Source organism: Pogona vitticeps, chromosome 6 (assembly GCF_051106095.1).
Source record: "Pogona vitticeps strain Pit_001003342236 chromosome 6, PviZW2.1, whole genome shotgun sequence".
In the NCBI taxonomy this organism is placed as follows: Eukaryota; Metazoa; Chordata; class Lepidosauria; order Squamata; family Agamidae; genus Pogona; species Pogona vitticeps.
In genome coordinates, this window is record NC_135788.1 from 112,396,022 (window position 1) to 112,513,767 (window position 117,746).

Consider the following 117,746-nt stretch of genomic DNA (forward strand, 5'->3'; position numbering starts at 1 on the left):
CTCTCAGTCACTAGATGTCTCCTGAAGTCTTATTTAACCTTGATTACTTAATCCATCATACACTTTAAAATGTCATGCTACTAACATTCAGGCTTCTAAATGCAGGGATGGGGGACTTCTCTGACCATGGGTTTTGTGGGTTTTAGAGATGTAGTCTGACAGAATCTAGAAGACCAGAAGCTCCCAATCCCTGCTATAATTAATGGGGGCTTCCCTGCTTTTATTATGGACTGCCTCACTGCAAACATGGAAATTTGTATTTGTTGTCTTCTGTTTGTAACCCTGTTGTATTTTACTCCTCTCCTCCTCTTGCTCCTCCTCCTTTTGTAAATCTGTTACAGAAGGAACAATAATAGCTGTGCATTGTCTTTTGACTGGTATCAAAGCATCCAGAGTTAGTGGGCTGTGTTTTTTTAAAATCCCCTATAGCCCTTCAGTGTATTGATATACTTGGATATTTTGATCTGTATTACTGCCCTATATACAGAAGCAATCCTGCCTACCTGCTAATAATTAATCTGGTGCAGCTACTGGGGTATATAACTTAGATCAGTGGTCCCCAACCTTGGGCCTCCAGATGTTCTTGGACTACAACTCCCAGAAGCCTTCACCACCACCTCTGCTGGCAAGGATTTCTGGGAGTTGAAGTCCAAGAACATCTGGAGGCCCAAGGTTGGGGACCACTGACTTAGATGACAACATGATGCAATTTAACAGTTTTCTCCCAATGGCCTGAAGGCTATTGGTGTTTGCATAAGATTTGTGTAACTCATCATGCCTCAGTGCAACTAATTGACATGAAGCCAAGATGCATCTCGGTTGTGCAAATGGGCGTATGACCAGGCGCATGACTGAAATGTGTCTTAGCACCTCATTTGTTAGTTGTGCAAACATCAACAGGATCATGTCCAATATTTTTCAGACTCTCTACCTGTTGGGTTCCTTTCCTTCATCAACCCGTCTCCTAAGGAGGCCATGTGCTTTGCTCCCTGAAAATTCTACTCCTCTTCATGTAGGACTCTTGCAAGGTCTGTTGACTATCACCACCACTAGTGTTCACTGAATGTACAACCTAAGAAGCCCACTCGAACACTTCCTTCAAGAGTCTGTAGATTACAGGTGATGTCAGGAAGCTTTTTGGCAACTGGTTTCCCAGTTAAAGAATTTCTTAATGTAATTAAATGACCACCAGCACAGTTTGCGTCCAGTGATTCAATTCTGTCAAAACTCTTTACCTGAGAAGTCATACTTGCAAATCATGCCCATCTTTACTTCTTATGGATCAATCCAAAAGAAAAAAGTAAGCAGTATGTGAAGGTAAAGAAAGTCCATGCTAGGATAAGCAGATAAACATTTATCTGGGGATCACTTCTACTGACATGCTAATTGTATCATCCAGTTTATGGAGGCCCAATAGTCTTCCTACATACCGTACACCATTTAAAAGCATCTGTTCCAGTCTTCTAAAAGGAACAGGGAAGTCTAAGCTAGTTTGATGGTGGTAAATTATATAATTGTTCTGGCTAATTAGAAATGTTCCAGCAGTCAGATTCCATGGCCATTAGTTCCACTATAATGTGGAACTGAGGGCGATGGGAGATGTAGTCTAATACATTTTGAGACCACTACTGCTCACTGAAGGAGAAAACCATACCCTCTTCCTGCTTTTTATTGCTTTTGAACCAAATTGCTTTTGAGGTCAAGAAAATACCTCAAAGGGGAAGAAAACAATAAAGAGTTCTGGAGCACAAAACATTGAGCCACTTGCAGAGTAGCCCGAGGTGACACGTAATGGCACATAGGGAGTGGGCTGGCTGGCAGAAGTAGAATACATTATTTTCCCCCTGCCCTACTAGTTCCTAGGTCTTTCCGACTCTTATTTATGAAGCTGTGGTACCATCCTAAATATTAAATAGTTTTCTTCTGGAATAAGCTTTTAGGACCCACTTCACCAGCTGCTCCCTGGCACAGCTACTCCTCTGGAGGTAATAAAGGGGGTTGTGTGTTTGTGGTTTTTTTTAAGCAATAATTTGGTATGATACTTGTGTCCTACCTGGGGTTCCCATGGCCTCCTAGTCAGGTTTTCAACTGGACCTCCACCAGCTTAGTTTTCCCTGGTATTGCCATTTCAGATGCTCCTACACCGTCTTTCACTTCTCACTCTACATGAGGTTGGTCTGAGTTCAGTCATCTCCACTGAATTCCTCCAAGAGGGAGCCATTTCCAGAAAAAAAAATACCCAGGCAGCTGGATCTTGGAGATGTTTGCACCAGACTTCAGAAAAACCAAACCTAATCTCAGATGACCCCCCCTCAGTCCTGTGATAGACTACAGCTCCCATGGCCCCTTGTGTGGGAGGGGGTGTAGTGAGCATGCCCAGTGTCTGGGTACTGCTTCCCCCCTCCCCTCCCTCCCTCTCCCTCTTCTGCATCCTCCCACCCTCCTCTGCTGCATCAGCATCAGCCTCTCTCTCTCTCTCTTTCTCTTGCTTTCTCTGCCATCCTTAGAGCATCTTTCTCCTCCCAGCTTGGCTGAGCCGGGAAGCTCCGTTTTATCCATCACTGCAATTACCAGTAACCTCCCACCCTCCTTCCCTCCCTCCCCCACCTTCTTTAGCTTTCTCCTCCGCCCCACAGAAGAGGGGTTCTTGCCAGCCACCGTGTCTGTCTGCTGTGCCACAGGGAAGGTGGGGAAGAAAACCCACTGAAGACTCGCAGCCGCCTGAGGAAGCGCAATGAAGGATCGTACTCAGGAGCTGAGAAGTGTAAGATGCCATTTTATCCCCCCCCCCCTTACTATACAATCCAGCGTTTTGGTGGACATTGCACCTCTTACCTATCCATCCATTTCTTGAACTCCTTCCCTCTCCCCTCCTCCTGCTAATCACGTCAAAATATTTTTTTAAAAAAAAAAAATCAAATCATCCCTAATAGCCAATTCAATGGGGGAGCAACACTGAATGTCTAAATTGTGACTGCTTTAAGGCAATGGTGGGATTATTTGGAGGGGGGGTAAGGGGGGTTTCGGACTGCAGGCTAAAGATCCAGTGGTATTGATAAATCAGGATGTCTTGGGTTTCCAATGTTGGTGAGGGTAGGATTTGCCTGGGGGGGGGGAGGCTGATGTCTCAGAAGCCAGAGGCAAGACAGCTGGCTGGTGGTTATCTTTCTAGAGAGGAAATGGAGCTGTAGCTTTCAAGGGGGGGGAGGTTTGAGTCGATCTTTTCCACCCCCCAGAAGTGAAAGGGGGAAAGATTAAGATTTGGGAAACCGACATAGGAAGGAAAAAAACGACAAAGCCGGGCGATGTGAAGACATTGTTGGCTTTTCAGGAGCAAGAGACCGAAAATCGTTCATTCTAAACCCATTCTCCCCACTGATGTCTGTCTAAATGGAAATCTGTGTGTGTGTGTGTGCATGCAAGCGGAGGGGGGGGATACGGTTCGTTTTTATAGGTCACCCAATCCCTCCCCTCCACAAAACAGAAAGGGGCTGGAAAGAAAGGGGAAAAAACCCTTAAGGCATCAAATATTTCAGGAAGTGTATGAGTTGAGGGGGAGGAGGGGGAGGAACTTTCCTGCCTCCTCCTCCTCCCCCCTGCCATCGGTTTGTTGGGGGAAGGATTGATAAATGCTCTCATCTCTCTCTTTCCTCCCTCCCCCCTTTTTGGGGGGGGGAGTGGATGAAGGTTGAGTCCAATTGGATGTGATAGATTCTGTCTGAAGTGGAGAAGGTTTGGGGGCCGAAAAGGTGAGGGAGGGGGGAAAGATGATTACGTATCCTGATGTGTTAATGCAGTTTTCGGATTAGCATGGGATGGCCACTCATCAGTATGTTAAAGAGAAGTCCTAGGAGGAACTGCTGCCAGGAACCCCTTTGTATAAAATAGCACCTTCCGTATGAGCCATCGGGGCCCCGGGCTGCCTCCCTGCTCCATCACCCTTTTTTATGGTTTGCTGAGGATGTGACTCTCCTTTCTATTTAAGTCTGGAGATCGCGGCGAATCTTTGACTCTAGTCTCTCTTTTCCGCCCCTCCCCACTCCCTCCCAGTCATTCATGCAAAATCCGTTTGCAGTAGCAAATTGGGGGACGGCTCTTGGTAAGAAAAGTGGGGTGATCGAAGGGGAGGGATCCACTTTCCCACAGCCATTTCATTTCTTGTAGCCATGGGGTGGGGGGAGAGGTTGTTCATAATAATAATAATTACGTGCTATCAGGTCTTAGTGATCTGGAAAAATAGAAAAAATGCCATTTCACCTGCCAAAAACAAAACCCCAAAAAGCAAATTGCAGCATCACAAACTCATAAGCACCCTTTCCCCAGTATGAGGTATTTCAATAGCCTCTGTGGTTGTATGTTGTGGTCTGTTTAGTGTGAACTCGTGTGTGCTCTTTTTGTGCAGTTTCAGTGTCATGTGTAGCCGTGAGGAAATTCATCTTTATCGTTGTGTGTATTAGTGTGTGTATGGGAAGAAGAATCTTTACTGTGTGTACCTCCATACAGAGGAGAGAATTTACATTGTACTTATTCCTTTCTCTCTGTGTCTACAATTAAAAAGAATAAACACATTTTGGCAGAGGTTAGAAGCTGGGGACATACACTGTTCTCTGATACCCTTATCTCCAAATGGATATGGGATTTTTCTGTTCGTATGCAGTGGCAAGAGGGGGGCTTAGTGGGGGAATATTTGCAGACAGCATATGTGCCACCACTGTCCAACAACTGAAAAATATTTTTAAAACACACCCCATGCAAAACAGTTTAATTCATTGCTGGTAAATTAATTCAGTGACCTTTCTGAGAATCGGTTGATAGACTCCTCTCCTTCTTGAGTTTTAGACTTTTTCATCAAAGTGGAGTGAGAAGAAGGGTTAATGATTGCATTCTGTCTGAAGATAATCAAAGTATTCCTTCCTACTTTCTTTTTTCACACTTTAGTGTTGGGGGAGGGATTCAGGGCAGATGCAGTGACAATAATCCTAGTTTGTGTGTGTGTGTGTGTGTGTGTGTGTGTGTGTGTGTGTGTGTACAACTCCTCCCCTTGCCTCCTTTCCTCCTTCCTCTTTCTTCTGCATGGCTAAAAAAACAGACAGAACATTGTTGATGTGCATGCCGACTCCAATTTTGGATATATGTTTGGTATATGCTCATAGTGGGTGATGGTAGTGTGCTCCACTTCAGATCTGCAGAAGGCAGATTTTGAAGGAAAAAAACACACACACACCAAAAAAACCTTATCTCCTCCACCACCCCCTAAAGAAATCTTTTCTTTACTAGCGGGCAGAGGATGGATCCCAACATTTCTGCCTATCCTTCTGGACAGGCAGGAGAAAATGGCATTTGCTTTATCGTTGGCGCATTGTGTGTTGGTGGGGGGGTTATGATGGAGGAGACGGTTTTGCTGCAGGAGCCAAAGGCTGTGTGTATGTGTGTGTGTATGTCTTTCTCTCTCTCTCTCACTTCTCTCTCACTTACCCCTCCACCTCCCCTTCGTGTTGATAGTGTTCGTAGCTGAATGCAGCAGAAGAGAAAGCATGCACAAGCACACAGACAGATATGTTGACGGTGGGGAGGGAGGAATGGTTATAAAAGCATGTGTATTGGCGGAAGGAAGGGGGCTGGCAACACCAAATATGTTGGTAGTCAATCCAGTAGAGGCGAGGAGCCCACACCCCTAAAGCAGTTAGCTTCCAAAATCCTGCAGTCTTCTTCAGCTGGGTTACTGAGCACATAGAAGTAGAGGGAAGATTCCTTTGCAAGAGACACCGTGGAAGCGTGCTGGGTGGGAATGCAGCCTCTTTTTGCAGCCCCATTTAGTTCACCCTTTTCTGTTTCAGCCCACTAAAGTCCAAGCAGGGCAGCACGGTTACAACAACTGATGTATCTGAAAGATAAATTAAACTGGTCCTAAACTTCTTTCTTCCCTACTCTGCTGTGGTGTAACCCCAGCCCATAAAAGCAGAAGGGGGAAAGGATCTGAAATGCTTATGAAAAGATACTCAAGTTCAGGCTTTAGAGGGTCTTCAAGGAAAGACAGTTCTTAAAATTCTAGGGCAGCCACAGGTTCCTTGTAATGGACTTCCAGGAGCTGGGTGGACAGCAGTAAGAATGAGCCAAGAGTAGTTTCTGGAGAGCTTCCCCCCGCCCCCAAGTATACTGGAGGACAATTGCTTTGCATTTGGTTCCTGAAGGATCTATAAGAGAAATACCAGATTTACTTCCCAGATTATCTGTATTTATTAATTGTCAGCAGTGTTTGCAAAGCGACACAGAAGGCTTGGCTGTGTGTATTAAATGGACAGAGAGGTCCAGGGACTGAAATCTGAGGAGGCAGGCTGAGGTGGGTAGAATCGGATGGCAGGTGAAAATGCAGGTAAGCTGAGATTTTGTTGAAGGTCTCGAGGAGGGCTTGAAGGAGGAGAGAGATCAGGCGGTGGTGTTCTGGAGTGCGGTGAGAGGCTCAAAGAGAAAGAGGCAAACCAGGCTGTCTTGCAAGTAAAAAGGTGGGGAATTTGAGAAACTGGCAGGGGAATAGGAAGAAATACTGGGAAAAGGAGTAGCCAGACTGAATATGTGAATTGATCTTTCTTTCATTTGAACGCCGTGCACGTCCCATTTCTCAATTTACTGTACACTCGAAACAGCTTGCAATTGAAAAAGAAACGACAAAGAACACCTAAAAGTACAAATAAAATTAACAAATAATGACAATAAAAGAAGTTAATGCAACACAACAAAGTAAAAAAACCACGTAAACTGAGACATAGTAGCAATAACTAGCAAGTATCAGCGTTATGAAACCAGGTGAAAAGTTCCCCCTCCTATTGGGGGAAAAAAAGTAATGTCAGTTCTCTCTTGGGAGGGCATTCTGCAAAGCTGACACCACCACCACCACCAAGGCCCTGTTTCCTGAGATCTGCCCCCTTATCCTGAGCTTCATCTGAAGGCAGCATTTGAAGAAAGGTGTCAGATGTTGGGTGGAGCATCTGTATAAATACATATGGAAACAGGCTGCCCGTAGGATGCACTATTTCCAGGCCATAAAAGGCTTTAAAGGTGAAAACAGGTACTTTAAACTGAGTCTGGAAATAAACACACAGCTAATGCTGATGGCATAAAATCAAAGAAATATCGTGTTTTGATTAGCTGTTTCTAACCAATAATCCTGTAGGTGCATTTTGCAATAGATATTTCCTTCTTTAAAAGGGGGCAGTCCCATGCAGGGGGCAGCACAGTAATCTAGCCTAAAAGATACTTGGCCATGAATTATTTAGGTGTTCTGGTTTGTCCTGTACATTTCTGCATCCTATGTAAAGTCTAATATCCTGAAAAACTTAAGAGGTCTGATGCAGAAATAAGGATTGGTCCATGCAGACTAGATTGTTGTCTGCCAAGTGATGATAGAAATTAGGAGATAGCAAGTCTCCCCATAATTGGTCCCATGGTTTGCTTTGTATATTTGGCTTTTTAAAACAACCAATGAGTAGCACAGGAAAGGAGAGTCCACGTAAAAGGTGACACATTACTGTAAATAAGTTACGTGGGTGCATGGAGGTGAGAAAGAGAGAAGTGTTATTCAGTTGGTTACATTTGGCTAGAAGTAGCACCGATAAGATGGAGAGGTATGACTGTATTCTCTTTCTATTCTTCTTTATTGCTTCTCCGACTCAGAATGAACTGGATGTTTGTGCAAATCTATTGTGCTTTATGTCTACCTGCCTAATTCTCACTTTCTGAACTAATATGTGGACAACAGTGTGGCTATTCTTCGGACAGCGTATGTCTCCAAATTTTGCAGTTCTTCATTTGAAAACGGATATAAACATTCATCTTTTGTGTTTGTATTTTAGAGGAAATACAAATGCATATTTTAGGCTGCAATGTGTTCAGTATAAATACAGCTTTGTATTGTTTTAGAAAAACGCACAGAAAACAGGACAGCACAGACTTCTGACTGAACAAAGTAAACTGACATGGCTTGGAAATCAACAATTCCCTCTACCTCCTTTAGGGAGTGGGCCCCATTGATTCCACTGCGTCTTTCTTCCCAGCATGCATAGTTAGAATTCCAATAGAACAGGCTTAACTCTAATATAAACTGAAACCAGAGTATAGAAATTTTGGGAACTCAGTCTAAAGGACACTAGTATGCCCCCCCCGCCCCCACAAAGTACAATTTCCGAAGTTTCTTTGAGACAGAGAAAGAACAAAGCCATGACATTTCTGCAGATGATAAAGACATTTTAATAGGTAGTGTAGTTGTGCTTGGTCTATAGCTCAGATCGGCTGTTAATCCGTGGAACTCCTTGTTAGGAAACAGATGACAGAAACGGGTATGATGGGGCAAAACAAAAGAAAATATTTCTTTACCCAGCGTGTTGTTATTCTGTGGAACTCCTTGCCACAGGATATGGTGATGGCATCTGGCCTAGATGCCTTTAAAAGGGGATGGGACAGATTCCTGGGGTCCATTGCAGGTTACAAGCCATGATCCAGGCTTAAAAGGAAGGTTCTTCAAAATGCCAGGTGCAGGGCAGAGGTATCAGGAGACAAGTCTCTCGTCTCGTGGGCTCCCAGAGGCATCTGGTGGGGCCACTGAGATACGGGAAGCTGGACTAGATGGGCCCTTGGCCTGATCCAGCAGGGCTCTTCTGATGTTCTTAGGACTAGCTGCTGTTTCTGCTTTAGCACTGCCTGATTTTGATCGCTAGAGGAGGAGGAGAGTGAAGAGGATGAAGGAGGCTAATCTTCCAAGGGATGGTTGGTGGATGCAGATCATCTTGCTCTAGTGAGAACTGTTGTTTCAGAGAGAAATGATTGGACTGAGTTACTCTGGGGAAGGAGGCTGCATCCCAGGATCCAGAGATTGGGAGTTTAATTCCCCACGATTCCTTGTAGGGGAAGAGCGAGCAATTGAGAGATTACCATTGTGTTTCCAAACGCAATTTCTTCCTCTGTGTGTGTGTGTGTGTGTGTGTGTGTGTGTGTGTGTGTGTGTGTATGTATGTATGTATGTATGTATGTATGTATGTATGTATGTATGTATGTATGTATGTATGTATGTATTATTTATTTATTTATTTATTTATTTATTTATTTATTTATTTATTTATTTATAATTCTTTTGCCCGTCATGGCTCCCAAAGTGATGTACAATGAAATAGATAAAGGCCTTCGTTAAAAGCAAAATGATAATAAATTTAAAAGCTGTTCACAATTCCATTTTAAAATCCAGAGGTTCTTTCCGGAGAATTATAGAATAATGGTGTTGGCAGGGGCCCTATAAGGTCACGGAGTCCAACCCTCTGCTCGGTGCATGAATCTAAATCAAAGCAGATCTGACAGATGGGTGTCTTAACTTTCTCTTGAATGCCTCCAGCGTTGGAGCACTCACCAACTCCAGAGATAATTGTTTCCATTGATAATTGAGCTGGAAGGGGCCTACAAGGCCATCAAATCTACTCTCCAATTCAATGCAGGAATCCAAATCAAAAGTATATATGATAGGCCAGATGGTTGTCCAATCTTCTCTTGAATGCCTCTAGCATTGGAGTGCTCACCCCCTCTCGAGGTCATTTATTTATTTATTGCATTTATACCCCACCCATCTAGTCAATTGACTACTCTAGTCATTGGTTCCATTGTCGTACTGCTCTAACAGTAAATAAGTTTTTCCTGATATTTAGCCAAAATCTGGTTTCCTGTAACTTGAGCTGATTATTACACTCCCTGCACTTTGGGATGATTGAGAACAGATCCTGCCCCACCTCTGTATGACAGCCTTTCAAGTATTTGGAAAGGGCTAGCTTCTCTCCCTTCAGTCTTCTTTTCTCAATGCTAAACATGCCTGGGTCTTTCAGTCTTTCCTTAAAGGGCTTGCTAGAGAGCAGATGATGAAAATGGTTTGGAAAAGGACGCGTTTGGTTTGAGCTGCCTACTGGAAGAGTAACTGGGATGGAGCTAGCCTGACACCCCTTGGGAGGGAGTTCCGCAATGGAGTTGGTGCACCAAAGAAAACATAGAGTAGACTATGTCTAGAGGGGCAGCATATAAATGCAATCCATCCATCCATCCATCCATCCATCCATCCATCCATCCATCCATCCATCCATCCATCCTGCATGCTCACCAACCTAAACTCAGGATGTTGGGACACGCTATAGGACCACGTTAAAGATCTCAAATTATAGACAAACTGTGTTATATATAATATTATGATATTATAAGCCAGAGCACCTGGTTCAAGATCAGTGATACGTGGTCTGTCAAGTGCGCGCCAGACAGTGCCTTGGCTGCTGTATTTTGCCACATCTGTAGCTTCTGAATCATTTTTATCGGCATCCCTATGTAGAGTGCAGGTGGCCACTACAGGAATGGCTTGTACAAACACAATTTGACACTCTGCCTATGCTATCCATGCATAAAGTCAATGAGACAGGTGGGATGTAGCATTTTAGACCATGTTCAGTGTGAAAATAATGAACCTAGACCAAGGATCGGCAACTATGTCCTTTCAAATGCTTTTGGCCTACTGCTCATATAGATTCCATACCACATAGTCAGCGGTGACATACTATGGGAATTCCCAGTCCAAAAAAATCTGTAAAGGACCAGGTTGCCCACCTCTTGGGCGCCTTAGCTCCCTCTTCTTTTTCCAGCCTAGCCATGGAGGCAGCTTGGAAACACCTTCTTCCATTTTGATTTAACTGTTGCTTGCCACTGTAGTTGATCTAGATGCGGTTTGTTGATAAAAAGAGAACTCCTTTTGAAAAATTAGCTTGTTTCAAAAATAGTTGGTCTAGAGACCAGGGCTTAAATCCCATCTTGGCCATGTAAACTCACTGGGGGAGTCGAACAGGTAAAATCACTCCTTTAATACCTCTTACCTTACCTTGAACCCCCTATCAGGGTTGTTCTAAGTCAGTTCTGATTTGATGACACACAACTAACTAGCTAGCTGAAAATAGTTTAAAGGGTTAGCTTAAGATTTGAACATCACACTTAAAGCATGGTTAAATCTAAAAGGATGCAGAACATTTCAGTCTCCTTGAGGCTGCATTTGAAAAGCAGCCTACAGCTCATTGAGGTTCAAAACCAATGTTCCCAGATCTATGTAGACCTCTGTTCTCTGTTTTACTCATCTTTACGTATTAAGTGATAATCTGAATTCAAGAGGGTCACAGCTGAGCCATTTGCATGATTATCTCTTTCTTTCTCCCTTATGTGCACCCTTCTTGCTCTGCCCTTCTCTCTCTCTCTCTCTCTCTCTCTCTCTCTCTCTCACACACACACACACACACACACACACATTAAAGAACATTATTTTTGAGAGAGAAATCAAAAGAGAGAGGGGGATAAAGCTGTGGAGGAGTAGAAAGAGGCCATCAGAGAGAAAGAGAAGTATGGGATATAGGAGGACCATGGATGGGAATAGCCTGACCTCTGGGACACAACATTGTAAGCATGTTTCCTGTTGTTAGATGAAGATTCCATCTTGAAAATGTTGACGGTGTGCCTCCCCTATTGATCCCTTTTTTACCAATATCATGTTTAGTACTCTTTTTAATTGTGCTGGAAACTGCACAGCAGGAATTAAAGTTGGGCATGAACTATGGGACCAGCACATCATGCTGCTTCGTTTCTTGGCCCAACAGGCAGGTTCTCAGCTGTTTGACTGGGATTCCATCTCCCTAAATCCGAGAGAGGTGGCTTAAACATTCTGGGAGATGTAGTCCCATAAAGCAGGGGTCCCCAACCTTTTTTACCCCGCGGACTGGCTGGGGAAGGCAGGGCACACCCCCCCGTGCTCGCACGCATACATGAATGAACGCCTGCTCTCTCTCTCATGAACGAGCGCCGACACGCAAACGGCAGTGCGGTGCTCATGCGGGGGGCATGTGTGCTCATGTGCATGCACAAGCAGCAGTGCAGTGCTCACACGGGCGCACTGGAGTTTGTACGCATGCGCAAATCAGCTTGCAGGGGTGAATGAGTGCACAGGGGGAGGTCTGTCTCCGAGGCCGAGTTCAGCTCAGGTCACGGACCGGCACCGGGCTGCAGACCAGGGGTTGGGGACCTCTGCCATAAAGGAACTTTTACCTGCTATGGTGCCAATGCTTGAGCTTGGTTTACCATAGGTTCAGTTTATCAGTGTTTTTCCACCAATTCCGTTGCTTTTAGATCCTACCTTTTGTCCACAACAGAACTTCAATCAGTAAAGATGGGGGCTCACCATCAAGGCATTGTATTCCATTCATAGCTTCTTAGCTTCAGCAAAGATTCTGTTTTTTGTTTGCAGACCATACCCCCTTGAAATGGTGAGCAAATGGTGTATCGTAAAACTAATCTACATTCAGATGAGCTACCAAGCAGACACGTAGACTTGCTTTGGAGAAGGGGTGGATTTCAACCATTGGGTTTGACCATTCGTGCTATAGAAAGAGTACTTGGACAATTTGTAACAACGGTTATATACAATGTAGGCTACCTAGTTCTTCCATAACCCTAACATACTCTGTGTCAGGAGAATCTGGGTTTTGTTTTCGTAAGCGTACATTTGCTGATTCCTTATCTCTGACTGTGCTTCTGCCAATCCTGAGGAAGACTGCCAAACTATGTAGGACACTGAAGACTTTCTCTTGGCTCGCCGGAATATCTTCTCCTTCTCCTCTAGAGGCTTCTTGGCTCTTACACAATGTCTTGATAGCCCTTACAGACCAGAAACACGTCTTTATTTTTCAAGATGAAAACTGATCCCCTAATGAACGCTGTGTCCAGTACCAAATTAGATGAAGTGCAGACATAAACACACTTTTACTTTAACATCTACGAAGCACAATGTTTTTGTCTATGTGTTGGAGTCACAGGGTGCCTCGATATAATCATTTTATATCTTCTCTGCTCTCCATTCTCATATCTTTTTTTGTCTTGCAGTTGTTCGTTTGTCCATGTGCACGCAAGCACCTCTCATTGCAGTCCGCTAAAGTATGTAGATTGTATTCAGAAAAAGGGATTTTCTTCATTAACAAACCCAATGGATCCCCAACAGACTTCCCATATGTTCCCAAAGCTCCATGTAGCCTCCTGAATTGTCATGAGACTTACTCAAACAATGCAAGACACTCAGGTGGTTGTGAGTTTATTCCATCTTATTCACTTTAATGTCTAAGCCCCAAGGCTTCTTCAGCCTGCATTTAGAAATTTTTAATAAAAATTCTATGGGTGGTTACAGTATTACTTGGAGTTAAAACAGGATACACAAGTATTTGGTTGTCCTCTTCTGCTACTTTTGATTAATGTCTGAAGCCGTCTGGGCGCACAATTCCTGCTTATGTAGGAAAAATGAAGAGACTTATAGCATCTTAAAAGACCAACAAATGCATTATGCCATGATAAATTTGTTAACGTACCACCAGACTCTTCTTGTTGTTGTTGCAACATATTGGCACAACAATGTGCTATGTTGCAGCAACAGCACACAAATGCAGTCGAAGCCACAGCATGACACAGAATTTAGCCTTTTAACATTCTTTTCTTCCTCCCTTTCTGCAAATCAAGTTTCTAGGCCTCAAGTAACGAGTAGCTTACAAATCTCTCTGTCCCTTCTGCCTTCCCATTCCGTGTTCACCATTTGCCCGAAATATAAAAATGACTCGAAATTTCAAATTAGGACAGCATGCTAAATTATGCAAATGTAAGGCACTGCAGTGCCATCACAGCTGAATGCATAGTGTCTACTCGAATTGCAGGACTGTATTTTGCTTCCCAAGCAAGGTAGGGAGTGCTGTGCTTCACGGAAGGGGGAACTGTTAGATGTCAAAGAAATTTATTGGCCTCTGGCAAGTTGGGAATAGATAAATGGTGTCCTGTGCTCCTTATAGTTTTGATTAATTTCATTCCCTCCCCCTTTCTAGAAGCTTCGGCTGGCATACATGGAGTGCCTCCCCCCACTGCACATCATATCCTCACACCGATCCTGTGAGGTGGGCTAAGTTGAGAAAAAGTGACAACCTTAGGTCTCCTACAATGGCTGAGCCAAGATTTCTGCTGTTAAAAGTCCTGTTTTCTGCCTTTTATGTTAGCTCTTCAGAGCAGTGGAAGGATAGGTTCCTCTAAGCAGTCTCAGATTGTCTTGGTGAAGCTTCTGAGATATTGCTCTTGAAGAACTGTAGCACACCACACAAAAATTTAGTCTTTAGTATTCTTGGAAACCAAGCTTCTGTATTATAAACAAGTAGTTTTAGAATTCTTACAGCTGAAAAAAATGGAGTTGAAAGTCCACGAGCCTCCGGGGTTCTGCTGGGCATTACGTCAACAGTGCAGAAATCACTGCAGTGTGTGATTGTTCCCACACCAAGTCCACGTACATCCTGAATTGTCCGGATTCCATGTTGCTTTTGAAGTGCCTGAATTCTAAGAAATGATGCCCATAATATGGTTTCTTCTCAAACCAGTATCGCTGCTTCTGAGAGCTGAAGTGGTCTCAGTATGGGAGAAAGCAGCTCCATGGAGGCCGTACCCATTCTGACATTTCCAGAGTGAAGTGGAGAAGGAGCCCGGATCCTGTTGTCAGGTGGCACCTTCAGGTGGCACCAGAGGCTCCCAGAAACCAGAAGGGTGGGTGACTCGAGCGGAGTTAGGTCAGCGGGTGGGACTTCACGCCCAGGGTGGAACTCTTAAGTAGCAGACTGAATTATGCAAACTTAACACAGTTGCATAATTTATGCAGGTTGCACAATCTAACATTTTGCTTCATGGAGAATTTGGCAGGGAATGTGCCTAGCCTTGCATATAATCTTACCCATCCCATTGGTTATTTTTGCCTCCCTCTTTTCCTCTCTTCTATCTCTCCTCCAGCATAACCCTAATCCCTCACCTCCACAATCCTCTGTGTGTGCCTTTAAGGTGGCATTTTCCCATCCACCATCTATCAGCAAAGCTGACAGCTCCAAATACTTAAAAAAAGGAAAAAGACAAGACTCCGCACCCATACATCTTACAGGGACTGTAGAAAGACTGTTTTCCATTTCTTTTTTATGGTTCGGGTGCCATGGGGGATATACCTCAGTCTTTCCTACCCAGTCTGTCTCTTCAACCAGGAAGCAAAACTGGGGTGTACGTTTTCTTCTCATTGCCACCCCCTTAAAATAAAAAAGGACAGAACTTTAAAAAATGAGATATTTCAGGAGCATTTTAAATATCATTCCTTTTCTCTCCCCCTCTCCAGCCTGCTATGTGCCTTTACAGAACAGACCCAGACACCCTCAGCAACATTTTGAGAGAGAAATGACATTTTAAGAACCCCAGAGAAACACACACTATGTTTTCAAAGACAGGACAAGAAAGAAAGAAGGAAAAAAGGAAAAAAGGGGCTGTTTTGTGTTTGCTTTTCTTTAAAGCACTAAAAATGAGACCACTTTTTGTTTATTTGTTTCATTGCTGGAGTCTCTTTGCTAAGAAGTATTAAGTAACAGATTGTGGAAATCTCTCTAGCAAAACCCCAGTTTCTCCATGCAGTATCAAATGGGAAAAGTTTACCTGGACAATACCTATCTAGCTGGTACGAGTTTGCATATATGAATCATGGCTGACCAAGAAGAAAAATGCCAAGAACCCAATTAGGAATGCAAAATTCTTTGATGAAGCAGCAGCCATCAAGATTGGTCTAGAGTGGTCACAATCAAATGTCTCCCTCTATGTAAGGAAGCCAGTACAGATGGGAGAATGGTTTCATCTAACTTTTTCCCAATACAGTGGTGCCTTGCTTAACGATTGCCCCACATTACGACGAAATTGCTGTACGACTATCTTTTGCGATTGCAATTGCAATCTCAAAACGATGGTCTAAATGGGGTTTGTATCCCACTCTCCAAGTGGCGACTCTAACCAATGTCTGAGTAAAACATATCGGAATATATGTTATTATGGGCAATATCCCCTTGTGTAGCTATGCAGGTGTCACTCAACATTATGCCTGCATAAACTGCAAGAGTTCTGTCCACAAAGCACTTCTTCCAGTGTGTTGTGCACTGTCGACAATAGCAATTGTGCCACTGATCACACAATTGAGTTGTGCAATACCGTGTTGCAAGGCCTAACATCCAGCACATTGACGCAGGAGTAACTTTGTAATATTTATAAATAAGTGAATGACCAAACAAAGACAGGTTTATGACAGGCTAGTTCAGCATTTGAGTTTCTACTATCACAGTAACCTATGTACAACTTCAAACATTCAAACTATCTTACTAAGAAAGGTAGAAGCTGTGTAACCAAAGTTCCCTCTAACAGCTGAATCACAGCCAAGCCAGTGTTTCCACCTTTTTTCCCCCAGTTTCAGTCCCCCACGGGGACAGAAGATTAAAGGGAACATTACATGTAAGTAAATCATCTTGCAAACAAGTCTTCAAAAGTTGGTATTTGCATGCCAGTATATGGGGAAAAGAAAAGAAGGTTAAAATATTATACAGTGGTACCTCGACTTACGAACATCTCCACTTGCGAACATTTCGAGTTACGAACAGCTCCGTTCGAAAAAATGTTGCTTCGACTTGCGAACGGAGCCTCGATTTGCAAACTAAAAAAAAACTTTCCTGCCGTTTTTTTGACCTAAGTTCATCTTAGGTCAAAAGAAGAAAAAAAAATTAAAAATTCTCCCCCTAATGGTAAAGTACAGATTTACCGGCTTTGCATTAGTTCCTATGGGAACTAATGCTTTGACTTAAGAATGGCGCCTCGACATAAGAACGAAAAACAACAGGTACGGATTCAATGGTTTTCAATGCATTCCTATGGAAAAGTTTGCCTCGACTTACGAACTTTTCGACGTACGAACACTGTTCCAATTCAGATTAAGTTCTTAAGTCGAGGTACCACTGTAGCACATTAAAGACTAGCAGATTTATTTCTGTGTGGCCTTTTGTGGATCAAAATTCACTTCTTCAGATAAAGACAATCCAAATACATGCCCCCTGTATTTATACTCATAGGATATCCAGTATGGTGCAGATGGACTAGGACTCGGGAAGCCTGGGTTTAAATCCCTGCTCAGCCATAGATAATCACTGGGAGAGATGGAGCTGGTAAAACCACTCCTTAAATATCCCACTTAATTGTCATTATTGTCAGAGTTGCTTTAAGTCAATTCTAACGTGAAGGCACATAACAACAATAAGAACAGCTGGATAGTTCAGTGGCTTGTGCATCTGGCTGCAGAGCCAGAGGTTGGGAATTGAATTCCCCTCCTGTGCCTCCTTGAAAGGAGCTGCACTCGAGGATCCATAGGGTCCCTTCCAGCTCTGCAGTTCAAAGGTTATTATTATATTTATACACATAGTGGTAAGAGTCATGGAGAGGTTCCAGTGCATCTCTGAGGGCCTAAATAGAAATCAAGGCTTCTTAGCACACCATATACATTAACAACTTAGCTTTCTGTGATATATTATGGGTATAAAATACAGTGGTGCCTCGCATAGCGAGGTTAATCCGTTCCGGATTAACCATCGCTATGAGAAACATCGCTCAACGGAACAAAAAAACCCATTAAAACGCATTAAACTTGGTTTAATGCGTTCCATTGGGCCCAAAACTTACCGTTGAGCGAAGCTTCTCCATAGGGGCGGCCATTTTCGGGCCCTCGCAAAGCGAGGGCGCGGCGGGAAAAGTTGCGGTGGCCATTTTGGAACCGCCGATCAGCTGTTTTCCCCCGCTTCGTTGTGCGAAAATCGCTAAGCGAATCGCTTAGCGATCGTCGCACAGTGAAAAAACGCCACAGGGGCCATCGCTGAGCGAATGCTCCAGCGATGGCCCGGACCCCCTCGGTATGCGAATTCATCGCTCAACGGAGCGATCGCTAAGCGAGGCACCACTGTAATGGTCTTCCTGGACAAACTCTGGCCTCTGTCCCATAAGCAATCCTTATTATTCCTCTGGCAGACCTTGGCAAGAATCTGCTAATTAACAGCTTAGTAGTCCCATTCTTGAATTAAGGAACCATTGTCCCTCTGTCCATTATCTGCGTCCTTACCTGTCATGACTTTCAACACCATTGGAATAAATTTAGGGGATATACATTTGCACTACTTTTGTCTGAAGATGTGAATTTTGAACCACAAAACCTCACACAGAAATAAATACAGTCGTGTCCCGCTTAACGATTGTCCCGCATTACGACAAATCCACTTTACGACAATGTTTTTGAGATCGCAATTGTGATCGCAAAACGATGGTCTAAATGGGGGAATTTCGCTTAGTGATGATCGGTTACCTGCTTTGGGAACCAATTTTCGCTTTATGACGATCAAAAACAGCTGATCGTTGGGTTTTCAAAATGGCCGCCGGGTGCTTAAAATGGCTCCCCGCTGTGCTTAGGATGGATTCCTTGCTATACAGGCACTGAAAATGGCTGCCGTATGGAGGATCTTCGCTGGACGGTGAGTTTTTACCCCATTGGAACGCATTGAACGGTTTTCAGTGCGTTTCAATGGGTTTTTAATTTCGCTTTACAATGATTTCGCTTAACAGCGATCTTCCTGAAATGGATTATCATCGTTAAGCGAGGCACCACTGTATGTTAGTTGTTAAAGTACTACAGTACAGTGGTGCCCCGTATAGCGAGGTTAATCCGTTCCGGATTAACCTTCGCTATACGAAATCTTCGCTAAGCGGGAAGTAAAAAGCCATTGGAACGCATTAAACTTCATTTAATGCGTTCCAAATCGGCCCTAAACTTCCCACTTAGAGAAGTTTCCTGGCCCCGGGCAGCCATTCAAAACGGACCCGAAATGGCCCCGCGCGGCGTTTTCGCGCCCTTGGCAAGCGAGGGGAGGGCGCGAAAACGCGGCGCGGGGCTATTTCGGGTCGTCCGCGGCCGTTTTGAAGCTGCAAAACAGCTGTTTTGCGGTTTCAAAACAGACCCGAAATGGCCCCGCGCCGCGTTTTCGCACCCTCCCCTCGCTTGCCGAGGGCGCGAAAACACAGCGCGGGGCCATTTCGGGTCCTCCCGCGCCCATTTTGGAGCCGCCGATCAGCTGATCGGCGGCTCCAAAATGGCCGCGGGACGCCCAATCGTCGCAAAGCGAGGTGCGGCGATTGGGTGCTCCGTATAGCGATCCCGAAAAAGGGGATCGCTATACGGATTCGTCGTTGTACGGTGCACTCGCTAAGCGAGGCACCACTGTATTTTGTTTTTTGCTTTTTGCTTTTCTCAAGTTGTTTCCTTTTTACTTTTGCCAATATGCTGAGACAGACTTGCACAGCTTCTGCTTTAAAAATTACATACCAGTGTCAGATGTTTCTACCACATCAGTGGTATCGAAGAGGAAGCTTCAAGACCCCCTTCTCACCAAGTATGAAGAAATGTTTGCCCAGAGGCAGGTCTTACCACAGGCAAACAAACAAAGAGTGTTTACAAATCTGCATAAATATTTTGACATTTATTCTAGGCAGAAGATAGAGACAGAAATACTAGTGGACCTCCTAAACAAATTCAGTAGAGCAGGGATTTCTGCCAGTTGTTTAGAAATAGTAGCAATGAAATGACCCTTTCCTCCCATTATTATTCTGCTCAAATAACAAAAGCTTGGGTCGTCAACAGTGATTTTTTTAAAATGTGGAACAGTTATGAGTTCAGCTTGATTCTGGTCCTTCAAAGATGTGGATTTTGGGACCCTAGTAAAAATTTCTAAAACATACATGAAAGTGATTTAATTCATTGTATAAAAATGCACCAAATATGAAATTGTACCTGTGAGGCAGAGCCAATTAGATACTTCTTCTTTTTGGCACCCCTTGTAACGAACAGGACCTCTGCAAAAGCATTGGTACAGAAAATGTCTGGAAAATTTCTCTGACTTCCTGGGTCAGCTCTTATCTCTGCTGCCGTTTTTTCGTAGGGTCAGCATCTTCAGAAGTTGGGGGCCAATTTTCTGTCTCCTGGATCCTTTGAGAACCAAACATACCCACCCAAACATATCCACCTTCAGTGCTTATCTCACAATATAGTCTCATCTGGAAGAAGGAGATTTCAAATGTGTTTGGTACCAAGACACTCGAAATAAAAATGCAGACTGTAAGGTAGGGATGGCAGAGAATAACTGTTATCAAAGGGAGTCATGACTGGAGGTGTAACTGCACAAATGTGCAATGCATAGAAAAAGCGCGTGTGTGTGTGTGTGTGTGTGTGTGTGTGTGTGTGTGTGTGTGTGTGTGTGTGTGTGTGTGTGTGTGTGTGTGTGTGTGTGTGTGTGTGTGTGTGTGTGTGTGTGTGTGTGTGTGTGTGTGTGTGTGTAGGGGAGGAGTGGGAAGTATTGTAGCTTTGCTATCTGCTTAAGGGAGCTGTAGAGGCAGATAGATTTTTATATAACCACGATAGCTCTGGCACTGTGTACTCAGAACAATAGAGCTAGATGGAGAGGCAGAATTATATAAAATTCCCTATCTGTCGGGATCTCTTTTGCCTTGTGTATTTAGAGAAATCTTGATCTTTATGGAAAGACTTGTTTCTCATCTGACCGTTTCTAAAGATACAGAGAGATAGGGTTACCTCATGACCTGAACACTTGCGTTTCTCTGAAAAAAAATCTTTGCTGCAGCCTCAAAAAGGCTTCAAAGTGGCCATCTGGCACCAAAGGCACTTTTGCCCCACTGAACATGCGAAGACATCTTCTACCAAATGAAATGATGGGTCGGTCCGTCCTGTCTCGTATTGTCAACCAGCAGCCACTCGTTCCAGAGGTGAAGGCAAAAAAAGGTCCTTCCTAGCACCCCTTAAACATTTTGCTTCAAAAGGGAGACGACAGGGGTTCATTTTCTGTAAGACTCCCATTTTCTCAATGCGTTACGGCCCGTTTCTTGGAATTCTACTCCTAAAGGAAAGCCTTAATTTGAAGCCCATTCTTGTCAGGCCGCGCTGCCCCTGAAGCAAAGGCTGAATACCAAAGAATGTGAAGAATATTAAAAGGGTGGAGTGTGTATGTTAAAGTGCACTTCTCCACTCCCAGTTGAGTAACTGCAGCTGCCCATTGTACATCTGGGATTTGAGAGTGCAGCTTCTAGGTCAAGCTTGAGCGACAGTGTCTTTATTTTTTAAAGGGAAAAATTGGGACTAGTAAGAAAGCACATCAGTCTGCCTGTATTAAAATGTCTTTATTATGCACCATTTAAGCTCATCTGTGATCTTGATGCCACATGGCAGTGAGTGACTTTATTCAGATTGACCACATAGCAAAATTAAGAGCACGGATTTCAAACCAGAAGAAACAGTTTTTACCACTTATTACTTGGCTAATCATTACACTGTACCTAAGACTTTTCCACACAGACATGACATTTCAGGTCCCCAGAGAGCTGGACTTAAGTCGCACTGACTTGGGTGGTTTTTTTAATTCAAAGACTTAGACTCAACTTGTGACTCAAAACCCACACACCCCTTCCCTTTTTTCCTTGGGGGGGGGGGAAGCTTGTTTTTAATAGGGACTTTGGGCTTTGGACTCAAAACTTGTTACCAAAGATTCGGGCTCAAAACTTGGTACCAAAGATTTGGACTTGGGACTTGGTACCAAAGATTTGGACTTGGGACTTGGTACCGAAGATTCCGATTCGGGACTTGGTACCGAAGATTCGGACTCAGGACTTGGTACCGAAGATTCGGACTCGGGACTTGGTACCAAAGATTCAGACTCGGAACTTGGTGCCGAAGATTCGGACTCGGAACTTGGTACCGAAGATTCGGACTCGGAACTTGGTACCGAAGATTCGGACTCGGGACTTGGTACCGAAGATTCGGACTTAAAACTTGGTACCAAAGATTCGGACTTGGGACTTGGTACCGAAGATTCCGATTCGGGACTTGGTACCAAAGATTCGGACTCAGGACTTAGTACCGAAGATTCGGACTCAGGACTTGGTACCGAAGATTCAGACTCGGAACTTGGTGCTGAAGATTCGGACTCAGAACTTGGTACCAAAGATTCGGACTCGGAACTTGGTACCAAAGATTCGGACTCGGAACTTGGTACCAAAGATTCGGACTTGGGACTTGGTACCGAAGATTCAGACTTGGTACTTGGTACCAAAGACTCAGTCTTTGACTTGAAACTCAGGCCCATAGAATTCGGAACCTCCCTGGTATTTTATGACATTTTCACCTAAAAAGACACAAACAGCATGCCAGGGTTTCAGCCACTTGTTCAGTACAGTATTGCGGTGTTTTTACAGAGAAAAATCAGCTGGAACAAACATCCCAACATGTCTGTTCCCTTTTTTTTTTTTTTTTTTTTTTTTTTTGCCACAGGGAATACGTCTTTGTTCCAGTCAGGGTAAAGTATTGAGACAAAAAAAAAGTTTGGGTGCCAAGAAATAGAAATAATGTATTCTGGTTGTTGAACTCTCAGTGAGTTCAGGAAATACAAGATGTGTAAGCAATGCTACTATTTATCCTCAATCCACTATTCCCATAAAGTAAGAAAATACCCTAAACTCCATCTATGCAACATTTTTGTATCTGCGTAAATAAGGTTTAAGACATGTCTCTACTCTAAATGCATAGTCATTTTAAGCCACTGGAACTGTCATGGCTTCCCCACCCCCTGCAAGAATGATGAGAATTGCCCTTTGGGGGAGGTAATGAGATCCCTGTCAGGAATCCATGGCACCTCTTCATACAGCCAGGCTCTCTGTAGAGGCAACGATGGTTACGTCCATTTGTATAGATCTGCCACAGGGTCATATTAACATGAGAGGGTTCTAGCATCAGTTCACACAGTGAGTTTCAGCCAGATCCTGTCATCAAAAAGGCTGTTGGAATCTAGTTTCCTTCACACACGGTTTCTTCCTAATTTGAGATGACTAGGCCCACCTCTGGTGTCTGCTTAATTGGATGAGTAAATTGTGAATCCACTGATGGATTTAGATGTCAGCAAACATCGTGTGGGTGGCGAATGGCATGTGGTCTAAATATCCATTAACCCTATCCTCCTTAGTCAAGGCCACTGTTGCCAGCTGTATCTGCAGTGAGACCTATGTGTATTGTATCATCTGTCTGAACACAACATCAATGTGGTGGGATTCTGTTCTAACAAATTTAATTTGACCCATGATTTTGTGAATTAGATAAAGTGTTGTCTTTTAGATGTGCTAGGTACAGAGTAATTGATATCTGTTTTATAACAATTAAATGGAGAACAGGAAGTGAGGCCTGCATATCATTCTTGTACTGCATTGAGGACATCATGGTCAACCCACTGCTATTTTCTTGTAAGTGGCAAAGACAATACAAAGTGAAACACCTCACCCACCATGGGATTTGGGATTTTTGGCTGGTGCAGGCCAAAAAGTTTTTCTTTTAACCCGAACGAAACAAAACTATTTAAGAGTGGAAAATAACTTAGCTGTTTGTTTGGTTTTGGTCTTCCTTAGCAATAGGACATGCCATGTTTGCTTATTTGTAATAACATAATCCCTTGTGATGTTTATCTACCACTTTTCCATTCCCTCTTATCTGTGATTTTTATCCTTTTATTTTCTAGGTTCCCAAGTTTCTATTTATTAATTGCAGGAATCCATCTGTTTTGGCGATCTCATCCACACTTCAGGTTTAAATGTTTAGCCAACAATTCTCATCCTCTTCAGGATGGGGTACATGTGTCAAAACCAGAGTTCAATTCATGAGATACCGTATTTTTTCACCCCATAAGACGCATCTGATGATAAGCTACACCTAATTAAAAAAATAAAATAAAATAACCCTCCACCCCAGCCGGCTCATCATCTAGAAGCGCTCCCTGCCCCAGAAAGGGAGAAGAAGGGCGGCATGGTGGCGATGGCGGCGGCGGGAAGCCAGTATTCACTCCATAAGACGCACACATTTTCCCCCAACTTTTTTTTGGGGAAAGTGTGTCTTATGGAGAGAAAAAATACAGTACTTAAATTTGAAGTGGCAATGCATACCCTACAATAGTCTTCCCCGAACCTGGTGGCTGCCATATATTTTGGATGACTCCTCCCGTAATGGCTAGGCGGGTGGGCATGTTGAACTAAAACACCTGGAGGAAGCCAGTTTGAAGGTGTTATAACCCATTTTGCTATGCCCTGTTTTGTTATATATGGTTATGTTTCTGCAGGGATGCTGGCTAGTCTTTGGGTCCAAGTTCCATGTCTGAGTCTTGGGTAACACACCCCAAGCCCAAAGTCTGAGTACCTATTAAACACAAGATTTTTCCCCCAGAAAAAAGGGAGGGGCGGATGGGTTCTGAGTCGTAAATTGAGTCTGAGTCATTGGGGAAAAAAACCTGAGTCAAGTCTGAGTCGAGTCACCTGTATGACTTAAGTCTGACTTGACAGTGAGTCTAGCAACTCAAGTCCCCATCCCTGTGTTTCTTGAAGCAGTGGGAGTTGGAGGCATGGACTTGCTAGGCATAACAGAAACATTAATCCAATGTATTTGTACAGTATCAGGTTAAAGAAGCCGAGCTGCTCTATATAATCAGTCTCTCTATGTGTCTAGTTCAGTGTGTGCAAAGTAAATTTTGTGCAACAGTCATAATTTCTTTTAACCAAAAGTTGTTGAAAAGTGAAAGATGCACAAAGGCTTTCATAATTTCCCCAGAGTTTTAAATATTGTTGTTGTTTTCAGCTGCCAAAAACTAAATAAGCAAAGGTTTACATCCATAGCTTTACGTCCATAAGCTAGGGCATATCTGTGACAGACCTTGGAATAGTTACTCATTTTTTGGATCACAATCCCCTGCATCCTTCACCCAGATTCCTGGAGTTGCAGTTAAATTCCCCCACCTATCTCAAGCTCTGGTTTGCAATATATTACACTTTCGAAATGTACAGGCTAATTAGACACTACAGATGTGCAGAAGTGAGTCCAGGGACAGGCTCAACCATAGCACTGTCCCCTCCAAAATTCTCATGAAATCTAAATGGTCTCTCTAGACACCTTCCGCATGGCATCTTTGTCAGCCAACTTTAAAGTCAAATGGTTCAAATGCAGGTCTGTCTTGCATACAACTATGAGCAGATTGTTTTCAGTCTGTTGCCATGCAGGTGAGTGAGTCATATCGCAGTACAGCTTTTGAACAACATAATGGGCCATCAGTGACCAATCCCAGTGACTAAGATTCACCAAGGGCAGGAGTGTGCTCAAATGCTACTGCTTTATATTGACTCATCCAACCTACTGTTCCCTAATTCGCACTGTGGGTGGCTCTCCATGTTATTAGGTAGGGGTCTTTACTGCTGTCAGAATCCTTTTAATTAGAGATACTGGGAATTGAACCAGAGATGTACTGTGTTTAGCCCATGAACTCAACTGCTCATATGATAGGATTTACCCTGCTTTGTGGTCCAGGGAGTGGGACTCAGGTGATGAGGCTTATAAATGAAAATCAGGCAGCACTTTCCAGTACTCATCTGTATTGCTACGGATCTGCGCAGACATCTCATGTATGATTTTAAAATCTAATCCTGCCCCTTTCCTACCCCTTTAATAGCTTTCTGCTTCCTAGACAATCTAGGTGAAAATCTACACCCTCTGGAAGTCTGGAGAAAGAAAGAGATGGATCCAGTTGAAAGGAAAATTTAAAAAAAGAACCAGATGTTTGCCAAACATATTTCAAAACACCAGAACAGACATTTTCCCTAATAATGGTTGTTTCATAGAGAGATACATAGTGTATAGCTTACTCTGGAGAGTGCTGTGTAATAGCATTATCTCTAGAACTTGAAGCTTTAATCAGTTTAATTGGTAGATTAATCAAGTCAAGCTTTAGTTGATTAAAATTGGGGAGGATGTCCCACCGATAAATCAGCAATGGGCAAATTTTAATTTTAAAACTATAAACTAAGGGCAGTTTTGGTTCTTCTTTTTTGGAGGGGGAAAGTTGGAAGCTCTTTCCTTCACAGAGAAGGGAATGAAACAGGAAATGCTGAAAATAGCCTTTCTGTTGCATGGTGTGTTGTCATCTCCATATAAGTGGATAATAGTACTGACTTTGAGGTGATAAGCTGATTTATTGATTTTTTGGGGGAAGATTTAGCTAGTAAAAAGCAGAAGATTAACCTGTTACAGATTTTAATTGACCAACAGTTTTTATGCAGGTCTGAATTTTTTTTTTAAAAAAATTACTATTCCAATTTGTGTGAAGTAGAGGAAGAAAAGCCGTTCATGTATAATCTGGTTGAATATGATCGGTAGTATTTCTACTGCCTTGCAACAAAAGCCCATTAGGTACTTAATTACCAGTTTCAGCTCCAGACATTTTGAGAGTTGAAGTAAGAATCCAATTGTTACTGTACTCATACTGTTCTATCTCCGCCCAAGTTGTGGTGCATCATTCAGACAACAAGTCCTGCCTCCATCTCTCCCCATCCTGGAAGCAGGAATGGGACTCTAATTAACAAAGGGGATCAAGAGTTCAGTTATGCCTATAAACAGTATTGAAACAGAAGAAGCCTGTCTATTATCCCACTGAGGAGTGAAATTACTTTGTGAATAGAAAAAAGCACTTTGCCTATACTCAGAAACACTCTTGTTCATGAGTGAAGACGTCACTAAAAAAAAAAACATTCTAGGTGCATATTTTGGAGCCTTGTCCTGTTTTAAATCATGGGGAAATCCTTGATTTAGATAAACCTCACTATAATTATTTAGATAAACCTCTCTATAATGAACGTGCTTGTATAACTAGATGATTCTCTGTGTTCTGAAAACACATCTATTTGTCTTTCTATGTAAATAATATCATCCGTGCAGGAGAGAGGTGTCAGGCGGCTTGAGAAGAATACCTCATGTTTTGGAGAAATAGGTCTTTTTATGTTGTATTTGGGTTCATAGTTTGATTTGGGGGTAAGAGTGAACTTTATGTGGGCTTAATAATTTGGGTGGGATGGTTATTTTATATTATATTAACTGTCCAGAGCCGTATATGTCATTGTTGATCAGTATACAAGTTACCAAAAACAGTATGTCTTCAGGAACGACACCCCCCCAGCACTGTTTCTAACACCTCTCATGGAAAAATAAGGATGCTCAGTAACATGGAAACCTAACTACCTGGTGGTTGTGGGGACATGGAAGATGTATAGGTTAATGAGAATTTGAAAGAAGGGACAACTGATTGGCATCCTAAACAGTAGAGTGCACCTGCAAAGGTTTGTTGCATGCCCCACCTGTTTATTTGGAGGTAAATCCCACTGTGTTTCTTTGGGCTTACTCATTTGTAAAGCTGGAGGCACTTGTTCTCTCTAATGCCCCCCCCCCCAATCTTTCTCAGCATTGGTTAAACATTGTTTGCTCCCTCATTCTTTATATTTTTCCATCTTTGTCTGTCTTCAGTTGCAACCCCCTGGTTAAATATCTGTCAGCTCAATCTATCCTCAAAAATACTCCTCTGCCTCCAACTCTCTATACCCCATACAATGGGTCCATCTGTCTTCTCCTCTCTCCATCTGCATCTGAAAGATCAAGGGTTTTTTTGTGGGAGATTTTGCTTTATAGCTTCTTCCCGCCCCTCTTAACAGGAGTCTGAGATCGTCCGATTTTGGGTACCTTTCAAAATATGGGGAGCCGAGCGTGCCCGGTGCGTGTCTACTGCTTCTTTTTCTCAATACCTGCATTCCTTCCCCCAAACAGCTGCAATGCAGGAACGATTGTAAGAGTGGTGGAGACAGACGTGGGCTTGCTTGCTGTGTCTCTCGTTCTCTCTCTTTTTCAGTTCCCAGCAGAAGCCATAACTCATGTCCGTTAGGGTGGTTTATGAGCTGCAGGCAGGAGGCTGTGCTGTGGTGGGGCTTTGGCCGGCTCGTTTAAGAAGGCTAGGTTTCTCTCTCTCTCTCTTGCCACACACATGGGGCTTAATTGAAACTCAGGCATCTTCCTGGAATCATTTCTCGGTTTTCGGCCTCAGCCCTGCTACTCTGAAATGATCGTCAATAGTAATTTGTAATATTCATCTATAATAACATTGCAGACCAATACAAGTCTGTATGACTCTTTTACCTAAGCTTGGGCAGGAACTCTTGAAAGTGGAGAAGAGTTGCAAGGTAGATTACCCAAAGGAATTACACTGGGATTCCCACCCCCAGCAAATTCCCCTAGGAATGTCATTCAGGTTTAGGGGTCCATCGGTGCCTTTGTAACATCAGCAGCTATTGTTATACCACCACCCCCATCCTCACCTCAATCATATTTGCGTGCCTAACAACCACAGGGCAAAAAAAAGATTGTGTTTTCAGGAGTTGGAAGCAAAAGTTCAAGAGTGAAAGCAAGCACACAGAGGGAAAGATAGATCCAGTGTTTGGCCCTCCTTGGTTTGGCTGCCCTTCCCCTTTGAAATGATGTTTCACACCTCTGCCCTTTGGTGGATATCTTGCTAGTATGAAAAGCATGTTGTGAGCATGTGCAAAATGGCTTCTCCTCTTTCCCAAAAAAACTATTAATAGCTTTCTGTCAGTTTGGAAACAGCTGAGGGACTGCCAAGATAGGGGGTGTTGCTCCTAAGGGAGACTTGAGGCACCTTTCTCTAGAAATCAGTCACTGAATATGGAAGTGGTTGTGTGAACAACCTCGAAAACAAAAACAACCTCTCTATTTGCCCCTGCCCACCTGCCATCACTATTATACAGTCTTTTTGCGATCAGCAAATTTAAACATCTGGGTTCTTATTTGCTACCCAGCAGGGTCCCTGAATGCTCCATTTGACATCTGGATACAACCACAGCCATGCTCTTTTCAAGCGTGTGAGGTAAACTGTGCTATTGCGTGTGCCACAAGTGTGCTCCCCTGTGAGCACAATCTGTTTCAAAAAGGGCATTGATATATATGTTTGGCTACAGAATCGTATCAACCACTCCTTCTCAAACTAGGAGGAGGTAACGTGGGGCACCCCAAGGCTCAGTCCTGGGCCCAGTGTTCTTCAAAATTTTTATTAATGGCTTGGATGAGGAAGTGCAGGGAATACTTGTCAAATTTGCAGATGACACAAAATTGGGTGGGATAGACCTTGCAAGACAGGAACAAAACATCTTGAGAGGCTAGAGCGCTGGGCTGAAAACAACAGAATGAAACTTAGAAGGGATACACACAAAGTCATACATCTATGGGGAAAACGACCAAATGCACAGTTACAAGATGGGGAATATCTGGCTCACTAATATAAGTGAGAGAGATCTTGGAATTTTTGTAGATCACAAGCTGAATATGGGCCAATAGTGCAGTGTGGCTGCAAAAATGCTATTTTAGGCTGCATTAACAGAGGTATAGTCTCCAAATCTCATGAAGGACTAGTCCCCCTCTATTCAGTACTAGTTAGGTCTCATCTTGAGCACTGTGTCCAGTCTAGGACACCACACTTTAATAAGGATGCCAACAAACAAACAAGTTCAGAAGAGGGCAACAGGGATGATCAGGGGATTGGAAATCAGGCCCTCTGAGGAAAGATTGAAGGAATTGGGCACGTTTAGCCTTGAGAAAAGAAGACTTGGGGGGGGGAGAGAGATATGATAGCACTTTTCAAATACTTGAAAGGTAGTCATGCAGAGGAAGGGCAAGATCCATTCTCAATTATCCCAGAGTGCAGGACATGTAAGAATGGATTCAAGCTACAGGAAGCCAGATTTAGGCTGAATATCAGAAGAACCTTCTTAACTGTTAGAGCAGTACAGCAATGGAACGAATTACACCAGAAGGTGGTGAGCGCTCCAGTGCTGGAGGTATTCAAGAAACAATTGGACCACCATCTGTCTGCTTTGATTTGAATCCTTGCACTGAGCAGGAGGTTGGACTCTATGGCTTTATAGGCCCTTTCCAAGTGAATTATTCAATGATTCTGTGATCAGGCCCTAACATGGGGTGCTTGGGGAAATTCATAACAACATAGAGTTTTAATTCAGGGAAGGGCTATAGAGAGTGGCCAAAGTCATTTTGTAGCAGAAAGACATCATGGTTATATCTCTAGGAATATCCACATAGACAGATGCATAGATGACAAATTTGTGATCAAAGAGAACACTACAATGGTGGCTAATTGCCTTATGGCACACTCTAAGGAGAAAGTACCACTTTTTGACCTGAGACCACCCTTCTTCTTCCTAAAGATGGCTTCAGAATTTATGCATAGCATTCACACAGGCACCCTTTGGCATCTTCTTCATAGTATATTGAGCACAGGAGTGAACTTCAAGGTACGGTATGTTTAGGAAACCTTTTACATGCCTTTCTGACCAGGAACCCTTGCCTTAACTAATAAGTTACCCTTAACTAATGGGGCGTGGTGGTGCTGTGGGTTAAACCACAGAAGCCTCTGTGTTTTGAGGTCAGAAGACCAGCTGTCATAAGATCAAATCCATGTGACAGAGGGAGCTCCCGTCGCTTGTCCCAGCTCCTGCCAACCTAGCAGTTTGAAAGCATGTAAATGTGAGTCGATAAATAGGTACCACCACGGTGGGAAATGGCGTTCCGTGTCTAGTCGCGCTGGCCACGTGACCACGGAAACTGTCTACGGACAAGCACTGGCTCTACAGCTTAGAGACGGGGATGAGCACTGCACCCTAGAGTCGGACATGACTGGACTAAATGTCAAGGGGAACCTTTATCACCTTTACCTAACTAATAAGTTACGGTGACATCTCAATTTTAGTAGCATCTCTGTCTGTGAACTTTGAATATACAGAGGAGGGAAATAGGACTTTTGATCTCCTATATACAGAGGACATATTCTGGATATCTAGGCAGATGCAAATTACAGTGGAAAGATCAGCCATAGTGGGTAAGCTGTCACTCTTTTTTTTTTTAAAAAAAAGTTCTTACTCTTTATACTAAAATAACAGTATCATATATAAAAGCAGTATTTCAAAAGAACAAAGTTTATCATTTACAGTGGTGCCCCACATAGCGATGATAATCCATTCCGAAAAAATCGTCGCTATGTGGATTCATCGCTATGCGGGGCAAAAAAGCCCATAGGAACACATTAAAACACGTTTAATGCGTTCCTATGGGCAAAAAACTCACCATTCTGCAGAAATCCTCCATGCGGCCGCCATTTTCGCTGCCCGGTAAGCGAGGAAAGGGCGTGAAAACACAGCGGGTGGCTATTTTCTTCACCTGGTGGCCATTTTGGAACCGGCGATCAGCTGTTCTTAAAACATCGTTATGCGATAATCGGTAAGCGATTGCAAAAAACACATCGCTATGCAGCTTCATCGTTAAATGTATCGCTCGTTATGCGGGGCACCACTGTATTATGTATTGTTCTTGTCTCACTCTATGATCATTCTTTAGTACTGGCTAAAGTGCTGGCTGGATAGCTCTGTCGTTTATGTATCTGGCTGCAGCACCAGAGGCTGGGAATTCAATTCCCCACTGGGCCTGCTGGGAGGAGAGCCAGCCTGTGTGGCCTTGGGCAAGCTTCACAGTCCCAAGGAGTCCCCAGAAAAAGGGAATGGTAAGCCACTTCTGTGTGTGTATCTTTTACATAGAAAACCCTTGAAAGGGTCACCCTAAGTCAGAATTAACATGACAGCCCACAGTTATTATTAAAGCCACTGTTTAATATTCTTGAAAAATTGGTTCAAGCTTGTCTCATTATTTTATCCTTCCAAAATAAACAAAAATGCTTACATTTTTTTTAAAAGAGAGAGGAAGATTGTATGAACTGCCTTTTAAGAATCTTCCTGATTTTCTCATTGGGGAAACCTCTGAGGAACTTCAGACAAAGACCAGTATTTCCTGAAGCACCGTTTAAAAAAAGGGAAGGAAATAAAATATTAAATGAGGAGAAGTCTGGGTGCATAAAAAGAAAACTAAAAATGACTAGCTGATCAAAGCAGCCTACTATATGACAGAAATGACACTTCGGTATATATGTAGGTCTTACCGCTAGGTCTGGGCACCATAAGGTCACGTCAACATCCTCATTTTGGGAAACACTAAGGACTGGCAACTTCTCAACTATTTAATTAATTTTGATTATCACTATTATTATTGCCAGCTGCAGGGGAAAGGCCATTTCGATGATCCACTTTGGGCATCAAAATATCTTGGTCTTGCCAGTTTTCTATGGCCCGTGGCGTTCCCTGCCTCTCAGTAACTGGTCTCTGGTGACAAATGGAGATGGGCGTCTTTTTGGTGTGCCAACCTGCCTCAAGAGGTCATCGAAAGAAATCTCTGTGGTTGAGACGATGACAAGACAGAAAGAGGTGGAGCCTCCGTTATGGGAAGCCAGACGATTTTTTTTTTCAACCTTTTGGCTGCCGCAGAATTCCACTGCCACCCCACTTCCACCTCCTTTCTAATTCTCATTCCATCTTTGTTCTCATTGCTTTGCATTCCTTGCTCTCTCTCTCTCCCCCCCCCCCACACACTTCTTTTTTAGATAGTTATGCAGCAGATCCTGTCAGGAAGCCTGTCAGGGAACACGCCACCTTCTTGATGCAGTGTAGTTGCTTTAACAAGGATATTCTGCTTGTTTGTGCCTCTTTATTAAGTTTCCGAATAAAAGTCTTCATCGACTCTATGGCGGGTTATTATTTTTGGGGGAGAAATTTAGCTGTCAAGAAGTTGGGCTTCGCAGAGCCCTAAATCTTACCGTTACCGTGCAAAAATCTTGCTCGATGATCTTGACTACAAATGAGCAGTAACCGATGGTGAAGGTGGAAAGCAGAAGATAAGGCCAGCGGTTAACATAAACCCCTAGATTCGGCAGGGAAATGTGAGATTTTTTAAAAGGCCAGAGGGTGAAGGACAAGGAAGGCCCAGGGAGAGGATGGGAAAGGCTGTGTGCATAAGCCATTAAACTAAGTGGCTCTCTATTTGGGCAGCTGTGTCTTTTTTTAGCCCATTATTTTGACGCTGTTGCACTGGGTTTTCCTCAGACAGAGGAGTGGAGTGGAAGCCGGGGATACTGAATGTGGCAATCGCCTGTAGTCTGCTCTCTCTCTCTCTCTCTCTCTCTCTCTGTGAATACCAGAATAATTTTCATATTTTCATTACAATAATCTCTCTGGATTCCAAATCAGCTGGTGTCGCTGAATATCCAGGGGTTGTTCGCCTGGAACTCAGTGGAGCCCTCTCTTCTTCTCATTGATTTTCCTGGGCTCTAATGCCCTACAGCCGAGGCTAAGAGACACTGGGATCCTGGCTCCTAGCCATTTGACCTCTTAATAAACCAGAACATATTTATACAAAGGGGGAAGGTGGGGATAAAACATTGGAGAGCTGGCTGAGAGATTCTCCCCCCCCTTAACCCTTTCTTCTCCTTTCTGAAAATTTTGGGCAGTAGAACACAGATGCCCTGTCCCGGAAAAGCCCTTATTTTCAACCTCATACTCTACAGAAGGATCGACCACAGGTTTCTGGTTCTGATTCCTTCTCCCAGATCTTATTGTAGATAAGCAAGATGTGGCCTTCCAAATGTTATTAGACTGCAGCTCCTATCATTCCCTACTACTAGCTAGGACTGATGGAAAGTGTCGTCTCCTTGCCCAGAAGGGCTGTGTTTCGCCTATCTTTGTCTTCTCCATTGAATCAGTCTGCAGATGGGCAAAAGGTTTCATCCTTCATTTTTAATTTTAGCTCACTAGATTCCACCGTCTTTGTCTCTAGACAGTTGACAGACCCACCCCCCCCAAGAGTCCTTCCTCTAAAACATCTCTTGGGTCATATCACACCATTTGTGTGTGTGTGTGCGTGTAAGGGGGGGCGGGTCGGCAATGTACCCCAAAGAAATTCCATTTTAGCCAGCATTTAGCTCCCAATGTGGTGCCTGACCTGTACTATTGCCGTCTCATTGGCTAGAAAGCAGCTTAGTCACTCTAGATCAAGAGAGTGAGAGTCCGATGGGCAAACGAGCCAATCACACTTGAAGGAGAAGAGTGGTGTGAGGTTTTTAAAGCATGCAAATCAGGGAATCAAAAGTAGCCAGTCACAGTGGACACTAGAAGGGATTTTAGAGGGGAAAAAAATCCTAATATTCAAATCAAGGAAACCAAGTGCCGAATGTGATGCCAAAATTGGCTTGCAAGGGAACTGATCGAAGGGAGAAGACTGCCAATCAAAAAGTGAGCAGCTTGGAAACGAGCATTTTGGAAGGTTCAGTCACTCTTAGTTCTGCCGTGAGGTCTGATCCTCCTGGAGTCTTGGTTTGCTAGGGCTCTACATATTTTTGCACTTGTCAAGTGTTTCTGCATATGTACACTTGGCTGCATGCATCAGCGTCTTTCTTTATAGCCTTGTTTGTGACGGCACATTTCTGCCTAGGTCTTAAAACATTTGATAGCATAAAAGACATTCCCAGTGCAGTGGACAGTAACTGACGACACTGATTAAAACCAAAGAAAACACCTGAGCAGATCTCGTCCACCTTCGTTGGGAGAATGCTTAGGGCAGCCTTGTGGTAAAACCTACCGAGAAGTAGGATGTAACTGAGATAAATATTTTTTTTCTTTTGGTCGTAGGCAGCAAAAACAGCCGAAGCTTTTGGAGCATGGTGGAGAGAATGTTGAATTTGAATGAAACCCAGGTTCAAATCCTTGTTTCCTGAGTTGCCTTGGGCATGTAACAGCTTTTCCTCGTAGACTTCATAAGATTGTTTTGGGCGTAAGAGTGGATGTCTTAATGTGTGCTGACCTGTGGTATTTCTTGAAGGAACGGTGCAGTAAAAAAATCGAACGAGTCAACAGATTCCGTTCCTCTGGTTATTTAGGTAGCTTTTTTTCTCTGCAACATCCCTTGGAATCTTTGAAAACAGAAGGAGAGATAGCATCGTGAGCAGAATGTTCCCAGATTTTTAGACCGCCAGAAGGCACAAGTTGAATGACAGTAGATAGATAGCTTCATAAATGCCCCATGGCTGCTTCTGAATCATCTACAGTAGATCTTGCCATTGTTGGGAATGGATGGACTGTTTGTCTGACCCCAATCGGGCGGCTCATCTGTTCTTGCAAAGAAATGACTTTGGCTCCCATCTCCTTGCATGATACAAATTAGATAATGGAAGGTGTCACGTATCCCAACTTAAGGTAGGTTAATTACCTGATTCAGGTGGGTACACCTGGAGAACCGCCATTGTGGATGGATCACCCAGCCACATGGCTCAACAACAAACTGGTGGAAGAAGCCAATAAACAATAAAGTCTCATGGGAACAAATCAAAGAACTAAGAACGACTGGTTCATCTAATGGTATAAATCCTCCGAACATGATTTATCAAGAAAACTAGCTAACCTGAGCAGATATAAATCTTGTCAGTCTCTGGATGATAGGGAGCTTTAAAACCCCATATATGCTGTCTTGGGTCCCAAGACAGAAGGAACACAAGATATAAAGGAAATGAAATAATTTAAAAACAAATCAATTCAAGTTAAGAAGTATTTCAGTAACGTTGTGAACAGCCTCCCAAGTACCCCCAGTGTGCCTACCATGACTAAAATGAAATGAAAACAAGTTTCTAGTCCTCGTGACTGAATGGGGCAAAAATATTGAATAATAAAAGGTACCACTGCAGCTTTTGGCATCCTTTGCTTTTCTCTGACGTTTTATTTAGTCTACACATTACTGATTAGGAAATACTTTCTCTCTTTGATCAGGGTGAAAAAAAAGGACCCATACAACCACAGCAAAGTGTGACTGCTCTCTTGAGTAGCAGATGGGGGGGGCTCATGAAAGGACATTGAATTGTTTATTTGTTATTGTTGTATTTTTACTGCTACAAATGGGGAGAGGTGCTTTTCTGCACCTTTGGATATTATGCACCTTGACTCGAGGAGATGCTATATGTTATTCTATTTTAGGTACCAAAACGTCTTAACCAGCTGTATCCACAGCGAAATTAATGTCACCAGCGGCCAGTGCTGGAAAACAGAGGCTTCGTAACTAGTTTCACATCTTTACCATAGGGGGAATAAAAAGGAAATGATGTTTTCCCTTTCTTTCTTTCTCCTTCATTTCCCTCCACTTTTTTTTGTCCTCAGTGACCAGGCTGGTTATTTTGGGAATAATGGTTTTCCTGGAAGGAGAAAAGGAATCTGATCATCTATTGAAGTGATGTGGTAGTGCCCTCTCTCTGTCTCCGCACGCACGGACACAGAGAAACACATACACCCCACTGGAGGGTGAGCGGCTGTTTTGTGTGCATGTGTTATTATGTCACAGTTTCAGCTCGGTTCGCTGTGACCTTGGACGAAAGGAGAATGCGATGAGAGAGCTTCGTCACACGCTGCCCTCCAGGAGAGACAGCCAGGCAACGGTCCAAAACCCAGCAACCTCCCTTCCTCCACATCTCTCTCTCTCTCTCTTTCTCTCCAGTTCCTTTTACCCATGGTAAGGGAGACAGCTATCTCCATCACCATGGCCTCTCAACCCTTGAGAGGCCAGCGTTCTCCCATTGTGTGATGCCCCACAAACAGCGGGCACTCGGGTGGGGTGTGTGTGCGGGCTTTCCAAGTGACTGAGCCATCTTCCTCTGGCTTGTCGCCTCAAGTTAAATCAAGTTTTTCGGGGCTGCCCTTATATAACAAGATATATGGTATCTTTTCTGAGATTTTAGCCCTGATGACCGGCCCAAGGAACTAAGGCCTAGTTTCAGACAGATGTGGTCAGTGCTCAGATTGGATTTCATCACTTTGAATGGCAAGTGGGGCATCCATGATTGAATGCGGTCCTACATACCGTGTTCCCCCGAAAATAAGACAGGGTCTTATGTTAATTTTTGCTCCAAAAAACGCATTAGGGCTTATTTTCAGGGGATGTTTTATTTTACAGTCATGTCATCTTCTTCTGGTTGCTGCACAATGGTGGAAGGTGGGATTTCACTTTTTTGTTGTTGTTAAGTTATGTCTGACTTTTTGTGACCCCATGGACCAGGCCCTCCTGTCTTCCACTGCCTCCCGGAGTTGGGTCAAATTCATGTTGGTCGCTTTAATGACACTGTCCAACCATCTCCTCTGTCGTCCCCTTCTCCTCCTGCCTTCACACTTTCCTAACATCAGGGTCTTTTCCAGGAGTCTTCTTAATTGGGGCTTATTTTTGGGGTAGGGCTTATATTACGAGCATCCTGAAAAATCCTGCTAAGGGCTTATTTTCAGGTTAGGCCTTATTTTCGGCGAAACAGGGTATGTACAAAAAATGTGCCTTATCTTAGAAGACCAGCAGTTTGACAGAAGAAAGTTGGCCTGGAATACTTTGATAAGCAAGTTTTCTATGTGAGAGATTACCCCATCAAACACATTTGCAAAAAACAGGCATAACAGTTCACCCCCATCTTTGGAACCTGGAACAGCAGAGTCCACAGACATGTTTATTTGCTGTTTATATGAACTAGGCCACCAAGCATGGACTCTAGAGTAGTGGTCCCCAACCTTGGGCCTCCAGATGTTCTTGGACTTCAACTCCCAGAAATCCTGGCCAGCAGAGGTGGTGGTGAAGGCTTCTGGGAATTGTAGACCAAGAACATCTGGAGGCCCAAGGTTGGGGACCACTGCTCTAGAGGAATGAAGTTACATGTGTTTCTCTTGGGTCCCCCTGTCCTTCTCAACTCTAGAAGGATGAGAAGGTCTTGTGGAATTACGACAGGAGACTCATTTCCCTGGTCTTTTCTTTCACTTCTACAAATAAATTGTAGGCATTTTTAGAAAACACACCTTCATGTTTAACTCACCTTTAGGAGTGGGAAAAAAATGGCCTAGCTGATTAGTATACGGAGGCATAATTCTGGCAATTCTAGAACTTAAATCTATTGAATTTCTCTCTAGGGTTATAGATAGTGCTTTTTTCCTGCTTTTTAAAAAAATGTGAATTGCTGAGTATTGAGCCTGCCTAGAGTCTTTCCATCCTGGAACACCTGTAATCCTAGATGTAGGAATTGAGTTTGTTGTTAACTGGAGACAAGAAAAAAGATCTCTTTGCATGATCCGCTGCAGTCATGTATTCACTATTACTCTGCTTGCTCCAGGGCTGATCCTTGACATTAAAAATAGGCCCCCAACGAGCTGCCACTATATAATGAATCCAAAACAATTGACAATAACCAGCCTCTGGAAAAGTTGTTTTTGGACAACAGCTCCTAGAATTCTCCAGGCAGTATAGTCACTATGTTTCCCTATGGAGTTCTGAGAATTGGATTGGGGGGGGGGGAAGCTTTTACAAACTCAATGTGTTTGATGGGGTAATCTCTCTTGCTCACACATCTTTCTTTTGTGTTAGCCATTTGGAGGATTGTCAAGGGGGAACTTGCGTAACCCTTCATTCTTATTGGATGTGTGTCATGTTCCTAGCTGTGACTAGAAGCCTATTATCTCCCCAAAGGAAAGCACCCACAATCCTCTCTTCCTTTTGGAAGTGTTTACTTTCTTAGTTCCCATTGGAAACCTATTCCTTTGGAAATGAATCACCAGTGTGGCCTTAGGGAGGGCTCAGGTTGAGGTTCTTGACTAGTATACAGTGGTGCCTCGCTTAACAACAATAATCCGTTCCAGGAAAATTATTGTTAAGCGAAAACGTCGTAAAGCGAAATTAAAAAACCCATTGAAAACCGTTCAATGCATTCCAATGGGCTAAAAACTCACCGTCCAGCGAAGATCCTCCATATGGTGGCCATTTTCAGTGGCTGAGTGAAGTGAGGAATCTGTCCCTAAGTACAGCGGGGAGCCATTTTAAGCACCCGGTGGCCATTTTAAAAACCTGACGATCAGCTGTTTTTGATCATTGTAAAGCAAAAATCGGTTCCCGAAGCAGGGAACCGATAATCGCTGAGCGAAATCCCCACATTTAGACCATCATTTTATGATCCCAATTGCGATCGCAAAAACATTGTCGTAAAGTGGATTCGCCGTAATGCAGGGCAATCGTTAAGCGGGGCACGACTGTATATCTCTGCCTACTGTAAGATTGTGTGTATGTGCGTGACTGTGGCTGAATGCTTGCACTCTTCTCTCTTGGACTTTGATTGGTTAGATCTGATCCTATTCAGAGGATCACCAAAGTGCAGGAAGATTTAAAATTCAGCACTCACATTGTCTTCTTTGCTCACATATGAGGCTGGTTTTGTGTACATAGTTTCAAATGACAGATATAAAAACATTTTTTTCATAAGAGTTAGTGTTTTGGAGTAGACTGAATTCCAAAGTCTTGCTTCCTGACTGCATGGGTGAGCCAAAACACCTTTATTTGGGCTGCATTAGATTTGGGGGTGTATTGGTGATTCTTATTTCAGCTGGAGGACTCCCCCCCCAAAAAAATATATGTATGCAGGATCATAAAGTGAACATCAAAGGTTCAGTAACTAGCTGAGAGCAAGAAGCAAAGAGAGAGGAGAAGAGAGTAGAATCTTAGGAAGGGAAATGCATCATAAAAATGTAAATGGTACTTTCTTTTTTCCCTCCTCCTTTCTCTTATTCTTCATGTGTTCTTTCTTAAATGGAAATAGTAAGGCAAGAATTATCACACTATTTGTCTTTGTAAGCTGCGTTGGCAGCTGCTATGGCTGAAGGGCAGGCTATAAATGCCAGTCCTGTCTGATTTTGGATGCTAAGTCGGGCTGGAGTTGGTTCGTATTTGGATGGATAGTCTTTAGGGAATATCCGGCATTTTCAGGTAGAGCTAGAAAGGCATTCTGCCTGAATACCTGGGAAACCATTTCCTATGTTGTTCTGAAAATATTTGTGACATTATTACTCCTACTATATAATAATAATAATAATAATAATAATAATAATAATAATAATAATAATAATAATAATAATAATAATAATAATAATAATAATAATAATAATAATAATAATAATAATAAAGAGCATCTTAGAACTGCAGAGGTGCTCATGTCTCTCCATCCTGTTCTGCATTTATTTTTTCTTATACTGGGGAGAAAAGAACACAGATCATGTGTTACCTGTATCCCTAGGTCCTCCAGCCATCTCTACCAGCCACACTCACTTGGGAAGAGCAGAAGCCTCTAGAGCAGTGGTCCCCAACCTTTTCCAAACCACAGACCAGTTTAGTGTGCGGGGGGGCACCCATGTGTGTGGGTGGGGTGGGGCACCCATGTGTGTGGGTGGGGCACCCGTTTGTGCACTTATGTGGAGGGTGTCCATGCAGCCATCTGGAATACGGATGGTGCGAAGTCTCCTTGACCCAGTCTATGTGAAAATAAAGTGCACACAGAGCAGACGTGACCCATCCTGTACCCTTTTGGTGGAACTCTGACCTGACCCTTTTCTGGGTCAGTGATATTATTAGTGGCTTTCCAGAATTCCATTGGGGGGGGGAATATATATTCCCACAATTGGGAAAAATGTGAAAGGCTTAGGTTTTGGATGGGAATGAGAGCTACACAGCATAATCAATTTTTGGGTATTTGGTAGACATGAGCCTTTTACTTCCACCTGTTGACGAGCTCCCTTCAGAGGCCAATAAGCAGTGGGATTTCCATCAGCACAAGAAAAAGAGAAAAAACACAGAGTTATGGGGAGGAAGGACACCCTAGTGCATTTATTCACACCTAGCCACTCAAAGCCCAAGTGAGATGCATCCAGGCGTTCAGCCACAGTCACACCCATGCACTCAATCCTATAGCAGGCAGGAAACAGAGAGATATACTGCTCAAGTACCTCAGTCTGAACTCTCCCTAGTGTCTCACTGGTTCTACGGGGAATTTGGGGGGCTTTATTGTAGATTCAGTTGTCACTCAACTTCTCCTTTGACACAAGCAACTCATTCTACTCATCGTATGCATTGCTTTTCTGTTTCCGTAGTTCTAGTTTCTGGGCATCGTAGGTTAATTTTTTAAAAAATTCCACTAATACCAGATGAACCATGAAAGCTGTATGAGGTGTTACTCTACAACCAAAGGCTCTTTGCTCCATCTCATAGTCTCCCCAAAATCGCCTGATTTAGTCAATTATTACTAATTTGTCCAAAGAGAGTACACATCCTTAGTTGGTCTGCAAAAAAGCGGTAAAATTAGTGTGTATGCGTCTATGTGCATGCATGCATTTGCAGGAAAAGTAGCAGGTTGGGGATTTGGATACAAAAGGTTTCAGTTTTAAGACCAAGCATCTCCAGAAAGGACAAAGAAAGAATTCTTTCTGTCTAAAACCCCAGGAAGCCATGACTGTGGCCAATTGGTGTGGACAATGCTGAACGATATGACCTGACAATGTCAGTATAAGACAGCTTCTTCTGCAGCTAAGGACCTGCTTCTCCTCTGACTAGGGTCCTCCCACTTGCTCTTTGCTCTGGAGAATTACATGCCTAGGTAATATGTAGCCCAGCACTTAGTATGTTCGGAAATAGAAGAAAATAGGTGGAAATGGCAAGTGTCGTTTTGGCATTTTGGACAAGGGAAGGCAAACGTTGTTCTAACTCATGTCAAAAATATCTCTTGTAGGCCAAAGACAGTGACGATGAGGAAGAGGTGGTGCACGTGGACCGAGACCATTTCATGGATGAATTCTTTGAGCAGGTAAGAGGAGAGGCACTGTCAAAGACATACATAGAAAAGAGTACAAAGGCCTTGTGGACAGAAGACACCAGCAGATTGAGGGAGAAAATATCAAATTTGATAACAGTTGCATGCTTTCAAAAGTGTTGTTTGCTTTCGGATACTGGTAAGACACAAACATTTTTAAGGAAGAATTGGCACCTAAGGGAATAGAAAACTGGCATGCAAAATCTCTGAAACTACAATATGAGACCAACATCTAAGCCATCCTTGATACATTTTTTTATACTTGTATGATCAGGCTTATTAAAGGAGGTTAATATCCTTTGCGTAAGTAAGCCCAAAATGCTATGCATCTCAAATTTGGGTTTTCAGATTTCTGGAAATGATCTGTAGTTGGAGATTTGAGTGAAACAGCCATATGCAAATCTAAAATGTGTGAGGTAACATTTTCTTAAATAGACAAGTGGAGCTTCCTGATCGAGATGAAATATGTATGCATATATATGAATAGCAACTGCTGAGGATAGACATCAAGTGAGGGATATCACCTTCATATCCTATTGGAAGGCTTTCATGTCTTTTCCTTTCTCTCCTCTGGAGTCAGTATGCTGTGTCTCAGAAACTGGTCCAGCAGAGATTTTTGTAGGCTCTTGGTGTGCTGTCGTTTAGCAGGGATTCTGCTCGTGCCTGGTGTGTCAGATACAAGGCATTTAATATGCAACAGCATCTCAAATGGGAAGTCCTCGCCTTTGACCATCAATCCCACTTTGGGCTTCTAAAGTCTCACCCCATTTTGCTCAAACATTTCCATGGCTCATCTCTGTTTTCTTAGGGCCTGGAAGCTTGCCTTTGTAGGACGCGAACCCGTATGTCTCTGTTCTGAACAAAATTCTGTACAGTGGCACCTCGACTTGCGAACTTCATCCGTATTGGAATTAAGTTCGCAGATCGAAAAGTTTGCAGGTTGAGTCAAACTTTTCGCATTGGAATGCATTGAAAACCATGTAATCCATACCTGCTGTTTTCTGTTCGTAGGTCGAGGCTCTGTTCGTAGGTAGAGGCATTAGTTCCCATAGGAACTAATGCAAAGCCGGTTAATCCATTCTCTACCACTAGGGGGTGAATTTTTAATTTTTTTCTTATTTTGACAAAAAAACGGCAGGAAAGTTTTTTTTTCTTTTTCTTTCTTTCTTTCTTTCTTTCTTTCTTTTCCTTTTCTTTTTGCGGTTCGTAAGTCAAAGTTCCGTTCGCAGGTCAAGTGGGGGCGAATGCAAGTCGAGGTACCACTGTACTTGTGGATTGTGTTTGCGCATAAATCGAATGCATACAGCTCTGGACCCTTGGAAGCCACGGCAGATATTCTGGTATTGATGTCTTTTGTTTAGCATGACAAATGCCAGAAAGAAATGCACTGCCACCTGCCAGATTTTGCTTCCTTTCCAAAGAGACATCAAGAGGATGCCCTACATGAAACCAAGCCCTATGAGTACTGGAAACCAAGGCCTAATGCTTGAAAAGCTGTCATACCAAGGAGAGGGAGGATCTGTTCTCCATCATCCCGGAGTGCAGGACACATAATAATGGCTCAAGCTAAAGGAAGCCAAATTTAGGCTGAACATCAGGGGAAAAAATTCTCAACTGTTAGAGCAGTATGACAAAGGAACCAATGGCCTCAGTGGGTGGTGAGTGCTCCAGTGCTGGAGGCATTCAAGAGAAAACTGGACCACCATCTGTCCAACCTGGTTTGATTTGGATTCCTGTGCTGAGCAGGACTGGATGGCCTTATAGGTCCCTTCTAACCCAATTATTCTATGATTCTCTAATACATTGGGGTGATTTGTTGACAATCCCCAGGCTGAGTATCACTTTTGCCGAGATGAGCTACATGTGGTCTACAGCTCATAGCTCTCCTCCTGGTTTTGCAAAATCTGGAACAATTAGAACTATTCATTACATAAAATAGCGATAGAGGTAGACATTACATTAAAACAAGGAGATTCACGTCCCTGGAAGTCACCTTTTAAATAACCTGTGGCTCCCCGGAGCTTGTTCCACTACCCCATGTGTTTTAAAAAATGAAACCAGAGTTGCTGCCACTGCTCATTTCCATTTCAAGGACTGGGGTACCTCCCAAGCATTGGGCAGAGGGCTCAGCAAAGTTTTCTACCCCTCTATAGTTTTAATCCAAGTTTATCAAAAAAGTTTCCCAAGATGTGAAACACAAATAATATTACAAGTGGTGCCTCGCTAGACGATGATGATCCATTCCACTGAAATCACTGTTTAGCGAAATCATTGTCTAGCGAAAAGCATTTCCCCATTGGAATGCATTGAAACCTGTTTAATGCGTTCCAATGGGGAAGAATCGTCGTTGTCTAGTGATCGATCATAGGAAAGCCGCTTTGTAAACCGCCAATCAGCTGTTTAAATTGCTTTCTTGCGAAGCTTAGGTCCCAAAAACACCTGTTTTGCAAGCACAGAGGGAGCTGTCAAAATCGTCATCTAGCAAAAATCAGTTTGCGAAGCAGGGACAAAACATTTCCAGCGAAATTCCCCCATAGGAATCACTGTCTTGCGAATCGCTATAGCGATCGCAAAAAGTCAATGTCTAGCAAAAAAACTGTCATGCAGGGTGACTGTCTAGCGAGGCACCACTGTAGTAGGTTTTGGGTCTTTAAAGCCAGGCTTATCCCATTTATTTAAAAAACAGGTCAGAGATCAGAGGCATGCAAATGAGAGGAGTTAACCCCTGACCTGTATCTTAGCTCCCCTGAGCTCTTCCCTGAGGCGTCCCCCCACAGCTATGCTTGGGAAAAGATGGCAAGGAGTTAAGCAGTGGGCGTGGAAACTTCACTATCATCTGAACATCCGTTTCTTTCTTCAGATTGGAGCTATGCGCATGCGCACCAATGTTTCTCAAATGTGACAGAGGCAGACGTGGTCTATAATTAGACCATACTGCATCAGTGACGAGTAGTTTGAATCTAGTTTTCAGTTGTGAGGGGCGGAAATGGGTTCAGTTGGGTTTTGTGTGTGACAGAGAGATTCCACAACTTAATGTGAGCTCTTTTGTGGGGGGACTCCCCATGTCACAGCCAAGCTATTCCTCAGCGCAGTTACCTCTAGCAGTAAGTCCATTTTCTGCTAGATAGCTCTGACGTGATTTTTAACATCTGGAGATTCCTTGAGGGGTGGGTTTGTGCAGCAAAATACACTTTCCAGCGATTGTGTGGAAAATAAAATGGCCACCAAAGATACAAAAGTTGGTCATCCTTGCATTTCTTACCCTCTCCCTGTTAGTTCATCCTCCTTTGTAAAGGAGGTGGCAGATGCTACCGGTGGCCTGAATTAACTCCTGTTTCAACACGTGTGTGGGATCTGCTTGAGAGCTAAGCTCATGAATATTCAAACACAAGACATTTAATATGCGACAGCATCTTTTAAGGATGCTGCATGATGTGCACAAGTACTGGAAGTTGAAGGATGATGGGAAAGCCACCGGGATGGTAGCCCCCAACAGCTGTGCAATCTGTATTTGTCTGTCAACTATTGTTCAAAAAGGGCGCACCCCAGAGAAACCTGAATGTTTCTGTGAAGTTGCATTACAGTGTGATTTTGCCATCTGCTTTAAATTCAGCCCTCAAACACGTTTATCGTGTTAATGTGTTGTTCCTGTCAGAAGCCATACCATTTGCCTTTCAAATATTCAAGATTCAGATTCAAATATGTGATGTGATATTTGATCAGACTGTAATATCTGAAGTGAATTTCTGAGATATTCACCTTTCCCCCTCATTTTAGTGATAAAGCTAGAAAGACGTATTCCTCACAGTGCTACATTGGGAAAGATGCAAATAGTATGCCTTGAAGTGATTATGCTTTTCAAGAGGAAGCAATATTGTCCCTCAGGAAGACTATTCATCAACTTTTCTCTTTTAGTGAGAAACCTTTTGCCACCTCACCTCCAAATTCTGCTCTAAATTAAACAAACGTGCCCATCATCCTTCAAATAAGCATGCACATTGTATTGTTTCATGTAAAATCACCAAATGTAGTTCCATTCCACTGGAGTCCAAGATTCTCAACATTCTTACATTTTTTTTGTGTGGACCTCACTCATCTGAGACTAGTGTGAATTGTAGCCTGTGACCACTTAGGCACAAACTCTAATGACCATTTAAACCTGTGTCAGTCCAGCAATATGTAGAGTGAAGGCTGCGATCTCTGGTTTTCACTGTAAAAAAGGGTATGTGAGTGGTAGGTGCTAAACCAGTGGTTTACCCATCCATCCTTAAATCCTATTTTCAAATGTCTGTCTTCTCTAGCAGTGCACCAGTCTTGGAAATGTGCCCACTTAGGGGAAAAAAACCATTGAAAAGGGGAAGCTCTGGGGACCTAAATAGGGGCATACAAGGGATTGAGAAACTCTTATGGACTCTATAAATCTGCCATCTCACATCCCACTTGGCTGAGTGTGCAGACCGGCTTTTCGGTTTCACATGTAGCCAGAGGCCAAGGGGTCGCGGTACCCATTTGCTACACAGTGTGCATGATTTCAGTGTGAAGCAAAATCAAGACCAAGCCAGGCATGGGAACGTGGTTCTTGATCGAGGGACATGAAGGATGCAGCCCCTTGCTTGGCGGCTGGTTTCAGGACCTTGGAGAGAGCTTCTGCTTTGCTTGAGGTTCAAACCCCTGTTGCTGCGCAGCGCCCTCTGGTGCTTATGTGGGGTAATGCAGCCATTTAACTGCCAGAAATTCTTCAGGACCCTGCCAGAAGCATTTGAAGAACATTTAAATTGTCCAGCAGCCTTAGACTACTCCAGATCTGACAAATATGTTAGGGATTTCTTGTGGGTTTATGTGCTTCAGCTTAAGTATGGAGCCTTTCAGCTTGCCCCAGAGTCTCCCTCTGTCTCAGCCCTGCAGCTTGTCTGAGGCTTCTTTCGGTAGCTGTGGCCATCTCTACTTAGCCCCTGTTCCTCTTTATGCTGGAACTTTTAATCTCTTTTTTATCTCTGCGTGTGAAGGAGAAGTGTATGGATACATACATATGTGGATTCATGTGAGTGAATGGAGGGAAGGAAGTGGATAGACAGATGGGTGAACAAATTGGTTAATGCAGTGGTTCTCAGCCTTGTTCCAGGTGTTCTCGGACTACAACTCCCAGAAACCTTAGTCAGCACAGTTAGTGATGAAGGCTTCTGGGAATTGCAGTCCAAGAACTGCTGTGTTACAAAGTTGGAAACCAGTGGGTTAATTGAAGTGTGTGATATGGGGAGGGGGGTGAATATTTGTTGATAACAGGATGTGTATGTATGGGGAAGAGATGTTGGAAATGTTATATTTAGACTACAGATCCCAGTATCCTCCAACCACTATAGTTAGTGGTCTTCCAGTGGAGGAATTTGGGAGACAGTTATTCAGAAGGGTATCTAACCTCTGACTGGTAAGGAGTGCATGGATGGAGGGGGTGGATGGGGATGTGTGTTTGTTCCCATGAATAGGGAGATAGTTATACATATCACTTTGAGGGCTATGTGGTATCCCACGCTAAAAGACAGCTCCTGGATCTTTGTCCATGAGAAATTTGGCCCCAAAGTTGCAAAGGTTTTCTGGCTGCTACATTTAGTGATCACCTTTGTCTCCAAATGGGAGAGATTATTTCTGTGAAGGACAGAAGCACTTTGTTAAACAAATCTTATGAACAGAGAAACCGAAGTGCCGAAGAGATGCCCATGAAGGCTCTCGGTCAACATTGCTAGTGTGTACAATTGACGGGGGCAACTCTGGGCCAAGATGCTTGTTATTTATCAGATTGTGTGAATGTTTGCCCTCTGCAACTGCAGTATGAGAGCCATCCAGTCTGTGTCTCTGTGTATTCTGGAACAGGTGGAGGAGATCCGCGGCTGTATTGAGAAGCTCTCAGAGGATGTGGAGCTGGTGAAGAAGCAGCACAGTGCCATCTTGGCTGCCCCCAACCCGGATGAGAGTAAGTGAGACCACACACCCTGGCACACCATAGGCTTATGGTCAGTGACACTGTTCTGTGTGCTTGCACACGATGCCTGCTGCCCAAGAGGCAATATGCACCAAATATATATGCAGAGATGTTTCACCAGATCCTGTGGGAGGATAAGGGATGTACACCCAATGCCTGGAAAAACACTGCAATCATCTCTTGGGATTGCCCTAAGACACCTGGTTTTTTTTGGTATTCTGCTTGCAGAGACCAAGCAGGAGCTGGAGGACTTAACAGCTGATATCAAGAAGACTGCCAACAAGGTGCGCTCCAAATTGAAAGGTAAGATCCATGGTGGCAATAATAAAGAGTGACCGAGTGTTAACTGATTTTCTCCTCCACCTTCTCTTTCTTCATGCCATCATTAACATCGTGCTTTTGGTCTGCAAAGCCCTTTATTGTATTATCAGAATAATCCTTACAAAAACTGTCTGGCAGGCCCATATTGTTTCAGACGCTGGATTAGGATAGAGCTGCAAGGTTACAGTACAATACACCTGTGGGGGACCGGTTCCAAGCCCCCCCACCCCCGACTGATGCTTAAAAAATGTGGAAATATCAAATACGATACGTTGCATGGTCCCTGGCTCCCTCTAGTGTCCAGTTCTGGTAACTACACCATGGAAATATATATAAATATGTACTTCTGGGGTTTTTTATTTAGAGCTTTTTGGCAGCTAATAAGTGAATCAATGGATAAATATCTCCTAGACAGGGGCATCCTAATGTAATTAGTTTGCATACATTGAGAGCTAAAAGAAACTTGGACCCAGGAATCTTCATTATAGCATAGATGGTTAGCCACATTGGCATTGGGTCACATGTTTCGACATAGAATAGAGGCTGGGAGTCCAGGGAAGATACAGTTGCTGAAATCCTGTTGCACCTTCTATGCAAACGGTGTAGCTTCTGGAAGAGAATTGTCTCAAGTTAAGACATTTCTGTAGACATTATCTATTGCGTATTGAGTCCAGCAACTCAGCACGAAATACATCATGTCTATGGAGACTTCTTAACTTGAGGCAACTTACTTTGAAATGCTCCACCTTTTGTATGGCAGCACAACAGGATTTTGGCCGATGTGTCATTATTGGCAATACAGAGAGAGAGAGAGAGAGAAAGGCTCTTCCCACTTGCGCACCGGAGAAGTGTGGGGCTGTTCCAGTTGATCTGTAAAACTATTTTATTTGGAGGAAGAATGAATTTGCAGGGCAAGGGTGTGAAATTCATTGCCACTCACAGCTCCTCCTCGCAGCTGCTGAGGAGGCAACATTCCTGTGCCACCCCAGACGTTTATGTAAGAGTGATACTGCATCATCATATTGTCCTCAGAAGATAGTTGCTGCCCAGGAAACAGTCTGGATATTTTTGAGCTCCTGTGGATTTCACGAGGCTCCACTTTTATTATCCGATACCCTCCCTTTCGATAATTGAACAGAAACATCTCATAGAACAATGCGTATTTCACCTACGGATACAGGAGGCATGGTTAAGAATTGTTAAGGAGAGGTTTACAGGAAACATTTACAGCCCTGTCACATCAGGGCCAGTTGACAGGATGGCTGGGTGCATAGAGACATTTCTGGCACCAGGGGGAAAGCCCTAGCTGTTGGATCCTTTGAACCTACAAGCTCACTTTCTTACACCTGGGGCAGTACATAAGAACATCAGAAGAGACCTGCTGGATCAGGTCTAGCCCAGTTTCCTGTATCTCACAGTGGCCCCACCAGAGGCCTCGGGGAGCCCACGAGACAACTAGATACCTGTCACCTGATACCCCTTCCCCTGCATCTGGCATTTGGAGGTACCATCCTTTTAAGCTTGGATCATGGCTTGTAACCGGCAATGGACTTTTCTTCCAGGAATCTGTCCCATCCCCTTTTAAAGGCATCTAGGCCAGATGCCATCACCACATCCTGTGGCAAGGGGTTCCACAGAATAACAACACGCTGAGTGAATACATATTTTCTTTGGTCTGTTCTCACTCTCCCCACACTCAATTGGAGAAGATGTCCCCTGATTCTGGTATTGTGTGAAAAGGAAAAGAGCTTATCTCTCTCCACTTTATCCACCCCCTGCATAGTTTTATACATCTCAACCATGTCCCCCCCCCCCAGGAGCCTTTCCTCGAGACCAAAGAGCCCTGAATGTTGCAGCCTTTCCTCATAAGGGAGGGGCCCCAACCCAGTCATCATTTGAGTCGCTCTCTTCTGCACCTTTTCCAGTTCCACTATGTCTTTTTTGAGGCGTGGCGACCAGAACCGTACGCAATACTCCAGGTGCGGCCTTACCAGCATTTTGAACAATAGCACTATAATGTTGGCTCTTTTATTTTGAATCCCTTTTTAATGATACCTAGCATGGAACTGACCTTCTTCACTGCCGTCGCACACTGAGTTGACACTTTCCTTGAGCTGTCCACCATCACACCAAGATCTCTTTCCTGATCTATCATGCACAGCTCAGAACCCATCAGCCGATGAATGAAGTTTTGGTTTTTTGCCCAAATGTGCATTACTTTACATTTTCTTATACTGAAACACATTTGCCATTTTGCCGCCCATTCTCCCAATTTGGAGAGATCCCTCTGGAGATCTTCACAATCCCTTCTGGTCTTCACTGCCTGGAAAAGTTTTGTGTTATCTGCGAACTTGCCCACCTCACTGCTTATCCCTGCCTCCAGGTCATTGACGAACAGGTTGAAAAGCACCGGTCCCAGGAGAGATCCCTGGGGCACAACACTCTTAATCTCTCTCCACTGTGAAATTTTCCCCTTGACACCTCCTCTCTGTTTCCTGGTTCTGAACCAATTCTCCGTCCATAAGAGGACCTGCCATCTTATCCCCTGACTGTGGAGCTTTCTCAGCAGCCTTTGGTGAGCAACCGTGTCAAACGCCTTCTGATAATCCAGATAGACAATATCCACTGGTTTGCCCGCCTCCACATGCCTGTTGACTTTTTCAAAGAACTCTAAAGTGTTTGTGAGGCAAGACTTGCCCTCACAGAAGCCATGCTGATTTTCCCTCAGCAAGGCTTGTTCTTCTGTGTGTTTTAAGATTTAATCTTGGATGAGGCTTTCCACCATCTTCCCTGGAACAGAGGTTAGGCTAATCGACCTGTAGTTTCCCGGATCCCCCCTCCTTCCCTTTTTAAAGATTGGTGTGACATGTGCTATCCTCCAGTCCTCTGGCACTGTGGCCAATTTAAGGGACAAGTCGTATAGTTTAGTTAAGAGATCAGCAACTTCATTCCTCAGTTCCTTAATAATCCTGGAGTGGATGCCATCTGGGCCCAGTGACTTATTAATCTTCAATTTATCGATTGAGTCTAAAATATCTTCTCTTTTAAGAGCACTCATCCATGGGTCCCACTTTTTAAACCACGTTCACAATGCTTCTTATTTCTTTAACTCTGGGCTCTTTACCTTTTTCATCTTCCAGCAATTGAGCAAGGGATTGAACAGGAAGAAGTGCAGAACCGATCTTCTGCTGACCTTCGGATCCGGAAAACACAGGTATTCTGCATTATATTTGTTTTGACTAAATGTTTTCTGTCTCTTTGTGTCCTCTCTTATTTTATTTTTTTAATGGTTTGGTCTTTCCATGCACCTCGCTTATCTAGAATTGAGATGAACAAGCTTGGATTTATTAATTGTGATTTAAGTGTTACGTGTCATCTTCTTATGCTTCTTCATGCTGGCATGAATATCTCTTCTCAGCTGGCACCTTCTTATAAGGAAAAAATGATCTGGAATGGAAAGCATCTTTCATCAGTTTTTATAATCAGATGCTCATACATCGTAGCATGCATCAGCTTTAGAAGAGGCATTCCTTTTTTCATTCATATAAAGACAAATTCTTTTCTAGAATTTGGCTTGCCATCTCTGGATTTTTAAAAGAAAGAAAGAAAGAAAAAGAGAGAGAGAGAGAGGGAGAGAGAAAGAAAGAGAAAGAAAGAAAGAAAGAAAGAAAGAAAGAAAGAAAGAAAGAAAGGAGGGAGGGAGGGAGGGAAGGAGGGAGGGCAGCTTGTTTTGGGACTGTTTTTTTTTAAAAAAAAGATGATCAATCCAGCGAAGCACTTTAGAAAATATTGCCTTTCCCTGGTGGAGATGCTATTTTCCCCCTGGTCGAGAAAGCTGCCTTCATTTGAACATCTCCCTGGACTGTATTTTGGCCACTGCTGCATCTGCTCCCTGCTATATTTCATAATTTATTTTGTTCCATTTCCTTTTACTACTAAACCTATTCAAGTCCACCACCACCACCAAAGGCCTGATCAGTTTGCAGTGTCAACCAGGTGTTTGGGCATATATCTGAGAGTAAATATTTTGCATGAGAATTCCTTTTCTCCATTTCATTTAACCTCAGTAATCAATAGATCAGGCCTTGCAATGAGACAAAGAAGTGGAGAAAGGGAGGGCCCTCTCTCTCTCTCTCTCTGCCCTTCCCCTGTGACATGACTTGTCTCTCCATTTCATTGGCCAGCACTCAACCCTCTCCCGCAAATTTGTGGAGGTGATGACGGAATACAACACAACCCAGTCCAAATATAGAGACCGATGCAAGGACCGTATCCAGAGACAGCTGGAGATAAGTATGTTTTTCATGTCTGCATTCCCTTTGCGAACATCTCCAAAATGGCTCAATTTCTTAAAAGGAAAAAAACCCCACACAAACACACTTTTCCCTCCTTAGCAATTGAGAGTCTGGCCAGTTGGATGCAAATCATCCGAAGTCATTGGGCTGGTGCAGAGGGCAACAGATCAGGGGTTAGAAAGTGCTGTAGAGAGTTTGCATACAGTTAGTCCAAAGTTCAGTCCCCAGCCTCTCCAGGTGGGGTTGAGAAATTTCCACCTGAAGCCTAGAACAGCTGCTGCCAGCTGGAGTTAGCAACACTGAAGTAGATGAACCAATTATCTGACTCAGTATAAGAATGATTGGGTTTTATCTTCTTGCCAAAAAGAGTGTGAGCTGAATGTAGGGACACATTATGAGTAAGAAGGAATAGAGCAACCCAGAACATGTAGAGGGTATGTTTTCATTTAATTTAAGCCATAACAGTAAACTCTGAAGGGTGGGTGTTCAAGAGGATGGGTATTTGTTTGCAAAGAGTATACATTCCAGGCATGAATAAATGCTGGTACCTGTAAAGGTACCTGGAGGGGGAGCGACCACAATCCAAAGCATCCTCAGCTTTTGATGGTTGTTGTTTTTGAAACCGAATACTTCCTTCCTATCTCTGGCAGCAACTGCCTTTGCCTAACAGGGAAGTATAGCTGCTGCTAAATTTAAAGCTAGGTGTGCTCTCCGATAGCCATGTAGAGATAGCTCTTCCCCTACAGTGAAGCTTAAGGCAAGCAACAAGCAAGGATGCCCTGAAAGACTCTCTTAACTATACTGCTGGCTGCTTGAGTTCTGCTCCGTTCTGTGGGATTTGGAAACAAGCTGAAAGAAACACAAATGTCCTCAGTTCCTTGTCCAGTGTGATAGTATGTGAATCAGCAGGGAGGCCGCATTTACTGCCATATGTTGTTGCAGAAAAAAGGGGCCACTGAACTGCAGCATGGGGTGATTTATCATGGCTCTGACCTTCCTTCCTTGCAGCTGGCAGAACAACAACCAACGAAGAGTTAGAAGACATGCTGGAGAGCGGAAAGCTGGCGATTTTCACGGATGATGTACGTATCTGATTCAAAGTTGCTTCCTTCTTGCGTTCCTTGGGGTGCTCATTTCACTGGGCACCCTAACCAAGATGCAGCTCAGGAAGCGTGTCCAACTTATCAAGGTTTCAGACTTTGCTCTCCTGTAGTTTAAAGCTGAGGACAAGACAGTGTTGGCCAGATACCGGGTGTTCTGCAAGGAACTCATGTTGGGTTTCCCCAGAATGTCTAGACTAGGGTTATGGGGATGGGGGTCAGAATACAGTAACTAAAGCCAAGGAGATGAGGGAATGAAACTGCAATGCAACAAACCCTTCCATAGAAAATTCCATTGTTTAACAACGGCATAATCCACATGTTTTCAAAATCCTCCTGATAGTTGTGGGGTCTAGAAATGTATCAGTCTCTTTTTAAAATTTCTAGGTACCATATTCCACAACTATGCAGGTTTACCTGCTATTTTATTTACAATTTTGTGTTAACAGTCAATATCAGAGACTTGGAAAAGTGACTTCCTGCACCATGGGCCATTCAGTGGCCATGCTAGCTAGAGGATTGTGGTACTTGTAGTCCAAAAGAGGAAGTCTCCCAAGCTCTGAATTCTTTACATTGTAGGACAAGGGTGTCCTAGGAGAGGAAGGAATTCTAAAGTCTTTGTTTAGAACTAAAATCCTGTCTTTTGGTCTGCATCCTGCCTTTCCCTTCAGATCAAAATGGACTCACAGATGACGAAGCAAGCCCTGAATGAAATCGAGACCCGGCACAACGAGATCATCAAGCTGGAAACCAGCATCCGGGAGCTGCACGATATGTTTGTGGACATGGCTATGTTGGTGGAAAGCCAGGTAGGGATGGCGAGGGAAGCAGGAAGGCACAAAGGCTGTCTTTGAAGACAATTTTGGAAGCACCGGCATACATTCAGCTCAGAACGCCATTGTTAGACTGCTAACAGAGAACAGGAGATGGAATGGTAACATTCCTGTTTCGGAGTAACTTCCGTGGCTCCGTGTTCTCATTGAGGCTCAATTCAAAGTGTTGGTGTTTCTCTCTATAGCCACACATGGCTTAGGACCCAGTTTTCTGCTGGATCGTTTTTGTCCTTTAACCGTCCTCTTGTGCTGCGGCATCAATATTGGAGGATCATCTACTGGAGTAATTGCAGCCAGAATTGATATGGCCAGTGAATGAGGGAAAAGAGCCTTTTAGTTTGTAATGCCCTTACTGGGCAAGGTGGCTTCCCTCAGAGCAGGGGTGGGCAATTAATTTCTATAGGGGGGGCCACATGAAAAATCTGAACTGTGTTTGGGGGCCGAACCAACTTTACTTAAAAATAAAATGAAACAGTGATGTTATGATTGTTTTTATTTTAAACTTGTTAATCTTCACAAATACTAAAGAGGTTTTTTTGTGGTATGTTAAAAATCAGCAACTGATCAACTTTAGACGAAAATGGTTTTGATGTTCAAAACTGTCCGCGGGCCGGACAGGAGCGGCTCGCGGTCCGTATGTGGCCCTCGGGCCGCACTTTGCCCAGGTCTGCCCCAGAGGAAGACAGCCCTGGTGTCCAATCTGCTGCCATATTTCAACTTCAGAAGGTTTAAATTTTCAATGTTTTTCTAACAATTTTCTTTTGGAAAAGTCTTTTAGATTATTTCAAGTTTCTGCGATTATTTTGTTGTTATGAGTTTACCTGGCACTGTACTATCAAAGCCAGTGTAAAAAAATTCCCAGTGACTCCGTGTTTGAACAGCAGTCAAGCGGCTGAAAGCCATGGCTATCTCTAATTCTTAATTTTTAAAATCAGCCATCATAGAACTCAAGATTTTGTAGACATTACCCCATCCCCAAACTCTTTCTCACTGGGAAGTCATTACTGTTCGGGATCAGATGAGGGAAGCTGAAAAATGTTCAGCTGTGAGGAAAATAAAAAAGTTGGTACATAGTCAGAGGCAAATGTTCCATCATTTAGCTCTGACTAAAAAAAAGCCAGTTTCCAGCATTTCGCTTTTGTGTCTTTTCCATTCAAGTTAATTGGTGCTTGTCTTCAAGAGTATCTAAGCCATGCATTTTAGGAGTATGCCAGCCAAAACCTGGGTTAAGATCCCCACTAAAGTTCAGAGGGTAATTTTGTGTCAGTTATTATTTATTTTTAAAAAAATATTTTTATTCTACCTTCTCCCTAAAAGGGCCCAAGGTGGCTTGCATCACTAAAAGACAATATTAAAGATAACAGCAGTGGCTATACAAATACTAAAAAGGATCAAACAAATGTCATATAGAAATAAATAAGCAACACCAAAACACGTTCGAAGCAGTAAGGTACAATAATCCATTTAAAACCACACTTAGGCAGCCAGTCACTTAGGAAAAGCCTGTCTGAAGAGAAAGGTCTTTGCCTGCTTGTGGAAGGACAGCGAAGATGAGTCTAGCTTTGCCTTCTGTGGGAGGGAGTTCCACCATCTGGGAGCAGCAACAGAGAAGGCCCTCTCCCATACATCCACCAAACATACTTATGGAGGTGGCAGTCGAGAAAAAGGCATCTCCTGATAATCTTAACACTCGAGCAGGCTCCTGAAGGTAGAGACAGTAAAGTTCTAAATGGACCCAAGCCATTTAGAACTTTATAGGTTAGAACCCACACCCTGAGTTACTATTCTCAATTTTACTTAACTTACAAGGTACTTTGTGAGCGTGGTTAAAGTTTGCTCCTTAGAGGAAGGTGGCGGGAATGACTCTATTAACCATATGTGTTGACCCTGTTATTACAGAATTTAATGTGTCATATTCTGCCCTAGTAATTTGTCTCTCCCTCCATTTCAGGGCGAGATGATTGACCGCATTGAATACAATGTCGAGCACTCTGTTGACTACGTGGAAAGAGCCGTCTCTGACACCAAGAAAGCTGTAAAATACCAGAGCAAGGCTCGGAGGGTGAGTGAGAGGAACTGAGATAAGATGGTGATGGGATTGATTTGGGACTAAGATGTTGCGATGCACCGGAGGAAGAAAGGCTGGGAGTAAGGCTGAGTGAGAAGAAGGGGCTGAGAGAAAATGACCACCGTTAGCAAAATTAAATTTCATAAGGAGTCCGAAGACAAGGGAGATCAAGCAAACAGCAGAAACCAACACAGGTCCAAGAAAAGAAGCCAGGGAGGAAGGGCCTGGTCAGAGATGGCCTTTGATAAGGCCAGAACTTGGTAATATTTGCGCCCCACAGTTCCTCTGCCAGCATGGCATGAGGACCAGGGTATTCTGGAGAACTGTAGTGTTTTCAAACTCTGGTTGAGGCTGCGGTCCTATACAGTTGTGCCCTGCTTATCGATTACCCCGTATAACGACGAATCCACTTCACAACAATGTTTTTGCGATCGCAATTGTGATAGCAAAATGATGTTTTAATGGGGTTTTTTTACTTTGTGGTGATCGGTTCCCTGCTTCGGGAACTGATTCTTCGCATTACGACGATCGAAACAGCTTTTTTATTTCGCTTGACGATGTTTTCGCTTTACAGTGATTTTGCTGGAATGAATTAACATTGTCAAGCGAGGCATCACTGTACTTGGGAGTTAGTTAAACTGAACCCATTGGGATTTACTTATAAATAATTGTGCATAAAACTGCACTGGAATTCATTCCTTCAGCTTTCTATCTCTTGATGAGTCATTAAACAAAATGTTCTGACCAATCAGGACTCCAGTTATGCACCTTTTCTAGTTAATATTTTTTGGTTTATGTTTCAGTCCCCCTCCCCCCGAGAATTCTTTCTAAGGAACTGTCGTTCTTGGACAATTCTGAAGTATAATAAATACAGTGGTACCTTGACTTGCAAACGTCTCCACTTGCAAACGTTTCAAGAAGAAAAAATAAAAACAATTCTTCCCCTAGTGGTAGAGTACGGATTAACGGGCTTTGCATTAGTTCCTGTGGAAACTAATACAGTGGTGCCTCGCTTAACGAGCGCACCGTACAACGAAGAATCCGTATAGCTATCCCTTTTTGGGGATCGCTATACGGAGCTGCCCCAATCGCCGCACTCACTTTGCGACGATCGGGGTGTCCGGCGGCCATTTTGGAGCCGCCGATCAGCTGATCGGCGGCTCCAAAATGGCCGCCGGATGACCCGAAATGGCCCCCGTCAGTGTTTTCGCGCCCTCCCCTTGCTTACCGAGGTCGCGAAAATGCTGCGGGGGGCCATTTCGGGTCATCCGGCGGCCATTTTGGAGCCGCTGATCAGCTGATCGGCGGCTCCAAAATGGCCGCCGGACCGCGAAAACATCGCTGGAGGGGTAAGTTTCGGCGCCTATTGGAACGCATTAAACTAAGTTTAATGCATTCCAATAGGCTTTTCCTGCCCCGTACAGCGATGTTTTCGCATAGCAAAGGTTAATCCGGAACGGATTAACCTCGCTATACGGGGCACCACTGTACCTCTACCTATGATCAGCGCCTCAACATACGAACAAAAAACAGCCTGAATGGATTAAATGGTTTTCAATGCATTCCTGTGGTAAATCTTGCCTCAACTTACAAATTTTTCGACGTACGAATGCCGTTCCAATACGGATTAAGTTCATAAGTCGAGGTACCACTGTATAGGAAAGTCTAGACTTGATTAGTGAGGGACAAGATTCTGCTTTGGTTTGTTTATTTAATATTTTTAATTTTTATACTGCCTTTGAGGGACATAATTACATGCTGTCAAGTTAATTCCTACTTATGGAGACATTGCCAGGTGAGGGTTTTGTTTTGTTTTTAGGCATAAGTAATTTACCAAAACTTCCTTCTGGTACCGCTCAAAGACCGCGCAGCTTGCCTAAGGCAGCCTATGTGATAGGATGCGTAACCCCATCTGCCGTACATGCCTTAGTTGATTTGGGCTGGCCTCTCACAGGAAACGTCTTTAATTAAAATAATCACAGTAGACCATAAAAATTAGAGATAAAAATCCCCCCCCAAACTTCTATAATAAACTGGACATCTGTAACAAGAAGCCAAAGTTTGATAAAGTGTTTTATTTCTCCTTCTGGTGCTCCAGGAGGGGAAATATGCAAGCTCTTCTCTGGTTATACCCATAGCATTTAGCCAACTTCTTCTGCAGATATGTTGGTCTACAACCCATAATCTCCTAGCTCACTGTGTGGAGACAACAAGGGTGGTGAGGCTGGAGCTGAACCATGGCTCACGGTTGCATATACAGTGGTGCCTCGCTAGACGATGATAATCCGTTCCACTGAAATCGCTTTTTAGCTAAATCATTGTCTAGCGAAAAGCATTTCCCCATTGGAATGCATTGAAACCTGTTTAATGTGTTCCAATGGGGAAGAATCGTCATTATCTAGCGAAGATTGGCCATGGGAAAGCCGCTTTGCAAACCACCGATCAGCTGTTTATATCGCTCTCTTGCAAAGCTTAGGTCCCGAAAACACCTGTTTTGCGAGTGCGGAGGGAGCTGTCAAAATCATTGTCTAGCAAAAATCAGTTTGCGAAGCAGGGACCAAACATCGTCCAGCGAAATTCCCCCATCGGAATCACTGTTTTGCGAATCGCTATAGCGATCGCAAAAAGTCAATGGCTAGTGAAAAAACTGTCATGCGGGGTAATTGTCTAGCGAGGCACCACTGTAAATATAATCTAATGTATTTTGACGGCTCCTGTGTCTTGGCAAAATTGGTGGCACCCTTTATAAAGCTCAATTTAATCCGTCTTCTTTCTTATCCAAAGCTGTATGCCTGATGCCTTACCACTAATGCCTGTTTGTCTTTCTTTTCCTCTCTCTCTCTCTTTTCTTTTCCATCTTGCTCCATGGATTTTCTTGGGTAATGTAGAAGAAAATTATGATTATAATTTGTTGTGTGGTTCTTGGTATAGTACTGGCTTCCTCCATCGGAGGCACACTTGGGTTGTAAATTAAAAGCAAAAAAAATATAATAATACTAATACTAATAATAATAATTTAAAAAATTGTACATGCAGTGGATATAACAGCACATGTTCCAGCTACCTAGAGATAAAACAACTTTATTGGGTCAGCAAATCTAAGTTTGTTGTTCAACACCATCTCTTCATCCATTTTTTTACTCATTTGCTAGACACCAGGGTTTTGGCTCTGAATTTTCAGATATTTCTGGGCCTCAACCAGGTGTCTTGTAAGTACACCTCCCTGTCCCACTGCACCATGATTCAAAATGTGTAATTCCTACTACACCCCCCACAGATTTCCCCTTTCATATCAACAATTAACCCTGTGGGAAGGTATGGTTCGTGGTATTCTTTGCCTGTTTCACATGGGGAAGGACATAGCCATGGATCAAGTAGTTCACCTCTGACAAGCCACTCCATAACATGAGAGGACAGAGTGTATCCAAAGAAGCACAATACTTCGGTATTAGTACGTACTACAGTATTAGGCGCTGGCAAGGGCCGTAACCTAGTGCACTATTATTTTGAGTTTATTTTAATTGGATATTGCGATAGCAAGTACACAGGTTTCCAGCCTGCTCAGAGAAAGGGAAGGATTCAGTGCACATAGAGACCGTTGCTAATCTTTTCCTTTTCTCAGAGCTCACAGGGAGAAACTCATGCACTCACCGTTCTTGGGTAACATGGACATTGTTTCCAAGAACAGAATTAGTTAAATATATTTTGGTGGGGTTTTTTTAAAAAAAAATCAAAGTTTTCATTCTTAGGTACCTGGAAAAAAATTGAGTAAATAACTCAGGGCACAATCTGTTCATCTGCTGCATCTTCCTCATTTCCTCTCCATCACATTCCCCTTCCACCCACCCACCCCCGATTCTGCAACGGGATTCTCCTGCCAAAGCCCCACCCCTCCTTTCCTATTGGCTAGGAGCAGCACTGGGGAGGGCTGCCCGTGTCTGACGGCATGCTGAAGGTACCAACTGGACCAGCCCCTCAGATATCAAGAGATGCTCCTGTACTCAACAGCATAGTATTCTGGTCACTAGATATAGAGTTACTATCCTTTTAACTCCTCCCTCCCCAAAAAAGGCAAAATATGGAATACAACAGCACAACAACAAAAAATGGGGCATCGATATAATCGAATTTTTAAAAGATCATACGGAGCATTATTGACAATGTTTTATAAATATATATATATAAATGCTGCGTATTGATCTGATTTTATTAAGCAGTCTTGGAACAACCAGGAATTTGATTTATGGATAGGGGAAAGGAGAAACCCTATACCGAACCCTCCGAAATACAAGAGCGTTGCAGCCATCTCATCTAAAACTCTCGATTCAAGTAGATTAAGACTAGCCAGTTGAGATTGCGGTATCCAATCTGGGGCCATAGGCACACAAAAAATGAATGGGACAACCCACTGCTAGTTTAGGACTGTCATTGTATTCCATTCTTTGTGCCTAGGATTGCTATAGCGGTTTGTTTCGTTCATATCTGGCGATTCAGGAAGATTGAAGGAAAATGAACTTCTACAGTCTTGAGATGAGGGCTAAACTAGAGACGATGTTAAGGTTAGTCCTGTTAGTCTGTTAAATGTCCAGTGGAGAGAAGGTCAGATGGCAATGGATACCATGTGAGTGTGACTTTGACCCTTTGCCCCTGCCATAACCCTAACCCACTCTGCATATCAGAGGAGAGAAGATTCTGCTTAGAAGCACAGCAGTGGCAAATGGTTAGAGTCCCAGTTCAATGATCCTCATTCAGTTCATCCCACGACCACACTCCTGGCTATTTAATGCTTTAAAAACTTATACATGCTGCATCAGACTGTGTGAGTACTGACTAACTTCATGTCTAGCCGCTGGTTCTTAAGAGGAAGGGAAGAAGTAGCTCAGGGCTGCACGACCTGCTCAGAAGTACCACAGTCAAGAAGGATCATCTCCCCATATGAATATTTGTCCTTGTTAAAGGAAGGGGTCGCTCCTTCTTCAGCTTAACCCTGGCTGAATCAGCATGGCCCTAGAAGGCCCTAGTGCTTCTGAACTGGGAGTTCAGCTTGGAGTGATCGGGAATTAGAAACGGGTGGTGCCAGTTTGCGTGTCCCACTGCCAGAAATCCTACGAAATGGAGCACCAATAGTGTTATAGGGATATATACAGTATTCATTTTCTGATGACATTCCAGCATTCTAGATGGAGGGGCATAATCAAGGTTTCCTGTAACTAAACAGTTTTTTTTTTAAAGGAAGAGAGAATGAGAATAAGAGAGAGAGAGACTGATGCTACAGTTGTTTGTATAGCAAAAAAGAGAATAACAGCAAATATTCTGATTGACTGGTGCTGCATAGTTTAGACATGCAGGCAGGACTTGACCTTAAGGATCAGCGAGATCAGTCTCCTGCTGAGGGCCCACCCGTCATGGGGGATGCCTATAAGAGACCCCCTTGGCCATTCCAACTTGTTTGTTCAGACAACCCTTCTCTGGCCTAGAAAAAGGATGGAACAAACAAGGAAGCAAAGGGTGGTGTTGAGAAGGAATAAGGCCAAGAAGATAGATAGGTAACAGAGAGGAAAAGGAGAAGCTGCTGCTGCCAGTGGCCGCAAAGGAAGCAGGTTCACTGAGAGAGAGAGGCTGCTGAGGGCCTTCCTAAAATCTAGCGCTTGACCCTACTTCTAGAAAGGCTTGTTCTTTTCTCGATTGATCCTAAGTGCATCCACTGTGTTACTGCAGTTGCAACCCATCAGGAGCTTCGGAACCCTTCCAGGCAAGCATGGGTGGTTGGTAAGAAGCCTCTCCATGCAATACCATTCCTTTTCCCAGAGTTTCGTGAGGTCAGTATGTACATTCAGCAAAATCAAGAGGTAAATCTTTTGCTGGTTTGCTCCATTTTTAGGAAGGGTTGGAGAATGCAGTGTTTTTGTTTTGTTTGTTTTTGAGCACTCTCTCCATCAGAAGCAAAACTCTCTTTAAAAAGAAGACCAGCCTGTTAAGGACGGATGATGTTCAGCCTACTCTGTTCCGAAAAGGCTAGTTTTGGGAGCGCAGGAGTTTTGAAATTATGGGGCAGCGTTGGACATCACAATTGCAGGCCAACTTAGTACAATCTGGAAGGGCTTTCCCTCTTGATTCTATTACTGAATGTATCAGCTGGTCCTTGTTTTCCAGTATCTACACTTAAGACCACAGCCTTAGGAACTTTTGGTTATTTTCCTCCTCCCCACAAGTTGCCTTGACCCAGTGGTCCTCTTTTCTGCACAGTGACATCCTGAGATATTTGGATCAGCTGCTCTGGGCAGGCAACCTGCTATGGGATATCATTCCCTACGGAAGAGGAAACGCACACCCTCACTCTGCTGGCCGTGCATGAAATCAGGCATTCTACAAAGATGCTCCATCAAGCTAAAGAGAAAGACCATCAGGCCCATTTCTTCATGCGCACAGGGTTGCACTTGCAGAAGCAGACCCAGAGTGCATCCGCATTTGAATGCAGCTCCATATCAAAGTACCATGTGTAATGCTCGTTAAGCAAAGTGCATGGGCCTCTCTCCACTGAATCAGTGCCTGCAAACTATAAAAACACGTGCTAAGGTACTGACCACCAGGTAAACATATCTTGGCCATGCCACAATGTTTTTTATCGCCCCCTAAGAAAAAAACAAATTATATGCTTTTCTGAAGTGGCCTATCTACACTGAGATGGATCCTTCAGTAATGCTGCTCCATCTCTAAAGTATCCTAGAGTAATGATGCTATACCCTATGGGGTGGAGTTGGGCAAATTACGTAATAAAAAGAAACGTGGAGCATAACCCTTGTCAAATATAATGCAGTATTCAAGAGCAAAGCTTCTTCCTGCTTACCAAAGTTACTGCATTATTCTGGAGCAATATAATATTGTGCCACCATGTGAAGTTAGGTGAAATTAGCTTTTGCCTTCCATGAAAATAAAATGAATGATGCCATGGTGTTCAGCAACCTTAGCACCCTAACTATGCACCCTTTTCAAAGAACATTAGGTCGATGCTTGCTCCTTTAAATGCTATCTCTGTCAAGAACAGAGTGCTCTTTGCTAGGTTGATTAGTGACATCTAGAACATACGCTGTTTCAGGATGTGCCTCTGCATGTCTGGAATTATCTGGAATGAGTACTAGTACTCTTCATGCAATATACCCATGGTCACCAGCTACCCAGTTGTAATATTTATGATACGATGAGTGGGTGTCTCGTGGAATCATCGTTCTGAAATATATAGCATTTTTAAAATAATAGCAGTAGCTTCAGAATGGTTTTAAGCAGAGTTTTCTGTTCTGTTAGTATTGTGCAGAGCAATGTTTTCAAAGTTCCAAAGGAGCAGATTTCAGCCTTGCATCTGAAAAGGTTTCTTTGCTGAATAGGTAGAGGAAGAAATACCCTCAAAGTTTCAGAAGTGCGGAGGGATTTCTCAAAACCAAGGAAAGATCAGCTGTGTCCCGAGCAATTTGATTCTTCAGTGGAAGAGTATTTCGCCCCACATGAGTCACAGTGTTCCTGGTATTTGATGTGGTCTTCTTTTTCTCTAATCACCCTTGATGGTGATGCACTGATGTTAGAGAGATGTCTTGTCCCCTAAGGCCCGCCCCTGGCCAATCTTTACTTCATGACACCCACCAGCGAGCACCTTGAGATGTTCCACTTCCTATAGATGATGGGAACGATTATTACCTGTGCCCGCTTTTAAAAAAATTCTCCTCCTCAGCATTTTCTTCTAGTCCCTGGTCCTCTCAAATGGAAGGGGGGGGCAGATCTGTACCAGCTCCCCCACCCCAAAGTTACAGCCATGTTTATCAGAGGCTTGAACACTCCTAGCATACGAAGGAGTCCATGAGAACATGAGAGCCTGCTTTACAGAAACGAGAAAACAAAGCTGACTATGACATAGTGCAGAACACCTCCAGAGATGTATCTGAGACAAAGGAGGAAAGATGGAAGTAACTTCAGTCTTGATTAGAGGCAAGAGGGCAAATACGACATGGATGATGGCCAGCTCTTTCCTGCTAGCCAATATCCTATCCCATTAGGCCCTGCCCACCCGAGCCCACTATCCATCCTTCAAAGATTGCAGTGGCAGATCTGTTTCCCAGGGTTCATATTGTCCAGTGTCATAATAAGGTCCCCTCAACACATATTCCCACTCCCAAACTCTCATTTCTCTTACCCATTGACACATCTGCTATTTCTTCAGTCACATTGTGTTCTGTTTTTTAAAAAGGCGTGTATGTGTATATATGTGTGTGTATGTGTGTGTGTGTACATATCTGTATATAGATATGTTGTACATACGTTCACTGTGATAGCATTTTGTACCTATATACAAATGAACTGATGGGGATATAGGTATACATATATAAACACACAGGTTGCAGCATTATGCAGTGTGTGTTTGCATATGTTTAGGCATGTGTTTCTGCGTATGTTTATGGTTTTGTGCATGTGCAAACTAGCAGTCTTTTGCCCCACTTACTGCAGAGTGAGACCCATTAAGCTCTCTGGGGACTCCAGCAAGATCACTCCAAAGTAATGGGTTTTTGAGAACTAAATGTCATACACTTATTTATATATGTTTCTAAGGAGATGCAATGGTTTGCTTTCTTTTGTAAAAACAGCAACAACAAAACAACAACCATCGACATAGCTTACAGTATATGAAGACCTATTCCATAAATGGTGGTTTTCATTTGTGCCAGATTTTCTTTCAATATTTTCTCACAAACCCTTCTATCTAGTCCAGTTAATGTCATAAACTGCCACACAATCGAAACCCTTAGGACAGAACGAGGAAACATCTTTCAAAGCATGTTTAAATGCTAAAGAGACACTTCTTCTCTACACGTATATTGGGCAAAGTACAGATACACTGTACATGGAGGTGCCGAGAACCATCCCATAATTCTTTTGCTTTCTACAGCGACCTGATCGGGTGAATCCGGTGAAGCTAGAAAATGCTAAAAATTAGCCTAATACTCCCAAAGGCATCTGGGAAAATGTGCATTTATAATACTCTAATCTGTGAGCATTTGTTATAGAAAAGGGATTTAGAGAGCTCAAGAATCCAGAAATAGATTCTTACCACCATCTCTTTTTAAATTTTTTTTTCATTTAGTTACTTTATTTGAAGCTGGTGACATGTAGCCATCGGCAACAGCCTTCCAAAACTTTGAAGTATAAATGGCAGCAGTGTTAGCAGTTTCCTACCCACTTGAATAGCATTTTTCAAGGAAAAGCCATGCTAAGAACTGCATTTCAGAATCCAGATTCCTCTTCAAGCCACACCATCAGCAGACCCAGGCGATGCGTCTGGTTCCCAAATAGACCACCTCAGAATGCTCGTCGCAGGTCAAAGGGGTTGAACCATTGCTTTTCATTTAAAAAAAAATCCCATCCATATAAAAGCTAGCATGCTTTCTCCCTGCTATGTTAGTTTTTCACCTATTGGGAGGTTATACTCTAAAAAGACGGGCACTCAAGCAGCTGGTCCTTCTCCGGTGTCCTGAAGTGGCTTGTATCAGCCACCGATACATCTCATGAATCTGCTGATAACAAAGACTGAGTTTCAGAGAAACTATGGAAAGATATGTGATGCTCATTCATAAAGGGCTTCGTAAATGTGAATTCTCGTGAGGGCCCTGCGAAAATGGGACCTGAGAACAGAGTGTGGCAAATGTCTGTTATGTGTCATTGGCATGAATAACTATGTCTACATGCCTCAGTGATACCGTTGATGCCCGTGTCTAGCTTTTAATGTGCCTAAATATTATGCAATATTATCTCTGTGTTGTGTGTGTGTGTGTGTGTGTGTGTATGTGTGTGCATCATTGGTTCTCAAAGTGTGAGGCGAATCTACCAAGAGAGATGCCCATGGTTGCCGAGGGATTGGAGATTTTCGCCGTGTTTCCTCCTGCTCTCTCTCTCTCTTGATTGGGCCCGGAAGCCAGCGAGCCTACCCATATTTTCTCAGGCCTATTGAAAGTGACAGATCCTGTGCCATGTCTCTTGGTGTGATTTCTAGTACTAAAGATGGTTATGCTACTCTACAGATTTCTCTCTGGTTTCATTCCCTGAGGAGAAGCTACAGTTTTGACTTTCTCCACTGGCTCTCTTCGGGAAAGGTTCCCTCATTTAACTGGCTTAATGTAGCTGGCTGAGAGTTTTAAAACCTTTCTCTGGCATTGAAATTGATATATCTACATTATATTCCAGAGAGAAAGAGAAAACATTTGTTTATATCCTGGTATGGCAATGTGGTTTTGCTATGCACTGGGTTTCCTCGCATGTGTGCATTGATAGCTGGTCTGCTTCCTTCTGCTCTCTGCATAATTCTGAACAGGAAATGTGGCCCAGTTAAAAATGGACTGCTGGCTTCAGAATTCCAAAGGTGGTTCAGATATCGAGAATAAATCAGTGTCTGAATCATCCTGTTTTGATGTGCATAAGCCTTTGCAAATTCAGTAGCCAAGCTATAGCGGTATGTTAATGTTTGTGTAAGAAGTGTGCCAATTCGACATGTAAGTGTGATTTACTGGTGTGATTGTGCCTCTCATCTCTGTGTATACAAAAACACAGACACACACACATATGTAGACACACACATTTGGACACAATTCAATTTTTCAAAATTAGACACACACACACACACACATACACATTTAAAAATGAAAACTGAACTGTAATTACCCTCAGCCAAGCCAACGGCTTCCTCTGAATATCTTGGGTTTATATATTGAGAAAATTTTCGTAAGGACACCTCTCCTCATTTTTGTATGGAATGTATGGTAGGAGACTATTGTGCTTGAGTGGATCATATTCTGCATTCTGTTCTACAAATCTGATGTATTATGATGAAACTGCCTTGGACTCTTCAAAGAGTCGCCTTTAGGTTAGTTATTCACCATGGGGTACAGTTTTAAAAAAATATTGCCCTTTAGGATATCTTGGTTTGGGGGTAAATGCAGTATATACTCCAGAGTATATTCATATGGCTTTGTGTTTCCTCCGTGTGAGTACATACTTTTCTTATTTTGTCTCTGTGATGTCTTCATCTTGTCATCTCTTCATAAGAGATCAAACTCCAGAAAAGAAAGAACAAAGAAAACTTAGATTTTTTGATCTTTTTTACAATACATATCCAATATAACATACAAACCAACTGTTTTAAAAAAAAAAGATGCAACAGTGCAAAGATAAAAACAAATCCTACGAACATGGCAAAATCCCCTTGACTTTCCATTTTGGGTATTGATCTATGTATTGTTTCAATGTAGGCGGTTTATTGTAGTCTGTGGCGTATTTGCTAAGAAACAACAACATAAAAATCTTCCGTTTAAACAAAAATCATTCTTTTTCTTTCCCCATTACCATGTCCTTTTTTCCCCTTACTCTTTTATTTCCCTCCAGTTTCTTGCTGAAATTTTATGATATTCAAAAACAGAAAGCAAAAGAGGGGGACAAACTTACACACACATATATTTATTTTTATATGTATTCCTTTCATTTCTCCAGTCAACCCATTTTATGAGCAACAAAAAAGAAAAAAAAGAAATTGAAATGAAATGCAATGAAAGTGATTTTACCAAAAGAATTTTCTTTTTCTTTCCCTCTCTCCACTACCCCATATAATCATGCTGCAACTTCAGATCTTTTTAAAGGACAAAGATTCCACCTTCTCTTCCCTCCTCTTCATTTCTTTCTTGCTTTTGATTTTGGATCAAGGGAGTTCATCGGACTGCTGTCATTCAATCATATGTCCATAGAACCATGCACCCCTTCGGTGCGCACACTGCTCTTTTGCGCGCATGGAACTCTCTGTTCACTTCGGTATTCTTTTACGCTCACAAAGTCATGTGGATTTCAGACAGAAGACACTGAACCGGACAGAGAGTTTTACACGAAAAGGAATATCAACATTTTTTAAAGCTTCCAGAGCTTTAAACGGCAAGGATGTTAGCACGTCTTTGGGTCTTCGGTACTGAGTCCCAAGCCTGAAGTCCAACCCCCTATTAAACACAAGCTTTTTCCCCAGAAAAAAAGGGAGGGGTGAATGGGTTCTGAGTCACAAACTCTTTGGGGGGAAAAAACGACAACAACCCGTCGAGTGAATCAAGTCACTGACTTAAGTCTGACTTGGCAATGAGTCCCTTAACTCAAGTCCCCATCTCTGTTAAACAGTAGTAAATTGCCTTAGTGTGTGAGATTTGTTCTGCCCTCTTTACGTCTAACACTGGACACACATGATGCCAGTACTAAGGTGAGGTGGGAGGGGAATATATTTTGGAGGAGGATATAATGGCACAAAGCCTGCAGTTCTGAAAGCTGTGGAGGCATCATCTTGTTGATTTTAGCGAGAGCGAATTAAGCAGATGCTGAACTCTTACACTGAAATCCACGAGATGCAGTAGTGCTTAACTTAGCCCCAGTTGCCTACTAAAGATATCAAGATATAATATTCTTAATCCCCTTCAAGGCTTATCCATATTCTTTAGTGGGCAGGACACTGTGTTATCAAAAGTGCTTGTAAAAATGGTACATGATATTTTGATCCGTGGCACTTTGGTAAACATACCAGAGCTGACACGGACTGATGATTTGACGTCATCCTCCCTCAACTCAATTTTTTGTCACAAAAGAAGCTAGGAAAACTGTTGAGGCTTTGCAAAATCTCCATGAGCCCAAATTATGCATGTAGATTTCTGGTACACACTGATGGTCTTTTTGAAAACAGGCTGCAGTTTCCTCTGTTCCTGAGCTGGTTGATATATTCCTTTTTGTAGCTGCTGGACTACATCCTCTTTCCCAATAACTCACATGCAGGGAAAATCCCTTTTGGGTCCTTTCTTATTAAGAGACTTATTTTAAACTTAGTCCTGATTCCAAGCTCTCAGAAGATGAAGACAATCCACCTAGGTCCTTTGATCATGAAGAGTTGGGTCATGGAAATTGAGTATTTCCCGTTGCTTTCTAACCTTTTGACATTTCTGACTTTTTTACAATAATGATTCTTTGGGGAAAGTAGAGCCTTCATGGTTCTGGATCCTTGGCTTAGCCCACTGGTTCTTAACCTTGGGTTACTCAGGAGTTTTGGACTGCAACTCCCAGAAGCCTTCACCACCAACTGTGCTGGCTGGGGTTTCTGGGAGTTGCAGTTCAAAAACATCTGAGTAACAAAGGTTAAGAACCAACTGGCTTAGCCAACCCTGGTTCAGTCTTAGTTTAAAAACATCCTTCTCCTAACCAGCTACATGGACCAAGATGGTTTACTCTGTGCAGGAAGAGAACTGACACTAAAAGTCCAGACATGGGTGGGTAGGGATCTAAAAGAGCTGCAACATTCACTAAAATAATTTTCATTATTTTGAATCTGGTAGCAGCTTTAAGGTTGTTGTTTTTATTAAAAAACAAGCATACAAATATTTAATTAGAAACAATATCATTTTAACTCATGTACTGTGTCCTATACAGTATTTTGGAGAAGCAGAGATACCTGCTCGAAATGTATGCCTGTTTCTGAGACATGGCATGTATCAGCTAAAAACCACAAGTCAGATTTAAACTCAGCCAGTGTTAGAGAAGATCCTTTGAAATCTACAGGGGTTGAGTTAGTCCTTGTTAGTCCTAACTAGAGTAAAACAACGGAAAGAACAAAACATGTGTATTGACTCACCGAATCCCCATTGACCCCATTGGTCTGCTTTACCTGGGAATAACAATTGGATTTAGGCTCATCATGAATTTAATGTGAGCAAGATTACATCAAGATTTCATTCCCCCCCCCTTTCCTCACATCTGAAAAAAAAAAACTCCCTTGGTCCAAAGGAACAATATTTTCCAAAGGGGGAAATAGTTATATATATATACCTGCATATACCTAGTTTTTTATATATATATACAGATATATATAGCCATCAACCTATGTAAGCAGTCATTCTCTTCTTCCCCACCTATCTATTCCTAACATATGGTGCTTTCGAGGACCAGAAGGGCTTGCGAGCCTTGATCGTGCAAAGGTTTACATGGATGCTTAACCTGAAGGCGGAAACCAAGCTCCCTAAATTTGCAGGGCCCTTCGTAACAGTGCTTATTAAGATCCAACCCTGTTTGGAGGGAGGGGAAAGCCCACCTATGGTTACCTGCTCATCTGTGTGGTTTTGGGGTGTAATCCATTGTGAGATCCACACAAGGCACCTGGTTATTTTGGCTCTGTGTGTATGTGTGTGTTTGTGTGTATATTACCAATGCATTATGCTCCAAATGCATTTCTTTGCCCTCTTCCTCAGTTATTGAACTACATTTATGCCACACAGAGGCAGTCGTTCTGTGTGCAGTATTTCCTGGTTAGAAAGAAAGAAATGTTTACAACACACAGATCAAGTGAGTCTTTATGAAAACCTCCTAGTACGAGCAGATACAAGGAGAGCTGTCTCTCTATGTCTTCGTATTCTTTTCTTTTTCTTTTTAACCAAGAATGACAACAGCATGGAAGTGCCATCTCAGAATCATTAGCACATGGATCTGTCTCCTTAATAGCCCTGTGCATTGCTAATTGTCTCCTATAATTCATAAATCTGTCAGGTCCAGAGTCACTTATTCATCTGGATTCCCTTCCCTCCCCCTCATTTCTGTCTACAAAGCATTCTTCTTTACCTTTGGCTTAGAATATTTCCACTCTATGATACCAGTTCAACAGGCATGCTTTGCATATAAAGCATCCATGGAATTGTAGTGTGATTAGGCAGTTGAGACTTCTCCATTTGGGTCTGTAGTCTTTTTGTAGAACAAACGATATGCAGATTTCCTGAAGCAGTTGGGACGCACGGCACTTAAAGTAGCTGGAACAGACTTATATTTGTTGTATATACTTGGCCTTTAATATAAGCCTACAACTGACTGGGAGAATTCACTCTGTCTATGAAAAAAAAAAGAAGGAAAATTTCTCTCTTTGTCTCTCTCTCTCTCTCTCTCTCTCGCCATTACTGCCAATGAAAACCAAATGTGAGAGTTTACGTCTCTTAACCTTTTCAAACAGGGTTGACATATCTTTTGGAAAGTAAGCATTTTCACCGCAACCCGATAGCAAAGCGCCCACCGTTCACATCCTTTCCAAAATGGGGTTGCAATGTAAATGAAGTGATTTTTAGAGATTTACATGTGTGCTTCGGTCCATCTGCATGTCGCGGGGGGGGGGGTATCCACAGGTGGGGGAATCGTGGGGTTACGTGTGTCCGCAGAGACCCTGTCTCCACAAAAGGCTGCTGGTATTTTAAGTCAGCATCTTGTGGCATGAAGGATCAAACCCAGAGTCTCAGAGTTAGGCTGTCATGTGAATCTTGGCATGATTCAGGGCCCAAATTTGTTAAAGGAAACATTTCCCCATTTTGCCTCTTTATTTTTCTTCTCGTCCTCCACTTCTTCTTCCTCTCTTCTTTAAAAGTATCCCCCCTCCTTTTTTCACTTTTTAGTTCCTTCCCCACCTCTGTGTGTAAATACCAGCTGCTGTACGTGACGGGTGATTTCCCTTTCCTTCTCCTCCTTTCTCTGCCTACTCTCCACCCCCTTGTTTTTTTGTGGAAAAAAGTTGTGTTTCCTTTGTTCTGAATGCGCTTTTACTGGCTGACTTTGGAGGGTTTGAGTGTTCTTGTTTTTTTTCTTTTTCTTTCCCGGGGAAGTTTATTTCCAGATTTTGTTCTGAACTTGTTTGTGTGGTTCTTGATTGCTTTTTTCTTTTTTTAAAAAAAAGGTCCTTTTTATTATTTGAAAGGAAATTATTTGTTTGGTTTTTTTTTTCAATGTCTGTCCGAATGTGCTTAGTTAAAAGCCAGTGACTAAATGCTAAACCTTTCCAAACGCTCGATGGCTTGCACGCTCTTGCCAACGGAAGTTGGTCTAATAAAAAGGTATCACCTTTTGCCTGCCTTGTGTCTCTCCATGTGCAGTGAAAAGTCTCTCTCTCTCTCTCTCTCTCTCTCCCTTTTCTGTCCTGGAGCCTATCTACACTACACAATTACGTATACAGTGGGATCTTGACTTGAGAACTTAATCCGTATTGGAAGGCGGTTCTCAAGTCAAAAAGTTCTCAGGTCAAATCTGCATTTCCCATAGGAATGCATTGAAAACTATTTGATCCGTATCTGCTCTTTTCCATCCATAGAAACTAATGGGAAGCTGCTATTCCGTCTTCGACCACTAGAGGGGGATATTTTGTTTCTTTTTTTCCTAGGTCAAGAAAGGTTCAGGGAAGGCAGGGAAAATACAGTCCAGGCAGTACCAGGCAGTCCGAAGACTGTCTCCCAATCCACTCTCTAAACGCTGGGAGGAGTGAGGAAGCAGACAGGCACCCTTTTCACTGGCCAACAGTTAACTGAAAGTTCACATTTTGCACTTTCCCTGCCTCCCACGTGGTTTTTTTTTCAGTTCTTAACTCAAATCTAAGTACTTAAGTCAAGTCAATATTTTCCTAAGAGAGTGGTTCTTAAGTCAAAATGTTCTTAACTCAAGCCGTTCTTAAGTCAAGACCCCACTGTAGCCGTTTGGTAACACATTAAGTGCCATGGCTCTATTCCACAAAGTCCTGAGATTTTCAGTTTCATAAGATATATTTAGAATTCAATGCCAGAAAGCGCTGATGCTGTAGTTCAGGAAAGTACACTAGAACTGCTTAGCAGAGAAGCATCTTACCAAACAACAAATCCCAGGATCCTGCAGGATGAACCCAGGACATCTCATGGTGCTGTAACTATGGGATGTAGATATGCTCTGTCCTTCTGGGGTTTTCCATTCTTGGTGTATCTTTCTTGGATTTTTCCAAAGGAGTTTGTTGGAAGTGTTGACAGAGGTTATGGAAGTCCTCACTAGGAATCGAAAAGTTCTGTCGAATCTGGATCCGTAATGGTTTTATTTATGAGAAATTGTCCTGTTCCACAATATAAGAAGCTGGTTTATCCTATGTCAGTTGGTTTGTGTTTCTGATCCAGTATCACCTGCTCTGACCGGTAGCATCTTCCAAGGTTCTCATGCAGAGAAAGAGCTTTTCCATCAGTTGCCAATTTTCAGCGGTCCCTGAATTGATCCTGGGACTTTCTGCCTGAAAAGCAGATGTTCTCAGAGCTCAACTGATGTTCCACCATTCTGACCAGTGGCCGTGCCAGCTCAGAATTCTGAAAATTCTGTCACCAATAAGTTATAGTCCTACCGCAGGTTACACACTTTTGACAGCCATTAATGTTAGGGGCGACCCACATCAGCAAGCAGCTGCCTTGGGGATCAGAATGTTCAACCTTTCAAAGAAAATGGAATGTGGGATTCTCTAAACCTCCACCTCAAAGGGAACTCGACTGTTTTACTGTTGCTCTTACATTTTTGTCCTGCCCTCCTACAAAGAGCTTATGGCTACGCACACAGTCTCTCTCCACCTTTATTCTCCCAGCCATCGTACCCGCTATATCATGCTGTCTTCTCTCACAATCACAAAGAGAAGATACTCAGTCTATGGTATGATTTTATTTTATTTTAAGAACTCAGTAGCATCTAATGGAGTTGACTGTCTCAAACCAGACGTTGAAACAATCTGTGGATTGGACTTTGAATGTAAAAGAAACATATCTTAAACGTTAATAGCAAAGAGTACCTTGGTGTACAACATCAGGTTGCATCAAGTACAGTGGTACCTCGCAAGATGACGACCCCGCTAAACGATGTATCCGCATATTGATGACTTTTTGCGATCATTATAGCAATTCGCAAAACAGTCATTCCAATGGGGAATTTTCGCTGGACGTTGAATAGGTCCATGCTTTGTGAACCATTTGTTCGCAAGATGACAATTTGTTCCGCTGATCATCGCAAAATGGCTGCCCTGTGTTTTCCAGACCCATGCTTCGCAGGGCAGCCATTTTTACAGCTGATCGGCGCTCACAAAATGGCTTCCCTATGGGTGATCTTCGCTGGACAACAAGGTATTTTCCCTATTGGAACACATTAAACCAGGTTTCAGTGCATTCCAATGGGGAAAGGGTTTTCACATGATGACGATTTTGCTAAACAACAATTTCAATGGGACGGATTATCGTCATCATGCGGGGCACCACTGTACAGGTCTTCTGTCTAGCTATACTTGGAGAAGTGTCTTGCATTTCAGGTGTTACAGCTGAAAGACAAAGCCACCTGGGAGTGTGCGTAGCAAGGAGAGGAAAGAAGAAAAGATGAAAAAAGATTGGATGCCATCTGCAGATTGAGCCTGAAAATAGGTGAGAATTACTGTATGTTACTGGTAGCACATGTTAAAATTTAGATATGGGTGGAGGTCTACCGCTAACCTTGGCCCAAGGGATCCAACTGAAACTTCAAACAGTTGTGTGATGGTTTCTATGTAAGTCTCTCAGAACCTCTGTTGTTAGCAGGTTTCTAGCTGTCATGACTTTGAAGATCTGTTCGAATGTACAGGGGTGGCATTTGCTTGAAATCTCAGAAGGCAGAAAAATGCCAGAAAAGAAATTGCTGTCCCAGTGGTTGGAGGTGCACGCACTGGGTCACACCGCTCTCCTTGGCCCTCCCGCTGCGCCATAAGCACAACCAGAATAAATTGTGCAAAAATGCAAGAGCAAGCATTGCAAAAAATCAGAGTATTGCCGTTTTGCCCCAAACTCAGACTTGGACAGCTCTGTGTCCTGGAACCTAACTGTCCTGAGAAAAAAAGCAGAAGAGAACTTGCAGCGACTTCCGTGGAAGAAAAGCTGTGAAGGACAGCTCTATCCTTTGGTCTGTAAAATATTTCCTTGTCATCAATCTCAGATATCAGCAGTCCCTCCCCAGAAAACCCTTCCCTTATGGACCTTTCACTTTTAGAGTGTGTCAGTTCCTGAGGCAGCAAAAGACACGCTAGTCTAACCAGAGCCGCCTCCTCAGATGGCCATCTCTTTACCATATTTCGAATCGAGTGAGCTATTGGCTGGAATCCTGTTACCTACATGAATGCCTGCGGAATGGCAGTGATGTCACTGGAAGGGGAGATTTTCCATCAGCAGAGAGTTCCTCCTTCGGTTCTGTGACTTTTCCAGGTTGTGTCTAATCTGTCGCATTGTTTGCAGGCCAAAGGAATCCAGGGAAGGAAGAAGAAACTCTTTAATGATCAGAAATCTTCTCCTGCTGGTGATGTCAAAACCTTACATGTTAGGATCCAAAAAAAGGAGTCTCCCTTTTAAGTGTGTATCTAAAAGGACTGAATGTATACCACTGGAGGAGTTCTTGAAAATCTAACCTTTCATTCATTTTTTTCCCCTTGCTGTGCTTCCTGAAGGACTGGGAGTTGTCATTCAACACACCTGGAAGTCACAAGCATGGTGTCCTCAATCCGCATACCGTCATTTCTTTGCTTCTCCTCTCCATCCTACTTCTCCTTTGTCTTTGACCTTCCTCCGTCTTTTTCTTTATTTTCATATCCAACAATCGTCATGAATAAAAGGCCATATATTTTTAGGAACTCAATCAGTGACTCATTTTAAGCTGTTTTAGATAGAAATGTCTTAATGGGGGACCCCTTCTCTGGATGGGACTGTGTCATAACTCATGTACTCCAAATGCTTGGCGATCTTTCAACACCACCACCACCCTCTCTGCTCCAGCCGCTACTCATTTTGCTGAACGGAGCTCCTAACATCTGGGGCCAAATCCTCTCCAGACCCAACCACTGAACTCCACAGAGGCCAAAGGCTGCAAGGACGAGGTCATGATTTAATTTTAACATGTCTCTTTCCTTGTCACTGCTGAAAATAATGATTTATTTTGCTGAGTTTTATTTTTCTTCTTCCAAACTCCCAGGCTTTGTGGGGCCTGAATTTTATCTACAGCTTCTCCCCTTTAGTTCCTGTTTTTATTTATTGTTCTAGAGCAGAGGTTCCCAAACTTGGGTCCCCAGATGTTCTTGGACTGCAACTCCCAGAAGCTGACCAGGATTTCTGGGAATTGTAGTCTAAGAAGATCCAAGGTTGGGAACCACTGTCCCACTGATTATGAACAATTTTAATACATTTAAAAACAACAGCAGAAGAGAGCAGCTCTGGACACACATCCACACCTATGTTCACACCAGCTAAGCTTCATGCCTACTGTTTCAAGCTCTTTGTTTTCTTAAGCAATGCCAGTAAGTACAGTGGTGCCTCACTTGACGACGTTAATTCATTCTAGCGAAATCACTGTAGAGTGAAAATGTTGTCAAACGAAATAAAAAACCCATTGAAACGCATTGAAAACCTTTCAATGCGTTCCAATGGGCTGAATGCCTGCTCGTCCAGCGAAGATCCTCCATACGGCAGCCATTTTCTGTCCTAGAAAACAGTGGGGGGCCATTTTCTTTAGCTGGTGGCCATTTTGAAACCCGACGATCAGCTATTCGTAAAGCGAAAATTGGTTCCCGAAGCAGGGAACCGATCATCGCACAGCAAAAAAAAAACCCATTTAAAGCATCGTTTTGCGATCGCAAAAGCGATTGCAAAAACATCAACGTAAAGCCGATTCATCGTAGAGCGGGGTAATCGTCCAGCGGGGCATGACTGTACTGACTGTCACTTTACCTCTAGGTTTCATAATGCGCTGTCCTGGGTCCTGCCTCTGAGCTCATGCTGTGGACCCTGCTGGACCCTAAAAATAAAAGGAAGAACTGCCCTCTATCTAGCCAAGATCCAAAGGCATCAGGCAGATGCTATTGCAGGAAACCCAGCAATAGGACAGCGGGGCAAAAGCTCTTCCCCACTGCGTGTAACTTGACTGGCTCTGATCAACACAACAGCACACAACACACACAACTCTGATCAACACACACAAAGATGGTTTATGAGATCAATTAGCTTTAAACACACACAGGACAGAAGCCAAACTGACCTCTAAAGGGTTTGTTCTAGTACTATACATTTCAACTGTTTTAGGATTTAGTCCCTGGCTTAAACTCCAAATACAGTCTTCTCTGTTTTTGGTTGCTGTTTTTTAAAACTCTTTCAGATGTGGGAAATATGTGCATGTTACAAACAGGGGAGCCCGGACAGTCAAATAAAAAAGTCACCAGATCTGGTTGAAAGTTGCGTAACCCTTTTTATTTTGCAATAAGGACCTGAAAAGAAATAGTACTTTATCAATATGTGTGTTGGCAAAAAAAATGCATATTGCTGCACGGTTGGTCTTTTTCCTTCTGCTTTTACACCTATGACAACATCACTTTTCGTTCCACTGCATGGGTGCTTTGATGCACCCGGTGTTCCTATTCTATCCTTATACCCTTTTAATTATCGTGATCTTCATCAGCACCTTGCAGAACCCACCAAATTGCTTGCAATTCCTTGGAAACTATGAAGGAACCCCCCAAAGGCATGGGAGGAGATCCTTGTGCCTGTTGGAGGCCTTGCGCCACCAATAAGGGAGACTCTACATCGAGGTCCATGGCTGTCCTTGACCTTATCTGTGTCAACAGCTCTTTGATGGAAAATAAAATTATTTATTGTTCTAGATCAGTGGATCCCAAGCTTGGGTACCCATCCACCTCTCCAGTGGAGAAGATGAGTGTTGCACAGGAATGGAAGAGGGGAGGAGAGGGCAGCTGCTCATTCCAGAAGCTAAGCAGCGTCCATCCTGCTTGAGTGGAAGACCTCCATCGGATACCAGGGTTCTAGATCCTGGTAGGTCCAGGGTTCTAGATCCTAGATCCTAGGAAAGAACCTTGAAACCCTGGACAGCCAGAGCAGCCATTCAGAGTTGAGACACCTGGAGATGGGGTGGATGGACGTCTGGTCAGTGTTAGGCTGCTGCTGCTGTCCCTTCTAGGGATCAAGGAGAGAGGAGTGTGGGCAGCACCTTCTTCCCTTGCTTCATGTAGCTGGTCCATGCACAACTGGTGGCTTTGAGGAAGCAGAATCCGCTGTCAGGCTGGTTCCATACAGCTGTAACTTTGCCGTGTAGACACTGCCCCTTCAGAGGAGACCAAAGTGAAACACCCAAGCCCATACACACAGTGCCTCTGGAAACCACAGCACCCCCTTTCCTTCTCCATGTTCGAGGCAGCCCTTAAAATTCTGTGGTCGGGAGGTCATGGGTGGCCTCAGTCTTCTCCGACCACCAAGTCCGAGGAGATGTGGCATCTCAGTCCAGATCGAGGATGTGCGTGGCCCCCGGGGATCAGAGTGCAGAGTCTGTTTGTACGGCCGCTCTGCCAACCGCCCGCCCTGGCGTGTCTTATCCGCCAGAGTGCCCCAGCCAAAGCAGCTCAGCAGACGAGGCAGGGAGAATGTCACGATCTAATCGGATTGCCTGGTAATCGGGTCGGGTGGATAATCCCAGATCGTTAGAGGGAAATCTCGTTAGAACAATCCCATTTTGAATGCTCAGTAATTCTGTGGCGTCATAACAGCTGGACAAAGGAGATGCAGTATGGAGCCCCTCTGTGCTTCCCGCTTGGTCTTGCACTCCGAAGCATTTTCCTCAAGTGGGGAAAATTTTCCTTTGATAGCCTCAACCCACCAAAACAAACAAAAAAACGAAAAAACCCAGCAACAGTTCCTCTCCCAAAAGGGGCCCTTTGCACCTTTATTAAAACGCTTTTGTAAAAAGCAGGAATTTGGGGAACAATATTTTTGTGCAGTGTGGAAATGGCTGGATTTCCACTTTTCGTACGTTTGTGGCAAGCACAGAGACTGGAAGGCAGGCGCCCAGAGGACCTGATTCAGGGGTGGAGGTGGTGAAGATGTAGTTCACAGCCCATTTGCTTAAGACACTAGGAGGAGATATGTATTCCACCACTGGAGAGGGGAGTTCGAAGACCAACATTGTTTAAAAGTCGAGTTTTTAAAAATATATACTGTATATCATGGACATTTCAAGATGCTATTGTTAGAGACTGCAGCTGTTGTTTTTTTGCAACTTTCCCTTTTTTGGGAAGGTCAATGAGTTTTGATGCACATCAGTCGTCCAAGACAAGCAGGTGCCGAACTATTCAATTTACTTCCAAGAGTTCCTTCAGTTCAGAATCTGAGTTCCTTGTGTAGGGAATCTTGATTTTCTTCAAGAGAGGCAGAGTCTTGTCATTCCCTTTAGCAGAGCTCCTTTCTCAGTTTCTCTTGTGGCCCCTTAAGAATTAAGGCGCCCTTCCTGGCTATCATGTAGGAAATTTCAGAAAAAGATTCCCAGGATCCTTTGCAATCTGGAGGTGGGCACACCATTTTAATGCCACTCTCCAAAATACTTCACCTCCAACCTCATGCCATTCCCAGTGGCGTTTCATCTGTGTGTTGTGTCCAGATGGCATGGGGTGAGGTGTTTTCTCCCATAGCTAGACGTTTTCACCTGTGGCGGGCCCTGCCTCCGGTCTAGAGCCGTGGCATTTCCCCCCCCCCAACATAGATGCCAGCTTTTAAACCGTCCTCAGTGCTGTTCTGCCTTTAACCTTTGCTTGAACTGAAACCGACACTCATGTTCCTCTCCATGCCAAGAAAAGCAATTTCTGCTAATTCTTGTAGCTCAATCTACTGTTCAAAGCCTGGGAGCAAGTGAACCCCTGCAATCTTATTTCTATTTCTTTTATTTTGGTTTTAATCCTGAGAAACCATGCTGGGGGGAGGCAGGAAAGTCTGGCCCCCATGGTTTCCATTGCAGATTGTGAGGAGTGTCTGTCCTCAAAGAAGGAAAGAAAACAAATTCTTATCTGTTTCTCTCTCTCTTTTTTAAATGAATGAATGAGAACCCCACAAAGCATTCTGGAACGCTCAGTAGTTTAGGCATCTTGTCATGGAACCAGAAGTTGGGAGTCGGATTCTCCACTGGTTCTCCTTGACAGGGGCTGGACTGGATGACCGCTAGGGTCCCTTCCAGCTCTACAGTTCTCATGGCTGCTCTGCTCCTCTGTGATCTGGCCCCGCTCCTCCCAGTCTGCAAAGCAAGCTATGATGCCAGAGCTCCTTCTCTCTCCCCCCCCCCTCCAAAAATGTGGCTTGTTTGTTTTCCTGCCTGTGTCTCAATCCAAAGAAGCAAACAAGCACAAGTAAAGAAAACAGAGAGCGCCGCAGGTGCAGCAGATGGAAACACCACCCCCCTCCTTCCATCCCTCTCCAGAGAAGCTAAGGTTCCAGACAGTCACCCGAGCTGTCAAACGGCAGAGCTGGCCCCGAACATTCTCATCTGTCAACATGGATCCTGACCCACGGCAGCCTCTGTTGCTTGCATGATCGCGTGCACGCAGCGCTCCCATCCATTCTCATTTCTCCTGACCTACTGCCCTCTGGCTTTAATAAGTGTGGTTTAAAAATATTTTCTTCCTTTTTCTCTCTCCTTCCATGCAGACGCGGTTTTATTTTTAGCCCACAATGTCTGGAAGGGTTTGTGCAGTCGGCTTCGCTGTCAACATTGTCATACTGCCCTCTGGTGGTCGTGAGTGATGGATCCCATGTGAAGCAAAATGAAGCCTCCTTTTTTCAGGCTCAAGCCCAGGTCTCCTTTGGGCCTCCTCACCGCCTCTGCCCGCCTGCACCACCTTCCTAGGATGTGACTTTAATATCTTCCTATGGAAGAAGTGGGAAACGGGAGTTACTTTAAAAGCTGGGGAGATGGTCAGCAAGCATCTGCCTTCCAATAGCTTGATGTTTGGTTATGGAGCCAGCGCTTGGGGGGGGGGTTGATTCCCCACACCTTCTCCTGAAGGAAGACCCAACACGGTGTAGCCTTGGGCAAGCAACACAGTCCCAGAGTGCCCCCAAATGAAAGAAGTACAGTGGTGCCTCGCTTAACAACAATAATCTGTTCCAGGAAAATCGCCGTTCAGCAAAAACATCGTAAAGCGAAAATAAAAACCCCATTTGTGAGGGTCCGTTATTCTTCACCTCCCCCGAACCAAATAAAACAGGAGACATTTTTGAACCAAACAACTTGTCTTCATTTATTAACTGGGGTAAGGGAATAGAAATGTCTATCAGCTTGGGAACGAACTTCTCCGGTGGGAGCAACGGCTGGTACAGGGGCACCCAATCTTCATCAAACGGGTTGCTTGACCTCGACGCCCATGGGCCAGCCTGAACCCGGGAGGGTTCTTCGGGTTCGATGTCATCCGGGTCCGTTGTCAATAGTGGGGTTGTCTCTTCATGCCCTGTAAATCCCCAGGGTACATGGTCTCTGCCCCGGTGAAATCCCAGGGTCCTGGTAATAACCCAGTTTCCTCAGCTCCTCCAGATGCCATATTCTCTTTTCCTCTCTCTCTCTACTCTCTTCTTCTCCTCAACTAACTTGCGCCGCCACTCTCTAGTCTCCCTTTCTTCCCGGTACAAGGGTCGTACTGTCATTTCTCTCCTTCTTCTCTCCTTCGCCTTTCGCTTAGTAAAACGCACCTGTTCCCACTTGCCAGTCCAAGGGTCCTGGATGGTGTCAAAAGGTTCGCCTTTCCCTTCAGGCGGCCCCTCCATTTCAGCAGGAAATAATAAAGGTTGAGTCTTTATAACTTTAACAACAGAACTTTTATTGCTTCTCTCACCCTCCAGCACGTTTCTTAACGGTTCCAACGGTTTACAACTTGGCAACAAAGCCTCATCAACATGTTCCAAACATTGAACATAGTCCCAAGGGGTTAACGGCGATGGGCCCCATAGGGTTTCTTGTAGCCCCAGTGAGGGGGTGGGGGACTCCTCTTGGCACAGATTGTCCCGCAGCATTTGTGCCTGATCAACCCCCTCTCATCCGGACCTTCTTCAAACTCTTCCCTCCTCCCACCTTGTTCTTGCCGCTCTTCTCCTTTCCACGGGGCTACGGTCACTTTCCATTCATGGGTTGGTATAGGCGCAGGTGAGTACTGGTGAGGTGCGGGATCAGGCAAGAGTCCGCCCACGCGTAGGTTTGGGAAGTCTCTCAATAAACCCTGGGTACGAACTTTCTCAAATGCCTGCCTTTTCTCATCTTTCTTTTTCTTCTCATACTCCTCTACTACTGCACTAAACCACACAACACCCTCTCTCTCCTTCTCCTTGCCTCCAACTGTCACTTCTGGCTCCTCCCACTCCCCTTCAGCCAAGCACACTTCCACCTTTACCTCCCCTTCTCTCTCTGTTAACCCTTTCCTCTCTTCTTTACTACTTTCACTGCTATCCAGCTGTTCTTTCTTTCCATCCTCTTTTTCCTCTGTCTTCTCTGCGGACGGCACACTCTCTCTTTCTACACCTTCACACGCCCCCCCGGAGGAGTGGGCCGTCCGCTCTTCATCACCGCGCATATTTCCTTCTCCCTGTCGCGAAAAATAATCAGCATTAGCATGGTTGACCCCTTTTTTATATTTCACCTGAAATGCATACGGTTGTAAACTCAAATACCATCGTGTCAATCGTGGGTTGGCATCTTTCATTCTATTTAACCATTGAAGGGGTGCATGATCAGTTACTAATGTAAAAGGCGCTCCCAACAAATAATATTTTAATGTCAAAATAGCCCATTTCACTGCTAATGCTTCTTTTTCAATAGTTGCATATTTTCGTTCCCGAGGGCTTAACTTTTTGCTGAGATACATAATGGGGTACTCTATTCCAGATTTTTCTTGAGCCAACACCGCCCCGATACCTCTATCTGACGCATCTGTCTGTACTATGAAAGGGAGAGGAAAATCAGGGGCATATCTCTTAGGTAACTCATTCAAAATAAATTTTAACTTATCGAAAGCCTCTTGTTCTAACTTACCCCATTTAATATACCTGTTCACTTTCTTTTTGGTGAGGTCAGTAAGTGGGGCCGCAATACCAGAAAAGTTAGGTACGAATTGGCGGTAATACCCAGCCAATCCCAAAAATTGTTGTACTTCTTTCTTTGTTCTGGGAACATGCCAATCAGATAGCTTGTCAATTTTTTCTTCTGAGGGGCATATCTCCCCTTTACTTACAACATGACCTAGGAATTTCACCTTCTCTTGGGCAACCTTACACTTGGAGGGATTCACCGTTAATCCTGCCTTTTTGAGTTCTTCTAATACTCGTCTAATGTGCAGTATATGTTCTTCCCAGTTCTTACTAAAAATAAGTATATCATCAATATAGGCTCCCGCAAATGTGCTAACCGGTTCCAGAACTCTATCCATTAAACGTTGGAATGTGGCCCCTGCTCCATGTAACCCAAATGGCATTTTTATAAATTGGTACAACCCCTTTGGGGTGACAAATGCTGTTTTTTCTTTATCTTCAGCCCTCACAGGAATTTGCCAATATCCCTTCGTAAGATCTAGCGAACTGAGGTATCTAGCGCCCCCTAGCTTTTCTAATAAGTCCTCAATGCGTGGCATTGGATATGCATCAAATTTTGATACCTCATTGAGTTTTCTAAAGTCAATACATAATCTTATTTTCCCATCGGGTTTTGGGACTACTACTGGATAACTTCTCCATGGACTATTCGAGGGTTCAATTATCCCTAATTTTAACATTTCATCCACTTCTTTGTTGATAACATCTTTTAGGTGGAAGGGCCAATTTCGACTTCCGCTACGAGCCACCATGCCTTCCCTGGTATTAATACGATGTTCTGCCATCCGGGTATATCCCGGTTTTGTGGAAAAGACATCTTGGAAATCTTTCTCTATCTCTTTTATTTGTGTTTTCTGAACTTCATCTAAACTTTCCCCCAGAGGAATCTCCACTCGTTCCTCTTGATATAGGGATGATTCTGGTCCTAAGTCCTCTTCCATACTTTCACCCCACAAAGCTTCTCTCTCATGCCATTCTTTCAATAGATTGACATGGTAAATACCTGTCTTCTTCTTCTTATCAGGTGTTTTTATCTCATAATCTACCTTGCCTACTTGTCTGATGACTTCATAAGGTCCTTGCCACCGTGCAAATAATTTAGCGTTGTCAGCAGGTAATAATAATAAGACCTTCTGACCTGCTACAAACGACCTTGGAGATAATTTTGTATCATATCTTTTCTTTTGCCCGGCTTGAGCTTGTTCTAAATTACCTTTAGCCATTTCTGCTACTTTCTTTAAGTGATCCCTCATTTCTAAAACATGCTGTACCGTCATCTGGGAATTATCTGTTCCACTTTCCCATTTTTCCTTAATTAGATCTAGAATTCCTCGAGGGTTCCAACCATACATCATTTCAAATGGGGAGAATCCCGTGGAGGCTTGCGGCACTTCTCTGATTGCGAACATGAGGGGTGCCACTAGTAGGTGCCATTTTCGGGGTTTATCTATCACCAATTTCCGTAGCATGCCTTTCAACGTTTTGTTAAACCGTTCCACTAATCCATTTGTTTGAGGATGATAAACTGAGGCGTGAATTGGTTCTACATCTAAAAGTTTCCACATTTCTTTTAACGTTAAACTCATAAAATTACTCCCCTGATCTGTTAATATTTCTTTGGGAAACCCTAACCTGGTGAACACCTGCATCAATTCTCTTGCTATTATTTTAGCACTCGTGGATCTCAGTGGTATTGCCTCTGGATACCTCGTTGCATAATCAATTAATACCAAGATATGGGTGTGTCCGCCTGCCGATTTCGTTAGGGGTCCTACAATGTCAACTCCTATTCTGTCGAATGGGCGGTCTATCAGAGGCATTGGCATTAACGGAGCACCTGGTCTGGGTTTTGTTTGAGTCATTTGACATTCTTTACACGTTTTGCAAAATTGTTGTATGTCACTATTGCATGCTGGCCACCAGAATCTTTGAGTTATGCGAGCACTCATTTTATCTACAGCTAAATGGCCAGCAGTGGGTATATCATGGGCAATTCTTAATATATCTTTTCTCCATTTCATGGGCACCACTAACTGTTTCTCCCCTTCTTGGTTTACTCGATATAATAAGCCATCCTCTATCTCAAACCCCGTATTCCCAGGCATGATAGATCCTGTAGGTTGAGCTTCATCTAATATTTTTTGCAATGTCGGGTCGTCTTGTTGCCATAACCTCATTTGATCTCGTGAGGCTCCCTTTAAAAAGTCAGTTTCAATTTCATTAGCGTCGCAATCTCCGGCTAGCCCTTCTTTACCCTTAAGCAATTCACTCGCCCCCTCCCAATCACGTCCCAACAACATCTCTCTCGAAAGCCCCGGCACAATTCCCACTTTCATTCTTCTACATTCTTTACCAATTTGTACATCTACCCAAATAGTCGCGTATTTTTTTGAATCTCCATGTATACACCTTACAGTCAAATCATCTGGTATTACCACTCCCTCTAGCTGCCGAACCAATGTCTTGCTACACCCCGTATCAATCAATGCCCTCTTTTCGTGTCCATTTACAGTAGCCAGCACTTCCCAGCCCTCTTGTTCTGATCCCAATATCTTAATCTGTTCGTCGTTCTGTCCTACCCAAGAACAGTCCAGTCCGGGGCATTGCCTTTTCACGTGGCCGACGCGGCCGCAATCGAAACACACGGGCTTGCCGTCCTTTCCTTCTTTCAGCCCGGTGCCCGGTTCGAACAGCCGTTGGTCGTAGGTGATAGGGCGCGTTGGTTTAGGGCGCATCGGTTCGAAATGCTGAGGTCTTCCCCTGCCGATAACCGAAAACGAGGATGGACCGCGTGGCGCGTGGCTGCTCCCGGTAGCCATCTTGTCTTGCGGGCGTGTCTTTTCAAAAGTAGTTCCGGCGTATTCTTTCGCTCCCTCCTCTGCCGCGCAATAATTCTCAATCAGGCAAACTGCTTCCTCTAACCGCTTTGGTCTATTTCTTTGCACCCAACTGCGCATGTTCATCGATAGCGTGGATATTAAATGTTCCATAACAAATATTTCTATTATTTCGTCTTTCGTTTTTTCTTCCGGTTTTAGCCATCTAATGACGTTAGCTTTCATACGCTGGCTGACAGGGCGCGGATGCATCCCCGTTTTGAACTTGAGCTCTCGGAACTTTTTACGATAGGCTTCCTCTGTCAAATTTAAAGTTTGTAAAATGGCGCCTTTGACTATTTCATACTGAGTTGCTTCTTGTGTAGATAACGTATCCACTACTTCTTGTAATACTCCGGTTAAGCAGGGTATTAAAATTAATGTCCATTGCTCTTTCGGCCACCCAGCTGCGGTGGCTACTCTTTCAAAGGTATGCAGATAAGCTTCTGGGTCATCTGAGGCACTCATTTTCTGCATCCGTATCGGAGTGGGACTGGTTACCCATGGATTTTTCACCTCTTTCGGTTCGCTTTTGGCTTTATCTTCGCCTACATTTAATTGTACCAACTGACGTGTTAATAACGTTTGCTGCTCCGCTAAATTCTCGATCAGTTTCGCTTGGCGTTGAACGGTTTGCCTCAACTCTATTATCTCTTCGTTTCCTGCCATAGGGGCCGCCCCACGTTGGGCGCCACTGTCAAAAGGTTCGCCTTTCCCTTCAGGCGGCCCCTCCATTTCAGCAGGAAATAATAAAGGTTGAGTCTTTATAACTTTAACAACAGAACTTTTATTGCTTCTCTCACCCTCCAGCACGTTTCTTAACGGTTCCAACGGTTTACAACTTGGCAACAAAGCCTCATCAACATGTTCCAAACATTGAACATAGTCCCAAGGGGTTAACGGCGATGGGCCCCATAGGGTTTCTTGTAGCCCCAGTGAGGGGGTGGGGGACTCCTCTTGGCACAGATTGTCCCGCAGCATTTGTGCCTGATCAACCCCCTCTCATCCGGACCTTCTTCAAACTCTTCCCTCCTCCCACCTTGTTCTTGCCGCTCTTCTCCTTTCCACGGGGCTACGGTCACTTTCCATTCATGGGTTGGTATAGGCGCAGGTGAGTACTGGTGAGGTGCGGGATCAGGCAAGAGTCCGCCCACGCGTAGGTTTGGGAAGTCTCTCAATAAACCCTGGGTACGAACTTTCTCAAATGCCTGCCTTTTCTCATCTTTCTTTTTCTTCTCATACTCCTCTACTACTGCACTAAACCACACAACACCCTCTCTCTCCTTCTCCTTGCCTCCAACTGTCATTTCTGGCTCCTCCCACTCCCCTTCAGCCAAGCACACTTCCACCTTTACCTCCCCTTCTCTCTCTGTTAACCCTTTCCTCTCTTCTTTACTACTTTCACTGCTATCCAGCTGTTCTTTCTTTCCATCCTCTTTTTCCTCTGTCTTCTCTGCGGACGGCACACTCTCTCTTTCTACACCTTCACAGATGGACACCCATTCCCATCCGCCCTCCTCAACGTCCCTCCTGCGACTGACTTCTCCCACAGCTCCCTCCTCTGGATCTTTCCATCCCCTTCCCGCCCAAACCAGTGGAGTCTGGGTAGATATTGTTAACCCCTTCATTCCCCGTTCTAAATCCAAGGTATCCACAGCCTGATGTAGCATCCGGGGTGGGAAAGACATGGGAGCTGTCTGGGAGCCTACGGAGGCTCTAGGGCGAGACGGCACTCCCAACATCACCTCACAACCGGGGTACGGGTGTCACACCATTGAAACGCATTAAAACCTGATCAATGCGTTCCAATGGGGTAAAAACTCACCGTCCAGCGAAGATCCTCCATACGGTGGCCATTTTTGCTGCCTGTATAGTGAGGAATCCGTCCCTAAACACAGCGGGGAGCCATTTTAATCACCTGGTGGTTTGGATTCAAGGCCTCGAGAACAAGCAGGTTTTCCTCATGAGGAGTAGCTTCCACAACCAGAACACAACAATGCCTCTTGCAACAACTTAAGAACTGGACAAGTTTTATTTCACAAAACCTTTTTCTGGACTGGAGCTCACTTCCTCAAATGTATCAGAGGTGCAGATGCAACCCATGAGTGTATTTGCCAAATAAAAGCCAGTGTTCCAGGTGCCACAAAATTATTTGTTGGTTCGCCCGGAACAGACTAATTAACAGCCACCCGCCAAACAGAATTCCTAGGGCAATAGCTTGCTTCGTCTCTCTGGACCCTCGAGTGCAGAAAAGGTTGCAGCCATCACATCTTTGCTTCACGTGCTGATCTTAAGGCAGGATGATGATTCTTTGGAGCCAACAATATTGAGATCAGAGATGTGAACAGATCCTTTTTTTAAATCATTCACGCATCACCTTTGGGAACCAAAATGGGGAGAAGTTATGATTAGACGTCACTGTCATGGTTATTACAGGGTCTGGAGATGTAACCCTCCTCCGTGGGTCTTGTAATGCGCCTGTTTGCAGCAGAAAGTTTGCAATATTTAGCTTGAGAGCAGAGACCTATTGCTCAAATCAACTGGAGAGGCATCCTCTTTTGCCCGTGACGGGTAGCACTGCGCATGGCGAGGTGGCAACCACGCAGTATTCGCTGTGTGTCCCACCAGCCTCCCATTCCTTATGGAAGGCTAACACCATACACCCCCTGCCCCTCCAAACAAAGCCAGCCAGTATTAACTGCTGTTGGAGACACACACAGAGAGTATATCTACAGTTAAGGAAATAGGAAGGGGGGTCTGTTTTTTTTCCTTGTTTGGAGAGGAGAACAAGTAGGACACTCAACAAGGACTGTAATGACACAGCAACAACCTTCCCTTCTCCCTGCATCTTCTGTAACTCCACTGTGTGACTGAGGATGAGCCTGAAATGCCAAGTTCCTTATACCAGCAGGAGAAGACACCCTACTAATCTAATGGACAGTGTTAGGGAGGGAAAGATGTGATGAATTTTAAAAAGGGGGTGGGTGGGAGACATAGCACTTACCACAGTTGCAATTTGTCATACAGTAATTGCCTCCCCTCCTCTGCTGCAGAGTAGGAGATCTGTTACCTTGGCAGACAAGAGATCAAACCACAAGGGGCATCAGATGAAGAAGAAAGTAGACATTAGAACACCGGAAGGCACGAGAGGGTGGGAGTCTGCAGTGGAAGGAGACCCACCCCCCCAGCCCTTGTAGCATCGATCACAGAACAAAGCACAGCCACGGCTGAAACACACCGTTTCAAGGAGGGAAGTCAAGATGGTGGAAAATAAATTAGGGCATCTTGCTTGCGGCTTTTACTTGCTGCTTTTTTGTACTGATACAGAAGAAAACACAGCTTCCTCTTCAGTTATGATATAGGATTTGCCATAGTTAAAAGGGTGATGTCGTTGAAATTATCCGATCCCAAATGAGACATCCAGTTCCCAAATGTTACTATGATAGAGTCTCTGTCTGGACTCCCTGGAGTTTGCTGATACTGCCTAACCCAAGCATGGAAGCCAAGGAGGAAACAGAGCCGCACCCCTCACCTTAGCTGTGCTTGCCTTCTGGTTAGTTGTGCGGATTAAAGCTAGACAGAAAGAGAAATCAACCAGCAGTTCCAACAGCAAGGAATAAGCTCCCCCATAGAGGAGAGTTCAGATTTCCCCTAAAATGTGGAGTTACCACTGACTCCCATACTTCTAAGAGCAGGACTCTCAGAATATGGCGTCTGGTAGGTCTTGAACTTAGAATGACCGAGGTTGAAACTGTTGGGTTTCCCTTTAGCTGAGGAGTGATTTGCAGCTCTTCAGTACTAATGCTTTTAAAGGAGTTGCTGATGATAGATTTCTATAGTCAGAGATGTAGAAATCTATGAGCAACTCCTTTAAAACTATTATTATTGAAGAGCTGCAAATCACCCCTCAGCTAAAGGGAGACAGAGAGGCAGAATGGGGTAGGTTACCTCTGTAACTGAGCTATTTTATTTTTGGGGAATATAATTTCCAGAATCTCTTACTCAATGGCCATGCTGACCGGAGAATGCTGCAACAGTTTGCCCAAGAAGGCCATGTCTCCCAATCTCTCCGCCTTGAACCAGTTAGTAATCCTAGTTGACTTGTTAGATGTCAAACCACTTATCTCACTATTCCACTGAGATGTGGGAAAGTATGGGTGGGACACTAGTTTTCTTTCTTTCTGACTCCAGAGCCACACCCAAATCAGATCTGGGCCCCTGCGTGACTCCCTTCCTTTGGGTGGTGAGGCAGAGAAATGTCAAATGGTCCATCACACTTGCCAACATTTTGTCTCATTCACACTGACTTCATGTTTCCATCCATGCAGCTGGACGGAACTACACCCTTGAAACGTCTTGAGCCTCTCTCATTTCTGTCTGTGGCTGCTGCTTACCAAAAACAGCTCCTTAAGCTTGCAAAATAATTGGAAGTACGGGTGGAGAAATAGAAGCAAGGGACAAAAGCAATTACCATCCGTTCAAAGGCTAATTAAGGCCAATGACCTGGAAACACACACACACACACACACACACACACTCAGCCTCGGTTTTCCTGATATGAAATGGGAAGGTTAACCAGGCTAGTACAGAGTTCAGTATTTTGGCTTGCTATGCATGAAAGGAATTACATAAACTGGAATTTGGCATGGTGAGCTCCCCACCCCCCATGTTTCTCCTGGTCTTATTTGTGGAAGAAATAGAGTAAAATAGTATATCTCATGGTTTGACAGTGTTGCAAAAATAGAAGCTCAAACTATGAATCCATGCCCAGCTATCCATGCCCAACAATGGACAAAACATCAATAATTTTGTGGAAATTATTAAAGATGAAAGAAATATTGGCAATATAAGATGCGCCGATGACACCGTATGGCTGGCAGAGGGCAAGAATAACTTGAGGCAGCATCTGAAGGGGAAAGAAGAAAGTTCAAAAACTGGATTGGAGCTGAACATTAAGAACACAAAAATCACGACGACAAGGAGAGCTACATAGTTTTAATGCTGACAATAAAGAAATCCAAATAGTTAAACGATTTTCTGCCCTTCATTTCAATCATCTGTCCAAGTGGAGATAGCAGCGGAGAAATCAGAAGACTGACACTCAGAAGGGCAGTTACAAAGGAACTAGAAAAAAAATCCTCAAGTATAAGGATTTGTTGCTGCACGCCAAGACCAAGGTCATCCACACCACTGTCTTTCCAATTATTATGCAAGGATGTGAAAGTGGGAGGATGAAGAAAGCTGAGAGGGAAAGAATGATTTGTTCGAAATGTTATGTGATGTTGCAGGCAAGTTTTACAGATACCATATAGACCATCAGAAAGACAAATGAGTACCAGATGAAATCAAGTCTTAATATTCCCCAGAGGCAAAAATTGAAGCTACCACCTTTGGGACATATACCGTATTTTTCTACGTATAAGACTATACTTTTGTCTAAAACCTTTAGGCTAAAAATTGGGGGTCGTCTTATACACGGAAGTAGGCTGAGGAGAGAACAAAAACAAGTGGAGGGGAAAGCAGGGATCAAAGCGATCCTGCAGCACTTTGATCCCTTTCCCCCTACACTTGCTAATTCCCATTTAGATTTCTTAATTTTGGATTAGAAAAGGGGGGGCGTCTTATACATGGGGGCATCTTATACATGGAAAAATACAGTCATTAGAAAGTGAGATCCACTGGAAAAGGCAATGATACTGGGAAAAGTTGGAGGCAGCAGGAAAAGAGGAAGGCAGGATATGAGATGGATTGACGTAGGAAAGGAAGCTACGGCCCTGAATTTGCAAGAGCCAGGCAGGCCTGAATGGCAGGACCTTTTGGAAGTCACTCACTCATAGGGTTGCCATATGTCGGAACGACTGGATGACGTATAACAACGATCAGCTAAGAGTTGATGGGGGTGCACTCGTTCCTAACTGCATATTTGGCATCAGGAAAATAATTTTGCCAGCATGTTGCATTGCTTAGCAAGGTAGGAAAGGCAGAAAGCTTTCCCTAAAAAAGAACAACAAAGAAGCAAAGCAGCTTAATTTTCAAGAAGAAGGAAGAAACCTAGTGGGATGTAATAGTAAAATAACCATACATAACAGTATGCTGTTAATTCAGCCACCTTCCCTTCTTGTCCAAAGCTGTCTTTGACAGCATCACCAGGAGGCTTATGTGGGAGAAAAAGATAAGGCACAGAAAGTACCCAAAACTAAGAGCCTCTTTAGAACAGATCTTATTCTATGCACATGCTCATCATTCTGAAACATCCTTTGGGCTCATGAGCGATAAAAAAGGGGTGCTTTTTGTCATGAATATAGACACCATCTCCATCAGGAATTCATGTACTTCCATTCCTGATTTCCATCAAAAAGTCCATTTGCTCCCCATCTGTCCTCCTCGCTGAGCGTTCCAAAATATCACAGCTCTGCCGTTTCCTGGGTGGGTGGAAAAGCAAAGACAACACAAGACAGATGGTACTGCCGCCGCCCATAATATTTGACATCTTGCATATTACTTGATGTCCAGCCAGAGGTGACCCAGCATTTCTATATGATGACACCTTACTGGCAGCCTACAGACCATTTGTCATTATTTGCTTTCTATCCTAAAGTCAACACATTAGGATTTCCTAATCTAGCTGTTCCTGATTTTATAGCTTACAGATGCAATGAATTCCTGTAATCCCACAGCTGTGATGGTGCTACAACCAGAAGCCTCTGAGCCCTGGCAACTCATTGCCACTAGGGGCCACTGTTTGCCCACGCCAAAACACCAGTCCCTTTGTAGAGCAGGGCTGTTCCAATGCATTCTAGCAGTGCGCCTGAATAGGCTCTTTAGTCCATGACTAAGAGGCTGGATACACTGGAGTTTATCCTGCTCTATAGCCCCCTGTTCAGACGGTTGGGATCACTCTTAAAAACATCAACTACTCGACTGATTGTTAAGAGTGTTGCAATCCATCCTGAATGGGGACCAATCCATCCCAAATTGGTCTAGAGTTGGAGTCTACTTTTTATTTCAACCCATTGGGATTGGCCCAAATAAACATGGTTTTCTTGCTGTGCGATTGCCTAGATCCCTCCGGTGTTGGGCTGAGGATGTGTCCTTCCTACACGTCAGTGGTGATGGGTGTGGTTTTGCCTCGACTGCAGCTCAAACCAGAATAAGAGTCATTTCCTGAACCCAAGAAATTCTTGGAATAAGCAAATATGGACCACCGTGAATACGTCTCAAAATTCTTTAAATCAGTGGTTCCCAACTTTGGGTAACCCAGGTGTTCTTGCACTATAATTCCCAGAAACCCAGCCTAGCATAGCTGATGGTGAAGGCTTCTGGGAATTGCAGTCCAAGAACACCTGGGTTGGTCAAGGTTGGGAACCACTGCTTTCAATAGCTGCTGGAGAGCCCGGGAGCTTCCCATTGCTGCTGGTTTCCAACGCCATCAGCTCCAGCTAGCCTAGCCAAGAGGCAAGGATGATGAGAATAATAGTTCATCAACGTTCAGCAGAGTATTCCCCAATTCTGTTTTAGGAGAAGCGATGAGCTTTACAAATAAACGTACATTTGTGTTTATACGGACTTACTCTTCAGTTACTGCAGGAAGCCTAGACCTCTAGGGACTCCGGGGGCAACCTGGGGATAAATTCCAGAGGAAGGGACTCTGCACCCCTGCAACGCTACAGCCTCCAAGCAGACATCTGTACTCGTGTTTGGATTGCACTGGACTTTCCTTTCTTTGGAGAAAATTTCCTCATTGAGACCGATTATCTGGGGACTAATATGGTTGTGCCAAGTACAGGAAAACAAGGCCATCTTTCCCTTAAGTGCCACACCAATTTAACTAATGTTATTTTGAGAAATAACACAGCATGTCCCTTGCCATGATGTGATGGACGACACCCCTCCCTCTCCAGCGGCTGCAATTTTTGGGATCCTTTGCAATACTGGTGTTGAAATGCTTCATTCCATCTCGCCCAAGGCGCACAGGGAGGAGGAAGAGGAGAGGTCATGCCCTCGTTTAATGGGTCCCACAATTCAGCCCAATGTTACAGGAATGTTTGGGTTTTTTTAAAAGCAACCCAAGGGGGGGGGGGAGAGAGAGAGAGAGAGAGAGAGAGAGAGAGAGACCCAACAACAGCCGTGAGATTTTGGGACTTTAACAAAAGTATAGAATTTTCTGAGCCACCCACAAGAACTTGGCTGCAGAGCCTGAAGAAGGTAAATCATCATCGAAAGCTAGCTGTCTGTTGTTTGCTTGATTTTTTAAATGGTCTAAATAAAGGTATCGCCTGCTCCTTTGTTTGTATTGCTTTGGAGACCCCGCAGCTCTTTTCCGTCCCCCACCCCACCCCGAGATTCTTAGGAGTCTGTGTCAAGTGCTGGAATCCACTTAACTCTGTTTCTAGGCACACCACAAAAATTGTGAGTCTTGACCCAAATCCCAATCCTGTCATCTGATCCTTTATCTTCCACCCCTCCTCACCATTTATTTACTAGCGATGATGTAGGAACATCTTCCACTGCCCTTTTTCCTCTGCTGTGTTTTTTGCCCCACCATCAACCTATTGAACCAGCAGGGCATCACCCCAAAACCCCCAGAACCCGCATGTCGTGATGATGAACAGGATCCAGCTTTCATTATACTGAAGAGTCGACCTACTGAAACAAATTGGACTCAAGTTAGTCATGAAACTAAATGAGGTTCCATTGATTTCACTGGGTCTGCTCAAAGTAGGGTTTATGACGTTTGTTCCAGGGGAACCCTAAATATAACCCCCACTGAGTTAATTAAAGTTCAAAACACATTATTTGACTACTTTTGTATTTAAATCTCCAGCCTTTTATAGCTGCTGCTTCTTTTGTAATAATTTACTTCCTCATGGACTGCATTCTTCAACCCTTCTCACACTCATGACTGTGGTCTTTGTCTCCTCCCACTGGCATGCCCTCATCCTCATGTGAGCCTGAATCTGCTCACAAAGGTGCCTTTTGCCCACAGTGTTTTATGTGGCACTGCGGGTTAAACCACAGAAGCCTCTGTGCTGCAAGGTCAAACCAGCCATCGTAAGATCGAATCCATGCAACGGAGGGAGCTCCCATCGCTTGTCCCAGCTCCTGCCAACCTAGTAGTTCGAAAACATGCAAAATGTGAGTAGATAAACAGGTACCACCATGGTGGGAAGGTAACGGCGTTCCATGTCTAGTCGCGCTGGCCACGTGACTACGGAAACTGTCTATGGACAAAATGCTGCCTCTACGGCTTGGAGACAGGGATGAGCACCACCGCCTAGAGTCGGACACGACTGGACTAATTGTCAGGGGGAACCTTTACCTTTATGTGCATAAAGGGCATTTGCTGGGCATCTTTTTATTGCAACCAGCTCCATATTGTGCCCGGCCACTGTACACAAGCAGAGGTCTCCAAGTTAGCTGCAATGGATGACTGTTCTATAGATCTTTGAGTACAAATGACTCATTGGTGTGCATTTCCTCAGAAGGAACCTCTGTGACGTGGGGGAGACTTACCTGCTTCATCTGGGTTGTGAAGGAGCAAGTCCTTGGGCGATGTTTCAGCCTTCAACCGTAATTCTATCTGTTCACTTGCAGCTGGTAGCCAGAAAACACATCCTTCAACATTTTGAGTGGGCTTACTGTGCTCTTACAAGGCACAGCGTCAGGTGTGGAGAATTTGCGATGTGTCAAGAGATGGCTGCAGGACAACACCCTGAAGCCTGACATCGGTCACGCTGCCAGAAATGAGAGTTCACCTTCCTATGAAGGGCCAGATCTCTCTTCTTCCTTTGATGAAGGGAAGAGAGATTACAGGGGATCTCAAAAGGCAGTTGTTTGCTGTGATCTTCCGATGTACCTCAACTGCCCTTTGGGGGTCACTGTGGGCACCGTTCCTGCACCATACGGTCCGCGTCATGGAAGAAATAGGGATCTACATTCCTCTGGCAATGAATATATTTATTTATTCTTAAGTTTAATTGCATATATAATAGACATTAAATAATCAAAGTGCATTAAGAATATAAAAAATATGACAGTCAAAGGCCTGTTGAACCCAGTAAGTCATTTCCGACAGTGGCCAGCTGGAGGGACGCTTGGAAGGCCACAGCCCAATGGCTGGTACCACTGACTATGAGACTCAAGGCTGCCTCCGGCCATCATGCCTAGTGGCTAAGGATAGCTCTTATTGTGGGCACTGGTTCATTCCACTTCTCAACGCCACCAAAGTCAGCAGTCATCACTACATCTCACAGCAAAGAACACCAGCTCATGATGATGTACTGCATGCACAGTTTTTTTTTGGGGGGGGGAAACTATGTTTTTTGGATTACAACACCCAGAAGCACACGGCCAGCATTCTGGTAGTTGTCGTCCAGAAAATGCAGCTTTCCCAGCTCTAGATATATGGCAGACTTTTTAATATGAAGGACTTTCTTTTTTCTCCCACTGAACCTTCTGTTGTTGTTGTTTAGTCGTTTAGTCGTGACCCCATGGACCAGAGCATGCCAGGCCCTCCTGTCTTCCACCGCCTCCCAGAGTTGGGTCAAATTCATGTTGGTCGCTTCGGTGACACTGTCCTATCATCTCATCCTCTGTTGTCCCCTTCTCCTCTTGCCTTCACACTTTCCAAATGTTTGAAGAGAAGGAAAGAGAACACCTCTATCTACTTTATCTCATGCTTGACTTCAGTCATGCCTACCGCCTCTCCCATTCCACTTCATCACCTCCCCTGCCCTGCAAGAATGCACTCCAAACCCTTTAGGTGTTCCTCTTCTTAGTGAAGACCTTCGACTCCACTGATGATTGCAATCTAGCGTTGCCCCATGTTTATTGACGCCACCTGGAATCTGCAGGATCTTCTGGGTTCCTCTCTAAATGTCACCTGCACCCATCAAGCACCCCTTAGATCTGCCCAGAGAGGTGAAGTTACTTTCTGGGATTGCACCACCCAGCACTTCACAGCCAGCATGGCTCATGGTAACTGGGAATTTTGGGAGTTGTAATCCAAGTATTTCTCCATCTCCGTATCTACCATGCTTTGCTCCTTAGCTCTTCAGCTCCAGTTAGGAGTCCTGGCAACCTTAGCTATAGGTAAGCATGAAGAGATGTCTCACACTGGAGGACGTTCTGGCCATGTTCTTATTGCGCGGTTAAAAAAAAGGACAACAACATTATGTAATGGCATACATTACAAAGCAAAGTATATCTGCTGCTTCAGATGATGAAAACATAAACTGGGAACTTTATTGCACAAGAACCAGTCATGTCATAGTGACTGAGGTAGGAAAGAAATCAGAACAACATTGCATAAATAAAGAATGGACCAAGAACTACAGATGGGCACGAACTGGTTCGTCCCAGTTCGTCAAGGCAGAAGCACAGGTGCTGCTTTTGCTTTTGCCACCTTCTTGGCCAGTCCCCAGTCACGAGCAAGAGCACAGATGTTTTTTGCCTCGTCCTTTTGTCTGAATGGGAGATCAGCCACGAAGGCAGGGCAGAGAGGCCTGAGCTGTTGCCCGGGACTGGAAGATCAATTGAGGGGGTGCAGGATGCTGGGCCTGGCAAATGGCTCATTGAGCCAGAGGAGGTGGGGAGGGGAGCAGCAGCAGATGAACTGAGACATACTGGTTCATGCCCATCTCTATCAAGAACCCATCGCATCAAGGAAGAAATGATACATGAGGTGGAAAGCACCCTGTGTCTAGAAACTCCCTGGTCCCTTGCTTATTTGTGGCATGTAAATCAAGATTGCCAAGGGTAATTAATGGATGAAGAACCCCGGGATAGGAGCCCGATGTGGAAGTGGGTGGTTCCCATCCAACTGAGATGTGGAATGTGCAAAACACCGAAATCTGAAACAGGGGGTCATTATAGAACAGCCTGAAAAAGCACATGGCTTTCATCGGGAGATGATGAGCTGAACTACACAATGTTCACATTCAAAACGGAACTCGCTGGTGCTTGATTTCTCTTTAGAGAAAACCGGTGGATCTTATCCTGGAGCTGATTTCCAGAGATACACCATGTCTTCTTCATCTCTTGGGTTGCCTTGTTGTCGTTTTGTTTACTTCAGGACAGTGCTTTCAAAAGTTAGGGCCCAAATGAAGGCAAAAGGCAGGCGTTTTGTTAAGTGATCAGTGTGTGACAGCAAAATTCAGGGCCACAGACAACCGAGATGACAAACCCCAATGGGACCATATCAGGGATATGAGGTCAGTCCCCGATAACCCAGTGGCCGCAAACGTCAAGGCTGATTTCCATTGGAGGCATCTTTCTGCTCTTGGTTTCCTGTCCTTTCCACTTTGGCCAGTGCATTTTTACCCGTCTGTCTCTGGGCGTCCATCTCCTGAAGCCATTTCACGGTGGAGTTCCGGCTCTCTTCCCAGGTGTACCGAGGCTGGTAGCCAAAATTCCTCTGGGCCTTGTCTGTCTCGACCGTGAAGGTCGTGCTGGCCACAGCCAGGGTGTAAGGATTGAAGATTGGGGCATAGGTGCAGAACGGTTTCAGCAGCCACTGCAAAAAGGCGTTGAAGAGAGCGATGAAGTAGAGCAGAAAGTAGGGCACCAGAGGCCGGGAGCCCAGAAGAGAGAAACCACAGGGCCTCAGGAACTCCATGTTGAAATCCTCATAGCTCTTGTAAGGGGAGTCGTCGTAGCAGAAATACACCTGGCCCCCAATGACCGTGGGGCACTCTTGGATCTTCCGGGCGACAAGCAGATGCATCCAAGCCACATTCCCTGCAGTCCCATTTTCAGGAAGCAGGATGGGGAGGAAAAAGAGGGAGGCAATTAAAAAAAATTAGAACATTAAACACTGGCAGAGCTTAAAAATTGTTTTAGGACAGAAGCCTCTGAGTCTTCTTTTTGGTCATGGTCAAAGCCTGGAGATGTAGTTTTAAATTTTAATTACCGTATTTTTCCATGTATAAGACTATTGTCTAAAATATTTAGACTAAAAATTGAGGGTCATCTTATACACAGAAGTAAGCTGAGGAGAGAACAAAAACAAGTGGAAGGGAAAGCAGGGAACAAAGCGATCTTGCAGCACTTTGATCCCTTTCCCCCTACACTTGCTAATCCCCACTTTGATTTCCTAATTTTGGATTAGAAAAGTGGGGGGCGTCTTGTACATGGGGGCATCTTATATACAGAAAAATACGGTACTTTCTTTAAAAAACTACAATCGACTTCTTTGGTCAGCATGGCAACTAGCTTTTCGGATTTTGGAGACTGTAGTCGAAAAAGGAGCTGTTCTGCCTTTTTAATTATCATGGGCCTTCAAAGTCAATTCTGACCTATGGTGTCCCTTTTCAGGGTTTTCCAGGTAGAGAGTACTCAGAAGTGGTTTACCCTTCACTTCTTTTGAGTGCGCCCAGAGACTGTGCAGCTTGCCCCAGGGTCACACACGTTGGAGGCATGGCGGAGAATCAAACTCCCAACTTCTGGCTCCACAGCCAGATACCTGCACCACTGAGCTATCCAGCCGGCTCCAGGGCAGAAAATATTTAATATTTAATTTGGCTTTTATTTTAAAAGAGTGGCCATAAAAATGCACATATTGCTAAAGCTTTTACTGGAATACAAAAGTAAGTGGCTGGGACTGTTCCAAGTATCTCTGCATTCGTCTACTCCAAGAACAGAAATGTGGATGACAGTGGAATGTACATTAAACTGTGCAACAGAGAGTCAGAGAAAAAGAGAGAGATTTCGGCCTTGAGGACTGGCTGCCTAAGAAATATAAACAAGCTGAGAAACCATCTGAGTGTATATAAACCCTTTCCATACTTGTTACTCTTGGAATAACTCTAAAAGGAGAAGCTACTAAATAAAGGCCTTGGTTTTCTTGCTTAGCTTCCTGGCAAAGGTGAAGTGATTAGGCTTTGAGGTCAAAAGGGTAGAGGCTATTTATTGGGGTGGGGTGGGGAGCTGAGCCAGGACTAGATGTCCTCTACAGTTTCAGGATGAGTGCCAAGGAAATGGCTTGAAACGACATTGAAAGGAAGAAGGGAAGGCAAGATGAACAGATCGATGGACAGATAGTATAGTGGGCAGATATTGCTTACCCACATACACCCTGCCATGCTCGACGGAGGCTGGAATAAGCCGGACCATGCACCTCTTTGTACGAAGGCCTTGCTCGTAGAACTCCTTCATCAATGGATGGTTCCTCCCGTAGATGCCCGTGGGCCGAAGAGCGCAAGTATGCAGACGCTTCCCATTTTCCATCTGACACAGAAGAGGCAGAAACGTTTGCTAGTTAGAACGTAAGAAGAGCTCTGCTGGATCAGGCCAAGGGCTCATCTAGTCCAGCTTCCTGTATCTCAAAGTGGCCCCACCAGAGGCCTCTGGGAGCACACGAGATAACTAGATCCCCGTCTCCCGATACCCCTCCCCATCATCTGGAGGTCCCTTCCTTTGAAGCCTACATCCCCATCATGGCTTGTAACCTGTGATGGACTTTTCTTCCAGAAATCTGTCCAATCCCCTTTGAAAGGCATCTAGGCCCGATGCCATCACCACATCCTGTGGCAAGGAGTTCCACAGACTAACAACACACTGGGTAAAGACATATTTTCTTTGGTCTGTTCTTACTCTCCCCACACTCAATTGGAGTGGGTGTCCCCTGGTTCTGTTATTGTGTGGGAGGGAAAAGAGATTCCCTCTATCCACTTTATCCATCCCCTGCATAACTTTACATTTCTCAATCATGTCCTCCCTCAGGGGCCTTTTTCTAGACTAAAGAGCCCAGAACGCTGCAGCCTTTCCACATAAGGGAGGGGCCCCAGCCAGTCATCATTTGAGTCACTCTCTTCTGCATCTTTTCCAGTTCCACGATATCTTTTTTGAGGTGCGTCGACCAGAACTTTACACAATACTCCAGGTGTGGCCTTACCAGTGTTTATACAATGTTGGCAGTTTTACTTTCAATTCCCTTTTAAAATGATACCTAGCATGGAATTGGCCTTCTTCACTGCTGCCGCACACTGGATTGACACTTTCCTTAAGCTGTCCACCAGGACACCAAGATCTCTTTCCTGATCCATCACGCACAGCTCGGAACCCATCAGCCAATAAATAGCCCCAATGTACACTACTTTACATTTTCTTATATTGAAACACATTTGCCATTTTGCCACCATTTCTCCCAGTTTGGAGAGATCCCTCTGGAGCTCTTCACAATCCTTTCTGGTCTTTTGTGTCATCTGCAAACTTGGCCACCTCACTGCTTTTTGATGAACAGGTTGAAAAGCACCGGTCCCAGGAGAGATCCCTGGGGCACAACGCTCTTCACCTCTCTCCACTGTGAAAATTTCCCCTTGACACCTACTCTATGTTTCCTGGTTCTGAACCAATTCTCCGTCCACAAGAGATTTGTGAGGCAAGACTTGCCCTCACAGAAGCCATGCTGATTTTCCCTCAGCAAGGCTTGTTCCTCTGTGTGTTTTAAGATTTTATCTTGGATGAGGCTTTCCACCATCTTCCCTGGAACAGACGTTAGGCTAACAGACCTGTAGGTTCCCAGGTCCCCCCTCCTTCCCTTTTTAAAGATTGGTGTGACATGTGCTATCCTCCAGTCCTCTGGCACTGTGGCCATTTTAAGGGACAAGTTGTATAGTTTAGTTACGAGATCAGCAACTTCATTCCTCAGTTCCTGGTTAAACCTTGAGTGGATGCCATCTGGGCCCAGTGACTTATTAATCTTCAATTTATCAATTAGGTATAAAACATGCTCTCTTTTAACCTGTATCTGATTTAATTCATTAGTCAGGAGGGGCCATTCTGCCCAAGATAGATCTCCCTGTGGATACATACATTTGAGGGTTGGTCCTTTCAAACCTGTAATAGTGGGAAGGCAGGGGAGGTAAAACAAGCCCCTCCTGCCCAAGGTTGTTGTTGCTGTTTAGTCGTTAAGTCATGTCCACTTTCCCAACATCAGGTCTTTTCCAGGGAGTCTTCTCTTCTCATGAGATGGCCAAAGTATTGGAGCCTCAGCTTCAGGATCTGTCCTGCCAGTAAGCACTCAGGCTTGATTTCCTTCAGAACGGATAGGTTTGTTCTCCTTGCAGTCCAGGGGACTCTCAAGAGCCTCCTCCAGCACCACAATTCAAAAGCATCAATTCTTCGGCGGTCAGCCTTCTTTATGGTCCAGCTCTCACTTCCATACATCGCTACTGGAAAAAACCATAGCTTTGACTAAGCAGACCTTTGTTGGCAAGGTGATGTCTCTGCTTCTTCAGATGTTGTCTAGGTTTGTGACTGCTTTCCTCCCAAGAAGCAGGTGTATTTTAATTTCGTGGCTGCTGTCACCATCTGCAGTGATCGTGGAGCCCAAGGGAGTAAAATCTGTCACTGCCTCCATATCTTCCCCTTCTATTTGCCAGGAGGTGAAGGGGCCAGTGGCCATGAGCTTAGTTTTTTTTTTTTTATGTTGAACTTCAGACCATTTTTTCTGCTCTCCTCTTTCACCCTCATTATGAAGTTCTTTAATTCCTCCTCACTTTATGCCATCAGAGTCGTATCATCTGCTCCAAGGTACCTTTCTCTAAATCTGTTGGATTACAGTGTAGATCATTCACAGCAGATGATGGCAAAGATAGAGTGGCCAAGGGGCTCGAGATGCAGCATCGTTGATCCTTGCATGGGGATACAAGGATCACCTGAAATGACATATCGCACCTCCAAGCAGCCCTGTTTGCCACAACTGAGACCACTCCAGGCCAGGATAAAACCCGGCCATCTAGTTGCACCCTTAGCTCCTTCCAACAGGATTTTGAATGGGCTATAAACACGCTGCAGGCGACTACAGGTGCTTGTCTTTAAGCTGCTGAAAAGTCTCTTCCACAAGAGTAAACTTTCATGGATTACCACCTCTTCAGCAGATACACCAAGTGTCTCTACTTAACAGATTAAGAGGTGAATGTTCCAGGGATTTCCATGATAGCATCTGGCTAAGGTTCTAGTCGCATGCTTCTACATAACAGTAAACCTGTTCATTTCTAAGGTGTCATAAGACTCCTTTTCTTCCTCCAATAAAGAAAAGGCTGGCTTACCAGTCGTCCGTTTGCTTCAATGACCAGCTTTTCCGCTTTAGCTTTGCTAATTGGGTAAGGCTCCTTGTGAATCACCTCGTATTTGGTGTCTTCATTTCCCCTGCAAACGAGAAGGAAAAAGACACAACAGGCTATCAGAACCCAACATTTCCTACATACAAGGGGCGGCGGGGGGGACCCACAGGAACTGCCCTTGCAAAATCCCCTTCCTTCTCAACTAAGATTACACGTGAACAAAAATAAGGCACCGCAGTACACTTAAGTGGCATTCAATTAACACTAATGCCTTGGCATGATGGTAGAGAAGCAAGTGCATGATGTGCTTTGGAGTACGAGATAGGGCTCCCCTGGCATTAAGAGGTGTGTAAAAGCCACAGCTGTGGTAAGTGCCTTTACTAGTGTAAATGCATGGGATATTTGTGTCTATCGAGTCTTCCTCTGTACATATCAACAAAGGGCACAAGACTTCAACCTGTTGTGTGTTGAATTGTATAATGACTCCATTATTCCTTTCCTTCACACATACTCTAGCTCTGATCCCTTATGGAGCAGCTCTCAAGCGAGGCTTGCCAAAGACATGTAGCTGCCCGAGATAGGACAGAAAACTGGCACACAGAATACTTTATACAAATCCAAGAACACAACGCCCAAGTCAATTTGGCAACCAAGGCAGAATTATAAAGATACAATAATTACAAATTAAGTAAGTAATAATCTCCTGGCTTTTTCTAGACACTCTACATTTGTGATGCAAGGCAGCCGTGGCTCTCTTGTCTGATGGCGGGGCCAGATCTGTCACACTGGTTGTAGAATTCAAACTCTCATTTTAAGAAGACACCTTTTCATAGGAACAGGGCCTAAGTCAAAACCAGCCCTCTTCCTTCTCAAGAGTAGGAATGGAGACCATCCTGTATAACAGAGATGGGTATATAATAGACAGGGGCTACTAAAAATCCTATTTTGTCCTTATAAAAGCCCACACCTCAGAAGCTGAGTGGGTTTTCCCGTTTTCTTTCTCCAGTTCAAGCCAGGCCATTCAGAGTTGAGCAGTTTTATAATTCCAGTGATTTAGTGTTTCAAAACAAGCAGCATCAAAGTCCTTGATTTTTGCCTCCGAACTGCCTTCTTTCCACTAGAAATGTCAACCTAGAAACCAGTCAAAGCATTGCTGTATAGAAAACGCTGTAATCAAAAAAAACTTGCCTGTTGCTTGGGTAAATGGCATTATGTACTGCTGTTGCTATGAAACTCTGGGGGAAGCCCTTGAGCTGGGCCAAAACTCAGGGAAACTCGCTGTTATGGTTACGGAAACTAATACACAGAGACATGCACACACAGCCAGGAAAAAAAAACCCACAAACAAACCCCGAGGCACTCGACTTTATTAAAAATACAATTTTGTTTTTTCTTGCATCAGGAATAAGTAACTTCAAGAATTGAGAAGACAGCATTGTGGCTGGCCCTGGAGGCCCTGCCGATGTTAGCTGTCGCCCACCTCGACTCTAGAGAAATAGTAACATTTCCAAATCTATGTGAAGATAATATCATTGAGGAGGACAACCCAAAGGGTACAAAACGCTCCACGAGCTTTTGAATTCTTCCGAACACCTTGGTCTCTCCACATGATCCACAAAGGAGTACAGTGGTGCCTCGCTTAACGAGGATAATCCATTCCAGCGAAATCGCTGTAGAGCGAAATCCTCGTTAAGCGAAATAAAAAATCCCATTGAAACGCACTGAAAACCCGTTCAATGCGTTCCAATGGGCTGAAAAACTCACCGTCCAGCGAAAATCCTCCATGGGGCGACAATTTGCGGTGCCTGTAAAGTGAGGAATCTGTCCAAAAATACAGCGGGGAGCCATTTTACACAGCAGGCGGCCATTTTGAAGCCGCCAATCAGCTGTTTTAAAAACATTGTAATGCGAAGAATCGGTTCCCGAAGCAGGGAACCGATTGTCGCAAAGCGGATTTTGCCTATTAAAACATCGTTTTGCGATCGCAAAACAGTCATTGTATAGTGGTTTCGTCATTTAACGAGGCAATCGTTAAGCGAGGCACCACTGTATATGGAAAGCCATACCAATCGCAACAGCCTAACAATACCAGAGAAGCCTAAAACCCAGCTCTGAATATGGTTTACCAGTATAGATCATGAGTACAGGACCTACCTGTAGAAAGGAACTCCTTTTATATTGGGTCCCACCACTTCCATGCTGCTGGTGTACACCAAGTACTGGGTTCCTTCCGATACACAGGCGTCAATTACGTTCTGAGTTCCTGGGTTGAAATGAAGTGATGTAGGAAGGGGAAAGGAAGGACAGAGTGGGGTGGGTGGGAAAACACAAAACGGGTCAGCCATCAGCTTTTCCTCTTCTAAGGAAAATAAAGTTACACATGATTCTGCTTGCTGAAAAACACAGAGAGCCCCGATCGCCTGTTACAAGGGGCGGTTCTGTGAAAATAAGCTTAGACTTCTTAGCAATAGTCATTTAGCAATATCTTGGGGGGGGGGGACACAACACTGCAGGCACCATTTTATTGTACCAATAATTTACGATTGACTTTACAGCTGATCTCTACAGAGGGGAGAAAGCAAGTAAACAGACCTGGGCTTTTAGAATAACACCACTTTTGAATGTTATGAATGGCCATACAAGTTCCAGGTTTATTTTCATATTTAATAACCGGTACAGTCACACAAACCATTTACTGAGCCAAGATTTTAATAATGAAAACTGCAGTCAAGCTCTTACTGCCATTACTTATAGAGAGGCAAAGGGAATTAAGAACGGAGCATCCGATTTTATTGGAACAGATGCTCTTAATTAGGTTGAAGCTCAGTCAGCTGCAACTGCACTACAATAACCAGATAATCTAAAATAAATCCATACTAGACAAGTGAGCAATTAGAAGATAAACATTAACCATTAAATTTAATGACGGGCCACTTTTACAAATATGTATGCTTTTTAAGGCCCTATATTTTGAAGTGCTCTGCAGGAGGTTTAGATCCTTTGCAGAACCACACATTATTTTGCTCCAGCCTGAAAAGATTTCTGATCTGGAGGTTTCTGCTTCTGAAAGAATTAGGAAAAGACCGTGTGGTTCAGGATGACACAAAGGCAAGAGTTAGGTGATGCCACTAGACCACTTAAAAGATCATACAAACTGCAAGCTTTCCTAGGTAACATCCCACTTTCTCAGGCTGTGAATCTGAATCTTTCTGATGGATCGTGCGGGGTGGGGGGGAATGTCCCAAAAAATCATGGCAGATGTCTGTGTGGAGTCTGCTGGCATGAGGTGAACCCAGACACAGGTTGCAAGTTAGCTGGGAGGCATGGCCTTAAGCATCCTCACCCTTCTGCTGCAGGATTTCAGAATCCCTCTCTTGGTGTTTCCTCTGAGAAGCAGATAGAACTCTCATCTTTTCTTTCTCCTTTATTTAGTTCTGGGGTCTTCTTCATGTTCCTTTGGCAGGCAAGCTCCCACTGGTTCCCACAGGCCGTGGCTAAGCAATAAGATCAGCCACCTTCTGATAATTTGCCAGGGACAGCTCAGAAGACTTCCATCTTTTGAGTGAAATGTTATTGCTACTGTTCTTCCTTTTTTAAAAAAAACAACTGGAAGTCAGAAGCTCTGCTGATCTTCCATAAATCTCCCAAGGGTCTCTATCAGAATAGCTTGTCTTCCATCCACTCTGGATTAGAGAACAGGAACATACTCTCCAGATGTTGCAGATAACAATGGAGGCTTCCAGGTCTTCCAGGAAGGCTGCTCCCCACCATCCATCATCACACTTCAGGAACTCCAACTGAAGGGTTTGGAGTGCAGCTCTGCCAAGGGCGATGCATCCTGTGGAGAGCCACACATTTGCACGCTCGTAGACTAGAGTGGCAGGCAAAGACAAAGGAGTCCAGGATATCAGTCGCCTAACCAGCCTAGCCTGAAGCCAGTCCCGTTGGCCTTATCCTGACTGATCTCAGAGGGCTATTGTGAGGACAGAGGAATGGGTGGGTGTGCAATCTGATAAACAAAGATGCTGGGAAATCAGATCAGCCATTCCTTGTCCAAGGAAGCCAGGCATCTCAGTTCTCTATTGCAGTGGTCCCCAAGCTTGGGCCTCCAGATGTTCTTAGACTTCAACTCCCAGAAATCCTGGCCAGCAGAGGTGGTGGTGAAGGTTTCTGGGAACTTTAGTCCAAGAACATCTGGAGGCCCAAGGCTGGGGACCACTGCTCTATTGGCAGGCCATCTCTTTTTTCCTGAATCACAGGGCACTGCATAGGGGCTCAATCCATGCCACTGGGCAATCATAGGCCCCTGAAATAGGTTTGCGACAGAAGGTGCTCTTGGAAGAGTTTCATATGATGAGAGAGTGCCCGGGCCCGCTCTGCACCACCCTTTCCTGTTGGTTTCCTTTGCCTGTGCTAACACCGAGCAGCTGGTATTCATAAGTCCAAAGAAAATGCTAGGTCGCACATGGATTTCATGAACTTTGCTCTTGACTCATTCTGTCCATGATTTCAAGAACTGCACGGATTTCCCTGGAAAACCCTTTTGAAAAAACAAACACACCCTCCCCTCCACCACCACGCAAAGCCACATGGAATCATTTTGGACACATGGGAGTCCCAGCTAGCCATGAAAGAGAAAAAAAAAGAGGGAGGAGAAAAGAATTGGGGGGAGGGGAAATGGCTGGACAGAGTTTTTCCCCTTATAATCTATGACGAGGCAACAGTGAGTAACACCGACATTTGGCATTTAGGTTGCCTGCTTTTCTCCAGATGTGATCAGCACACAGCAGCTGCCATCTTATGTAAAAAAAGGGACCTCTGAGCATGCACAGAGTAGCTTGCATGTATACTCCCACGTAATCAGGAAGTTTTTATGTAGCCGAGAAGAGGGACCAGAAACATAGCTAGGGCCTTATACTGAATAAGACAATGAATTAATTGTTCACTCCAACTGGCAGCAAGTCTCCTGGGTTTCAGACACAGATGTTTCCTGGCCTTCAATCATAACTTGAGGGATTAAACATGGGCCATTTGCACATATACTTCTCCCCTGAGCCATGGACCCTTCCAAGCCCTGCTTTTTGAGCCTCAAGATATCCCATTTTAGCCAGAGCTCCCTGTTGCAAGCTAGAAGCACAATCCTGAACTCAGTCTCCACAGCATCTTGTTTGCTCGGCCCCCAGAAGAGATGGAGGAGCAACATAGGTGGGAGGTTCTTGGAGCATGCAAAGAGTGCACCCACCCCTTAAATCCGCTTTTGAGGTTTTAACTACGCCTCTTTTATTTGGTTTTAATGCGAGTCACCTTGAGTCCCGTTTTGGAGGTGGGGGAAAGACGGGGTACAAATCTCAGATGCAAAGCAATACCTCTCCACGATGTAACCAGAGACTGACCCTCAGCACCTGGGATTAAGGAAGGATGATGGCCAAGGAGTATCCCCCTGAACGATAGCTCCTCTCTTTTGGAGCAGGAGGAGGTGAGTGTGTGGATAGATGAAAGAGGATCAGAAAGAAGGCAGTAGATCTTAAGAGAGGGAGAGAAAAATCATGTGTGGAGGAGAGATGACTGGCAAATCCCATTACTGGTGAGCCCCACCGAATCATTGCTCGCACTTCCTTGGCCCAAGGGAACTCTTATGGCAGGAAAAAAAAATTCCACCCAGCGTTGGGGGCTTGGCCTAGTTCTTAGGTGGGTTGAACAGCACTGCTCCTGAAGAAATCTGTTTTTGCATAAGCCGTGCAGCACGCTTAACGAACGTAAGATTTTCCTTTCCATCCAAGTTGCTTAGCAGTTCCTCTTTCCCATACTGGTTTCCATTCTATTTTTCTTGGAATCTCTTCCCCCTTCCTTTCTCACTCCATCCCAAATAGATTTATTCCCCTGCCAAGAATAAATGTATTTGACTCATTTGGATGGAGCACTTTAGGAGTTTTTAAGTACCTGATTAGGGAGAAGGACACTTTTAGGATAATAAGGTGAGATTTGAGTGCATTTCGATCCAAGCATTTTAATCATCATCCTTGTCCTCATCTTAGAACTGCAGAGCTGGAAGGGACCCTACGGATCATTGAGTCCAACCTTGATCAAGGAAGCATAGTGGGAAATCAACTATGTGCACCGACTCCCTACCTTTGGCTCCGCAGCCAGAAACCTAAACCAAGAATCCAGATCTTCCTTTGTTACAAAGGAATGGAGCTTAGAAACATTAGTAGAAAACTGGAAAAGTCTTCCGAGCTAAGCAGAGGAGGACATATACCTGCTTTTGAATCATACCAGCAGTCATGGGATGGTGTCAAAAGTTCGTTTCTATTGGAAATGAATCCCCGTATTTAGAAAACTAGTACAACTTAGAGAAGGCTGGAGTAAAATCCCTTATCGGCTAGTTTTCTACAGAACTTGAGCAAAAAAGTAACCTATACAAAGGAAGAGGTTAACTAAGTTTTCTACTCTCCAGTACTTACCACCAACATTGACCGCACTGATTTTCTCAGGCGCGACTCTGCCCCAAACGTCTACCAAGCTGGCAGTATGGATGACCACGTGAGACCCTCGTACAGCAGCTTTCACATCATCCGGGTTGGTGATGTCTCCCTGGATCAGAGTCACTTTGTTGGTGGGAACAAGGGAGGAGAACAAGGGAGGAGAAAAGAAGGAATTGAGCTGGGATTTTCTCAGTATTTGGGGCACCGGATCTTCTTGGACTAAAACTCCTGGAAGAGAAAACCTAGCAAGCACAGCTAAAAGCCAGGGTTTTTCTAGGAGATCTAGTCCAGGAACACTCAGTGCTTCTATTTTATTGATGCCAACAGGGACCAATCACAGAGCCTCTTGAATGGACGAAAGGCAGCAGTAAAATAGGGACAATCACACCGATCAACAACCAAACAGATCACTCACAGCAGGGGATGTGGCCCGGTTTGGTTCGCTAAATAACTGAAGAACACTATGGGCTAAATACAATCGTTACTCCCAGACACAGGAGAGCTGTACACAATCAGTAGGAGTTAATATGCATTAATACATTTCTCCAATTCATTCAGTGGCCCTACTTTAGTCACCTTCAGTTTCGTCATTCTAGAGAGACTTCATGTTTGAAGGGTTACAGAACTATGAACAGGTAATGTTTGTGGTGAAACTCTGAAGGACGATGCTGGAAGAGACCAGAGACCTGTCGGGTCTAACGTTCTGTTCACCGTGGCCAACCAGTGTTGCTTAAGGGAATCCCCCAAGAAATACACTACATGAATACAACTGCATGCTCAAGGAGGGTGAGGAAGGTGGATGGTAGATACCACTGGCTGGGAGAGATGATGGCAAGTCCTTGGCACCAAGTCCCAAGTCTGAGTCCCTATTAAAAACAAGCTCCCCCGCCCAAGAAACAAGGGAGGGTGGGTGGGTAACACGTTGATTCTGAGTTGAGTCACTTGGTGCAACTTCAGTCCAACTGGATAGTGAGTCCGGCAATTTGAGTCCCCATTCCTGATGGCTGTCGAACCGCCTTTGTGCCAAAGGCGGCTCGACAGCCATCAGGGATAGGGACTCAAATTGGCGGACTCACTATCCAGTTGGCCATTGCATGGCTGGTAGTCTCTACAAGAACCAGGGCTTCATGCCCAAGTCACTGTTGAGGTGGCATGTATTTATTCATTCTATTTATTTAAAATGTTTTTACCCTGCTGTATCGCCCTAAAAAGGACCCAAGGCAGCATACATCATTGAAGCTAAAAACAGGATACATGCACACAGAAACACGCTGTCCCTGAAGACTCAGACCTCAGGCATGCTGCTGCCACACTCCAGAAAATCAGTGGCAATTAAAAAATGACCCATTGCTGCATCTTCCAAATATCGGTGCCCAGGGTCAAAGCTCCAGTGGCCCTACCCACCTTAGTTATGGCTCTGAGGAGCTCCAGAAAGTTGGGAAGGAGCTCCTTAATGATGCGAAAGGAATCCTTAACGATGCAAAACTTGTCTTTCATTCCCTTGGAGGAATGGAAGACAAGTGGGAAGGAAGACTCTTTTTCAATCGGGGCGGATGAGATATGTTTACATTTACCGTAGCACTTGTTATTCCAAACTCAAATCCACTTTAAAAACAAGCATTTCTATGAACCTGCCAAAGATTCGAAGAACTGAAACGTGTTTGTTTTGAATCTGTTCTATACTTCTTCAGACAAACGGTGAGCGTCTGGCTATTTGTATTATTGATAAATTGCTATATACTTTGGCTCTAAAATCCCAAATAGTGGCTGGAGGACGTATTTGTGGTAACTGGAAATGTTGTTCTCTCTCTTTTCCCTTAGTGTCAAGAAGAAGCAAGATTCCTCACACAGGTGAAGTATACTATAATTGTATTTGCACTTCTAATGTTCCAGTTAAAATTATTGATGTTGTTATTGATGATGATGATAATAATGATAATGATGATGATGATAATGATGATGATGATGATGATGATGATGGACTCTAAGACTGTGCAGCTGTATAAATAAAACAAAGAAACCAAGAGATCTCTTGGACTTCATTTGTCCAACAGCATCTTTTTCTTGTTCATCACTTTTTGTTTGCTTGTTCTAAAGTTCAGCCCGATGAAGAGTCTTGTTAACTCAAAAGCTTACACATCTCTTAAGCTGCAGCGCTATACACAGTGTATACTGATTTACTGATTACACTGATTACATAACAGTAACCCTGAAACAAGGATAGGGTTCAAGGTTTCCCCATATTTTGTTATGGTGCCCCTATATGTTGCTGTTAATTGCTTTTTGATCCTTTTCATAATGAGCTAGCTGGATTCTTCAAATGCCTTGCTGCTGCTCCTGTTGTTTTGTGCCTTCAAATCCACTCCGATTTATTGTGATCCTTTTTTGGGCATTTTCTAGGTAAGGAGTTCTCAGGCTCAACATCCCTCTCCTTCTGAGGGTACCCTGGGATTGTGCAGCTTGCCCAAAGCTACGCAGGATGGCTCTTCTCTCAGGAGGCACTGTGGGGAATCAAACCGTCAGCCTCTGGCTCCACATCCAGTTACCTAAACCACTGAGCTCTCCAGCCAGATTGTGCCTACATATAAATTACAGTTTTATGCAAATCGGTGTCCTCTCATGTTCTCTATTTGGTGATGTAAGTCCTCCTTTTCACTGACCTCTACTGGCCGTCCTACCTGCCATAATCTTTTGCATCTCATATGAACCTAAACAAGAAGTTTGCATGCAATAAAAATAGATTCTTTGGAACGTTTCCATTTGTTTTTTTATATATATATCAGTGCCATAAGGTCACCTAAATAAAGAACAGTTACCTTGGCTTGATGTTTTTGTAGATTTTCCCATGGAACAAAGAACTGTGTTGATTTGACTCAAGCCTCTTGCTATTGTTAGTCCTGTTTTTAAGGAACTTGGTTTTTTAAAAAATGTATAAGAACAGCCTTCGGCCTGCAAAGGGCTGCCCTTCAACTCCTGCTGGTTGCAGGAACTCTTATTTTTTACAATACAACATCGGAACATTGATGGGTGTCTGGAAAGGAAGCCTTTAAAAGCTGCTGTTATACATTTAATACCTTGTCACCTCAATCTCAGTGGGATTATGTTTCGTACTGTTGGTTCTCATTCTTCCTTTCTAAAAAGGATAAGATGTCCCACTTCCTGTTCTACATGCTAAATAGCTATCACAACTTTTTAATGGGTCCTTTGTGTAAAATGAAAGAGCAGCAAAATGTGGTTGATTGATACGGCAAGAACTATTTCACTCAAAAGGTGTCATATCACCTGCTGCAGCAAATGTTTCTCACACTTAAATTATGCCTTCCTTCAGCCGATTGAAGATAAGTCATATTAATTCACAGACGGCAATCTCCATTTCCACAAGGAACAGGAATTTGCTTGAGGTCATCTGTTTGTCTCGTGTCACCACTGGGGAATCCACGGGATCGTGGAGGCTGAACATATCCAGAGGAATTATTAAACGTGGTGCCAGGACCTAGAATTTGCCCATGTAGTCCAGAATTAACAGTGTCCCACAACCAAAACCTTCTTGGCCCACAAATCCTAGACAGACTGACCACTGGCTTGGGGGATTTGGTGAGCTGTAGTCAAAGATACCCACTGTGGTGATGAACTAGGAGTAAGAAGGCCTGGGTTCAAATCTCCGCTCAGCCATGGAAACTCACTGGTGGAATGGAACTGATAAAACCACTCTGTTAAAAAGCTCATTTATCTTGAAAGCCCTATCAGGGTGGCTATAAATCAGATCTGGCTTGACAACACACAGCAGTCCCCAAAAGTGACTTTTCTGAGCTTCATCCATAAAAGGAAACAGCTGGATGCAAAACACGATTCATTGCGAGTCGCAAGCTTGAAAGTCATTGGATCAGATATCTTGAAGAGATTTTCAAACCATAGGATATGAGGAATTGGACAGGAAGCCAATACTCTTTTCTAACTGTGAAGATTCTCAGTCATCCAGGAGAGGTTACTTGGAAGTTGAGTCATGGCAACTAGGCTTCTTTCTTATTACATTGAAAAGTTTCTCTACTCATCCAAGTACTGTAGCTTCTTCAGTCTGAGGAGAGTTGGTAGGAGACCCCTGATAGAGCCTTCTCGTTGGTATATCAGGTGTCTCCTACCAAATCTCCTCAGACTGAAGAAGCTACTTGGATGAGTAGCAAAACTTGTCAATGTAATACGAAAGAAGTCCAGTTGCCATGATTCAATTTCCAGATAACTCTTTTCTAACCTTTCTGCATATAGCCATCATGCCAAGTTGGTTCACGGAAATTTTAGACTTGCAAGTCCATCTGTCCCCATCGAATGGTCAAGGATGGAGGAAGAGGTAATCCAAACATCTGGAGGGAAGCATGTGTGGGAGACTAAGACAGTGTTCTTATTCTTCACGCACTGGTCCTCTGCTACCATAAAAGATTGAATTAGGGGCCGAAATGAAAATAGCAGAGGTCCTCTACGAAGACAGTGTGTGAACAAAAGGAAAGAAAGGACTTTCTGCCTTCTGAAAAAAGATTAAAAGGTCCAAACTATCAGCCACCAGCAGTACAAAAGAAGTCAGTCTTCACCAATGCATCCTTGTAGGATTTAAGAGACACAAAATGTCAAAGTGCTTTTCCCATCTGGATTGATTTTCAAAGGAGTTTTCAAGCTCAACAAAGAATCAATCTACTGACAGATAATTAAGCGTGACACTTAAAAAAGGGAAGGACACATGCAGAGGCAGTATTTCTTGGATGACCGGGAAGGCTACCAACTTCATGACCTACTTTCTAACTAATTTTGTCAAGATGGATCCTACCAGGGGGCTGAGTAAACCTGCTGCTCCATGGGGTGGATATGTAGGGAGAAGGCAGAATATGAATAGCAGTGAAATATTGGACTACAGAGCTATATTTACCTCATGATGTCTTCTGTACCCTCTAAAGCTGCCCTCCTGGCTTTGGGTGTGGTGAAGAGTGAAAGCAGAACTCAGCCCCAGATACAAATGATTCAAAAGGTAGAGCCCTGAAAGATGTCTGCCATGGCTGGACAAGAACAAGCTTCCGTGAACTTTCTGGGTAAGAAATTAGATTTGCCCTGCTAACTCTACAGATGATAACTTCTGATGCTCCAGAAGAAATTCCTCAAGAGTAGGTGAGGAGGAGAAGAAAATGGACCCCATAGAGCCACATCAGATTTTTTTAAAAGGTCTGCCTCTTTCTTTCCTTCACTGCATAGACAGGGGCTGGCTGGATAGTTCAGTGGTTTTGGTATCTTACTATAGATCCAGATGGTTCCCCACAGTGCCTCCAGGGAGAAAAGCCAGCCTGGGTGGCTTTGGGCCAGCTGCACAGTCCCACGGCTCCTGCTAAAGGAAGGGAAGGGTAAATCACTTCTGAGTCTTCTCTACCTAGAAAACCATGAAAAGGGTCACCGTAAGTCAGAATTGACTTGACGTCACATGATTATTATTTAGAGACAGGAAACAGAAATCCTTCTGTAACAACATCTAGCATAAAACACCTGCCAGAAATGAACATTCTTCCTGCCTTGGTAGATCTGCTTCCTTCATCAGCTGGGAAACATGGACACATAATTCACTCCAACCTGCCTCCCCTGATGTTAAGCAAGGCCTTGACAGGCCATTTCCTATTCCTGATTTCTTCCTGTCCAGATGATTCCTGAGCCACCCATCATTACTCCGCTCTTTAAAAAGGTTTAAATGTTCTCATTCTGGAAACACGATACGTGTAACCTAGTGTTCTTAGAACCTGAATCTGTCAAAGCAGAACCACCATTGAGAGGAATCTGGGAAAGGGCTAAAATCATATTCCCATCACTTCCCTCTTTTTGTTCATTTCATCTATCATTCATTAACTTTTTTTGTTTGTTCGTTTTAGAAAGTCCACATGGGTCACTCTTGACAATAAGATCCTGTTGTGGCAATGATCAAGCTAAAGCTGAACTTCAGTATGTTTTTTAAAAAGCTACCTCACCACCCCTCAGACCATCAGCTGGGCTCCAGATCACGATCACCAGGTATACTTAAAAGGCTGTTTTTATACAACAGCCGTTGCCAACAAAGAGCTTTGCACACGTGAAAATCACTGCCATGAAGAGTTTTGTTTCGCAATCAGCACAAGTGTAGTGTTCAAATCGAGGGCAAAAATAGTACTGCTTTATTCTAATTTTAGTCAGATGCCACCTGAAACTGAGGAGAAACGAGAAGTCTTGTAGCATCTAATTTGGAATGTGTCCGAAGAGGCAGCCAGGATGATGATGGCTTTGGAAACCAAGCCTTACAAGGAATTGTTGAGGGAGTTGGGCTTATTTGGACTGGCGAAGACTGGGAAAGTAATACGATTGCTGTCTTAAAATAAAATTTGAAAGGCTGTTAAGTAGAAGACGGAGGGAGCTTGTTTTCTGTAGCTCCAGAGGGTAGGGTCCTGGCATAATGGATTCAAAGGAAAAGAGAAAACCTGACAGTAGGACAGTCTGGCAATAAATCAGACAGTATTTCTCCACCCAGGCTTATTTCCAGAACTGATATAGCTTTCAAGTTGCAGAAATATGGGGAAAGAAGCTAAAAGGGGGGGTATTTAAACACTGCCTCTGGCTGTCCCTGCCTGTCACATATCAGCTGCTGTTCCTGAATTGTTTCCACTGCAGCTAATCTTGATATAAGAACTGCAGTTTTTAATATGGCTTCTGATCATGTCCTCCCCACCGCTTTCATCCCTGGTCCTTTTTTCTTGTGTGTCACATCTTCCAGTTTCTTTCTTCTGGTATTTATAAGCTGTTCAGGGAGACTTGTTGGTTGAATAGTGGGATAAAAATCTACATCACAGGCAAGAAGCACCAAAGGGGGGGGGGGAAGAAATAACTCAGTTTTTCTTCTCTTCCTCTGTTTGTCAGACATGGTTGGTTATGTGTTGTCAAGTCAGAATCGACTTAAAGCAACTCTAACAGAGCTTTCAAGGTATGTGACATATTTAAAGAGTTGGATTTACCATTTCCACACCCAGTGAATTTCCATGGCTGAACAGGGACTTGAACCCAGGTCTCCTGAGTCCTAGTTCATCGCTCTACTCACTACACCACACTGAGTATCAAGCTAGATACATACCTTTTTTTCTTTTTACACTGAGAAATCTATTATATACAAAAGCACACCTTGGTTGCCTTGCATGACAACAATAAACTAGGTTTTTGCAGGAACAATAAGCATCAAAATACTGGAATAACAGAAGAAGCAGCTTAGTCCAGAGGTGTGTTCTGGACTCTTAGAGCAGTGATGGCTGGTGACTCCAGTTTCAGATGTTGTGTGAATCCACTCCATGTTTTGTCTCCACTTTATAGGAGTTCGCCAAAGTATTGAACCTTTTGGGAGGATAGAGTTGAACACACTGGATAGCTGCTGCAAAGCAGACTAAAATCTGGAAGGGATCACATCATCCATGAAGCTGGAGTCAAGAGTTGCCACCATCTTCCAGTACAGTCAAGCGCCCCGCCATTAAGCAATAGGTTCTCTCTGCTCCGAGTGCTGTAAAAACAGACATTTTGCTAGTGTGAAATATCAGCAAAGCAGCTCCGTGACTCTGCAGGCATCCTGGGTTTCCGAGGGCTACTTCCCTGATCGGTACCTGTCCTCGCTATAAACAGCTGAAGTTTCATTGCTCCATTTCCTCAAATCGCATTAGGTACGTTCTCAAGGTCACGCTCTGTTTCTCTTGTGATGAAGCCAGAAAGGGAGACGGGACCTTGGCCACAGCAGGAGAGGAAGGAGATGGAATTGCAGCCAGCGTCACCTCAGCTGGAACAATCCACATGTGGCAGCTTTCCCAACAATTCCCACACAGCATCCTTCATCCCCCCCCCCCTTTCCCTTCTTGCTTTCTCAACTCTTGTGCTGCTTCGCTTGCTACCAAGTGTTGTATTGTTCATACTGAGCCAAACCCTAAATATTTTGGCAGCAAAGATTGAAGGACACAGGCCAGGCGTGAGGCTGGGAATGAATCACAGCCATTCCTAAGGAGCTCAGCATGGGACTACGTGTGTGCGCGATGCTCGGGAGGTCCATGTTTGGACAAAGCAGTGTGGGTTTGGCACTTTTGCGGCCAAAGTAACCCATCTGGGGAAACATTTTGCTTGCGTGAAGTGATATATTACCACACTCACAAAGGTTAGCTGTTGGTCAGGGGCTACCATAATGCCGCAAAAGTGAAAATACAGGATGAGTCCATGGCCAACATGGGCTTACAATCACGATCAGGAATTTTAGAGATTTATGAGCTGCATCCAACATTATAAATCTTTCTTCTCCATAAAAGCCCGGACACTCATTCCATCAGTGTCCAGCTGTTCTGGGGGGCGGAGTAGAGGAGATATTTACAGGCTAGATGATATCTAGATATCATAGGCAAATAAACTTGGATCAAAATTCTCACTTCACTGTTTGAACCGGAGCTGAGGAATTTGGTTTCCAGACGCACTGTCTTGTTTACATGGAG

The 117,746-nt window shown here is 43.9% G+C and overlaps 2 protein-coding genes across 12 annotated transcripts in view; one reads left to right on the forward strand and one right to left on the reverse strand.

The window, feature by feature from the left end:
• Positions 1-856: 856 nt before the first annotated feature.
• On the forward strand, positions 857-81,359 carry STX1B (syntaxin 1B). Of its 7 annotated transcripts, XR_013537172.1 has the most exons (12): positions 857-2,764; positions 41,385-41,459; positions 47,334-47,433; positions 47,671-47,745; positions 50,904-50,977; positions 51,948-52,056; positions 53,067-53,140; positions 53,830-53,967; positions 55,943-56,053; positions 74,211-74,319; positions 77,568-77,736; positions 80,389-81,359. XR_013537172.1 is itself a non-coding variant. In XM_078377129.1 (10 exons), exons 1-10 carry the CDS (start codon positions 2,735-2,737, stop codon positions 74,250-74,252), a joined length of 828 nt encoding a protein of 275 aa, XP_078233255.1. In that variant the 5' UTR covers positions 857-2,734; the 3' UTR covers positions 74,253-74,566. The 7 variants fall into 7 exon arrangements, 2 of the variants coding, with proteins under 2 accessions (XP_078233255.1, XP_020662960.1); XR_013537170.1 differs by lacking the exon at positions 77,568-77,736; XR_013537169.1 differs by lacking the exons at positions 77,568-77,736; positions 80,389-81,359 and adding an exon at positions 74,473-75,556.
• Positions 81,360-95,631: 14,272 nt separating this feature from the next.
• The window catches only part of HSD3B7 (hydroxy-delta-5-steroid dehydrogenase, 3 beta- and steroid delta-isomerase 7), a 59,314-nt gene continuing 37,199 nt past the window's right edge, over positions 95,632-117,746 (reverse strand). For all 5 annotated transcript variants that reach the window (XM_072976906.2, XM_020807291.3, XM_072976902.2 and 2 more), the window contains 5 exons: positions 109,219-109,362; positions 104,912-105,020; positions 102,743-102,842; positions 99,755-99,917; positions 95,632-98,429 (listed from right to left, as the gene is read on the reverse strand). In XM_072976906.2, coding sequence (XP_072833007.2) covers positions 97,936-98,429; positions 99,755-99,917; positions 102,743-102,842; positions 104,912-105,020; positions 109,219-109,362 — 1,010 coding nt within the window. In that variant the 3' untranslated portion in view covers positions 95,632-97,935. The remainder of the gene's footprint in view (positions 98,430-99,754; positions 99,918-102,742; positions 102,843-104,911; positions 105,021-109,218; positions 109,363-117,746) is intronic.

Bases quoted from the DNA above. Each gene is read 5' to 3' on its own strand.
- STX1B (XM_020807301.3), top strand. From the start codon at position 2,735: ATGAAGGATCGTACTCAGGAGCTGAGAAGT. The intron at 50,978-51,947 runs GTATTCTGCATT...TTCATTGGCCAG, and splicing joins TTCGGATCCGGAAAACACAG to CACTCAACCCTCTCCCGCAA. The intron at 56,054-58,947 runs GTGAGTGAGAGG...TGGGTAATGTAG, and splicing joins ACCAGAGCAAGGCTCGGAGG to AAGAAAATTATGATTATAAT.